This window comes from Sorghum bicolor, chromosome 3, assembly GCF_000003195.3.
Source record: "Sorghum bicolor cultivar BTx623 chromosome 3, Sorghum_bicolor_NCBIv3, whole genome shotgun sequence".
NCBI lineage: Eukaryota > Viridiplantae > Streptophyta > Magnoliopsida > Poales > Poaceae > Sorghum > Sorghum bicolor.
In genome coordinates, this window is record NC_012872.2 from 71,033,645 (window position 1) to 71,157,465 (window position 123,821).

At 45.5% G+C, this 123,821-nt stretch overlaps 14 protein-coding genes across 19 annotated transcripts; 7 read left to right on the forward strand and 7 right to left on the reverse strand.

Annotated features, from left to right (window-relative positions):
* LOC8059357 (leucine-rich repeat receptor protein kinase MSP1) lies at positions 7,787–15,222 on the forward strand. Its single transcript, XM_002456792.2, has 3 exons — positions 7,787–8,086; positions 9,191–9,275; positions 11,118–15,222. The coding sequence occupies exon 3, from the start codon at positions 11,140–11,142 to the stop codon at positions 15,019–15,021; it is 3,882 nt and encodes a 1,293-aa protein (XP_002456837.1). The 5' UTR covers positions 7,787–8,086; positions 9,191–9,275; positions 11,118–11,139; the 3' UTR covers positions 15,022–15,222.
* LOC8078730 (protein SENSITIVITY TO RED LIGHT REDUCED 1) lies at positions 19,552–24,166 on the forward strand. 5 transcript variants are annotated; one of them, XM_021457827.1, is made up of 5 exons: positions 19,552–21,156; positions 21,334–21,376; positions 21,910–22,007; positions 22,100–22,233; positions 23,627–24,166. In XM_021457827.1, exon 1 carries the CDS (start codon positions 20,058–20,060, stop codon positions 21,036–21,038), a length of 981 nt encoding a protein of 326 aa, XP_021313502.1. In that variant the 5' UTR covers positions 19,552–20,057; the 3' UTR covers positions 21,039–21,156; positions 21,334–21,376; positions 21,910–22,007; positions 22,100–22,233; positions 23,627–24,166. The 5 variants fall into 5 exon arrangements, with proteins under 5 accessions (XP_021313502.1, XP_021313504.1, XP_021313503.1 ...); XM_021457829.1 differs by having other exon boundaries at positions 23,753–24,166; XM_021457828.1 differs by lacking the exon at positions 21,334–21,376.
* Positions 26,841–28,473, reverse strand: LOC8079786 (CRIB domain-containing protein RIC4). Its single transcript, XM_002458941.2, has 2 exons — positions 27,881–28,473; positions 26,841–27,780 (listed from the first exon to the last, which is right to left on the reverse strand). The coding sequence occupies exons 1-2, from the start codon at positions 28,011–28,013 to the stop codon at positions 27,299–27,301; spliced, it is 615 nt and encodes a 204-aa protein (XP_002458986.1). The 5' UTR covers positions 28,014–28,473; the 3' UTR covers positions 26,841–27,298.
* Positions 29,456–31,024, reverse strand: LOC8059358 (transcription elongation factor SPT5). The gene has a single exon (XM_002458942.2). The coding sequence runs from the start codon at positions 30,887–30,889 to the stop codon at positions 30,005–30,007; it is 885 nt and encodes a 294-aa protein (XP_002458987.1). The 5' UTR covers positions 30,890–31,024; the 3' UTR covers positions 29,456–30,004.
* LOC8059359 (protein XRI1) lies at positions 35,140–38,726 on the reverse strand. Of its 2 annotated transcripts, none has more exons than XM_021455353.1 (9): positions 38,428–38,726; positions 37,412–37,467; positions 37,202–37,324; positions 36,651–36,739; positions 36,445–36,505; positions 36,262–36,361; positions 36,109–36,152; positions 35,940–36,020; positions 35,140–35,807 (listed from the first exon to the last, which is right to left on the reverse strand). In XM_021455353.1, exons 1-9 carry the CDS (start codon positions 38,517–38,519, stop codon positions 35,533–35,535), a joined length of 921 nt encoding a protein of 306 aa, XP_021311028.1. In that variant the 5' UTR covers positions 38,520–38,726; the 3' UTR covers positions 35,140–35,532. The 2 variants fall into 2 exon arrangements, with proteins under 2 accessions (XP_021311028.1, XP_002458988.1); XM_002458943.2 differs by having other exon boundaries at positions 36,109–36,155; positions 38,428–38,722.
* LOC8059360 (small ubiquitin-related modifier 1) lies at positions 43,749–46,471 on the reverse strand. Its single transcript, XM_002458944.2, has 3 exons — positions 46,248–46,471; positions 44,171–44,320; positions 43,749–44,087 (listed from the first exon to the last, which is right to left on the reverse strand). Exons 1-3 carry the CDS (start codon positions 46,323–46,325, stop codon positions 44,016–44,018), a joined length of 300 nt encoding a protein of 99 aa, XP_002458989.1. The 5' UTR covers positions 46,326–46,471; the 3' UTR covers positions 43,749–44,015.
* On the forward strand, positions 55,337–57,182 carry LOC8059361. The gene is made up of 3 exons (XM_002456794.2): positions 55,337–55,646; positions 56,469–56,678; positions 56,841–57,182. Exons 1-3 carry the CDS (start codon positions 55,337–55,339, stop codon positions 56,945–56,947), a joined length of 627 nt encoding a protein of 208 aa, XP_002456839.2. The 3' UTR covers positions 56,948–57,182.
* LOC8079787 (protein root UVB sensitive 1, chloroplastic) lies at positions 57,438–62,349 on the forward strand. The gene is made up of 7 exons (XM_002456795.2): positions 57,438–58,244; positions 58,336–58,611; positions 59,379–59,435; positions 60,076–60,274; positions 60,903–61,009; positions 61,286–61,459; positions 61,548–62,349. The coding sequence occupies exons 1-7, from the start codon at positions 57,540–57,542 to the stop codon at positions 61,818–61,820; spliced, it is 1,791 nt and encodes a 596-aa protein (XP_002456840.2). The 5' UTR covers positions 57,438–57,539; the 3' UTR covers positions 61,821–62,349.
* LOC8079788 (protein CPR-5) lies at positions 63,754–67,049 on the reverse strand. The gene is made up of 5 exons (XM_002458945.2): positions 66,677–67,049; positions 65,997–66,053; positions 65,875–65,910; positions 65,128–65,796; positions 63,754–65,020 (listed from the first exon to the last, which is right to left on the reverse strand). Exons 1-5 carry the CDS (start codon positions 66,965–66,967, stop codon positions 64,484–64,486), a joined length of 1,590 nt encoding a protein of 529 aa, XP_002458990.2. The 5' UTR covers positions 66,968–67,049; the 3' UTR covers positions 63,754–64,483.
* On the forward strand, positions 71,764–74,625 carry LOC8059362 (protein DETOXIFICATION 42). Its single transcript, XM_021455890.1, has 5 exons — positions 71,764–72,701; positions 72,818–72,953; positions 73,261–73,357; positions 73,451–73,551; positions 73,640–74,625. Exons 1-5 carry the CDS (start codon positions 71,847–71,849, stop codon positions 74,251–74,253), a joined length of 1,803 nt encoding a protein of 600 aa, XP_021311565.1. The 5' UTR covers positions 71,764–71,846; the 3' UTR covers positions 74,254–74,625.
* On the reverse strand, positions 74,515–75,221 carry LOC110433538. Its single transcript, XM_021455891.1, has one exon. The coding sequence runs from the start codon at positions 75,137–75,139 to the stop codon at positions 74,858–74,860; it is 282 nt and encodes a 93-aa protein (XP_021311566.1). The 5' UTR covers positions 75,140–75,221; the 3' UTR covers positions 74,515–74,857.
* LOC8079789 (sucrose-phosphate synthase) lies at positions 81,249–87,248 on the reverse strand. The gene is made up of 12 exons (XM_002458946.2): positions 86,472–87,248; positions 85,416–85,648; positions 85,173–85,236; positions 84,397–85,086; positions 84,132–84,260; positions 83,714–83,845; positions 83,422–83,598; positions 83,295–83,348; positions 83,121–83,183; positions 82,076–83,023; positions 81,860–81,987; positions 81,249–81,744 (listed from the first exon to the last, which is right to left on the reverse strand). The coding sequence occupies exons 1-12, from the start codon at positions 86,808–86,810 to the stop codon at positions 81,456–81,458; spliced, it is 3,246 nt and encodes a 1,081-aa protein (XP_002458991.1). The 5' UTR covers positions 86,811–87,248; the 3' UTR covers positions 81,249–81,455.
* Positions 91,452–94,521, forward strand: LOC8059363 (E3 ubiquitin-protein ligase RNF4). The gene is made up of 5 exons (XM_002456797.2): positions 91,452–91,604; positions 92,308–92,628; positions 92,753–92,825; positions 93,769–93,899; positions 93,994–94,521. The coding sequence occupies exons 2-5, from the start codon at positions 92,323–92,325 to the stop codon at positions 94,210–94,212; spliced, it is 729 nt and encodes a 242-aa protein (XP_002456842.1). The 5' UTR covers positions 91,452–91,604; positions 92,308–92,322; the 3' UTR covers positions 94,213–94,521.
* On the forward strand, positions 101,847–105,373 carry LOC8079790. Its single transcript, XM_002456798.2, has 5 exons — positions 101,847–102,046; positions 103,467–103,589; positions 103,710–103,847; positions 103,942–104,133; positions 104,297–105,373. Exons 1-5 carry the CDS (start codon positions 102,044–102,046, stop codon positions 105,059–105,061), a joined length of 1,221 nt encoding a protein of 406 aa, XP_002456843.1. The 5' UTR covers positions 101,847–102,043; the 3' UTR covers positions 105,062–105,373.

Sequence of the window (123,821 nt, forward strand, 5' to 3'; positions counted from 1 at the left end):
CAGAGGCAGCAGCACAAGACGTGGCAGGATGCCAGATTCGATTCCATGGCATGGCACTGCGGCTCGCCGTGTCCTGCGTCCCTTTCCCGTGATCACGGTTGCGGACGGGCCCCCACCTTGCGGGCAACATGCCACCACAGGACGTGGGACGTGGCAGAGAAGAGAATCTCTCCCGCTCCCGGGCGGCCTGCCGTCCTCCCCAGTCGGCAGTCGCCCCTCCTTTGGCCTCCTGGGCTCCTGGCTCTGCGGCGCTGCGCGAGGAGGAGAGCTTTCGCTTCCGTGCCGGCGTCCCAGGTCCCACTCCTGCAACTGCAAGGCTGCTGCAAACAACTGGAGGCCCTGCCCAGCTGCACTCCACGCAGCAGAACTCCCGTGGCCCCGTACCTGGAGTCTCGCAGTGGTGGCAGCAGCTTTTCGCCATAAAGACACGAGACTCTGCCGTCCCGTCGGCGTCTCCATGTTTAGGCCCTGTTTAGTTGTGAATTTTTTTATTCGGTAACGTAGTATTTTTATTTTTATTTGATAAATATTATTTAATTATAGAGTAATTCGGTTTAAAAGTTTTGTCTCACAGTTATAGTTAAACTGTATAATTAGTTTTTGTTTTATTTATATTTAATGCTCTATGCATGTACCATAAGATTTGATGTGTCTGGAAATCTTGAAAAGTTTTTGATTTTTATTGGAAAGTAACGCCTTGTTTAGTTAGCAAAAATTTTCGTTTTTGGCTAATGTAGCACTTTCGTTTTTATTTGACAAACATTATCCAATTACGGAGTAACTAGGCTCAAAAGATTCATCTCACAAATTACAGATAAACTGTGCAATTAGTTTTTATTTTTATCTATATTTAATACTCCATGCATGTAAATAAAGATTCGATGTGACAGAGAATCTTGAAATTTTTTGCGAACTAAACAAGGCCTAACAAGGCCTTAGGCCTTGTTTTTTTACAAGTTGCCCGAAAATTTAAAATAATAACCAATTACATATTTTATCTATAATTTACGATATGAATCTTCTGAGCCTAATTAAATCATGACTAAACTATATTTATTTAATATGAACAAAAGTAATACAATATTCATTTTGTATTTTTTTTAACTAAACAAAGCCATATTTAATGCTCCATATATATACCTCAAAAGATTTGATGCGATCGAAAATTTTTATTTTTCAAAACTAAGACCTTGTTTACTTCCTCAAATATTTTGCAAAATGTTTTAGATTCCACGTCACATCGAATTTTGCGGCATATGCATAGAGCATTAAATATAGGTAAAAAAGATAACTAATTACACAGCTTGCATGTAATTTGCGAGACGAATCTTTTGAGCCTAGTTAGACTATTATTGGATAATATTTGTCAAATACAAACGAAAGTGCTACTATTCACATTTTGCAAAGGGGTGTTTGGTTAGAGTTGTTAAAGTTTAACAAGTATAGTAGCATTTTCGTTTTATTTGATAATTAGTATCTAATCATGAACTAATTGAGCTTAAAAGAGTCGTCTCTCAAACTACTCTCTAGCTATGTTTTTAGTTTCGCAAATAATCTATGACCTTGTTTAGTTCACTCTGAAAACAAAAAAGTTTTCAAGATTCCCCGTCACATCGAATCTTGTGGCACATGCATGAAACATTAAATATAGACGAAAACAAAAACTAATTACACAGTTTAGCTGTAAATCACGAGACGAATTTTTTGATCCTAGTTAGTCCATGATTAGATAATATTTGTTACAAACAAACGAAAGTGCTACATTAAGGTCTATATTTAATACTTTTATAAATATATTTAAATATTCGATGTGACGGACTGTCGGTAACCAAACATGGCCTACCATGACAAGAGCTATGCTCCCTCGTCGTTGCGGTCAGTGCTCCGCCTCCTGGTTCCTGCTGCAGGCCACCCGCTGCCGTCCACAGCAGGAGTCCCCGGAGGATTCATCGGTTCAGCTCGGTCCCTCTCAAATTATCCCTCCCCTCCGTTCCGTCCATATCTCTCGGTCCGCCCCGGTACAGGCAGCCGTGCACCACATGACTCGGGCGCAAGGAGCACTAGCGCACCACACGGATGGGAGGAACGCAACAATGCAACGGCCAACCCGTGCTCGGTGTCCGGCCGGCCATTCTTACGCGGTAGCTTTGTGCAATTGTGCACTCGAGCAAGGGCGAGTGGTTGACCACGCACGCACAGGAGCTGAGCGCATGAGCCCAGCAGCGGGCACAGCCAGGCACTGCCTGCTGCGTGGCTGGCGTGGTGTATGGGCCAAAACCCTTCAAGTGGAGCGGAGCACGCAAAGCTGCGGCGGAGAACAAGGCACGGCACACGGCAGAGCGCGCGCGCGCGAGAGGGACGCTCGTGACAAAACGAGGCTAATAATTTGAATCCCAAAAGTTGCGGCTGGTTCCCTATATATGACTTCAGTTCGGAGCAATTTGTAGAATTCTTGCCTCACAAAGGGGATCCAGAGGAGGAACGAACAAGAACAATCATGTGTTCAGGAGCAAAGGCAAAGCTTTTTCTATCATCATGCATGCATGCACTGCACTGCACACAAGAAAAAGGAGGAAGGAGATACGGCAGTTTCTCGCATCGACCTGAGAGGATCACCAGATCAAGCAGCAAAGCAGGTCCAGTCCAGTCGCAGTCAAAACTCAAAAAGAGAACAAGGGCCGTAGTATGATGAATATGATTGTGTGAGACCCGTCCGATCCGTGCCATCATGAGATCGATCGCCGCCGTGCTACCCTCTGGACCTACCGTGTGTCCGATGGAGATGGACCACACAGCTCCTTCTTGTAGTTGTAGACTACCAGTACACCCGTCTGAACGAAACGGTACACGTAAGCCAGTACACGGTACACGCACGATCCCATCCATCCATCTGTCCCCGGGACGGATCATGAACCGTTGGGTTCCTTGGCGTGCTCTCCTCCGCCACCGCCATCGCCTTGGCTTCAGGTCAATGCGAGATCACGGGCTCGCCGCCCCGCCCGGTCCTCGGCGGATCGGCGCTAGCTAGGGGCAGAGCAACTAGCGCGTCGATCGGTTTCACCCGGCAAAATGAGGCAATCGGGGTAATAAAGCTACCCGCCACCACTGGCAGCACGCAGCACCTCGAGTTAGTAAGCAATGAACATGGGTGATGAAGACTTGCAGAGCTAGCTTTCAGACTTTGGACTTGGTTGGGAGTACCACACCACACCACACCACATGGGAGACGATGCACCATGTGTTATTTTTGTGATTTTCTTAAGCAGTTTTGTGGGTTTTTTTTGGGGTGTCCTTTTAGAAGCAATTTCGAAAGGGAAGTAACTAGATGTGTATATATATATATATACTAAAGTATAAGTGTATAATACAAGCCTGCAAGTTACATTTACAGTTACAGTCAGATTGTAGGCGGGGCGGGTTGTTAACATAATCCACCCGCTCGCCCCGCAAAATTTAGCTTCGCGGCTATTGCGGACGGACTGTAATTTTTTCGTGGCCTAGTGACTCCAACCCGCCAAGCCCGTTGGACGAACGAGCAATCTCACAAGAACCCGCAAGAGCCCGCAAGAGTGAAGAGTAAATACATACGTTATGTCTTTATTTAGTAATAATAACTTTTGTTACAGGATATTTGTCCTTGTTTCTATACATGTACTTCTTGATGTTGTTATATTTGAGAATGTACAATATATAGATAGCCGGGATATGAAAATTAAAATGATCAGTGCAAAGTTGTATCATCTGTGCTCGTTAATTAACTGGATATGCAAAGTTGTATCATCTGTGCTCGTTAATTAACTGGATATAAATGTTTAGCTTATAGATTCTAGATCCTTAAAGTATATACGTGGAGAGAGATAGTATCCACATAGTCTCCATGTAGTATAGCGGGTCTCGCGAGTTTAGCAGCCTAGTCTGTTATGTCCGCGGAAAATTTATCCGTAAAGTTTATAGCTTAGCGGCTGACCGCAAACCCGCAAATAAACTTTGCGGCAAGCGATGCGGGTTAGCGGACAGCCGCGAATGAGCCCGCCTGCAACCTTGAGTTACATAGTATTGCCCGTGGACGTGCATGCATGATGGCCACTTTCGCTCTAAAACAGGAGCCACTGTAAAGTAACTGTTTTGTCCACTTTGTGTTGCAGATTCAATGTTTGGTAGTTTAAACAACTATAATTTATTTGACCAGGATTTCAGAAGAAATGTGTGTTTGCACTTGTGACATTTATATATGTTACTGTCTCCAACAAAACATACGTTGAAACTAGAAAAAGACAGCTACCATTGTTTGTTGGCTGCAAGGAGGATGGTTTGATAATCTGTTCATCCTTTGCTTTTACTGTTAGAATGTATCTATAGAAACACAACTTTGAAATGTGAGTATTGACAATATACCATGTACTCCAATCATATTGAAACGATAACTTTATTGTCATTTAATCACTCGTTATACCTGTTGTGGGTTTCTGGAAAAATCGAAAAACCCACCTTAGGTGCGCAAAGAAAACTAACTACTAGTATATAAATAATGTACACTTGTGTAATACAAATCTATAGAATCACAATTGACATCATACTGTTTTGTCCTACGTTACCAAATAGTTGACCGAGGAACATATAATCAAAATTGACAACATATAATGTTTTGTCCCATGCTAGAAACAGCTTTGACCGAAGTCTATATAATCACAAAAGACGAGAAAACAACAACAAGAAAGTACTATAAGTAACTGTTTTTCCATTTTCAATTCAGTGTTTAGTTGTCAGTCAACTATAGTCTATTTGACTGGAATTCAGTGTGTTAGCGTTTTTTTATTTTATTTACCACATAATACGGTGTTATGCGGTGTGAAACACAGAAACAGTGACAAGTTCTCAATGATATGTGTCTATGTAAAATTAGCCTTATAAAAATAACATATACTGTATATATATCATTGTGATCACGGGCTCGGCCGCCCGAGCCGTGTCAGTTGGAGGCTGTAGCTAGCGCATCTACGCGGTTCGCCGCTCTAGCGCCAGGGCACTCAAGTCGCGCGTGTCGTCTTCACTTGGCGAAACGAGGCAAGAGGCCAAGAGGGTAATAAAAGCTACTAGCAGCCAATGACAGTTCCTCCAGTTGTGAATTATGGGTGATGCAGTTGTGGCTTTGAGACTTGCAAGTGCTTGTTGAGCTTTGAATCTGGAAGTAGCACATGGGTCATGGCGTCATGCATGCACCGTGTGTTGGTTTTGCGTTTTGGTTTTATATATATATCTTTTTATTAAAAACAACTTTTTGGAACGAAAAATAACTCCTAATATACAAACATGTTTCACTCTAAAAGCGACAATGAAATAAATAAATAAAATACAAGAAGGCACACGATAGGTAGCTGCTTTTCTTTGTGTTTTTTCAATGTCTATCTAGTTGTTGAAATAAATATAGTTTTTTTGTTAAAAATTGAAGAAGAAATGTGTGAGCTTGTGATATTAAAACAAGGTTCAACTAGAAAGACAACACTCCTTGTTTGTTGGTTGCGCATATGGTGGTTGGATGACTGATTTGTGGATATATTATAATATATCCACAAACATGGAACCCTAAAATCCAAGTACTAATTAACAATATATACCATCCATGTTATCAAATTACAATGACAGTTATGTTGCCATTAGACCACTCGTTTTTTTATATTGTGCTATACATTGTGGACAACCGCATAAAAACACACATTGACACGTACGTTTTTAGTTCTCAAAGGAAAGTTACTATACTATCGTATGTACACATTGTGTAGTAAGAGTATATATGATTACACTTGACATCATAGTGTTGGCCCCAACGCCAATAACAATTTTGACCACAGAATTTAGATGCATAGTGTGCACAATGTGCATGTGCATGACAACTACTTCCATGCTAAGGCCGTGTTTAGTTCGCGAACGAAAAAATTTCACGACACTGTAGCATTTTCGTTTGTTTGTGGTAATTATTGACTAACTATGGACTAACTAGGCTTAAAAAATTCGTCTCTTAGATTTGGACCAAAGTGTGCAATTAGTTTTTATTTTCGTCTATATTTAATACTCCATGCATGCGTCTAAAGATTTGATGTGACGAGAAATCTTAAATTTTTTTGGGTTTTTAGATGGAAGTAAACAAGACCTAAAAAGAAGACGATGAAAATACGTTGATAAGAAGCCACCATAAGTAGCTTCTTTTGCACATTTTGCATTCAATGTTTAGCTGTTCAAATAACCATAGCGGGGATCCAAGAAAAAACATGTGTTTTCCCCTTTGTGATATGATATATATTTTAAAAAACCAACTCCCATTATGGGCTGGTCAAATAATTGATTCATCCTTTTTGTTTACTCTTAGAACGTGTGCATAGATATGAAACCTCTAAGTGCAAGTATACTAACCATGCATTGTGTATATCACTTAATCACTCCCTAAAAACCATATTATGGGTCGTGAAATAGTCACAGACATTGCACTTTGTCATATTCTAAAAGACTTGAAAGTGTAAAAAGTAAAACATGCATTACCAAATGATGGAAATAGAAGGCGTGAAGACGATATAAGCAGAAAAAAGGAACACCACCAACTAATCGACAACATCTGAGGCACACACAAAAAAGGCAGTAGACAAGACCTACCGCCCTTTTTCTTGCTAGCTTCATTTCCCATCAAACACTATCTCGCTTCCCTATTATTGCCGCCACTCGTGCACATCCAATGGCACCCGTTCATAGAAACGAGGGGTGGTTGAATAATTTGTTTATACTTTGCTTGTTATTAGAATGTATGAATATATATAGAACCTCATGCGAGTACTAACAATATATCATGTACTTTGATGTCATGCTATAGTGGTAACTTTATCATCTACTATGTGTATGCACTATGAAATATCAGTAAAACCTTCCTCTATCATGTTTTCGATTTTCATAAGAAAGGTAATTAACTACTAATATAGTAGTATATATAAATGTGCGCTGTGATAAGGGTGGATCCAAGTTGAGAGGTCATTAACGTCACCTCTACTAGAATCACGGTTGATCTTTGCCTATCAATACTACTTTTCAAAGAAAAAAACCATTGTTGTTATGTGACAGCATGAAAATAAGCTGGCTCCCTCATGGTTGTGTGATACAGTTGTCTATACATGATAATAGACATCACACTGCTTGTCCTTTCCTATAACAGTTTTGACTAAAATTTCGTAATGTGCGCATCATGTATGCGCATGACAATTCTCTCGTCTTAGAAGAGACGAGAAAAAAAAATAAATCGACAAGAAGTCCCAACAAGTAACTGTATTCGTCCGTTTTGTATTTAAGATCTAGTTGTTCAAATAAATAATTACAGTTTGACTGGAATCCAATAAGAACTATGTGTTTCCACTTGTGTTATTACCATCTCTATTAAGAAAAACAGGCTCCAATTAGCTGGAGAAGCCAACTGGTCCTTATACACGTTGGCTAGATGATTGGCCCATCCTTTGTTCACGCGTGCACAAATATAAAGCTGGAAACCTCTAAATCTGAGTTTATCATACGTCGTGAAATAACCCAAAAGTACAATGCCTTGACATGTTTTCAAAGAAATTTTCCACGTAAACATGACTAGGAAGCATCAAGCATGTATCCAGTATCCTCCATCCAATCCAACAGTGGAAACGGACGACTGGCAGCTGACCGAGATGACGCAATGCATGACCCCGTGGGCCGTGGCTTTTACCGGCCGGAAAGGCAGGCGATAAGCACAAACAGACGAGCACGAACTCATCCCCAACTCCGAAGGCAGGCGCCCCCACGAAAAGGCAACCGAGAACCCCGCCGCCCTTTTCCTTGCCTTCCTGCCCAACACCGCCTCCCTCCCTTCCTTGCATTCCATCGTCGCCCCTCGCGCACGCACCCAACAGCGCAGCGGCACCACCAGTTCGTGCGTGAACTCTCCGTCCCCTCGGCTCTCGCCGCTCACGCGTCCCTCGTGCCCGGCGCCGCGCGCACTCCGCGGGGGCACGGCACGGCACCGCCGCCGGCGCGCCGCCTCTGCGACCGGCATTGTGGAGCGCCCGCGACCCCGGCTGGTGAGGTAAGAGCATGATCCTCCTTCCCTCCTGCCCCGCCCGCTTGGTACGTGCGTTGTTCTGGGCAGGGTTTGAGCGGGGTAGCTGCACCTCGGCGCGGTGCCCGCAGTAGATGCCGCGGTGGCGGTGCGGTGTTGCCTTGCGTTGCTCGTGTTCGTAGTCGTGGCGCTTCTGCTGCCACTGAGCTCTCTCGCCTCCTCGCTGCGTCTCCCCTTGTTGGTGCGTTCCGTGCACTGGTTCTGTGGGTGGTTCATGGCCCCGGCAGCCACCGGGTGCCGGTGGTAGCATGGCGGGGCGTGAAATTCTGCTCTCCTAGTCGTCCGTGGTGTGGTGACGGCGCCGCCATCGGGCTTCATCCGGGTAATAAATAATCGTGGGAAAGCACAAGGGTTCAGTTCGGACGAGTTTTGGGCGCTGTTTGGAACCTTTGGTTTCTGATGATTCTGTTCTTCGCGAGTCTCAATTTTTTTTTCGTTTAATTGTTTTCCATTTTTTTCTGGGAGAAAAGACGTTCCATTTCGCTCCTCCAAATCCCGCCCCTCCCCATTTCGCTCCCCGTGCCGTGGCTTCAATTCCTTCGTGCTGTCTCGGGCTACGTGCTAGTAGTTGTACTGGTTGTTTTTTTTAAGGAATGCTTCTATTGAATGCGACTGGAGTATTTAATTGGACTTGGTTGGTCAGCATGCACAGCCACACTGCCATACGGCCCGATAAACAAATCACAACCCAAATGATGGCCCAAGTCCCAGGTGGAGAAGAAACATCCCAGCAGCCAGCAGCTTCTGCTGCAGTGCGTGGTACTGATCCCAGGAAATTCTGATCTGCTGTAGTGCTTCTGTGCTTGTATTACTAAGTACAGGAGACAACGGGTTCCGAGGGTAACTAAACTGTGAAGTTCCTTGTCCTGTATGCTTGTAGAACTGTTGATGTGGCTGCTATTTGGGAAAATTTAACGCATCTGCAGTGATTGGCATGACAATATTTGCTATCATTACCTCTCTGTTTGCTTGAGTTTATTAGCTGAATCTGCCAGTCATTCAACAATATTTTTTCTTTCACAACAAGGCTAACCATCGAATTGAAATGGTGTTGACTTTTTTTTTCTCCAGGATATGTATTGATATACGCTACCGCTTTGATGGTTGGTCTTCTTCTTCTGCCACTACTTGAATGGAGAAGGCTATCAAATTAAAGGTATTGACAATAGTTTCAGTTCCAGTTGTTGTTCTGTCTTTCGAATCTGTACATGTATAGTTACGGTACTACATTTCGGAACTACAAAAGTTTGGACACTTTGTATATGTAGTGGTTTCCTTTTAAGGCACTCCCCCACTATCTACTTGAGAAACAAAATTTAGCCCTAAATTTATGTAGGAGCTAATGTAATTAAAATGATTAATAATATATTAACTGTCTAATTAACCTGCTAATGCTGGTGCCACGGGATTTTATTTTAAGGTCATCATCAACAAATGGAAACTCTTCCAGCTTTGATAGATTTTGTCCTTCAATTCCTCTGGCTTCATTCCTTACCCCAACTCACGAGATAGCAATGCAATATAATCTCCCTTCCTTGCTTGCAAATGATGTTGCAATGTTGCATGCATAAGCAGCAGGTCATCAGGACTAGAGTACTTCTTTTTCATAAGGATACTCTGAAACTAGACAGATACTTCCAGCAGCGCACTTTGATTAATTTGCCTTCTTGAAACAGTAGATAAGTTCTTTGCTATCTCTCAGGATACACATTATTATTATCTCCTCTCTGAGATTTACGTAAATAAAAACAGCAAGCAGTTAGTTCACATTCCGGAGCATTTCAGTTATTAGAATGGCAGCAAACATGTGCTGGTACGAAACGATCCACAAATACATAAGCTTTGTTTGGCAAGGTTACAGCTCTAAGCTCCACAAAGTAGTTTTAAGCCTGTTTTAGTCTAAAACACACACAAGATGGTTCATCCAAACACCATCATGTGCCTCAGCTCTATGCTCTGCCAAACATGCTGTACTCAGCTCTTTGCTCTGCCAAACATGCTGTACTAAACTACTAATTACAGCTCTAAGCTCCACAAAGTAGTTTTAAGCCTGTTTTAGTCTAAAACACACACAAGATGGTTCATCAAAACACCATCATGTGCCTCAGCTCTATGCTCTGCCAAACATGCTGTACTCAGCTCTTTGCTCTGCCAAACATGCTGTACTAAACTACTAAAGTACAGGAATCAAAACCAGTAACTGATGTCTGAATAACTTGTGGACTTCCATTTTTTTATGACCTACCTCTGATCACATTTTTTACATCAGCTGTCACAATGTCACTCTTCTGTGAGACTGTATTCTTTAATTAGTTTCTGAAATGCCATCCAATTAGCACTTTTAGCTCTATGTCATTGCCATCCTGTGTGTTAGATCAGTAAACAATATGTGTTTCTAAAATAATTTGTCACGTCCAGATGTTGTGTGGTGCATGTCACATTCACACCAATTGAATTAGTAGTATCTCATCTCTTTGCTATAAATGTTTGTAATGTTGGATACAAACGAAAAGATTAGAAAGAACGTTGCATAAATGCTAGCACACGAATGCTTTATATCAGGTACTATGCACAATATTAGTTTATGCGCGCACCTGCTTGGCACATGGTATAATAAGGTAACAGATCATGGTTATATTAGGCAACAAATAAATATTTTATTTTCATGCATGCTATCTTTCCATGTGTAGTTCAAGGTTTAGGCATTAAACAAAAGTATGACTGATGATCTCCTAGCCATTTTAATTATGTCTTTGTGCTCTTTCTTTTTTTAAATAACCAACCAAAAAATGTTAATGTCCTGTTGGAGGCAGAGCCAAGTTTTTAAAGATCTGTTCCAGGACAACCTATCTATTTGGTTTCAGGATATGGCTTGGTCCAAAACATTTGAAACCAGATTGCCACTTTAATTGACTTCTTTTGTAAAGCCGAGGAAAAACTATGGAATATCTTTTCTCCTGCAGCTCATGTTGCTAACTTACTATTTTCTTTGGTGCAGATTACAATTTGAACTGATAGCAATGGGACCCCATTGTTTCTTCATCTTGATCCTACTGATATGCTTCACCCCCAGCTCTGCTTTGGCTGGACATAATGATATAAATACCTTGTTCAAACTGAGGGACGCGGTCACTGAAGGGAAAGGGTTTCTCCGTGATTGGTTTGATTCAGAAAAAGCCCCATGCAGTTGGTCAGGTATAACTTGTGCGGAACATACTGTGGTGGAAATAGACTTGTCTTCTGTGCCAATTTATGCCCCATTCCCGCCATGTGTCGGGTCATTCCAATCACTTGCTCGTCTCAACTTTAGCGGTTGTGGGTTTTCTGGTGAGCTTCCAGATGTCTTGGGGAACCTGCACAATCTTGAACACCTTGATTTGAGCCATAACCAGCTTACAGGGGCCCTTCCTGTTTCATTGTATGGGCTGAAGACATTGAAAGAAATGGTGCTTGACAATAATTTCTTTTCCGGGCAGTTGAGCCCCGCTATTGCACAGCTTAAGTATCTCAAGAAGCTTTCTGTATCCTCAAATTCTATCTCTGGCGCCATTCCTCCGGAGTTGGGCAGTCTGCAGAATCTGGAGTTCCTGGACCTTCACATGAACACATTTAATGGGTCGATACCAGCAGCTTTGGGTAATCTGTCTCAGCTCTTGCACCTTGATGCTAGCCAGAATAATATCTGTGGCTCAATATTTCCAGGAATCACTGCAATGACAAACCTAGTTACAGTTGATCTCTCTTCAAATGCTTTGGTGGGGCCACTACCTAGGGAGATCGGTCAGCTACAGAATGCTCAACTGTTAATATTGGGACATAATGGTTTCAATGGAAGCATTCCAGAAGAGATCGGTGAACTAAAGCTGCTGGAAGCGCTTGAGCTCCCTGGATGCAAGCTCACAGGCATCCCTTGGACAGTTGGTGATCTCAGAAGTTTGAGAAAGCTTGATATTTCAGGGAATGATTTCGATACTGAAATCCCGGCATCTATCGGCAAGCTGGGAAATCTGACTCGTCTATCTGCAAGGAGTGCTGGGCTAGCTGGGAATATTCCGAGAGAACTTGGTAACTGCAAGAAGCTTGTCTTTGTTGATTTCAATGGCAACTCCTTTTCTGGCCCTATACCTGAAGAACTTGCAGGTTTAGAGGCCATTGTCTCATTTGATGTGCAAGGGAACAATCTATCTGGTCACATTCCAGAGTGGATCCAGAATTGGGCGAATCTTCGTTCAATATATCTGGGGCAGAACATGTTCAATGGACCCCTGCCAGTACTGCCATTGCAGCATCTAGTTATGTTTTCTGCAGAAACCAACATGCTATCAGGTTCTATTCCTGGTGAGATTTGTCAGGCCAAATCACTGCAGTCACTCAGGTTGCACAACAACAATCTGACTGGGAATATCATGGTGGCATTTAAAGGGTGCAAGAACCTTACGGAACTTAACCTGCAAGGAAACCATCTTCATGGTGAGATACCACATTACTTGTCTGAGCTCCCACTAGTAACACTTGAGTTGTCCCAGAACAACTTCACAGGAAAGCTGCCAGAGAAATTGTGGGAATCATCAACTCTTCTGGAGATCACACTCAGCTACAATCAGCTTACTGGCCCTATACCTGAAAGCATCGGTAGGCTCTCCAGCTTGCAGAGGCTACAGATCGACAGTAACTACTTAGAAGGGCCTATCCCGCGGTCAATCGGCGCTCTAAGGAATCTGACAAATCTCTCTCTATGGGGCAATAGGCTGTCTGGGAACATTCCACTTGAGCTCTTCAACTGCAGAAACCTTGTCACCCTGGATCTAAGTTCTAACAATTTGTCTGGCCACATCCCGAGTGCCATATCTCACTTGACATTTCTCAACAGCTTGAATTTGTCTAGTAACCAGCTGTCCAGTGCTATACCTGCTGAGATCTGTGTTGGATTTGGGAGTGCAGCTCACCCTGACTCAGAGTTTGTTCAGCATCATGGCTTGCTTGATCTGTCATACAACCAATTGACTGGTCATATCCCAACAGCGATCAAGAATTGTGTTATGGTTACAGTCCTCAACCTCCAAGGAAATATGCTAAGTGGTACCATTCCACCAGAGCTTGGAGAACTGCCAAATGTTACAGCCATCTACCTTTCTCATAACACATTAGTTGGCCCCATGCTTCCTTGGTCTGCGCCATTGGTACAACTGCAAGGCCTTTTTCTCTCTAATAACCACTTAGGTGGCTCCATTCCTGCTGAGATAGGCCAAATACTTCCCAAAATCGAAAAGCTAGACTTATCCAGTAATGCACTTACTGGAACACTACCTGAGTCTTTACTCTGCATCAATTACTTAACCTATCTGGATATCAGTAATAACAGCCTCTCTGGACAAATCCCATTCTCTTGTCCTCAAGAAAAAGAGGCATCGAGCTCCCTGATATTGTTCAATGGGAGCAGTAACCATTTCTCAGGGAACCTAGATGAGTCTATTTCAAACATCACACAACTGTCTTTTCTTGATATCCACAACAACAGCCTCACTGGAAGTTTGCCCTTTTCACTTTCTGATCTCAGTTATTTAAACTACCTTGACCTCTCAAGCAATGACTTTCATGGTCCCTCCCCTTGTGGTATCTGCAACATAGTTGGCCTCACATTTGCCAACTTCTCTGGTAATCACATTGGCATGAGTGGCTTAGCGGATTGTGTTGCAGAAGGCATCTGTACTGGAAAGGGTTTTGATCGGAAGGCACTTATTTCATCTGGTAGAGTTCGAAGAGCAGCAATCATTTGTGTTAGTATACTCACTGTCATCATTGCCTTAGTTCTTCTGGTGGTTTATCTGAAACGGAAGCTATTGAGAAGCAGACCCTTGGCTCTTGTACCTGTCAGCAAGGCCAAGGCTACCATCGAACCAACCTCAAGTGATGAGCTCCTAGGGAAGAAGTTTCGAGAACCCTTGAGTATCAATCTTGCAACATTTGAACACGCACTTCTGAGGGTCACCGCAGATGATATTCAGAAAGCCACGGAGAATTTCAGTAAGGTGCACATTATTGGGGATGGTGGGTTTGGCACTGTCTACAGAGCAGCACTTCCTGAAGGTCGGAGAGTAGCGATCAAGAGGCTTCATGGTGGCCATCAGTTCCAAGGTGATCGTGAATTCCTGGCCGAAATGGAGACAATTGGAAAGGTGAAACATCCTAACCTTGTTCCTCTACTTGGCTACTGTGTATGTGGTGATGAAAGGTTCCTGATATACGAGTACATGGAGAATGGGAGTCTTGAGATGTGGCTCAGGAACCGGGCTGATGCCATTGAAGCACTTGGATGGCCAGACCGCCTGAAGATATGTATTGGTTCTGCCCGCGGGCTTTCATTCCTGCATCATGGCTTTGTGCCCCATATCATCCACCGTGACATGAAGTCAAGCAACATTCTATTGGATGAGAACTTTGAGCCAAGGGTCTCTGATTTTGGCCTTGCAAGGATAATCAGTGCGTGCGAGACCCATGTCAGCACTGACATTGCTGGTACATTTGGCTACATACCTCCAGAGTATGGCCAGACAATGAAGTCCTCTACAAAAGGTGATGTCTACAGCTTTGGTGTTGTCATGCTTGAGCTGCTCACGGGGCGGCCTCCTACAGGGCAAGAGGAAGGGGAAGGGGGTGGAAACCTTGTTGGCTGGGTGCGATGGATGATGGCACATGGTAAGGAGGATGAGCTGTTTGATCCTTGTTTGCCTGTCTCAAGTGTGTGGCGGGAACAGATGGCCTGTGTGCTCGCAATTGCCCGAGACTGCACTGTGGACGAGCCATGGAGGAGGCCAACTATGCTGGAGGTGGTGAAGGGCCTCAAGATGGCCGAAACAATAGAATGTGGACCTCTGGTTGTGACAGTCACTAAGGACATGTAATGCCGGTGTATGGAACTGGGTGTTCAGCGAATGTTGTTCGTGTTGATATAATAATGTAGGCTCCATGTAGCTGTAGCTGTACTGGTGACTGTAATGAGAGAAATTAATGCTGCTCATGTTCAGGCTGTAGTTATTGATGTAACCTCTTCATCTGGACCCAAGCAAGCACTTATGATATGGCAGCGATTGTTTAGCACGTAAGATTAGCTCTTGTGATTTTGCATTCTACTACATTTCTTTTTTTTTAAGGTCAAGGGGGGGGGGGGGGGGGTGATTTTTATTTATAATGACCAAAATGGCCCTTTGGATGGGTATCAAATACAAGGGTTTACATCATCACTTAGATAATGATTTCGAACAAACTTATGAAAACACTAGTTCTGGTTTTGCCTAGCCGTTTGAAAAACTTGGCACCATTGATCTATAATATGCTTCTTCTTCTTCTTCTTCTTCATGGGGAACCTGTAGCGCCATTGTTCAGCTGCAGTTTTACAGGCTCCAAATACCTGCGTGATGGTTTGCCTTTCACTTCTGAAAACTGCTGCATTCCTTGCCTTCCATAGTTCCTAGCATGACAGTGCGATGAAAGCCGGGAGTTCCTCATTCGGTACACCTCCTGGGGCAGTCACCATGTGCAAGTTTGTGGTGTCTATTCCCATTATCGACTGCTTGTTCAAAGTTTCCCAGAATTTTTTCCCAAACGTGGAGCCGCTGATGATATGTTCTGGAGTCTCATTCTCTTCGTTGCAGATCTCGCATACAGCATCGTTGAGCACATGCCTTCTATGTAGTACCGTTCGGCATTGGATGCGTCGGTGAACAAGAAGCCACATGAACAATTTCACCCTCGGAGGTGCCGAGTTTCGCCATATGAAATCTGCTCTAGCGTCATTCTGCTGCCCTCGTGCTTTTAGCAGTTGGTAGGTAGCTCCAGTGTCCAGACTCCAGAGCAGCATTATTATTTCCTTTGATGAAGACTGAGGTTCGGCAGCACTGGCGGAGCCACCGCCCGGCCACCCCGGGCGGCCGGCCGGGCTCCTCGCCAAAATGCAAAAGAAATCTTCTTTATATGTATATAAAATTCTGTGATTTTATAATTAAATATTTTTGCTTAATTAGAATTGTCCGGACTCCTCAAATCTTCTGGCTTCGCCACTGTTCGGCAGTCCGGTTCCTGTGACAGATGTGTGCTTGCTATCGCCTCCTCCACAGCTTGCAGCTGCTGCATTGCTCTTGTTGATAATCTTGGAACTAGAGTTTGTTGGATCCCGGTCTGCAGCATTTCGCACACCGAGGCTTCTTTCTTAGTGCAATGACTGTATAGTGCTGGGTATAAGTCTGCCATGGATTCATCGCCATACCACACATCAAGCCAGAAAGAGCAGGATCTTCCGTCACCTAGCCGCACAGAGGTGATCGCTTGGTAAAGCGGTAGCATGGACCGAAGCACCTCCCAGTGATCACCGTAGACATCTCCTTTCAGAGTACAGATCGAATTCTACTAGTACATTTCTGCTTTGTTGTTCTGCTGCATTGACTGAAAAAGTATATGAGCAGTCCTAGAATTGCTAGAATTCAACTCATGCCAGTTTGGCCTGATTACTCATGTATTCTCGCTGCCTCAACGGTGCTATACTGCTGCTGTGTAGGAATTTGTGTGCAAAACGTGTTGACTACTGGTGAGTGGTGACTAATGAGAGAGTAATGTCACTCATGTTCAGGCTTTAGATGTAACTGTTTTATCTGATCCAAGTACAGGCGTAGATTCATTTTTGTTTCTGTTAGATCAGACTATTTTTTTGTCTCACTGCTTCTTGCTTTATGCTTGAGTAATTCAGAGAATTGCTTGCGATAATATCATGGCCCTTTGCCCAGATTCAGCTTGTGATTTTTCATTCCTTGGTAGTTATTTCTGATGATGATGCCACACCCTGTGTGCTCACTAGAAGTTTTGCCCCCTGTGCTGAAGCATTTCTAAGGTCATGTTATTTTTGCTAGACTCATGTATTGTTACTGGTGCAATTGCAGCATAGCAACTTTCCTGCACAAAGACAGTTAGGAGATGAGAATGAAGTCGCAGTGACATCATGTATGCTTGCATTATATTGCATAATATGATAGTGGAAGATGAACGAGATACATATCTTCATGCAGGAAGATATGACTTGAGTTATGATCAGGGGAGAGATCATCCTATTCCAGAAGCACAATTCGGGCAGGGGCCTCTAGGTGGCTTTGACGATCTGTTGGAAAGAAATGCAGACATCCAAGATAAATCAAAGCATATCCGGCTGTAAGGACTTAATTCAACATATTTGGAATAGATTTGGCGGCGGTCCTCAGGGCAACAATTAGTGATTGAAGCTGATGCTAGGCACGAAGGGGGTCAAATTCTTGGCTTTGAGAAAGAGATCTGTCATGCTGATTTGAGACAGTCAGTAGTACTCAAGACAATTTTGTATTTTAATTATAACATTCACCTGTATTATGATTTATGACATGTCTATTTATTTATTCATTGATTTCCTACCATCAGTGAGCATATAATATATTGAAGCCCAAGCTCTATGCATCTAACCTGTGAGCTCACCGCTGGACCTGACTTGGTGAGCTAGATTGGAAATTTGGGAAGAAGACGCGAGCAAAGAACAAGAAACACACAGGTACTGAGGTACTCGACGGCTCAGACGTCGTTGCCATTGTAAGAAAAAATTGCTTAAGAGGGGCTCTTAAAGTTAACCGGACAAATTAAGCGTCCTTGCAAGCGCTTTTGCATTGTAGGTTCACGCTTGCTGACATTTTTTATTCTCTCTCCTTTCAAGTGTTTTTACAGACAGGAGCCTCTGCATTGTATATGGCCTGAAGGAGTTAGTGGAGGAAAGCGAGGCGGCCTGATTTGTTGGGAGACGACGATAAACTGAGCCTAGACTCCAAGCAGACTCAAATTTTGGATGGGGATTGAGCACGCGCACGAAGGATTTGTTTTTTTTTATGGTCAACCGGGGGGGGGGGGCGATCCCCACCTGAATGCTTTATTAGCCCATCTTGGCTCAAGAATAAGAGTAGGTATAGAGAGATTACAAGAAAAATCCTACAATGTACCCCTGAGTTACAAACAAATGAAACCGAAGTTTCAAACTAGGACTAGCCCTGGCCTTGTCTAGCCATATCAAAGATGGTGCACCAGATATCTGCAATGTGACGCTTCCTCCTGGCTAGCCTAGAACGTCGTTTTTGGGCATCCAGTTTGCAGGCTAATAGGACTTGTTCTACAGACCGCACCTCTGATCTGAAGACGGCGCTGTTTCTCGTCTTCCAGATGTGCCAGCATACTAAGGCTATGAATGTTGAGAATTCTTGGAGCGGCATATTGGCAGCAAGCGTCACAGTATGCAAAGAGTTCAATTCCGTTGAAATCACCGAAGAGAGCCCCAGTGTCCTCCACACTGTGTTGCCAAGATTGCAACCCCAAATGATGTGCTCGGCCGTCTCTTCGTGTTGATGGCAGACCTCACAAGTAGTGCCGCTGACCACACACTTCTTCACGAGCACTGAACGAGATTGCACCCGCCCCTGCACAGTTCTGTTCTCACACTGCACCTTAAAGACTGCTTCAGTCTGTCAGATGCTGGAGTTGGGGCTTCAGCAATCACTTGTGCCCAGGCTCTCAAATCAAGCAGTTTTTGAACTCAACTCCCTGCGATCTGCTTTGAACTCTGTCACTCTGACTGAAGCAATGGACAGACGTATCTCCAATTTTTGTAAAGGAGACACAAACTGGACAGCGGCGCTATCTACCGAATGCTCAAGGCTAGGGGAAATGCAGTGGATGCTAAAGCCTCTTTCATCTGGCACGAAGGATTTGTCGAAAGGCCTTTCTTCTATTTTTTCTCAAAGTCTGATATGTATTTTCTTCTAGTTTTCCCATCGTAGTATTTTTTTTAAACGGGTGGAGATTTTATGCTAGAGGTGGACGATCCCTTTAGGAACTTATGTCAGGTGTAGAATAGAGATAGAGATATGTCATGCAAAGTGAATAAAAAAACGATTAGTTGTTTTTCGGCGTTTCCATCTTCAATGGCATGAGGCCTATCCCACAAGCTTAGGAGATTTCGTCATTAATACGATTTCTTTTTTCCTATATGCCCGAAAACATACATGTGCTAAGATTCATCTTTATTTTTGTTATATATCTAATACATATGATGTTGTTACTTGTGTTGTCTTGCTTGGCTGAAACTGAAACTTTAAAACTATTTGTCGTGTATTTTAGTACTTCAATAATTGTTAGCACTAAGCTCATGATATTTTATTTAGCATCATGTTGTTCTCACGAGACTTTCATTCACGCTAGAAATTGGTATGCAATTTTCCATATGAAAGCAAACAAAAGTCTAGATTTTCAGAGAGGAATAGAGATAACAAGCGACGGGTCGCACGTTCTCCACCACAACATGCCCTCCCTATCTTCTTCTCCCTCCTTGTGCCTCTCCTCCGCCACCCCTCCCCCACTCTCCACCACTGGTGTCTGACGGTTCCTATCGCCTCACCGCATTGCCACCTCCAACCCCTCCCCTGATCACAGGGTGACGTCTCCTCGTCCTCGTCCTCGTCCCCGCCACCTCGCCGCGCCGCTCACCTCTCACCCTAGCCCCTCGACCCCGCCCTCCCCTAACATCAGGGTGACGGTGAAGCTCCGCAGCGACACGACAACGTCTCCGCCGCTAGCCCCACCCAGCCGCTATCTCCCACTGCCCTGGTGGCACTGTTGTCTCGTTCATCAACATCGCCGTGTCACGCCTGCCGTCTCGAAAAACCCTTCTAAGGCCGCCAGGGAAGAGATCTCATTATCTCAAAACCCTAATGTTGATGAGCTTCTCATATAAGACGTCGGCGAGCTACTCGTCGAAACCCTAGCGTCATCGGCGGTGCAGCGCGAGGGCCCGCCCGGCTCCGCGCGACCTGTCTTCTGTCAGATTTTGCGTTCAGAGAGTGGCTGAGTGATCGATCAGTGAGTGCTACTCCGTATTTCACAGATGTGCCGAGGGCCGACCATTGGCAAGCGCCAGGTGGTCAACGGCCCCGGGCACTTTTCCTACCAGACGCAGAGGCAGAGCAGGGATCCAGTTCCGAACCAACCCATGGCCGCCGCCGCCGCCGTCGCCGTCGCGACCGGTGCCAGCGACTGGACCATAGTCCGCCGACGCGGCCGCCGACGCGGCGACGACCCACGCCCCGCCTCCCAGCTCGACGCCCCGCGGCCGCTCCCCGTGATACCTGTCCCCTGGTCCCCCTCCGATTCCTCCCTCGATCCCGCCCGCGTCTCCCGCCTCGTGGCGCGCGCCCACGCCGCCATCTCCCGCGTCTCCGCCTCCCGCCTCTACCGCAGCCTCCTGCTCCAGGGCTCGTCGCTCCGCAGCCGCCTCGGCGTCCTCGCCCCCGCCCGCCTCTCCCTCCTCGGCGTCGGCAGCTTCGAGTCCTCCCCCGCCGCGCGCCTCCAGCTCGCGCTCGCCGCCCTCCTCCGCCGCGACCTCCTCCCGGAGGCCGCCTCCGCGGACCTCTTCGACCCCGTCCTCTCCGCCGTCGAGTGCGCGGCCGCCGCGGCGCTCGGCTTCTCCGTCCCGAGCCTCGACGACGGGTGCCGCCGCCGCGCCGAGGAGCCCACGCTCTTCTACATGCCCCACTGCGAGGCGTCGCTCTATGACGCGCTCCTCGCTGCCAACTGGGATTCCCCCGCGCAGCTGCGCCGCGTCTGCGTACTCGGCAACAGCTTCCGGCGGTATGCGCTCCAGGCCGAGGAGAACCGCTCGGGCCCCGCCGCCAAGGCTCCGCACGTCCTCGCGGCGGAGCGGTTTGCGTGCGAGGAGCGGATCGGCGAGACGGGGGATCTGGATGACGACGATTGGTTTGCCCACGCGTTCAACGAGACGAGCTGGCATTTCTTCCAGCTGCACGACGACGTCGACTTGGCCGGCACCATGCTGGAGGAAGGAGATAAGTTCATTGAGCAGATTTGATCTTTTAGTTGGATATATTGCGTTGCTTGATTGAATGCAATGTTGATCAAGATTCTAAATTTGTAGACATACTGGCTCCAATTCGAAGGAGCACTGTAGATGCCAAGTTGCCAACTAGGTACCTGGCTGTTGTTCTGATATTTGCTAAAGAGCTTGAAATGTGTTGTTGTTATATTATTTCCACCAGAGATTGAGTTGGTACCATCAATTCATACAGTACAAGTCTGTAGATCCAACATATGTTCATCATAACAGTATCCACTTCTTGATTATGCAAAGTCTTCGTTCTGCTCAGGTGCTCAAGGAACACATGATTATCACTACCTACACACTGTGATGTGAGTGCAGTCCCCCCCCCCCCCCCCCCCCCCCCAAGCCAAAAAAAGTGTCCTATGCAATAGATCATTTCATTTTGTAAGGCTTTACTTTGCTGCACTATTACAAGCCCAGCAGACCACCAACAAGAGTGTCTGTATTTTATAAGGTCATAAGACGTCCACATGGTTAGAATCTCAAATGACAACCCTACCACTCTGTGTCTCATCACTGATATCAAAATTTCTATTTGTCAGCATCCAAACCATTACAAATTGCTGGCAGTTAAGTGTCTTGATCTGCTAAAGTGCTAATGTTTGAGTTTATCCTCCAAGGAAATGAAAAATTAGTATGAACGTATATGTAATATGAAAAATTAGTATGAAAGGATACGTAAGTCAATTCAGAAACATATTATCTTGGTTGGCCAGGCAGAGAGCAGTGTTAACCATCTGAGAACAGGCCCATGCAAATAAGTTACAGCCAGTAGAGGATACCATTTCTAAAGGATGAGTGCTGACTGAGACCTTCATGCCATGCATTTGCAACGCACCAGCTTCTAAGAGTGGAAATCGCCTCCTAATGACTGATGAGGACACCATGTTCTCCCCACGCCGTCTCATCCCATCACCATGCGACTGCCATTTCCATGAGGTAAGGAAGGGGATTGGGATTGGTACCATCATAAAGAACCTTTGTCTTCCATTCCAGCCTGCGCATAGCTGGTGCTCAGGTTTCAGTTTTAGGCCACATCTACGTGGAAGAGACAATGACCAGTAGATGAATGGATGTCAGAGTCACTAGGCAACAATTTGGAACCAATAAGCAAGCACTCCCAAATTGAATCATCCGAGAAAGTTCAATCATGGACTGCATCAAGGTAAGCACATCCCTCGTATGTTCATGCACAGTACCCGCAACATGTTTGAGTGTTTGATTGAATTGTTTAAGGCTTAGTTTTCCCTTATGCATAAAACAAATCTGTGAAAAAAAATCTTGATTACTGATTAGGTTCCAATGTTGTAAGTTACAAAAAACCATTACTTTTTTTAGTGTTTTTTAAGGAATGACCATAGTTCTTGCTATGAATTAGCATGACAGAAAATAGCCCCTGAAGTACATAGGTGACCTAAAGTTCGATTCATTTTTGGACCTAATGAGATGGCTTTGTTCAAAAACTTTGTTGCCGAAACAAGAGAATTTAGCAATAAGCCAGAGTTTGTCCATATAAAAGTTTATTTCATTTTAGATAGTACAAAGTCCCTTTACACAGTAGGTCTGCTCACCAACAGATGTAAAAAGGAGGGAGTAGCATTTTAAAAAGAACCACACGAATTTAGATTATTTACTGGGGTCAGCTGATGTTATGGTAGGGCGCACCTATCAGAGGAGGCGCCATAGCAGTGGCTAGAATTTATCTTAATTACTTATTTGTTTGTGGGGATAATTAGTTAATTGTTTAAGGGTTTTTTTTATCAATTTGTAAACAATGCCTATAAGGCTAATGGTTTGAGTAACAAGAAAGGGCAAGCCTGGGATTGGAGATTATCTCCCCTTGGGCCCCCAGCTCTGTTTCCCGTCATCCTGTTGTCACCCAGCCCTAGCCGTCGCCCTACCTTCTCCCCACGCGAATCTCTCTGATCACGGCGCCTCCTCACCGTCGCCGTGACCTTCCCAGCCGGCCTCCCTACTCTCCTCCGTACTTCCTCAGGAGCAAGGGTGGCCGACATACCAGCTGACCTGATGAAAAATATAATTGTGCATACATTTGGGGGGCGTTTGGTTGCCTGCATGCCCTTCAGCCAGGCTCGCTGCATGCCGCTCCATCGTGTTTGGTTGCCTGTGTGCACCGTGCACCGCCGAGCCAGGCCTATTGCATGCAAAGGAGCCCTCCGAGCAAGGTCCAAGGAGAACGCCAGAACTGGTCGCATCCAGCGAGCCAGGCTCGTGCCATACAGGATTAGTGTAGCTAATGATGTCATTAGCATATAAGTAATGAATATTAAGTGATTTTTTAAGATAAATTAAGATTGTGTAAAGTAAATTAAATCTTATTATGACATAATATCATAAATAATTAATATTTTAGTAATTCAAGGTTCCTCATCCCTGAAATTATAAGCCTACGGAGTATGTGCTTTTTACTCTAGTTGTCTTTAGTTTGTTAGAGCTGATCTCAGCTTCTTATCTTCTAAGCACTTTAGTGGTTGCATTTACACTTTACTTGTTATGCTTTTCTTTAACCCAATACTGCTCTATGGAACAACAAGCAGCTGTCTAAGTGCTGCCATCTGAAACCTACTCTCCAATTCTCCAAATTGTGGTTTCCTGGGAGTCAAACAATCCCTTGCTTGGAGGAGGTTCTGATCACTTTGTGCTCACCTACCAATGCTGAACAGAAGCTGAGCACTGGAGTCGAAATGTGAAGTACATTTGTGAAGCTGCAGACCATGGTCATCAGATTCTCACAAATGAAGGATTGCCATGAAGCTGCTGCTGATTTCTTTGAGGAGATATGTAAGTTCAAGTACAAGAACTACGGGGTAATTATAAATTGAAGGCCATAATTCTCATACGGAGTTTAAATTAAAGGTTTCGCACCTGCATTTTCGATTATTTCAGCGATGGCTACACAATGGTCGGGGTCATACGTGATTCCAGTTGTGTCCCGTATAGCGCTGTCAATTTTGATCATGAACAATTTTCTTTGTAACATTATTTTCCCTCCTCGAGGACCATTTACCCGCTTGCGATTGCGAGACGTGAGCTTGACGGTCACGACTTGGTTTTGTTACCTTTGCTTGATTGCTTGAGCTGTTGGCCTGTTGCCTGTTGGTGTCTGAAACTTGATGAAACATAAAGCCCGGACTAGAGATCTGTGTGTAGCAACGGATGACCTTAGTTTAAATTGTTCAGTAGTTTGTTACCTGAGTTTTTTTTTCTCCTATAATCTTGTTTGTTTGGCTGATAAGCCATGACAGAAATTACTATTGACTGAGAGAAAAACACTACTAAAAAGCAGATAAACCTGAACGAACAAGAAAACGCGGGAGCCTAGTAGAAGTGGCGACCAACCAAGAAACGTGACACACTACAGGCATACTAGTACTACTAAACAAGAGATGATCAGATGAGCAATAGTACTAAACAAGAGATGAGCAGCAGGTTTGAATAGGATCCATGTGCACATCGCGAAGCAGGTGGCGTGGCGGAAACACCAAGCGGTAGCCAACAAACGCCCGTGCCCAAGACACAAATTTTCTCGGAACAGGAACCGATGACGCGGCTGGTGCATGAGACAAGAGCACAGCTGCAAGTAGCCAACTGGGTACTAGCATCTAGCTTAGCTAGCAGAGCACCCTACGGGCAGCTGGGTGCAGTGTCACCCACTGATTGAGCGCCGCAGGAGGAGGCAGGCACGCAGGTCACCAAACCCTGAGACCCAGAGGCTGCTAATCTGCCGAATGCTGCTGAACCCAACACGCACGGACACGGTTCATCTGGACCCAACCCAACGGTATCGTCTCATCGTTATCATATCACACGGCTCGCCTCGGCAGAACCACTGATTAGCGGTACCGAATCATGCGACCCCCAACGATTCGTGAACTCGGCTCGGCCCGGTCCGAGCCATCGGAGACGCAGGTCCCGCTCCGTACGGACGGGCACAACTGACAAGCGCCACAGCACACAGGTTACGGGTACGTATTGTATGCAGTGCAGTGCAGTGCAGGGATGATCCTCCAGCTCCACGTGACCGGTCGTAGACTAGACGAACGGAAAGCGCTGCTGGAGCCGGTCGGCGCGGGTCACATGACGCTGGACGGACGCGGGTGCCCGTCGCGCCCTGCCCCCGGATCACGCAGCACCTCGTCGGCGTCGGCGTAAAACGCAGAGGTGGCCAACACGAACCCGTCCGAATCTATCAGCCTAATTAATCGCACGGAACTCCTCGTGGCGCCGGCCTGATGCTGATGATTCGGATCGTATCGGCAGGACAGGGGCCAGGGGGGAGAGGGACGCGACACGGGAGGCGCATTGAGTGACCGTCCGTCCCAGAGTCAGTCACGCAGCAGCGCGGACGGCAGCGGCTCGTCCGATCCGGCGATGGTTATTGCCGTCACGGGCGTGCCATTGCCATGGCGGGCGCGCGGCTACCGTCGCGACGGGAGCCCGGCAACGACAGCGAGTACAGCAACGGCGACGCGTATGACGGGGCACGTACGTTACGTACGGTACGAGGGCCATGAAAGCGTGCGTGCGCTCGGGTTGGAAACGCTTAACCTCTGTCACTGGAAAAATGCGTGGATCGATTGACCTGGTTATTCTTCGTCTTTGCACCAGATTAACCCTGCAGCATGTGTCCGCCGTAACTGGCTTGCACAGTTGCACTAGCAAACGTACTACATTGTGGCCTTGCGACCCGACACGGCGACGATGACTCAACGAGGAGGAAGGTTGTGACCCTGTACTCTCTGTGACTGAGGCCTAACAGGCATACGGAGTATGATTAGTTGAGGCGTCCAAATCGGCAATTGCGTCACGTGAAGCGCAAGAGTCCAAGGCAACCCACCCAGACAGAGCGGAGGCGGGTGGCAGGGGCAGGGGCAGGGGCACGGCACGGCACGGCGCGCATTTGGGACACGCACGATGCGACCCACGCTGGTCCGTCCGAATGACCAGCACTACCGGCAGTGCCAGGGGCAGGCAGACTGTTCTATCCAGTTCCGCCTTCCGCGGCAGATGCTAGCCAGGCCGCCCTAGACTGACTAATCACTGGCACTCTGGCAGGGCACAGTTTGTTGGCTTCCTCAGATCCTGCACGCACGCTGGTCGATCCCATCCACCACGAGTCAGGCGTACAATCCGAGTGGCCAAAAGACTACTGTACGTACTAACGTACACTACACACTGGACCTGTGTACCGACCGCCATGAACATTTCCGTGGAGCAGGAGCGTAGACAGGCAGGGAAACGGAGCGAGGAAGAATGATTCCTACTCTGGGAAAAGAATCAACCTCCGACGCCATTCTTGGCTCGCACCGCCACCACCACTCCACCAGCAGCCACCACGAGCCTGGAGACGTCACCCAGAAACGGCATATGCCTGCCTGGATCCATGCGCCGCAAAGGATAAAACAAGCGATAGCTGCGACTGCGAGCACACCACCACCTCGACACGATCACACGACACCGCACTACATCCCCCTGCGCTGCGCATTTCACACCCGTCACATGGACAGGCGCGGGCGAGCGAAACGGACACGAGCGCGCGAGCGAGGCCGGCGCCACGGGAGCCGGAGGGAGGGCGCCATGCAACCGGCCGTCGAGACGCGCGCCGCCGCGGCCGCAACAGGTTGGCACGGCAGCCTATAGCTAGCGCAACCTAACCACCACCGTCCACCGAGGCGACGCGCGCGAGCCGCGAGGGGGCGGCGCCAGAAAAGTACACATGCAGGGACTCATCAGGGAGAGCGAGACGAGAGACGAAACAAAAAGGTGGTGACGAGCAGAGGCGCCACGCAGCAATTAAGATTTCGTAATGGCGGTAAGGAACAAGTAAGCAGCAGCAATCCAAACAAGGAGAGGGATCCCCGGGGAAAAATGGCTACGTACAGCGCACCGCAGCGATGGCGCCAAAGCACAAGCAAACGAAGCACGCACCAACTCCGACGACACAGCGACGACCAGCACAGACTGACGGACGGCAAGGAGAAGGAGGTAGAGCTAGCCGCCGAGGAGGAGGACAGGCGGACAGCCGCCAGGCAGGCGCTCGCGCCACTCGTCCGTCCCCACCTCCCTGGCAGTGGCACCCTTCTCTTCTCTCCACATGGGAGCGAGCATGGGGCGGCAGAAACGGACGACGGCCTGTGACGCCTGCCTGGTGTCTGACGACGACGAGCCCACCACCAAGGGCGTACCACCACCTCTCGCTCTGTCTGACGCTAGCTGTGACGCCGGTGGGCAGCTCCGCCTCCGCTCGTGGTCGTGGCGCCACCTCCGGCGGCCTGGGCGGCCATGGCGAGCTCGAACTGCCGCATGGACAGCGCCGGCATGGGCAGGGGCAGCGGGTACTGCTCCTGCGCCTGCGCCTGCGGGGGCGCCGCGGCGGCGGAGGACGATGAGGAGGAGGAGGAGGAGGAGGAGGCCGGTGGAGGCGGCGCGGCGCGGTTCCAGGAGCGGAGGCTGGTGGTGGTGCTGGTGCTGCCGTCCCAGCCGATGTGGGCCACGTGCTTCACGTCCGTGGGGAGCCCGATCACCATCTCCCGCTCCTCTTCCTCGTCCTCGTCCTCGTCGTACACCGCGAAGATCTGCGACAGGTTCTTGAACCCGCGCAGGAGCCGCGCCACCAGCGATTCCCCCTTGCTCCCCGCCGGGGGCGGCGGTCTCACTGACGCGCCGCCTGGCACTGCCCCTATTTCAGCCCCTGCCATAGCAAACTGAACTCTTCAACAACTTGCGGAAAGAACAGAGCAGAACAGAACCGAATCCACGAACTGCTGGTCGCCCAATTGGCGCGCACGCACCTTGCGGGTGGGGCTTCTTGCCGTGGCGCGCGGTGTCGACGACGTCGACGCTGGAGTGGGAGCGGCAGCCGGAGGAGAAGGGGATGGCGATGAACCGCCGCGGCGGCGGCGGCGTCTGCTGTTCCCTGCTCATGGCGATACTGCTCACGGCCTCGCCAGCTGAGCCGAGACCGCGCCGAAACGATGAGTCCGGCCGGGGCCGGGGGGCGGCGCTGCCTCTTGTTGACTTGCTGGTGGAGCAAGCAGAGCAGATAGCCGGGCAGGTGGCGAGGCTTTACTCCAGCGGAAAGGCCGCGTTAGGTCCGCACGCGAGCGCGCGCGCAGCAGGCAGTACGCACTACTGTCCCCGCCGTCCGACCACTGGTCGCCGCTCCGGTTGGCTGCAGTGCAGTGCAGTGCATGGGGGAAGAGAGGCCAGCCGAATACGGGGGATGGAATACCTATAGGCAGGCGTAGAAGTGGTGGTGCCACTACCAGTCTACCATGGCATACACTACTACTGCTATCGCTCCCACTACTATATTGACATGGCCGAGGTGTGCCAGTGCGGCCGGCCTCTGCTCGGCTGCTCTGCTGTGTTGGGGTAGGAAAGGAAAGAGACGGGGCGGGCGGAGTGGTTTCGCGGACGGGTTGGGTTGGGTTGGTTGGTGTTGGGTTTGGTATCCACCCGAACCCCAACGCCTTTCGGCCGCGGCCAGCGGGGCTCGCGGCACGGCACGGCAGACATGCGGACGGATGCACGGACGGGGTTGGGTTGGCCGAAGCAGGAGCCGAGCCGGCCGCCCCGCCGGTGGTTTCGTCCGTCCCTGCGCGTGGACCAGCGCCGCTGTCCGGGCACCCTAATTGCAGCACCCTCTCATCCTCTGTCTCTGGCAGTGCCTGCCGTCGCCGTGGATTACTGGATAGGCATCAGCCGGCCGGCCGGGGCGCCGGGCTTCCGAAGCCTGCACATGTCCTCACAAATGGACTAACGCGTCGGCGTGTACGTTTGTGCCGACGTGGTCCCTGTGTATGTTGTGACGTGTGTTCTTGCCACGCCACGCTCCGCGATCTTGCCAGCGCCAGTCGGCATCAGCACGGGGAGGGATTTCGCGCGTCAGGAAAAATCTAAAACTGAATGCGATCATTTTATCCTTTTTTCAGATAAGTTCAGATGGACGCGGCTGCGCGCAGCTAGATCGATTTTAAACGAGTTCCTTCCATAGTTGTTTTGTTTTTTTGACAAAACCTTTCATACTTGTTCCTGGGATAATAACGTGTTAGCGTATCACAGTAGTTCCGCTACACTCTCGCAAGGAAAAGAAAAAGGTAGTTTCATTCTATGGTGGAAAACACACTGCGTATAATCCTGCTTACAGAAACAAATGTAGGGTGAGAACTGAGAAGCATCAATCGGCTGCAATATCATGGGCTTCAGCGCCGCTACGGGTTGGACCGGAAACAAGACGGGCCAGCCCGCCAAAGGTGAGAAACAAATGCAGGGTGAGAACTGAGAAGCATCCAGTGAATGCTAAATGGGCCAGAAACAAAAGGCCCAGAAAATTATGCTTGCAAATTGGACCATGCGAAGTTTCGTTGTCGTCAAATCAGATGGTGACAGGAACAATTTTGATAGTTCAGTTCCAACTTCCAACTGGGATACAATTATACAGGTTCCTATGAGCGACAGCCCTCAGCTAAACAAAAGATGCTCTGGTTAGTTGGATGTAGATGCAGAAATTCCTGTGAATCATACGCTCTTATCTTGCTATCTTTGGTGCTGGTTAGTCAACCTAACAACCACTCTGAAATACTATACGTAAATACCCACACATTGTGTAATACTATACCATTTTATTGCAACTTACTGTAACAACATACTTGAACAATCAATGACATCACAAAAAAAAAATGTATGCAGTATAGCAAACACCAAGTAAGAGTTTGGTGTTGGCCAGCTCGAAATCGAATTCATCTACGAGTTTCAGTTTCACAGATTCCGGAGTGGCGCATCGGCCACTCACATCCTCGTCTAGGATAGGAAGCAGAGCAAGACGATGGTGATCGACGGCGATGATTCCATGGACGTACGTACAAGGGCCTAGTAGAAGATAAATAAACAATGAAGGCGGCGAGCTCGATCCGTCAGAAGATGTCGAGGATCTCCTGGATGAAGCCGTTGCAGAGCGGGCAGTTGCCGCGGCTGACCCAGAGCTCGCGGGAGCAGAGGCGGCAGAAGGTGTGGCCGCAGGGGATGAAGGCGGCGCCCTTGTGCCGCACCATGCACACGCAGCACACGTGCACCATCTCCTCCTCCCGCCCCTCGCCGTCGTCCTCGTCGTCGTCGCCCTCACCTTTCTTGCGCGCGCCGCCGCCGCCATCCTCCTCGTCTTCGTCGTCGTCCCACTGGCTGTCGTCCGTCTGCCCCAGCAGCGCCATCAGCGACATCTGCGCCGCGGGCGCCTCCTCCTTCTCTTCCTCCTCCTCGTCGTCGTCCTCCTCCTCCTCCTCGTCGTCGTCCTCTTCGTCTTCCCCGTCGACGTCGCGGAAGTCCTGCGTCGCAGGGCGCCTGGAGCTGGAGCGGGAGCCGGAGGCGGGGCCGACCCGGGTGGACGCGACGCGAGAGAACGTGGGCGTCGACTTAAGCGAGGGCGCCCGGAGCGAGGGTGCGCGGGAGAAGGTGCGGGAGAACGCCGCCGCCGCCTCGCCGGGGCTGTAGTTGTACTTGTTGCTGCGGTTATTGGCGCTGCTGATGTTGCCGACGTCGCCGCTGTTCGTCCGGGCGTGGGCCGCGGCCGCGCCGGGCTTAGGCTTCTGCCAGGCGCCCACCGCGCGCCGGAGCCGGAGCCGGTCCCGCAGCGGCTTCCAGCCGGTCGTCCTGTCGCTGCCGCCGCCGACCGAGGTGCTATTGCCTTCGCCGACGTCGGCGTCGTGGGGGATCTTGAGGAAGTCGCGGATGGCCGGGTCGGGCGTGGACAGCTGCTCGGACAGCGTCATCGTCCGCCGCATCTCCGGCCGCCGGCCGTCCATCTCTCTGGGCCGCCGCAGCAGGTAGGTGCCTGGCTCTCGTCGGGGTTGGAGGCGAGATGATAAGGTGGCGATAGATGCGGGGAGGTGGCGTCTTATGGCCGGGTTGGATCGCGCGCGGGGACGGGGGAGGAGAGGCGTTGGACACGGGGGAAGCTTGGAGCGGGTCTCGCGGGCTTTTTAAACTGGCGTATATCAATTACCGCAACGTGCGGACAATTGGCCCAAATTACCGAGGTGCCATGCATATGCGTAATCACCGGCCTTCCTATTTATGGGTATTCTTTGTATGAGTTTCATGCCCCTGATTTCAGTTTAGGGCCATGCTATTTGTAGCACGCAATTTTAGGTGCCAAAAAGATGAGAAATTTTATTTCCATGACGATACAAACATAAAGAAACGATTAAAAATGTTAACATGCTATCTGTAGTACTTGACTGTCTACTTTTTTTTTCTCGAATTGAATTGTTTATTAGCTAGGGGTTTTCCATGGTATAATTAGGCCCTCTTTTGGTATTGCGTGGACTTCTAAAAAATGGTATAATTAGGCCCTCCTTGTATGTACACGTTTGGGTAGGGTTGATTAATCCAATCGAGAAGCCTAAATAAAAAATCGTAGCAAATAGGACCTTAGCATACATCAACAGCTTGTCTTGTACTTCTAATTTTCCTTCCTCATCTTAACAAATGTCTTATACTACATTGGTGTCGCCGTTAACTTTTTGCACTTGATGCCTATCAAAGTTTGGTCCATTTTGAAAAATTTCAGTGAAAACTGTACGGATTTGAGGTTCTTCCTTCCGCCCCTACTTGTCAATACTACTGTTGTAGATTTTTTGTTAGAGAAGAACACTTCCTTCACTAAAAAAAATTTGTTGAAGTAGTGCTGAGAAACAATACGACTGTCTCCAGCAACAACAAACTAGCATGATGCACATCCAGTTGAACTCTAGTTTCCACCGCTGCACCTCGTTCCTTGACTATTGCAGCCTTCTCCGCGCACTTTGCCTCCTTGTCTCTAGCCATCCCTAGCGTTCTATGGCATAGTTTTCGGCTGTCCTCCAGATGCACTGCTGCTCTCTTGCCACCATTGCACTACTGTCGAGGCACCTTCTAGTGCAACCTTTCCTATAAATTCCTTAGACTTGTAAATGTTTATCCGGAACCACAATAATCTAGCTACACCGAGCTGTGCATTCATGATAAAAAGATTCAATTGCGGGATACCTCCAAAACATTGTTTCAGTTATTGTTTTAGTGGATGGCTAGTTTTGATTTTTTACGTGACCAGAAAATTGAGATAGGACATTTCCTGATTTTTACCCGGTGATTTGCATCTGATGTGTGCCTAACTGCCGAGATTCTGAAACTTAGAACCACCATCGTTAGCTTTAGAGTGCAACGCCAAGTTATATACAGGACGTACAGAAGAGTAAACATGCATTCCTAGAAGTGGGTACTTGGATAGCTTCGCATGCATGGTGCGTGCAAGCAACGGCAGGTCGACAGTGGGTGCAAGTTCCGTTCTTTACTGTTAACCAGGCATCAGAGCGCGCTGAACGTCGAAACACTTCACGATTGTCTTTACTGCTCACTCCATCCCAAATCATTCCAAGAATTTTGGAGAGTTAAACTTTTCAAAGTTTGACTAAATTTATATGATAAAATAATTATTATTATAATACCAAATAAATATCATTAGATTTTTCTTTAATTATATTTTCATAGTATACTCACTTTACGTTACAAATCTTAGTATTTCACTCTATAATTTTGGTTAAACGTGAAAATGCTTTAACTCTCCAAGATTTTTGGAATGACTTACAATTTGGGATGTAGGGAGTAGTATATATTAACCGTTTCGACAGTTCACATAGAACAAAAACAGACAGTACCACATTAGCTAGTTCTTCTACGTTTTCCTCAACTCAAAACTTTGTAAACAAAGATAAACATCGGTGCCTGCGTGATAATTCTAGCTCTCATCTCTACGTTACTAGAAATCTTAGCAGAATAGTACGAAGTACAATCCTAGTTTATGAGTGTTTGGTGCGACTGGCTCTCATCTACCGTTGAAGCTTCCCATTCGCCCTCCATCACACCATTATGGTACCGGTCCAGCTTGGTGTTTGGTTTGAGGACGACGACGACGTCTCTACTGCCAGAAAAGGCACCTGCAGGCTGCAGCATTATGTAATGTACTAGTATTGTATATGTATGCAGATCACCGCACAAGTACGCACATTTGGTGGTATGCTGAATCCTTCCATCCATTAGAAAAACGGGCAGGGGCTCACGCTGCATTCTGCCATGCCATGGATGCTATAAAATTAGTACAGTGCCTTGTCGCATGCTATTTCAGCCACTTCAGTTGACCTCTCTACAATGGCATCCAGCGCTGATGGCGCGATCCAAGCTAGCTGATTGGCAGGCACCTCACTGTTCAGTGTTCCTGCGTAATTGGAGAGCGTGTAGCGTTAGGTGAGGCCGCGTAATCTAATCCCTGAGGGGATTTCACTTGCCATCTCATCACCTGCTGCTCTGCAGTCTGATCTGGAGTCCTACATGATTTGCCATTAAGTTCATTAATTACAGCACAGGGCCGGGAATAATCTGTACTGCTCCATGAGAGGAGTGTCAGTGTGCAAGCCTCCATTCCAAGGCAAGCAAAATTCAGACAAGGATAGTTAGGTGAGGCAGCGTAGTACGTAGTGTTGATAGATAAATTTGGCTTGCCGTTCTCCTGCAGATCTAGAGTGAGTCTGAACTGAACAGGGCGTTCTGATTAGCAAAACAGGGAATCAGAACCGTTGCTTCACGAGACCTGTTACTTACCGGACTGTCAGTGCTCATCATACGATGGCTGCGACAGCAATCGGGGAGAGGACGCCAATAATGTAACGCGATGCGCTACGGAACAAGAGGAGGCCGGCCGGCCGGAGAAGTGCCAAAACTGGCATTCGGATTGGATCTGCAGGCCGGATCGGAGGAGCAGCGAAGCATCATCAGCTGGGACACTTACTTCTTTGTCTTGGCAGCAACAAGACGAGCCGTGATATTAGGAGGACGAAGGCGCCGCGCCAACAGCCTCCCCCGCGCCAGGCTGTGGCCGCCCGTACCCGTACGCGTGTGGGAGCTCGCTGCCTCCGGGCCCCGGCCTCCGCGCAACGACGACGGCACGTGCGCTCGCTCGATCTCGTGGCCGGGGCCGCCGGGCGGGCAGGGACGCCTGATCCCCGGCTTGTGCTCCCTCCTAGTCGTCGTAGCGTACCTAGAGCACTGGCGTCTCACAGCAAATGCAAGTTGGCGCCAACAACTTGCGATTGCCACTTATACACTACTGTAGGATTAGAAGGCGATCCATCAAGGGAGTGGCGTTTCTGCGCCCAAACGGCAGCAGGTGCCAGGCGGCTCTACCTCTACTTGGACTGACGCGACGCCACTGTGTCCTGTAACCAACGGGAATGTTTTCTCCGTAGATTTTCCTGTGATTGTATCCCTAATCTCTTGCTCATCTCCTGGTTGCGGTGGAACGGAGCGGCAGCAGCCAGCAGGCACGCACCTGTGACCTGCTGCAGTGGAACGCAGGGGCAGAAGCAGAACAGAAGGCACGCACCGCCGGGCGCCACCCGTGTCGCCGTGCTGCGGCGACATCCACCCCAGTGTGTGTCTACGGGCGCACGGCGCGACGCGTCATCACTCATCCGTGCTGCTGTCGAGCGGCCGGTCCCGGCTCCGTGCACCGCGCACGGACAACAGCAATGGGCCGACCACGGGCGCGCCAAGCGGTGTTCAGCCTCGGCCATGCCTGGCCGGACCGTCCGGGACCTGGCGTCTCTGCTGCGCTTCAACTCCGGCTTCGCGTCATGTTATCCAATCCAACAGCGTCGGTCGTCTCGACCGGACCGGAAGGACAACGGCTGTGGCGGGCGCAGATCAGTCGTCGTTTCAGCAGGGATCCGGCATGCGATCTGGGCGCATTTGCGGGATCCTGACGGTATCACCGACAGCAAGCACAGGGCGCGGGCAGCAGGACAGGAATAGGCTGGGGTTCGGGACCATGACGACGATGACGGATGCGAGGCCGGGCAACAACTTCTAACCTGCTGTGCCTCGCTGGTCCATCATCAGTTAGGGTTGTTGCCGATGAGCAGCGACACAACTCCACAGGACTGGGCAGCATCCGTGGACCCAATCTTTGTTGCTCTTCTGCTAGAGTCAGTCCTTGAGTTGGAGATTGGACCATACTGTTTCTGCAGTTGGGCTTCAGGTCTATTATAGTTTCAGAACAGTTCAGGCAAAAACCAACCAGATAGCAAACCAAGTTTCTGGTCGTCAAGCCCACATCTCGCAGATTTACATAACCTCACCAAATCAATATGTCCGTATTAATCAAACTAAATCAACTACTTCACCTTTCCAACAACGGAAAAACAAGCACAGCCGCGACACCCCTACAAGCGTGAACGAACACCCAACTACCTAACATCTATCCCATAAACAGCAAGCACAGAAATGCTACAAGCACTCTACTAAGGTCATGCATCTCTCCGGCCACAAAACCAATTGGGGACGAACCCAGAGCGCCAGAAATGCAAAGGCGAATGTTAGCATAGCCACTGTGCTCGCATCACAAATGGTTAGCTTAACCTCTGGTTCTGGTTATCGTTATGCTCCCCCTTCCCCCCTCGGTGTGGATCTTGGTCTTGTGGACCACAGGTTTCCCCGTCATAGCCGAGGCTTGGAGTGAGTTGGGCTCCTCATTGCTCTTGTGCCTGATCTTGTACGGCGGCGGAGCATGGAGCTTCTTGTTTATGTCGTTCAAGGTGATGTCTCCACTGAAGCTGCAAGGCTTGATAAGCTCGAACGGGAAGGCCACAGCTGCTCTCACCTTCTTTGATCCGATAATGTTTTTGCCAGCTGTGGAACAGATGAAAGCATGTTTTTGAGTTCAAATGACAGGATACATTACATAACCAATATATACTGTTCTTGAGAAGGAGAATAAAAATCATGATTCTTTAAGCAAACATGGACAAGAGTTGGGCACACCTTTCAGTGGTGTAGATCTAGCTTGTGCAAGATTGTTCTGGACTACGATGGACTGTTGGCGAGGCGAAGAATTCGAATGCACTGAAAAATAAGCATAGCATTCATCTATCAGCAACTTAGAATTCTGCTATAAGGCAAGGATGAAATCTCATGAGAGGTTTGTACCAACCAGAGATATCGACAGCTTTTTCCGTGGCAGCAGCAGGGCTATTCCTACTAAGAAGGTTTAGATACCATAAGTAGTAATACTTCATCTTCAATGACAGTGAACTCAACAACTAAAAAATCCAAGCGCTTATGAATATTGGAATGAAACACATACATTTCTTCTGCAGGTAAACAAGGTATATCTTGTGAGCAATCAACTAGCCATTCTTCTGGCAGTTCATCAATCCCATCCGAGTTCAGCAAACAGTCGGTACCTGAATTACCACTATAATTAGGAATGGAAAAGAACACACCCATCCTAACACCAAAAGTCTAGCAGTAATGATGGAAGGTATACCTGAAAAATCCATCTCTTGAAGACTTTCGGAAAGGCCATCTTCAGTCATAGAACATGTCATCTAGTACAGACATAGAAAGGCATTATACCAATGAAGGCAGGACAACATACCACTATAAACTGACACAGTTTCCAACACAACAACACTAGGCATAGTTCACTTCATCTGTAAAGATACTTTGATATATCCATTAAAGAGCAAGTACCTCAGCATTTTCTGGACAGAACTGCAGCATGCGTCTGCGTTTTGCCTGTGAAGTTTCTTTCCCTTCTTCAAAGTCCTTGACAATGATTTCTGCATTGCATTTTTACTAGTCAGAAATGCAACCGGTACTGAAGCACCTTCTTAAGTGTTTACCGAAAAGGTCAGATAGGATAGAATTAGGAAACACAAAGTGGAATCCATTGTACTATTAATTAGGTCAACTCCTATAATAGTTGCATATTATGGCTCAGATTAGACATATGCAAGGGGGAAATGGTAACCAGGAAAGGTACTTGCTACAATATTAGTCATTCTGCTTTCTATATGTTTGTTTGTGGATTTACAGGGTACTATAGCCATACGAAGTACAATCTCATTAACACAATTTCAGTAAGCAGAGAGAATTAGATAACATATGTTAGCATCTAAAAGGAGGTGCTACTGGTCATATGGGATCTTTGCAGGATATTGGCAGTGAAAAACCATTTGCGCAGATAAGTTGGTGTGAACTGAAATAGTTCAGAATTCATAACCGTGAGAGCAAGACTTTACCCCCTATATCACAGAACTGAAATTCGAAGTCTGTACAATGTTTAATTGGTGTTTGCTCATCGAACATGCTCCATTCGTCACCCACATTGTTGCTTGTTTCAGCCCACAAGCTGCTACATGGATCTGCCAAATCAGAAATACAAGATGCTCAGGTCTTTGAGTGGATATATGTTTAGGGAAGAATAAGGGATGAAAAGGCGTGGTGCAAACCAGCTAACAGATCATTCTGCAGATCATACTCCTGACTTTGCCATTCCCACAACTCACTGTAAGAAGTTTCACAACGACAAGCTCAATCAGAAGTTATTACTCTTGCAAGAAACTTGAGAAGTTTAGATCAAGGAGCGAAAATGTGTGGTATAAAAGTCTGTCCAGCTAATGTAGCAGAAAGAGTAAAAACCTTAGCAGTGAATTATACTGAACTGAAAGGTAAACTTGGAGGAATGTAGATCATAAAGAGCATCGGTGCAAAATAACAACTGGCATGAAAGGCAATCAAACAGCCACAAAGAGACATCGTAAAATTTGCATCTTGCTTACAACACATATGTAAAGTTTTTTTCTTTGTGGGTGTTGTGGAATGCCGAATGTTCAGAGTTCAGTAAATATCAGACAGCAGACTAGCGGAGGTCAAAAGCTCGTGATAGCAATCTAACAATGCAAAGGAAAATAACAAGGTAAACGAAAATCCCCTTCGATTAGAAGCAAATGCATCAAAATTGGTATCCGGAACAAAGACACTACAGCACCAAATTTGTCACGAACTTCACGAGAGCAGCTAACAGGCAGCTAGGGTTTATATAACCAGAAAAGCCCAAGACAACTCAATCGCTACAAACTGATTATGGACGCAGCAAGCCGAAAAGGCGCAAAAGCCACGGCAAAGCTTCGTACAAAAGAAGGGAGAACACGATCCTTTGCCCCCAGAATTAGTAGTCCTTGGCATCCTGCTCCCTTAACATCATCATATGCCGCATAAAGAGCACACACCCACCAAAAAGGGGCGCAGCTGGTAGTAGCAACTTCCGCGTTCTAGTACTATTACCACACCCACCACCCCACCCGTACCAAGAGGAGCAACAAAATTGGGGATCGACGGGGACGACAGGGACGGAGCCGAAGCGAGAGAACAGAAACCCGTCCCCGGCCGCGGCCACCAAGGCGCCGCCTTTCTCCGCGGCGCGCGACCCAGAACCAGGCGCGGGTGTTCAGTGTGCGCAACTCACCCCTGATCACCAATGGCGAGGTCGTAATCCATCCCCGCGCCCGCGGCGAGGGCCGTGGATTGGATCCGGGGGCTCCGGCGGCTACCGTCCATCGGGCGGGCGACAGCGACGACGGATTGGCTGGTTGGTCTGTCGGTTGGTTCTCCTCGCCGGACTTGGGAGGGGGGGCAGGTGGAGCGGAGGACGACTGGACTGGAGGTGGCGCTGCTGGAAGTAGTAGTGGGGGGCGCGGGGCGTTGGGCACCAGGCAGACGGTTTCAGCCCTCGCCCTCTGCGGCTGCCCGTCCCTTTCTCTGTCTGCAGAAACCGGTAAAAAACGGCACTGTAGCACTTTCGTTTTTATTTGACAAACATTGTCCAATTATAGAGTAACTAGGCTCAAAAGATTTATCTCGCGGTTTACAGATGAACTGTGCAAATAGTTTTTGTTTTCATGTATATTTAATGCTCCATGCATGTGCCGTAAGATTCGATGTAACGGGGAATCTTGAAAAATTTTGCGAACTAAACAAGGCCAGAGTCCACAAAACCACCCCGATGCTTTTATCCTCTCTCTCTCTCTCTCCTCTCATCACTCTCCAATGTGACAGCACAGTCTGCATAGCGGCACGGAACCCCGCGAAAACAAAAAAAATCGAAAGGCGTGGCCACGGATTATCTTATGACTAATTCTCATCCTCGGTCTCCATAGTCCATACTAGCCGCTAGTACTACGCGATTAAACCTGCCACGGATTTAGTTAATAACTAATCCAAAGCGGTTACCAGGGCATTTTGCAGGAACGCCCCTAGTTAGGCCGTGAAAATTGCTGGGGAAGCCATTGACTGGGCCTGGAAAGCGTGCACCGGAAGGAAGCCCAGCGCCCCGGCCCGAGAAAGAGAAATCCAAGCGGATTTTCCAAACCCAGAGGAAATAATAAAGATAATATTATGATATGTGTATTGAATAAACAGAATTTATTTGTCCCGGCGGAAATGACATGAGCAAGCTACAGTAATAAATGCGCGCGGGGCAACGGGGAGGTAGATCGTGACCATTAACTACAGACCCTGAGCGTTCATGTGATCCGGAGCATTCAAGACGAAGACGGCCCAGCGCGAGCGAGTCTCTCACTCCTCCGTCCGTTGCTACGGTACGGTACGGATGCAGACTGCAGGACCAGCGAACCCGACACTGGGAGGTGGGACCTGAGGATCCATCTATTCCATGGCCCCCACATGTCGGGAGCTTCATATCCCGTTCTGTTGGACTGCTACGGTTACAGGTAGAAGCTGAATCGCAGGCCTTTCAGTTCCAAAATTTTTTAGGTACTTTAGTATTTTTGTTTTTATTTGATAATAATTATTTAATATTAACTAGACTTAAAATATTTATTATCTCTCGATTTATAGATAAATTATGTAGTTTTATTTTTGTCTATATTTAATACTTCATACATATACGGTAAAATTTGATGTGACAGAAATCTTAAATTTTTTTTAGGTAAACAAGGTCCAGACAAAACCAAAGGCCTATTCTGGCACATGGGGCCGTTACAGCGTGGATGGAACAGTAAAATTCCAAGAATGTCAGGCTCCTCTGATTCGTCGGCTCGGACTAATTAATTAATTAACAAATCGATGATCCGAAATGTACTCCTCCGAGCTTTAAGATTTCGACGAGATGGAGAGCACTAGTTGCGCGAGGCCGGATTTGGATCTTGACTTGATCTCGGTTGTTACTGATGGAGTGAGTGAACGGATCACATCAGATCTATTTACCGGCGAGTTTACCGACGGGACCATGCCCTCGTGAACTGTGTGGCTAACTTTAATTTCGCGCTACTGCACATGTCGGATCAGATCGCCGGAAGTACTGTATTCTACGACGCGTTTGCAAAAGATCGACGTACGTATATTTATGTACAGGTAGATGGACTCGTACAGTTCTACAAGGCGCGTTTGTGACTTTAGGCCTTGTTTAGTTCCAAAAATTTTGCAAAATTTTACAGATTCCCCGTTATATCGAATCTTTAGACGTATGCATGAAGTATTAAATATAGATGAAAATAAAAACTAATTGCATAGTTTGGTCGAAATTGACGAGACGAATCTTTTAAGCCTAGTTAGTCCATAATTGGATAATATTTGTCAAATACAAACGAAAATGGTACTATTTCTATTTTGCAAAAAAATTTGGAAGTAAACAAGGCCTTAGGCTGCCTAGTGCTCCCTCCGCCAAAAAAAATTATAATTATCCTTTTTTCAGGACTTTGACTAAATTTATATAAAATTTTACTATCATTTATAATATAAAATAAGTACTGTTAAATTAGTTAATATTATTTACTTCATTTCATAATAAACTTTGTTTGAAGATATAAATGTTAATATTATTTACTATAAATTTAATTAAACTTTAGTTACTTTGACTAGTATGGATCTCATAATTATATTATTTTCTATAACGAGGAAGTATGTATGTATGTACAGATAGATAATAGAGAGATGCTGATAAGCTCTCTTCGTAGCAGTTGATGATTGCACAAAATGCTTCTCAAGTTGTAGTGAACAAGGGAAAAGTTGGCAGTTATAGAATACAGGAATGACAAAACACAGGAAATAAAAAATATAGAAATACAATAGGAATACAAGTGCAAAATAGAGGTATCGAAAACATAAGTATTTCCATGTCAAGGTATTTGGATAGGCATAGGAGAAACACGCAAATCTTAAAAGTATAACTTGCTGTCGTCCTATTCGTTTGGCTGATAAGTCATGATAAAAATTACTATTCATTGATTTATACTGTTGAATAGCCGGTAGATTCGGCTAATAAGCTCAAGCGAGTAGGCTACTAATTATTGTATTTCACTCCTTTGATTAGACACAAGCTGCTTTCATAAATCCATTGCTTGCCTAGCTTCTTGTGCATAGCAATTTTTCCATGAGGTTCAGGTGGATTGTTTTTTTGCTATACTTTTCCTATGAAATTGGAGCGAAAGGAAAGTTTCCTTTAAAATTCCTATAAGCAACTTCTACAAACCAAAGGCTGCAACAGGAATCCAATCCATATAAGCAACTTCTACAAACCAAAGGCTGCAACAGGAATCCAATCCATAAAAATGTAGTTCTTTATTTTCCTTTGTTTTCTAGTAAACTCCTACAAACCAAAGACTGCTGCTACATGAATCCAATCCGTTGGAATTTCGATCAATTTAATGGCTCGCAGACACATATGACCCGACTCAAGCTATAAGGCGAAAAAGTATATCATCGTCATATTCTTTAGCGCTACTTTTTTTTTTTACACACGAGTACAATTTGAAATGCTATCCACAATCGGATCAGCACCCAAACTCAAACTCGCCTTAGGACAGCAACGCTATCCACAACCGAATTACATATGGGTGTATGAGCTACAACATAAAAAGCAAATCGAAGCAAATCTTTGAGCTCCAGAAGACCCAGCAGAACAACGATCAAAATCTCCAGATTGCACCGTTTGCACAAGCATAATCGCATCTGTTTCCAATATCTCTTTGCATCCCCAAATCAGCTGCTCTCTGCAAAGCTTGAAGACAGACCACAATTTCAGCACGAAAAGCTTCGCTGACATTTTCAATCTTGCCATAACCCAAGCTAATGACACCACCGTCCCATTTCCGTATCAAGAATCCCCATTCTCCTGGTCACGCGCTATCCGAAAAGGCTCCATCCACAATTGATCTTCCTTGTTTAGATCAAAAAGGTTTTGAATTTTGACACTGTAGCACTTTCGTTTTTATTTGATAAATATTGTTCAATCATGGAATAACTAGTCTTAAAAGATTCGTCTCATGATCTACAGTTAAACTGTACAATTAGTTTTTGTTTTTATCTATATTTAATATTTTTTATATATGTCGTAAGATTTAATGTAACGAGAAATCTTAAAATTTTTTTTTGGTTTTTAGGCATCTTCTGGCGCGGTGGCAACCAGCTCTTTTTTGTTTTCACCTGGTCATTCACCTCCATGGTATCCTTGAGAGATTACCATTCTGTTGCATAGAAGCTGATCAGATCAGCCAGCCTGCAACTGTCTCTGTGCCGTTTCCCTTCCCTCACACCACACTGCTCACCACCACAGGCACAACATTTTCTTTAGCACTACTTCAACAGTACTCCACAGTACCTTTTAGCGATGATACACAAACCAAATTTCAGCGAGCCTTGTTTAGTTATGAAAAAAAATTGTATTTTGATATTGTAACCCTTTTGTTTGTATTTAACAATTATTGTCTAACTATAGACTAACTAGGTTCAAAAGATTCATCTCGTAAATTACATTACAGACGAACTGTGTAATTAGTTTTTATTTTCGTCTATATTTAATGCTTCATGCATGTGCCACAAGACTTGATACGATGAAGAATCTTGAAAAGTTTTTGAATTTCAGGGTAAACTAAAAAAGGCCAAAGCCAAATGTCAACATCCGAAAGTTGATTATGTGCCGTCTTTAGTATCACATTTTTGCCCCTAATTTCTCATAACAATTAATGGAATGGAAATTTGAACATTAAAATTCTAAAATTACAAATGTAAAGTGTTCACTTTTATATTGTATATATAAATTTAGCATATGACTGTTTATATTTTGATATGGAGGGTGTTTCACTTCGTATTGCATAAAGGTCTGCAACTACAAATAACATGTGTAGCATCAGTCCAAATAACAGGTGTAGCATTAATCGAAGTGACAAATCTACCTGAATTACCCAAGATGTAGACATCCACATACAACTTAATTACAAATGTAAAGTGTTCACTTTTATATTGTATATATAAATTTAGCATATGACTGTTTATATTTTGATATGGAGGGTGTTTCACTTCGTATTGCATAAAGGTCTGCAACTACAAATAACATGTGTAGCATCAGTCCAAATAACAGGTGTAGCATTAATCGAAGTGACAAATCTACCTGAATTACCCAAGATGTAGACATCCACATACAACTTAATTAATCCAGTCCACTCCACACTACAGCCATTTTTATTTATTTTAATAAAAAATCCTCCGTATTATCATTCCTCACTTGCAGGAGCAGCATTGCAGCATAATGAGACTATACAGCCGAAAGCAAAGAGGCAGAGCTAATAATAATCAGGGCTAACAAGCCACGACAGACATTGGCTGATCTCTATAACACGGCTATCATGGTATCATTAGCATCGAAATCATTTAGGCCACGTGCAGCGCACGGCTTCCTACACCACGGTAAACACAAAACAAAACATCAGCTCAGTCACCGTGCACAAAACGTACACAAGACCAGGAGACATGGTCGCAAGGGATGGTCAGTAAAGCAAAGCACACTTCGAGCAGGCAAAACAAAACAAATCATCGGAGCATCATTGGGAGTACAAACATGGCGGGATATATTAGGGGATAGATAAACGAGTCATATGACAGACAAAGGTACCAAACCATACTAAACAAGGCTAATGATGTCCCTCAGCAATGGCACAGGGTGCCAGAGCATCACAAGTTCCTTAAAAAGACTTCTTTAGTTTACTGCTAGGGAAGGCGGAGCATGGCGCAGCAAAAGAGGCTCTGCAACGGCTGCATCTAGGCGCCAGGAACGCTGCCTCCAGTCTGGTGAAGCATGGCGTCAATCTCATCGCCGTCTTCCATCTCCAGCTGCACGAAATATCAGTCAATGATTCCTCCCAAAGCTAGGGGCTACCTACTGGAAGAGATGAGGATTTGCAAGCACCACGTACCTCATCCGGGGTCTGCTCGCCGCGAAGCCTGCGGCCATCAAACAGGAATGCAATGGCATTCATATCCACAGACTGGCGGTCACAGTAGGCGTTCATCAGCTTCTTCAGCTGGGTGGACCTCTTAATGCGGAAGAAAACCTCATTGCCATCCTATATATTATTTTATATCATAAAGAAAAGAGTGAGTGACAGATAATACTACGGACAGCAGTATCAGAAGATTGTAACCTAAACAATCTAACATGTATAAGGCCACAACGTTCAACCAATACATAGAGCAGCTCAATCAGAAAATTGATGATGCCATATTGATCCCTGAAGAGGATCAATCACTGAAATACAGAAAAATTTAAGTTTCAACTTTTCAAATCAAATCAAAAACAGAGTTAGATTTTTGATGGATGCTTAAAGGATGTCTCACGTTACATTAGGCAATGGTAGTTGAACAGATTTTTTTTGCAAATAACGGAGCTACAAAACCTAAGTATTAACCATTTACGGTCACTTGTGTACAGTCAAAATGTCAATAAATTAAACTACCTAGAACTGAAGTTAAGTAATACTTTCACACAAACCCTAGATCTCAAATAGGTCAATGTCGGACAAGGATTGTCAAGCATCATATTTCAAATACACCAACCCATTAGTATTAGCAAGAATTCTTTTTATACGCAAACTATAGTGCCTCTAAAATAACTCTGATTATACATCTTACTCCCTCTGTCCCTTTTTAATTGTCGTCGTTGGTGTGTGTGCCATAAGTTTGACTCGATTTATAGAAAATACGTGCAACATTTGTATCTCCAATTAAAATTTGTTAAAAACTAGATTCAAAGATCTTTCTAATGATACTAATTATGTATTATAAATATAAATATTAATACTTCTTAATATATAATTGTCGGCAGTTGTTTTTCGGAAAGCGAAAGCGACAATTAAAAAGGGACGGAGGGAGTATATCTTAAAGATCACAAAGATATCATTAGACAAGATTCAATGTCCTGAGAGTATAAACAATTTGCAAGCTAATGTGTAATGCCTTTAAAATTACTGATAGTACAACTGACAGATCAAAACAATTTCATCGACATTCATTCAATGTCATGATATATAAAAGATAAAAAATTATTTGGCAAACTAAGAATAAAGTAATATGTCAAGCAACTTTAACAATTCTTTCACAATTAAATAATAAGACAAAGAAAGTTACCGAAAATTAAGAGAAATCTGAGCTCTTGGCACAAAAGAATAAAATCAAACAACAAATAATGGTAACTGGCCCATATCAACCTTATATACAAGCCATATCCTCCACCAAAAAAAAACCAGTATAAACAAGTATGATCCTGTAAATCTACAGGATAAATATCTATTGATTAGACCTACCTTAGAACAGAAATATGAATAATCATATATTCAGAATCATGTGAGATAAAAAAAATGAATCCCAGATAACAAAGCAACCAAACATAAACTTCCGGATTCCGGCTATCATATAAAAAATTATGACAATCTCCCACGATCATACCAAACTACACAGTGCTTAAACTGTTACAAACAAAAGACTAATCTTAAATATGAGAATTCTGCCAGTGTCATAGTACCCCAGTACAGATTGAATAGCAATAGGTGACATGCATATCAAGGTAAACTGCCTAGACATAATGAAATAGTACAGGTTGTATGATCAACAATCGATGCCCTCTTCAGACAATCAGTACTGCAAGTACGAACAATCAAAGTCTGTTCTCTCTTCTTTTCAGTCTGCACGGCCAGAAGAATCAGCCAACAGTTAATTTCAGCTATGACTTTTCGGGCCAACACAAAAGTCAATCGCCAGGAATCGAGGGCCCCAACCCGATAGACCTAGGGCACATAGGCGAACGCAATCGGCAAACATTCGCTCGCAAAAAACCGAGACATCGCTACCTACCAATCCCACATAGCTGGCACCCTGGGATTCCGATAAACCACCGCACAACGACGATCGATCGCTACGAGAGGGCGGGTTTAACAGCGCTAATCTACATCGCCGCAGGGAAGAAGATGAGGAAGGGGGAACCGCCGGCGAGCTGACCTGTCCCTTGACCTTGAGATTGATGTGGGCGCCGCCCGCCTCCGCGGGCTTCTTGTCCTCCTCACCGGCTCCAGACATCGTCGACGAAGGCTCCGAACTCAGCAGCGGCAGAGGTCAGTTTCCCGGCGATCGATCAATCGGTGGAGGCGGCGGCCGGCGCGGGTTTGTGGTGGGGTTGCGATGCGCCGGCGGACTCGAGGCCTCTTATAGGACGGCTGCCCATAAGCGGATTTGATACGAGGTTCGCGTCCGGATCCTCCCTGCGCGGGCCTCCTGTGGCCCCGCGTGAACCGGCGCCTCGGGTTGGTTGGTGGGCAGTGGGCACCTGCCGCCCGGCGCGTGCGCGGCTGTTCGGGGCGATCGGGGTCCGGGTCCGGATCCGGTGCGGCCGCCGCTTCGTGTGGGCCGGTGCGCTGCGTGGGTTGCACGCAAACCGGGTCAAGTCCGTGTGGGCCCTGCCTCGCTCCGCTCCCCTCCTCGCTCCATTTTTTCTCTCGTTTCTCCGTGTCGCACAGCGGAACAGGTGTACGGCGCGGGCGCGGGCGCGGGGCTATCCGGTTCGGGCCTTGTTTAGGCCTTGTTTAGTTCCTAAAAATTTTACAAATTTTTTTCGATTCTCCGTCACATCGAATCTTTAAATACATACATGAAGTACTAAATATAGACAAAAATAAAAACTAATTACACAGTTTGGTCCGAATTGCCGAGACAAATCTTTTAAGCCTAGTTAGTCCATGATTGGACAATATTTGTCAAATACAAACGAAAGAGCCTAGTTAGTCCATGATTGGACAATATTTGTCAAATACAAACGAAAGAGCTACAGTGTCCATTTTGCAAAATATTTTAGAACTAAACAAGGCCTAGATGAAAAAGATTTTAGATTTTGACACTGTAACATTTTTGTTTTTATTTAATAAATATTATCTAATTATGGAGTAATTAGTCTTAAAAGATTTGTCTCGTGATTTACAGGTAAACTGTGCAATTAGTTATTCTTTTTATCTATATTTCATACTTCATGCATGTGCCGCAAGATTCGATGTGACGAAAAATCTTGTAAAGTTTTGGGTTTTTGGGTGTATCTAAACAAGGCCTTAGTTCACCTTGAAAACTAAAAAGTTTTCAAAATTCCCCATCGCATCGAATCTTTCGGCACATGCATCAACCATTAAATATAGACGAAAATAAAAACTAATTCACAGTTTACCTGTAAATCGCGAGACGAATCTTTTGATCTTAGTTAGTCCATAATTAGACAATATTTGCTACAAACAAACGAAAGTGCTACAGTAGCGAAATCCAAAATCTTTTCGCATCTAAACAAGACCTCGGCTGTGTTTATCTCTCATGCAAACCAGTTAGGCCCTGTTTAGTTCCTCACCTAAAAAATTTTCATACATCCCATCAAATCTTTGACACATGCATAGAACATTAAATATAGATAAAAAAATAAACTAATTACACAGTTTGGATGAAAATCGTGAGACGAAATTTTTAAGCCTAGTTTATAATTAGCCTTAAGTGCTATAGTAACCAACATGTGCTAATGACAGATTAATTATTTATTAGTTTTTAAAAACCCCTCCCGACATCCTTCCTACACATCTAATATAACACTCAAAAAATTTTCATCCAAAATATAAACAGGGCCTTAGACTTGGGTATATTGGTTCCCATTGCTAAATTTTACCTAACTAAAATTATTTTAGATACTTTTGGGTGACTAATGGAACTAAACTATTTAGCTTATTTTAGTCAAGGTGTTTAAAACTTTAGCTACTAAAGTGACTAAAGTTTAGCTAACTAAAATTTAACAGAGGGAGCTAAATTGGGCCTTGTTTAGTTTGCCCGTGAAAATTTTTTGGAATACTATACTAGCATTTTGGTCCAATTATATATTAATTAGGTTTAAAAATTATCTCGTAAATTACAGACAACTGTATAATTATTTATTTTTTATTTATATTTAATGTTCCATGCATGTGCCGTAAAATTCATGTGACGAAAAATCTTAAAAAGTTTTTGACTTCCGAAAGAAATTAAACAACGTCTTACTTTCCAAAAATTTTACAAAATTTTTTAAGATTTTCTATCACATCAAATCTTACGCATATGCATAAAACATTAAATATAGATAAAAAATAATTATACAGTTTGTCTGTAATTTGCGAGACGAATCTTTTGAGTCTAGTTAATTTAAGATTGGATAATATTTATCAAATACAAATAAAAGTATTATAATGTCAATTTTGCAAAACAAGGTTTAATAGTATTTTTAGTCGTAGGCCTTGTTTAGTTCCCACTAAAATCCAAAAGGTTTTAAAGATTCTCTGTCATATCGAATTTTGTGCCACATGCATGCAGTATTAAATAAATAAATATAGATAAAAATAAAAACTAATTATACAGTTTGACTATAAATTACGAGACGAATCTTTTAACTCTAGTTAATCTATAATTATACAATATTTACCACAAACAAACAAAAGTGCTAGACATTTAAACAATGCCGTAGCTTATTAGCAAGGGAACAGGCGTTTCTTCGCGTGTGTGCGAACGGGTGGGTTGGTGTGCGAAAAGGCCGCGAGGGGCCGATCCGTGCGGCGCGGGATCAGTTATTACGTTCCTTCCGTGCAATCAAACGGACGCGTGAGCAGTGTAAAGCATGATGCAGTTGCTGATTCAAAAGATGGGTGATGAGTGATGACAGCATAGTTATCGCGTTCGTGGAGAACTAAATCGGTTTTCTCGCGTAAACTAGAGGCACCGCCAGCAGTATTCAATTTATAGAGTATACAAGTTTTATCATGTGTCGGTCCTCATAGGAGTAGGTTCTATATAATTCTATTCTACGGACATCTATATTTAATCTACACTTAACTATAAAGACACAAAAAAAATGTTAAGGTTTTTCTTCCACATATTTAAGAGGAAAAATTCTTCATAAACCAAGATTACATGTAACACATACTTTTTCTAAACCAAAATTCAATCTCAAATACATCTATTTAGTAACATGAGTCAAGTGTGACCTAAAAAAAAGAAATCAGCTGAACACAGGTCCGACACAAAAAAAGAACGGACAAAATAAAAATGAAAAAAAAGCTCACCCGTGGTAAGATATATAATATTTAAATTAAAAATTAATATAAGATTTATATTTTCTTTGAACCTGTTTTTATTTAAAAATACCCCAGTATCCTTTGGCATGGACAGACTTCGTATGCGTACCGCGAATATAGAAGTTTACAATCAACTAAAATAAGAAGGTAGAAAATAGTCAAAGCCACTAACAAAATAAAAAAAAACTCCAAATCAAAACCAAAACAAGAGACACATTTATCGTACCTCCTCACCTCGTTCTTTATTCGCATTGGCTTATGTTCCCAGAATTAAACTTACATATGCTTACAACTCCATAAAATTATTTGCTACAACAACCATTGTCACAGTGCCGAGCACACACCATTATGTTGTTCAATTAGAAGAAGAAGATTTCACAGCGATTCATTACATGGTCAGGTCCCATTAATAGAGATGTTTCATGGGGCCCGCTGTTGTCGCAAGTGCTGAGTCCAAATACCATATAGCAACTTCACCGACACGAGCGAGCTCTAGCTCCACCTATGTTGTTCGCACCATCGTTATCACACATCGGTCGGACATTTGGGCTCTGAGGCGGAGCGTTTGCCACGTCGCAACCCCTGTTCATCGGTACATGTCGGCTATCACCTTTCTTTACCTAGATGGCCGGTGTTCACTGCCACACCACCATGTCGTCGTTGCTGGATATTCCAAGCTACAACCTGTGGGGGTATAAACCCCTATACCCTCATGGGCTATATGGGCCGCACCATCAGAGGTGGCTCGGCCCACAAGATGAAGACGTGCGGCGCACGACTGGTCGGCGTGCACCGCAAGGCTACAAGATTTTGTACCAAATAGGATACTTTGCTTGTAACTCTGTCCCTTCAGGATATATAAGGAGGGGCAGGGGTCTCCTAGAGGACAAGTCATACATCATATTCTCTCAACACAAATCAATACAACCAGACGCAGGACGTAGGTATTACGCCAACTCGGCGGCCGAACCTGGATAAAAAGCTTGTCCGTGTCTTGCGTCACCATCGAGTTCGTAGTTTGCGCACCGTCTACCGATAAACTACTACCGTGGGTATACCCCAAGGTAGACTGCCGACTAGCTTTCGTCGACAGTGGCGCGCCAGGTAGGGGGTGTGCGTACAGCTCTCCCGACGAACAAGATGGCCATCATCCCCGACTTCGTGGCCATGGCGGGCGACTTCACGTTCACCGTCAGCTTCAACAACTTCACCGCCATGACAACGGAGGAGGTGTAGATCCGATCTGCGCCAACCACTTCTTCATCGACGTCGGCGGCGGCTTCAACCACGCTGGCTACGACTCCGACTACTCCAGCAACGTCTCCGACCACGCCGACAACGCGTCACCCGCTTCCCTGCTACAAAGGGAGGCAGATCGACAACACCGACCTGCTCGGGCCATCGACCAAATTGTTTGGCCTACTTGCTCTGACCACGAGTCGCAATAATAATCGCCGCGAAGAACGACGCTACGACAACAGCGACCACCATCATGACAAGTCGAAAAGCTCGAAGGCTGGACAATTTTGTCGTCACTAACTAGACTTTCATCCAAAGATAAGTACACTTCTAATATCTTATTTATTTTTGGCATAATATTTTTTATTATTCTTCAAAACAACTTTTTTAGCCGACTAGTTTTTTCTCCTACACGAGCTTTCCAGAGCTGGTATTGTCTCCGACTCCTCCCTACACGTGCACGAGATCCGCCCTCTGCGTTCCGGGTGGTCGGCAGTACTCTCTGACGTGGCTGACAATCCTACGCATGCCTAGGTTCCGCACCTCATGCTGATTGTTGGCTAGACCAGAGCTGGTACAAGCTCTAGGATGAATTAACTACTTGTGCTAATTTTATAACAAAAAATCTAAAACTTATCTCAGTACTGATTTTTATCTAAAGTTTATTTATACATCATGTACTACCTATTCTTTATATTTATTTTTCAGGGGTTTGGCCCAGTCGACAAGCTACGCTCGGGGACTCGTCGACTATTCCCTACGCTGTGCCCGGGGACTGCTCCGACCACCGAGCACGTTTACGTTCCCAACCACGCTCGGGGACTTGTCGACTACTCTCTATGCTGTGCTCGAAGACTGTGCCGACCACCGAGCACGTTTACGTTTCCAACCACGCTCGGGGACTTGTCCACCGGTCCCTACGCCGTGCTCGAGGACTGTGCCGACCACCGAGCACTATACGCTCGGGGACTGGTCGACCAGCTCACCAATTTAAGAACTTGGGGACTGCACCGACCACCGAGCACTATACGCTCGGGGACTGGTCGACCAGCCCACCAATTTGAGAATTCGGGGACTGTACCGACCACCGAGCGTTCTATGCTCGGGGACTGGTCGATTAGTCTATTCAATTGCATACGAGCATGATATGCTCGGGGACTGGTAAATTCAATTTTTTAGACCTTGCTACAAGGCTCATACTTCGCCTTCCAGCAAGCTCGGGGACTATATCGGTACGATGCATCTGGCGATGCATCTCAGTTTCAGAATTTCTTTGAGGACTTTTCTTTTGACCCTGGCACCACGTGCCTACGTCACCTACTACCAGGCTCGGGGACTAAGTGGGCACACTTCACCTTGCGGTGAATATGCTTGCTTTTTGAAAGACTATACTTTTCAGAAAAATAAAGTGGGCATACTTCACCAGGAAAGAAATCTTTTTTATTAAGAGCACCATGCATTCTTCGAACAACCTGCTTCTTCGATGTCAATGTTGATCAACTGTCTTTTGAGTTGGTCAAAATACCGTTGCAACTGTTTGGGCGACTTTCCTACTTATTTAAGACGTCAAGCCTCACTGATCGAAGAAGCTCAAGACGGCGTGTTACATCATAATACATGGTGCTCGGGGACTAGCTGTGGGGGTATAAACCCCTATACCCTCATGGGCCTATATGGGCCGCACCATCAGAGGTGGCTCGGCCCACAAGATGAAGACGTGCGGCGCACGACTGGTCGGCGTGCACCGCAAGGCTACAAGATTTTGTACCAAATAGGATACTTTGCTTGTAACTCTGTCCCTTCAGGATATATAAGGAGGGGCAGGGGTCCCCTAGAGGACAAGTCATACATCATATTCTCTCAACACAAATCAATACAACCAGACGCAGGACGTAGGTATTACGCCAACTCGGCGGCCGAACCTGGATAAAAAGCTTGTCCGTGTCTTGCGTCACCATCGAGTTCGTAGTTTGCGCACCGTCTACCGATAAACTACTACCGTGGGTATACCCCAAGGTAGACTGCCGACTAGCTTTCGTCGACACAACCCAATTAAAGTGCATGGCATGGATTGCTTGTCGTTCGAGGTGGTGGAATGGTCCACACGCAGACACATGTAGTGAGAGTCTAAGGCGCTATCATGCATGGACGGACGATGCTACGACCATCTAGCTTGAATCGTTGAACTCTTAGGTCATTGCATGTCTTTGTCACTAGCGCTAGAGATAAGGACCATGCCGCCCAGCCCTAGTCCCTGAATGTCCCACGGCTATAGGCCCAGTCATATTGTGCGCTTTTCCGATGTCTTGGTAGAGCACAATGGGACTCATCTAGGATTGGAGCAAGATGGATAGCAACAAGTGCAACAATTGCCAAGATGACATTGCGATGGAGGAAGTAAATGGGGAAACAAGAAAGTGTGGTGTCTGAAATTTGATTGAGATATTAAATTTTATTAAAAGAGCAAAATATAATTTCTCTCTGTTGCAATGCATGGGGCACTTATGCTAGTACTAATAAACCAAAATTTCATTATATTTTTTCTTCCATCTCTCCGTGAAAAGTTTCTTCGATGTTGTTTCTTTTCTTCTCAAACTATATTCATATCCTTTTGTACTCAGGACACGTGAGTCAGGGTAGGCATCGGTTCTTGGTTCGGTTTCCTCGATTGTTTATAAAATTCGGTCGGATCGGTTTCACAAAATTTTAGGAACCGAGCATTTTGGTTCTCGGTTATTTTGTTTCGGTTTCGATTTTTACTGAACTAACCATTTTTTCAACAAAGGTTAATACAACAAAAATAATATGTAGGTTTTAAAATTTATGAAATTTGGTTCTTTCGGTTAATAGTTAACCAAGGATAGAAACCGAATTGTTCTTGGTTATTTTGGTTCCTCGAAATCTGTCAATCGAATAAGAAACCGTTTTTTTTGGTTTTAGTTCTAGTTGGTCGGTTTCAGTTAATTGTGCCCACCCTAACCCGTGAGCATACAAGAATAACTTACGTCTAGTAATAATCCATACGAAGTCTGGTTCCACAACGTATTGGTTACATCCTCCGCATCTTATATTCTTATATATACCTAGACTCATGACGTATTGGATCACCCTCTGTATTGTATCATCGTATGTGACCCCGTGATCATGAGTTAGAACAACTCGCGCCTAGTCTTCATGAGAACAACACACGTCTAGTCATAATAATATAGAGTCCAATTATACTACGTATTGGGTTCCAACGTAACACATTACAATGGGCATGTGACATCTTTGATATCCTAAATAAATAAATTTTTAGAATGTATTGATATTATTATTCTTAAATAATTATTATAATTTACTTTTTAATGATTGAGCTATGATTAAATGTTTTTTTTGAAAAAATAAAGAAAAATGCAGTAATACCGAATTTTGTAAAACGTCAGATAGACAAATTAAAATTAATATTTTGGGAGTATTTTTTAGTAACTTGTATTAGAAAACTTATATAAAATTTAAACATGATTTATAGAATCTAATAGTATCTTCACCATTCAATATTATCAAACAGAAAATTATCGTGAGTAAAAGTACCCAAGGGGTTCACGGCGCAATAGCAAAAAAATTGGTTGGGGGGGCTCCCACCTAGGGTTCAAATCCTGGGTGCGGCACTTTATTCTGGATTTATTCTAGTTTTTTCCGGCGCTATGCATTAAATGGTAGGTGACGTACTCGTCGACAGCGGGGCGCCTGTGTTGACTTCGTGAACTTCAAGATTTGCCGGTTCAGTCCTTCGAAGGTGCTCATAGGAGTAGGGTTTACGTACGTGTGTTCATAGGGGTGAGTGTGTGTATGTTGAGTGTCTGCGTTGCACTGTGTAATCTTAAAAAAAAATTACCTTAGATACCACTTGGCAGTGGAGTGCTACTGGTACAAGATAGTCAAAGTGTAGAACCTATCTTTGGATACACGAGCGAGTTCATTTTTTTTCATGAAACTACCACCGGCTGCCATGCTATGTTCGTTAAAAAATTGGCCGACACTGATGCTAATTTATTTAAAAAAATTAGTTTTTCGCTAAAAATTACTGATAAAGTAGTTCAACGGGGTCAAAGTTTTTGGCAAGGTTATTTATTTTTTCAATGAAACTATGGCTGCTTTTATCAGCGATTTCATTTTTTTTCACTGTACTACCAGTGCCTGGTATCATCGAAATTATTGGCAGGTTCATTATTCTTTCGTGAAACTACCGGTAGTTCTTTTTTTTTTGTTTCAATTTTTCAAGAAAGCTCGCTGGTCGCTGCACGTAGGGTCATTTGTACTTACCGCAAAAGCTCCAAAACGCCCCTATCCAGGCCGTCAAAGCCCAGTCCTCTGGCCTTAATGGTCGACGGTTGATAGCGATTAGGATTCTCTAAAGCCCACAGTTTAACTGGAGGACAGCCCAGCCCATAAAAAGTAAGTGTTCAACAGTAAGTACTACGTATGTTTGCGGCGGGCTGGACGATCCTAATCCTAATCCCACTGGTTGCTCGCCACCACCGTGGACGAAACGCCGGCCCCACGATTCAGTGACCGTCTCACCTCAAGGACCCGGACCTGGACCCGAGTCCGACCGCACGGCGACCCTTCTAGACTTCCCTTACCCGAAGAGGCAAAGAGGCAGCAGCAGCAGAGTCCAGACCGTTCTCCGTCCGTCTCCACTCTCCACGCGCCACACTCTCCCGAACAGCATCGCCGCCCGCCATGGGCTCGCCGCTCCGCACCGTCACAGTGCACCTCCGTCGCTCTTCGTCAGCGGATACCGTGGCAATCGCCGTGGACGGCGGCACCGGGGTGGACCTGGCCCGGGTGGGGCTCGCGCTGGGGCTGGACCCCGCCTCCGTCCGCCCCAACGGCTACTTCCTCAGCCGCGGCCCCGGCCACGTCTGCTCCGCCGTCACGTGGCGCGCGCTCCTCGCCTTCTTCGCGAAGCGCGGGCTGCCCACCGGAGCCGACGCCGCCGCGCCCGTCGTCGTCGACGGCAAGCCCGCCGCGCCTACTGCGCAGAGCTCAGGTGCGTTGAAGACGGTTTGGACCTCGCTCCGTAAGGAACTCTGAATACTTGATTGCTCCCGTTGCTAACTGGTAGAGAAATTACGAGCGGTATCTCTGAATGTTACAATGTGCAGTCGTGGTTCAGGGATCAAGTGGGGTGATCGACGCATCTGTTCTTCCAGCGTTCAGGATCATACACATCATATGCCTGATTGGTTGTTATGCCCTTTTATTAGCTTCAATGATCAGTAGTACCAACCGGTTTATGAAATTTGCAGCTGCTTATATTTGCTATCTGGGATGAATGGGGATCAAGTACCACCAGAGGCAAAGAGTGTGGCACTACTGAACCACTCTTACAGCTATGGACCATAAACCTCATAAGTAGCGCGTATGTTTGAGATTGACAACTATAAACTGTACATTTATTCCTGAGGTTACCAATGCTGCCAATTTTCCGAGTGTCTTGTGTTATGTAATCGTTTCACACGATAATGTTTGATACTCTATTATTCTTCAGTATTCAGTAATGTTGACAATTTGTTATTTCAGTTTTCATTATCTTGGGCCTCATGTAATTGCCATGCGGCAATTCTTTGTCGGTTCATTATCAAGTGCTACTTGTTGATGTGCACATTGAATTCGTTATGCATATATTGCATGGGTGTTTTCATTTTTTGGGAATATGCATGGGTGTTACCTGATCTGCTTAATACTAGATGGTTTACTTAATATTAATACTACAAGGATGCCACTATGGCATGTACTATATGCTTGGGGAAGATGATTTCAGATGTTTACACAATCATTTGGTCTGAATCCGTGAATTTCTATTCTTCAGATCGAACAACTCCTACATGCCCAAAGCGAAAATCTGGAGTGGAAGTAGAAAGATGTCCCAAGAAGAGCAAGCCTCAACAGAACAAATCAGCTCTCCCGAAACGAAGGCACGATGTACTCAGCGATGAAATCGTCCTTGGTCTAAAGAGAAGACTCAGGCTGGACGACCCAACCCCAGCTAAGAAGATTAAGCAAGTAGAATGCGGCTCAGGTGAGTTACTTACTGACCAATTCTCCAAAAATACTAACTACATAGTGCTTCATAATTATCCATATATAAGCAAGTAGAATGCGGCTCAGGTGAGTGACAACTGACAAATTTGTCTGTCTTGCTTGTTCTGCAATGGGCGATCGATGATGGACTATGGAGCAGAGACACAGCAACCAGTTAGATTTTATTGTGGCTTTGTGAATGCAAATGGAAAGCGGCTACGGGATGAGGAGATGATCACCTCGCTTTCATGTAAAAGAGTTCGGTGATCGGAGCTGAGGTAAATGCCCCTATCATGTGTTCCATCCAGCAATCATGTAATCTTCAACAGAAGGGCATATACGTACTTTGCTTGGAGGCAGTTCCAGATGCAGCTGCTGTATGCTAGCATAACTTAAGTAGTCCCCGTGTACATCCATGTGCCTTGTGAATATCACATCGATTGTAACTAAACGACATTTTACTTGAGAATCCTAGCGACAAGTCTCTGCATTTGTTGCTTTACAGCAGTTACAGTTCTGCTGCTTGTCAACTAGCCACGCGCCCACGCAACGGCATGCTTAAAGCCATATCAATATGTACCGTGCCGTAAAAACCTGAATTATGCAACTAACGACAGAAACTCTACCGTAAGTTGCATACACTTCTACCGTTCCACGCTCAATCACGCATCAAATCAAAATCTTCAGCAATTTTTGGCCCATACAAAGCGTTTTGCGTATGCTACCCTTGCCCATAATACAGGGACAAGCCAACACCTGGCCCATTTTGGCCCAACCGTCTCTCCGACACTTTCGCCTCCAACCTTGAAAATTCCGAAGCCGCCGTCGCCCGGTGGCCGCCCCTCCCTCCACCGAGGAGATGTCCATGCCGCAATCCGTCCTCCTCCTCCCCTCCTTTTTACCCCCAGCTCCCCTCGTTCGCGTCGCCTCGCGGCCGCCGTCGTCGCCATCCCTCACCGCCCTCAGATTCCACCGCGTCGACGCCAAGCTTTCCCCACCACTCCTCGCGGCATGCCACGGTCCTCCCGGCGGCTTCCGTGGTTATGGTGACTCCGGCGGCAGCGATGGAGGTGATGGAGGAAGCGGAGGTGGTGGCGGGAGAGGAATGGATTCTCCTGAACCCGGAGACGGGTGGTGGCGGCGGTGGTTCCAGGCCCTTCACCCGGAGTTCCTTCTCCTGTTCCTGCTCCTCCAGTCCGGCGCCGCGTCCGCACTCGCTGAGGCACTCGGCAACTCCGGAGATGACGCGGGGGGCGTGTGGGAGGTGAGGGGCGGCACGCGCACTCGCCTTGTGCCGGACTCAACCTGGACCTCCTATCTCATCGCTGGGGACGACGGATCGAAGCGGGAGGACGAGGATGGAAAGGTGGGAGACGGCCCTGAGGGCCTAGCCGCCCTGCGGAGGCAGCTGGGGCGGTCGTGGCGGCGGTGCGCCGATGTTGCTGTCCAGCTGCTGCTCCCCGACGGATACCCTCATAGCGTCAGCAGCGACTACATGAACTACTCGCTCTGGCGCGGCGTTCAGGGCGTGGCGAGCCAAATCAGCGGGGTACTTTCCACGCAGGTAGTGGAGCTCATCTGAGCGTTCATCGCAATTCATTCAAGCATATAGGTAAAGGGTAACGTATTTATTATCCCTGAAACATTTTCTTCAGGCTCTGCTCTATGCGGTTGGGTTAGGGAGAGGAGCGATACCCACTGCTGCTGCGGTGAATTGGGTCCTGAAAGATGGCCTCGGGTACCTTAGCAAGATCATGTTGTCCAAATTTGGACGCCATTTTGATGTTAACCCCAAAGGGTGGCGGCTATTTGCTGATTTTCTGGAGAATATGGCTTATGGGCTGGAGATTCTGACTCCAGTGTTCCCTCACCTGTTTGTTCCAATTGGGGCGGCTGCTGGTGCTAGTCGCTCAGCAGCTTCTTTGATACAGGTTAAGACCTACTTTCGTATTGATCATCAGTATTCTATAGTTTGCATTTATGGAAATCTAGGCTCATTATATTGTAATGAAGATGTTCTGCTTTGTGTATCTCATTATCCTCACACTTGGTAGCCATATGAACATGATCCTACAGAGTTGAGCCTAAAATATGGTCTCTAGAAGATGTATGACTATATTTGAAGATTTTCATAGCATGCTTATACTCACCACAGCAATAAACATAGAACTAATATATGATTCGATTTTGGTGTTATTTCTGCTAATCGCAGATATAACATGTCGACTAGGGTTCCGTGAGTTTTGAACTGTAGTGGGCTGGGTCTTGTTTCTAACCATGTAATTTCCCTGACTCATGCCTTGTTGTTCGCTTCCATACTGAAGCTTTCTCATAATGAAGAATAACAACCAAATCTGAGAACGTCCATTCCGCACAATATTAGAATCCAGTTTTGTCTGTTTTTCATATATGGATGAAAATGGCATATGGCAACATGTCAAGGTCGTTTCCTCTATGTGCTGTGTGCTATGAAAGGGTTATTTTGTCACATATTTATTCTTACTAATTTTTCCAGCAATAGCATATTTGCAATTTTGTTAAATGCATTGATCATGTATCTATCTTTCTTATTGGAGTAAACCACTGTTTTAGTTCATCATCCTTCAACAACTACGACAGATTATCATGCTTCAGTTATCTATCTTATGTTAGTACAATAATGCAACAGCTATAGTACTGTAAGTTTCCATGACTGCAGGCTGCCACGAGAAGTTGCTTTTATGCTGGATTTGCAGTACAAAGAAACTTTGCTGAGGTGTGCTTATCCTCATATTTGAAGATTTTTCACTTGTTATCATTTGTGGGCTAATTGTTTTTTCCTTTTACTGTGTATCAGTCCATCAAATCAAATTGTAGTATGCTTATATGCCTTACTGGCTGAGACTTTCCTGTTTTCAGTTATCTACTTAATCCATCTGGAATTGTACAACTAAGATGATATATCCACCTTTTACATGCGAAATTTATCTCTGATAGATCTTTACTGTTTTAAATAATAAATATATAACACAGTAGAGGAAACACTTACTGTTTCCATTTCAAAATTTGTTATCTGCCATAGATCTTGCTCATATTTCATATCCTGCCAGCTTAGATGTTTAGGAACTGGAAACATTTTATGGTCTCCTACAAGTATTTTGGAATTTGATATAAGAGTTCTGAAGTGTCAGTTGTCAACACTACCTTGTGGTGGTGCAGAACAGCTGCAGCAACCAGTGCGTTGATAGATTCCATAGCATTTCTCTCAACCCATTCCATTTGTATTTGTACAAGGAACTGATGCATCACATTATGAAATGAGCACTTAAGAACCTAAAATCCAGTAAATGCATTGTTTCCTCTTTTCATTGTATTTCCATCTCTGTGACTGGAAAGAATTGAAAATGGCATTTCAGGTTATTGCAAAGGGTGAAGCGCAAGGAATGGTTAGCAAATTTGTTGGCATAGGGCTTGGCATTGCGTTGGCTAATCAGATTGGCTCATCTGTACCATTAGCTCTTATTTCGTTTGCTGGAATTACTGCAGTTCACATGTATTGCAATCTCAAGTCGTATCAATCAATTCAGCTCAGAACACTGAATCCTTACCGTGCAAGTAATTTGATTTCTTCACTGATGTTTTATCTCCATTCCATGCTGATTTTCATCATATCACAACTTTCGTATGAATGAAATTTTGTAATCAGTGAGGCTACTTTGTCATTTTATTGCCTTAACAAAACTAGCCATTGAATAGAAACTGTTTAGAGAGTAAAAACTGGCAGTTTATTTCTGATAGATGGTTGAATGAAAGCTGGAACCATATATTTAGTTTGTTAGTTATATACTTATATTTTGCTTCGATAATACTCTCTTACTCCAACATTTCACATTTTGCTGTATAGGATTTTATGGGGTAGAAACGTGCACTGTATGTACCTGATCCCCTGTATCAATGCTCTATTCCCTGTCATTTACTCCTTCCGTTCAAAATTACAAGTCATTTTGGCTTTTCTACAGTAGACATTATATATATCTAGGTGCATAGCAGGATCTATGTACCTACAAAAGCCAAAACGACTTATAATTTGAAATGGAGGGAGCAGCATTTGTTCTTTAGAGTGTGTAAACCGTTGTTTGCTTTCGATATAAGCAGAGATGTTTTCATGTGAAAAATTATTCTTTAGAGTGATAATGTTACAGGGAAGTGATTAAACATTTTAGTTCCCGTCCTTCTTATGTAGGCTTGGTGTTTAGTGAATATCTGTTAAGTGGACAAGTTCCATCAGTCAAAGAAGTTAATGATGAGGAACCTCTTTTCTTCAATCTGTCGCTTGGCGCTTCATGTCAAGTAAGTCAAGGTTACTTTTATTCTTGCACTGATCACATTTCTCTTCTATCCAACTGTTTATGTTGCTCAATTTTAGCCTTTAGAGGCCCCTGTTCTAATACTCATGTGGTACAACTAATGTCTTTGGTAATGTCCAAGTTATGATTATGCCATTTGTGTCTGATACAATCAGCTTCTCATTATGAATCCTTGAGTAACTTAATGGTACATGTTCAATCAAGAACCTTTCATTATTTTATATTTCTCATTTTGTGCACCTCTAAATTTTTGCAACAGCAAAGCAAGATTTTGTCAGCGGAAGCAAAAGATGCTGCGGATAGAATATGCCGGCGGTTACAAATGGGTTCTAAGCTTAGTGAAATAATTGAGAGTAAAGAAGATGCTTGTGCATTGTTTGATCTTTACAAAAATGAGCAATATCTGCTTATGGATTACAAGGGAAAATTTTGTGTAAGTTCATCTTGAAGCAAGTATATTCCAATTATCAGTTTTGTGTTGTTACCCATTAATAAGTTAACAACATTTTATCTTTTTACAGATTGTACTTAAAGAGGGATCTTCTCCAGAAGACATGCTCAAATCTTTGTTCCATGTTAACTATCTGTATTGGCTGGAAAGGTATATGGGTTTCAAACCAAGTAATGTTGCCTCAGAGTGTAGACCTGGTGGAAGGCTTGAAGTATCCCTGGATTATGCTCAGAGAGAATTCAGCCATGTCAAACATGATGGTTCTGATGGTGGCTGGGTTATGGATGGTCTGATTGCAAGGCCCTTGCCCGTTAGAATACGAATAGGAGATGGTGCTCCTTAGGACTTTGCTCTATTAACTGTCCTCAGAGCTACATCCCTTGGAAATGTACAGTTTACTTATTATCTGATCAAGTTTAGGGAGAGTAATATTTTACCAACAGTCCTCAAATAACCTGGTGCTCGCCTGCAGTTTTTACCCTCATAGTGGGATGGAACTGGCTACATCTCTGGTATAGATTTTCTTGGGGATGGGATTCTTTGTAGTTGGTTTTGACTTTTGAAGCCTGTACTAGTGCAGTAGTGCTCACAAGATCTCAGGCTGTCATAGAGATTCAAGACAGTAGATTAAGGATTTCTAGATTTGTCAATGCTCAGTATGCCCACCTTGTGTGCTTGAGATCGATTTTACTGGCAATACTTGTCTGGTTAGCAATATTTCTATAAAATTAACATTCCATAATGTTTATTTTTTAAGGCATCATTCCATAATGTTAGTGCAACATGTGTGAGAATGTAAAACTTGTAATGTGCTGAGTTATGTTCTACTGTCTTGAATCATGGCCCGGCAGCTATTCATAGCTTTTCCATAACCTGCCTTGTACAACATGAAGACAGCTAAGTTTGCTTTCTTCAAGCCATGTGTCTATGATGGTTCCGCAAAACTCATGCCGTGCAGTGAAGTTTTTCTGTTCCAATTTGCTTTCTCAGTTGTTTCTGTTGTATCCACTGTCTTTCAGTTGTACTCCAGGGCTTTACAAATTGGAGTTAGTTGTCCTCCACTTGCATAATCTTATGGTAAAAAACAACTGGTTTGCTTGGGACCATATGTGAGGATTGGTTTTGAAATATATTTGATTTGATTCTCTCTCTTTTTTTTTGAGGGAAGAGTATATTTGATTCTTTAATCAGTTGTATTTCCGATGAAACGAGTGCTACAAAATCTGCATGCCTATTGTCCATCAACTTTGCAATTGTACCCAGATAACAATAAAACAATACTTTTATTTTTAGGATAGGAAGGCACTGTATATGATACAAGCCCAAACCAGTTTTATAGGTACACATGATCACTTTGCTGAAGTATTACTTGTACAAGAAGCATTGTCAAGGTTAAGTGTTGGTCAAGAACATATGATACAAACTGGTTTGGGTTTGTATCATATACAGTGCCAACAGGTATTCCACGGCCAGATTCAGAGCCATGTTGAGAAGGCAAGTCATGGTCAGGCAGTACTGTGTGCCAGAAGCGTTCTGGCTCCTCTGCACTGCACTTTCCATCTCGTGCTGTGCCTATTGTTTTTTCACTTAAAACAGAACAAGTTTTTAACATATTTGTTCTTGAGATGAGAATCGGGTGTTGCAAGGATGGTGCCTAGAAGGGAAGACTGAAACAGAGCTAAAAAGATCTGTTAAAAACAATTCTAACAGTTGTAAATGGATATTATTTTGAAGTGAGTGATTATTATTAGCTTTTGGATTGGAATAAGGAATTTTCCTTGTCCAATTGAGAAATATATGAATACGCTACTCGGTAGTATTTGTTTCCAATGTCAAAGGAAGTTCATTTTAAGAAGAGGCTGAACGCTTAAAGGTGACAATTTTGTATCTTTTTCTTCCCGTAAGAATAAACCCATGGTTGGCATCTTTTGGAATTTGGACACAGGATTTTACTATTCGTAAGCGCATGCATGTAACTTTAAGTAGTTCCCGTGTACATCCAGGCGCCTTGTGAATATCACATCGATTGTAATTAAACGACATTTTACCTTGAGAATCCTAGTGACAAGACGTGCAAGTCTGTGCATTTGTTGCATGACAGCAGCTACAGTTCTGTTTCTTGTCAACTAGCCACGCAATGGCATGCTTAACTACCGAAACTCAACCGTCAGTTGCATACACTTCTACCGTTCTATGCTCAACCACTGCAGTCCTGGAGAAGTAGGTACAGCCTTACAGGACTGGGTATATGATCCCATACAATACAAAGAAATATATACATCAAAACCATGAACAATTTTTGGGCTTAAATACAAGTGCATGTACAAACTGGTAAGTAGCAATACATGAACACACTGAACAAGTACAATATCAGGCTGCGTTTTCTCAAGCCCTAAGATAACATACACATAAACCAACCACAACAAGTAGTAAGCAGCCAGTACCGGATAATCCGCTCTCTTGATATTTTCAATGAACACGAGCTACAATAATGACAACAAAAAGGAATTCGAAAGACGCAGCAGAGTTTCCAACTGGTGGTGAACCTGTCTATTGTGAACTTGCATTATGAAATTAAAATGCCTAGGGCAAAACAAGGCATTTGAAGCCATTTGAAGTCGAAGACACAAAGATCACAAAAGTCAAAAGCCTAGATCATCTGAAGCTTTGATTTTGGTGGTAGGATGGTACAAGGCACTGATGAAAGCACGTTGAGTTGGATCAATATGTGCTAGTGGCTGCTGCAGAAGTACAATCAACTTGTTTATTGAACGGTGCCTTCAATTTCCATCCAATGTATCTCTTGGGGCAACACCAAGCTGAACTTCTGAACAGCTTCTTAAACAGAACTATTTTGTTTCTAAAAAATCTTTGCCCGCACAGCTGACACATAAGGACATCACTGTGCAGTCATTGCACCCAGGATTATTCAGGCTTCAATTTTTTTTCTCTGCATAGCTGACACAAAACGGACATCATTGCACCAATTGTTGCATCCACGATCATTCAAGCTTCAATTTTCTCACCAATAAAGATGGATTTTAGCTCCTTAGTGAAATGGTTATTCCAGTCAGAAAGAGAAGCAAATGGCAGTAAGCCATTCAAGGCTGGGATAAAAAACCCCAGCGCAGCATAAAAGATCCAGCGGCGAATCCAATACGGGAACCAGACAGACTCCTTGCTGTCAGATACAGATATAGGACCATGAAGAACACGGTACAAGACCGATGGATAACAATTTCCAAGTAAATGGATGGAACAAAGAACCTCCCAGCATATAAGCCACATGTTCCCATCGCCACCAAGTGTGTTGGTACAGAACCTTCCAGCAAAGCCACAAATAATTCCCAACAGTATGATGTTGAAAGTTACTGGCATACTTGATCCAGACACTGCAGAACGCTGGAATGCTAACCAAACAATTGCCAGAATCATTACTATGCCAAAGAACATCCGTGTTGCAGCTACTACATGACATCTCATGAAGAGCAACCCGGAATTGAAGTTTGACACTGAATTTGGCACCCACCATGATTTAGATCCCTGCATGAGAGACAAGAGAGAATCTTTCTGGTTACCACACAGTTTTGTTAAGATTGTATTCTTCATTGATTATTGATAGAGAAAGAAGAGATAGATGATGAGTGTACCCTTGAAGTGGCTGCACATGCTGCTGTAATATCAGTTATCCTTTGGTATGAATAAATATAAGTTCCGTACCCAAAACATACTGACATAATAATAACTGCACTAACAAGGAAATCTATGAGTGTCCTCATTATTTGTGCATGCCTCGTGTCCTGCATCTGAGTCTTGAATTTCTCCGTTTGGAAGGAAGCTTTCTGAAATCCCAAGGATAACTTAATCTTGTCTAACATGTGCGAGTAGGAGTTAAGTTCTAGTTGAGACTGTTTAAGTTGCAACTTTCTCATGCTAAGGCTTATCTCAAATTCCTTGAGCTCATTTGACCGAGTTTGTTCTTTCAAAGATCTTTCAAATGCATTAAGGATCCGCCGATTAGCTTCAGGAGAAGATATGCTATGAGTACGACGAGTCAGCTGCTGATTGCCACCAGCATACAGAACAAGCTGACTTTCCACTGAATTTGAAAGGTCCTGCTTGATTTCTTGCGTTGGATTTTGTGGACCATCAGTGCTCAACTTGCTTGCAGCATCAGAGTCTTCATGCTTAGAAGAACATTGAGGAACTGGACCTTGTCCATAGACAGGCATCTCATTAACAAGATGAAGCGTTGTTAATGTGCTGCTGAATGATTTCTCAAAGTTTCTCATAAAACTGTCTAACTTGTTACCATATATCTACAATGATGAGTGAAAGATATATTAGGAATAATATTAACAACTGAGCTGTGGGATGATAAAGGGAACTAGGCTTACATTTCTCAATGATTCCTTCACTGCCGATGTACAGATCTGCATCCAAAGTCCAGACTCAGTTTCAAACTACAAACAGTTTCGTGGTTTTGTAGAGTTTATTAGTCAAATTGTGGTACAATAACCTTGGAAAGAAGTGCAGGCTGTATTCTTTCGCCTGAAGGATTCTTCGTATTCACAACCTGCAATCAGCAAATGCAACTCATTGCCCTGAACAGAAACTTAGGTGCACAAAAAACATGGCATGTGATGATGCTAACATGAAGTTGCATGTTGGTGAAATATAGGATTGTCTCTGGTGTTCTCATGTGAATGATGATGCCTCTGGATACACACTGAGGTGTGGGCAGACAATCATATGAAATGTAATCTCATGCTTAATTTCGGAATGGATAGCAATGTGCAATACAAGATGAACAAAACTCTTGTACGCCCCCACAGAAATGGAATAAAGTGACAATTTCCCTCCCCCAAAGGGTACTCCTCACTTGTATGGCTCTATCACCACTTCTCTGACCCCAAGCTGCCACATTTGACATGTGATGCACGATTGCTCGGAATAATTGCAATTTGCAACGACAAACGAAACGAAAATGATCCAGGGCGGCGGTATTTAGCATTGCGCGCCCGCCTCCTATCCTATCTGTGGACTAGCAACCAAGGCTACAGACTTACGTACAATTCGGTAGAACGGTGAAGGGTGAAATGCGGACATCAACACCGGTCGGCCCGTCGTTACCAACCCGCGCCAGAAATGGGGGAAGCTACAGAGAAAGGCCGAGGGAGTGGCAGTGGGTACACGCACCTGCGCGAGGACGGCCGCGAACGACATCCCGAGAGGCAGCGCGAGGTCGTCCTGCACCTGCGCGCCGGCGCCACCCTGACCCTCGCTCCCGCCCGCGGGCGTAGCGGCGGGGCCCGGCTCCTGCCGCCTTCGCCGCAGCCGCAGCCGGAGCCGGACACCCCTGCTGCGCCGAGCGGAGGAGGACCGGGAGGCAGAGGCGGATGCTGAGCCGCAGGCCGAGGAGGCGTCTCCCGACGCCTCCGACGAGGAGGGGTCGGCGGGTGCGGGTGGGTGGAGGCAGCCCGTGTCCATCTCGGCGGGGCCGGCGGGGCAGGGGACAGGGCGACCGTTCTGGGGTGTTCCTTTCTTCAGGCCAGGGCCAGGGACCCAGGGCTGCGCTGTCTGTGTGTGATTTGGTTCCGTTTTGACTTCGCTTTGGAAGGAGAGGGACGGACGGGGACGCCGTCGGAACGGGTGGGCGGAGTGTCCCAGTCGAAGCGCCCGTGGGAACGCGAGAAATGAAGTTATTATTACAGGAGGCGGGATTAGCCGTTTGAAGTGAAAATCCTGGGAAAGTTATTAATTCCATAATTTGTTTCGGAAAATTCGATTTTTTATTAAAAAATGAGTTTAGGGAGCCGACAGCCGAGGTCGGAGACTCTGGTCCGGAGCGGCGCAACGGCACGTCTGATTGCCGACGTGGGGCCCAGCGGCCCAGCAAAGGCCGGTCCGGGCCGTACTATTTTGAAGTCCAAATATAAGAAGGCTTGGGCTGTCAGCCCAGGACAGAACGTACTTTTCCGAAGCCCAAGATATAAGAAGGATTGAGCTGTCATGTAAAGAACGACTTACAAAAAAAATTACAATATCATTTTCTAAAAAAAATTACAATATCATAGGGTAGGAAATATGGATAGGACATAGGAGGTGTGGGTATCGCGTTCCCATGTACCTCTCGCAAGCTAAGCGAAAATGTGCTTGTGCTAACAGCTACATATATATAGCTGAATTTCCCACAAAAAAAAAGCTATATATAGCTGAAACAGCAGTTTGTTATGACATATTTTGGAGCACACAGTCGTGGAGCAATTTATTTTTTCAACCTTTTATAGCTATATACTATTTTAAAATAACATGTAAGAATAGAACTAGCCTTTTGGTTGTGTCAGACTGCCATGCATAGAAAAAATTATAATGTCATATGCATTGGGCACAACTGCACAAAGGCATGGTATGCTAAAGCTCTACCCCTCAATCAAAAAATAATAAAATTCTAGCACAGTACCTAGTATCTGGATTTTGAATAGCTATATATATAAAAACACTAATATTTATTATATCAAATACTTCCTCCATCCCAAAAGCATTCAAAGTTTATCATAAAATTGTTATCATTCTTACTTTCCAATGCATATTTATTTTTTCATAATACACCCTTTTTTTCAATACATCTCTATCTTTTATTTCTCTCTATCTCTCTTCTTTTTTGTGCATTATAACTTTTCATTGTTTCTTAATTTCCATATTTATATGCTTTTGTAATGGAGGGAGCAAGTGTTATCATTAGATTTATTTATGAATTATATTTGTACGGTATATCTATTTGGTGTTAGACGTTGTTATCGTATCTATGTATTTAGTCAAATTTTAGATATTTCAACTATAGATGCACCTATAATCTTGTTTTTCAGAACACACCTAGAATTATAATTTTTTTTAGGACAGACATACTCCCTTTGTCCCAAAATAAACGTATGCCTCACGTTTCGAGAAGTTATTTTTTTTAAAGTCTTACTAGTTATATAAAAGATCATATTAATATTTGTATTTTGAAATAAGCTTGCTATGAAAATATATTATATGACCAATGTAGTGATGCTTATTATTACACACTATAGATATCAGTACTTTTGTATATATATTTGGTTAAACATAAAAAAAAGCTTAACTCTTTGATAAACGATAAAAGTTGTGTGTATTTTGGGGCCGACGATGAAGTAATATATTTTTATTTCATGCTGCCGGCGCGTATTTTGCTACACCGCCTTTTCAGTTTTTACGCATTTTCTCTGTAGTAGTATATGACAACAATTCCTAGGATTCAGGAGCACGACTCCACGAGCACCTTCACCGGTAGCTCACTGGATCCAACATCCATCACACCTCAAGCGCGCAGGTCCATACATGCACCTGGCCGGGTATGATGCATGAGTGGATCCGAGTGTGGAGTGCATCGCTGGACGCTTGAGCTTGGATCTAGCAGCTCAAGCGTCCAGCGATGCACTCCACACTCGGATCCACTCATGCATCATACCCGGCCAGGTGCATGTATGGACCTGCGCGCTTGAGGTGCGATGGATGTTGGATCCAGTGAGCTACCGGTGAAGGTGCTCGTTATGCGTTTAAACATTGTTCCGTCCGGCGGCATCTAGCTAGGAGTACTCCTACAGACTATTAAAGTTGGGCCTTGTTTAGTTCCAAATAATTTTGCAAAATAGGAATAGTAGCATTTTCGTTTGTATTTGACAAATATTGTCCAATCATGAACTAATTAGACTCAAAAGATTCGTCTCGTTAATTTCGACCAAACTGTGAAATTAGTTTTTATTTTCGTCTATATTTAATACTTCATGCATGCGTCTAAAGATTTGATGTGACGGAGAATCTAAAAAATTTTGCAAAACTTTTTGGGAACTAAACAAGGCCTTGGTTGGTGCGATGATGTTGGATCCAGTGAGCTACCGGTGAAGGTGCTCGTTATGCGTTTAAACATTGTTCCGTCCGGCGGCATCTAGCTAGGAGTACTCCTACAGACTATTAAAGTTGGGCCTTGTTTAGTTCCAAATAATTTTACAAAATAGGAATAGTAGCATTTTCGTTTGTATTTGACAAATATTGTCCAATCATGAACTAATTAGACTCAAAAGATTCGTCTCGTTAATTTCGACCAAACTGTGAAATTAGTTTTTATTTTCGTCTATATTTAATACTTCATGCATGCGTCTAAAGATTTGATGTGACGGAGAATCTAAAAAATTTTGCAAAACTTTTTGGGAACTAAACAAGGCCTTGGTTGGTGCGATGATGTTGGATCCAGTGAGCTACCGGTGAAGGTGCTCGTTATGCGTTTAAACATTGTTCCGTCCGGCGGCATCTATACTCCTACAGACTATTAAAGTTGGTTGGCGTTTGCTGCTTTATTAATGCATGCATCAAGCATGGGGCCATCAACGGTAGTGTCACTTGACTCAATGACCAAACACCAAAGCATGCCTGGTTAATTTCAGTTAATAAGAGGGCCTTCAAAGGCAGTCTCACTCAGGACAGTGTTTTTATGTCACTGTTTTCGGATTAGCTAAAAAGTTATGACTAAAAGTATTATTCGCTGATTTGTACTGAGATAAAAATATTGTAGAATGACTGATAAATTTGGCTGGATGCATATGCATAAACACGTGTCACGAATCCATATTGGATGCACATGGTTACTCCATAGAGTGGCCTTTGTTAACGCGCGGCTGTTGTGTCACAGATTTATAAGCTAGCTATAGTATTTTAATTCTTCTATGGTATTATTGTAAGCAAATATGTCGTATGAAGTTGTTAACTAGGAAACTGAGGCCCGCCTTAAGTTCCAGTGTTCATTCACGAATAATGAATTAATATCTTGAGCAAAAAGATAATAACAATGTTAGGCCAAAGTGTTGGGTGAAACTAAAATCGAACTAGCATAATACTGTACAGTAATTCAGTTGTTTCCTTTTAAATATAAATAAAATCAAGCCTGAGTGCCACAACTCTATGGAGCACTCCATCTGTTCTTTTATATTTGTCGTCACGTCGACCAAACTTTCTCATTTTTAACTAAGTTTATATAAAAGATTAACAATATTTGTATCTCTAAATAAATTTACATAAAAATAGATTCAGTGATCTCTAATTATATATACTAATTACGTGTCACAAATATTAATATTTTTTATATATTTAATCAAAGTTAATTACGTCAAATGAAATGATCAGTGCCCGGCAGTTCCATACCACACTTTCACGGCACCACTTCCTCCGAACAAAACGTATCCTAAAAAAAGAAAAAATCCTTTGGATTCTGTCTCTCTTAGCTTAAATATCCTCGACTTGACAGTGTTTGCATTTTCTTGTTTTTTCTCTAAGATTTGATGATGTTGTTATTTTAGTAGTATAAGCGACATGCCCTTTGACAATGAGGCGTCCATGGTAGATTTCTATCAATTTCAAAATTTGTTGGACTCTAGCTCAATGTTTTCGAAATGCTCGTAGAGGTAAAGTGTTTATATGTATGTTCACGTGAGCCTGCATCTTTAACGTGATTTGAAAGAAGAAAAAACCTTCGTCATGTGGCTCATCATCAGGGTTCAAGTACTACCTTGCTTTAGTTTTGATTGTTGTGGAGGTTAATGACTAATTTAGAGGTGTTAACATGTCTTTCTAAAAACTTGCAAAGTTAGAAATGTTAATTTAGTAGCAAGCACACACCCCAAACTCTTCCCTCTCCATGTGGCTAGCTGGGCTGGAGGCTGCCTGCCTGCCTATATAAGGATGGGTTGCTCGGCCACTTGTCACACCCACTCCATCACCAGTTCACCACTCGTCCGCTTCACCAACCTATAGAGTTTATGCCCCGTCTTGCTCTTCAGCTCTGGTTAGTCATTAAGAGTCTGTTTAGATCTCAAATTTTTACATCTCAAAACTTTTGGCTCTAAAGTTTACATTTCAAATAGGTGTTTTGATGCTTTCCAAATTTTTCTGGTCTGCAACACACAAGACACGGCCCCCTAAGCAAGTTTACACAGTTTGAGGGCTCCAAGGTCCAAAATTCCAAATCTTTACAACCTAAGTGTTACAGGCCCTCTTTAGATCCATTCTTCTAAAAAGTGCCCATTTTTCCAAAAGTTTTGGCTGTTTAGCTGCATCTGGCGTAATTATCCTGTTATTTTATTCCTCTATGATGATGTAGGAGCATATATTACTGCACAAGTCCTTGTTAATTAATTTGAGACAGTCAGGTATTAGAGGGTAGTAGTAGAACAACAAGTGGCCAAGTGGGTGATCATAAGTCAGTTGTTTTTTTCTTGAAAATGCTGTTGTTATCACTGATCGAATGGTTAATGTGCCGTATTGTAGTGCTTGCAAGGTTTGTAGCTAGGCCGACATGGAGGAACACCGGTCACCAGCTCACGCCAAGCCCGAGGCCGAGCAGCCACCGCAGCAGCAGGTGCCGGCGGCGATGGCGGTGGCAGTGGCAGTGGACGTCGCTGCTCCAGCAGCGCTACAGAATAGTACTGCGGCTCCTGCTGAGAACGGGGACGTCGCTGCTGCGGGCGCGGCAGAGAATGGTACTGCGGCTTCCGCTGCGAACGGGGACGGCGGCGGCTCGGAGCTGCTCGGCGGTCCACGCTGGACGGGGCTGCACCTTTTCGTGATGAACATCCGGAGCGTGTTCAAGCTGGACGAGCTCGGCGCGGAGGTGCTGGGCATCGCGGTGCCGGCGTCGCTGGCGCTGACGGCCGACCCGCTCGCCTCGCTGATCGACACGGCCTTCATCGGCCGGCTGGGGTCCGTGGAGATCGCGGCCGTGGGCGTCGCCATCGCGGTGTTCAACCAGGTCATGAAGGTGTGCATCTACCCGCTCGTCAGCGTCACCACGTCGTTCGTCGCGGAGGAGGACGCCGTGCTCAGCAAAGGCGGCGCCAAGGTCATCGACAACGGAGAAGAAGAAGAAGAATTAGAAGCGGGACAAGTTGGCCCGGAGAAGCACACTGCCGCTGCCGGCGCGGACCCGGAGAAGCAGCAGCAGCCAGCTGATGAAGAAGCCGCCAAGAACGGCGGCGAGGGATGCGCCCCTGCCGTCGTCGCCGGCCGGAGTAGCGGCAAGAAATCAGGGAACAGGAGGTTCGTGCCGTCCGTGACGTCGGCACTGATCGTGGGCGCGCTCCTGGGGCTGTTCCAGACCGTCTTCCTCGTCGCCGCCGGGAAGCCGCTGCTGCGCCTCATGGGCGTCAAGCCGGTAAGTTACTGTGCCTGTGCGTGCCCGCACCGCATGCAACGGTGAACTAGATTCGTCGGTGCAACGACGAACAATTGCTTATACAATTTACTGGTGATATTCGAATGATTTCCCAGGGTTCGCCCATGGTGATGCCCGCGCTGCGCTACCTGACGCTGCGCGCGCTTGGCGCCCCGGCCGTGCTGCTGTCTCTCGCCATGCAAGGAGTCTTCCGTGGGTTCAAGGACGCCAAGACGCCCTTATACGCCATCGGTAACCAATAATGCTCCATACATGATACATACAATGCGGCCATATATGTCAACCAGGCAAACCAGCATGGTTTTTTCGGTAAAGTTTATTTTGCCCTTGAGGGCATGTGTCCTTACTCTCTCATCCATTGGATTCGCTTTGAGAAATGTGCAAACACACATCTCAAAGCGAAACTACTTTGATATGTATGTTTGCACACTTCTCAAAACGAATCTAATGGGTGGGAGAGTGAGAGTATCTGCCCTTAAGGGAAAAAAAACACCCACGCACGTTTGATCTGAGCTGTGTTACGAATGAATGCATGCAGTGGCCGGCGACGCGGCGAACATTGTGCTGGATCCGATCCTGATATTTGGCTGCCGCCTGGGCGTGATCGGCGCAGCCATTGCCCATGTTCTTTCCCAGTATAAGACCATGACCACCCATCTCCTTCTTGTCAGCAATTCAGCATTGGCCGCAACAACTGACAATGGCGAAATTAAACCGCACGTACGCAGGTACCTGATAACGCTGATAATGCTGAGCAAGCTGGTGAGGAAGGTCGATGTCGTCCCGCCCAGCCTGAAATGCCTCAAATTCCGGCGCTTCCTCGGATGCGGTCAGTAGTCGATCAGTAGGATTTGGATCCATTAACAAGACGAGATGATGACGAGGTTATAATATTGACCCTGTATATGTGTGTATAGGATTCCTTCTGCTGGCACGGGTGGTGGCCGTGACGTTCTGCGTGACGCTGGCGGCGTCGCTGGCTGCTCGCCACGGGCCGACCGCCATGGCCGCCTTCCAGATCTGCACCCAGGTCTGGCTGGCCACGTCCCTCCTCGCCGACGGGCTCGCCGTCGCCGGCCAGGCCATGATCGCGAGCGCCTTCGCCAAGGAGGACCGCTACAAGGTGGCCGCCACCGCCGCGCGCGTCCTGCAGCTCGGCGTCGTCCTGGGCGCCGCCCTCACGGCGCTCCTCGGACTCGGGCTGCAGTTCGGAGCCGGCGTCTTCACCAGCGACGCCGCCGTCATCAAGACCATCCGGAAGGGCGTTCCGTTCGTCGCCGGCACGCAGACGCTCAACACGCTAGCCTTCGTCTTCGACGGCATCAACTTCGGCGCGTCGGACTACGCCTTCTCTGCCTACTCCATGATCGGCGTGGCGGCTGTCAGCATCCCGTCGCTCATCTTCCTCTCGTCGCACGGCGGCTTCGTCGGCATCTGGGTAGCCCTCACCATCTACATGGGCGTCAGGGCCCTTGCCAGCACCTGGAGGATGGCAGCAGCCCAGGGGCCATGGAAGTTTCTTCGGCAGTGAGCATATACGTACAGTCTCGTGTCGATCGTACTTTACCTTGATTTTAGTTTTATTTCTTATTTGTAACCGAAGGATACTGGCTACTTGCAAAGCCTAAATGTTCTAATGTAACTAGAAACAAATAGTCATGATGAAAACAATATGGTTAGCATTTCTAGCAACGCTATTTACACGAGTCATCTTGTTTGATTTTTTTTAATAAATAATTTTAAGAAAGAAGTGAGTATATGAGTTACACAATAACACGCACAACCCAAACGACCCTAGTACGTAGAGATTGGAATGAATCCAAGAATAGACTTACACACAAGACCAGCTGGTGCCGTCACATGCGTCTGATCGAAAACAAGATTAATCAAAAGAAAGAAAAAACACCGAAGCCAGCAATGCAACACAAGCACAGATCAAGAAAGAAACAGGGGACTTTGACAGCCACGCGGCAGCAACTAATACGCCGATCGAGCTCCGGCCGACGTTGTCCCACGGTCGTCGTCGTCGTCGATCGCATGTAGATATAGTAGTACGGTAACGCTGCGTGGTGAGAGGCGAGGCATGTGGCCGGCAGGCAGGCATGGGTTGTGGATCATCGCGGTGCGCGCGGCGATCAGACGCCCTTGCCGCTGGGCTTCTTCTCGCCGCCGCTGCCGCTGTTCATGCTGAAGCTGCTCATGCTGAAGCTGCTGAGAGTGCGGCCGCCGGCGTTGTTGTTGTTGTTGTTGCCGTTGAAGCTGAAGCTAGTCTTTTTCACGCCGGCGGCGGCGGCGCCCTCGGTGGCGTCGACGCTCTCGGCGGCGTCGACGGGCGCCGCGTGCTGGCTCAGCAGCAGCAACCCCAGCAGGGCCACGCCCAGAAGCGTCACGCGCAGCTCGCCGGACTTGGACGCCATGGACCTCTGCGAACGCGAGCTCGGATTTGGCAAGGGATGGCACTCTGCGGTTTATTCGGATGGATCGTGGCTTTGTTATTGTGGAGGGAGATTGGTGGATGTTCTTGGAGGCATTTATAGCGGGGGAGTGGGCGCCAGAGACACAGTGGTGGAGCGGAGAGGTTTCAGGGGCAGCGTCCGTTCTGCAGCGGTGTCGCTCAAGAGCAGCCCAATGTTGTGCGTTGCCTGCTAAATTTGCTCCGGGCCGTGGAGGTTATTCTTGGAACTCTGAAACGAACGAACGGTTTGGAGAATCTCACATTCAGAACTACTAGTATTTGCATTGCATTCGTGTACTACCGGTTGACCACGCAAATACTACTAGCATGGTAGCTAGTTTAAACCGCCCATGCAAATTGTATGGATAGTTAGTTTTTCTTTTTCATTGTGATACTTGTGTTTCTTTTTTGAGTTAAATGCGCATAGGTTCATAAACTTGAAAATGCATTTGGGTCTCTAAATTTGTTAAGCGGTGCACTGCAGGCCCAGACAGCCATGTGGACTTTTTTTTTTGCTGACGTGACAATGTGACATGCTAGCATGGCATTAATTTTTTTAATTAACCCTTCACATTTATTTTTCTCATTAAAAAAGATCATTGTTCCTTCTGCTCTCACATGCCTCACGTCCTCCCGCTGCGCTTCCAAGAAGAACGCTCCGGGTTAGAGGACATCACCTCGCGTGCCACCGCCTAGGCTTCTCTGCCATCATCGGCTCACCGGAGTCCGGCGACCAGGCCGCGCCCACCTTGGTGTGTACGTTCCATGTGTGGCGCCCACTAGCATGCATGCCACATCAACAAAAAGATGTCCATGTGGCTCGCATGGGCCTGAGCTGCACCGCTTAATAAGTTTAAGGATCTAAAAATGAATTTCCAAGTACATGGACCTATCACAACAGGATTCGGGCAATTTGCCTGGTGCCTAAAACACCAGGCAAAGGCCAAAAAACACCCGACAAAAAATTTGCCTGGTGCAACACCCGGCAAACAACACCCGGCAAAAAAAGACCAGGCAAAGAAATATTTGCCGGATGTTTTTTATCGGGCACCAGGCAAATCTTTTGCCTGGTGTTTTTTCCGGCACCAGGCAAAAAAAGTTATCGTCACGGCGTCTCCGTTAGCTGGTTTTTTTGCCGGGTGCCAGGGTGGAGGCACCCGGCGAATATATATATTCATTTTTTCGACAGCATCCTTTGCCAGGTGTCTTCTGAGGTTGGCACAGGCAAATAAATTTGAAAAGAAAAAATTTAAAAAGATTTGCCTGGTGTTTTACAGGAAACACCCGGCAAATCTAGGAACCGAACTGGAAAATGTTCCCAGATTTGCCTGGTGTTTTCCTATAAAACACCAGGCAAAGGCTATATATATAATTTTTTTATTTTATTTCTGTGTTCACAAACAAATCACATACAATATACATGACACATATTTGACATCACAAACACAATATGGCACATATATATCACATCAACCTAATATGTTCATCGAACATCGACATGTCCAAACATAACATGTCCATCAAACGAAACATATCTCACACAAGCAGAATATGTCCAATATACATGTCCATCAAGCGGCGAAAAGAGAAAGCAAACTAGAGGTTGACGGGAAACTAGTCGTCTGGTGAAGCAATTTGCCTGGCATGGCCTGACGAAGGCATAGATCGGTCGCCTGCTTGCAGTTGAGGTGGGTTATTCGAACCCACGGTTGACTGAGACTGCATAAAGGAGAAGAGGTTGCATGTGTTAGAGTAGTCATATACTGAAAGCACTTGTCGAAGCCAACTTGGTTCATATGTACTCACAGGACTCGCATGAGGACTGAACAAAGCCCCCCCCCCCCATTTTGACTCTGGAGGAACGCCTTAATTTCGGCCAGCTGCTTGGCATGGTTTGCTACCTCCTCATTTAGCCTCTTGTTCTCGGCCTGCAACATTTGAATCGAATGTATCAGTAATGCAAAGGCAACTAAGCTATGTCAAGATCAATGTACGACGAGTGCCACGGGACTAACCTCGAGTGCCACAATCTTCTGCTGTGAAGGGGACGGCCGTTGGCGTATGGCCGGGCCTCCGCTCGGGGTTTCAGCTCGGATCTGGGAGAGGGAGGGAACCTGGGTGGAATCGAGAACGCCATCGTCAAGCCAGTACCGCCCATGCTTCTTGCCTTGTCCAACTACTACTGGTGCTGCAGACAACAAACACACAAAACTACAACAAGCCGGATGGGTTGGGGCTTCTGAAATTTATCTCGGCCAACAAATGCACACACCCGACAGCGCCAAAGCAACGGCAAGGCAGGAAGCCGAGCTGCGCGGTCAGTGCTTAAAATCTATTATTCATCTTCACATATCAACAAACTTGGTAGAAAACCATAATCCTATTTTATTTCTTCATGCCTCAACTTTCTAAAAACATATCAACAAATTTATTCAATTATTGGCTCACAGTCTCATAGAGTCACAGATCTGGGACAAAATCAAATCCCTAAACCATAAAGCCATAGCCATCTGGGAGAGATCTGGGACAAAATCAAATCCCTAAACCATAAAGCCATAGCCATCTGGGAGAAAAAAAATTTGAACTCACTAATTCCAATCGGAGATGCTGGACGTGGAACTGGGCGACTGCGCCATGGGCCGTGGCCGCTGTCCGCTGGCGCCTGGCGCCTGGCGGACTGCCGAGGCCCGCCCGACTGCTTGAGTCGAGTGCCGGCCGTCCGCCGTCGGGGGTCGAGCGAGCGGACACGCCTGGAGCACACGCCGTCGAAATCTCCACGCCGTCGGGGGTCTGCTCGAGAAGCTGTGTGCCTGTGCCCTATGCGCGTGCGGGAGTGGAAGGCAGGGCGAGACCACAGCGAGATCTGGGCGAGTCCAGACCGCGGCGGCCGGCGGCTCCTCCTCGCGCAGTCGCCCTCGCAAGTCGCGACCTCGCGCGGTCCTCTCCTAGTCGCGTCGCGAGTGACGGGATGACGGAGCCGGAGGAAGCGAACGGAAGCGTTGCGAGTCACGGGATAACGGATCCGGAGCCAAGTTTGTGTGGGCCAAGTACTAAAAGTTTTTTGCGGTAATAGAAGGCACGAAAAAAAAATTATTTGCCTGGTGCCTTGTTCCCTGGCACCAGGCAAACATTTATTTGCCTGGTGTAATTGAAGGCACCGGGCAAATTAGTTTTATATTTTTGTTTGTTTTTGCCCTAGTTTTTTTGTGACCTTTCTACAGTAATTCAAACCCACTATCAAAATTTGAGACAATTTTGACTTTTTTAAGCATATTTGGTTAATTTTTTTTCTTTCATTGCATTTTTCGGACGACTCCAAATTTGAACTGCAGGTACATGAAATAATGTACTAGGGTCATTCGAAAAATGATATCCATGGTGTTTGGGGTATGTTGAGGCCGTATCCAGGAGCTCGCATGAAATTACCACCATCATGCCGTCGTGACATGAGGAGGTAATCGCGTAGAAAGAGTATTTAAATTATAAAAAATCCGAAAGACGTCCGAAAATCACGAAACTTGTCGATGTGTCTTGGTATCCCATGTGGAGACTATGATAAAAATTTGAGGAAGTTTCGAGTAACTAGGGACGTCGGATGCTTAAAAGCTATCCTCCTCCACATGTGATCACAAAACTTTGACAAGCGGAGATGTCTGGGTTTTAAGCATCGGACGTCGCTACTTGCTCGAAACTTCCTAAAATTTTTATCATAGTCCCCACATGGGATATCAAGAAATATCGACAAGTTTCGTGATTTTCGGACGTCGTTTAGATTTTTTATAATTTAAATACTTTTTCTACGCGATTACCTCCTCATGTCACGACGACATGATGGTGATAATTTCATGCGAGCTTCTGGGTACGGCCTAGACATACCCCCAAACACCATGGATATCATTTTTGGAATGACCCTAATGCATTATTTCATGTACCTGCAGTTCAACTTTAGAGTCGTCCGAAAAATGCAACGAAAGAAAAAAAAATTAACCAAATATGCTTAGAAAAGTCAAAGTTGTCTCAAAATTTGATAGTGAGTTTGAATTACTGTAGAAAGGTCACAAAAAAAAAACTAGGACAAAAACAAACAAAAATATAAAATTAAATTGCCTGGTGCCTTCAAAGACACCAGGCAAATAAATGTTTGCCTGGTGCCATGGAACAAGGCACCAGGTAAAGAATAACGGCAAATCGCGCCGTCCACGGGCCCGTCACGGGCAGATTCTTTGCCAGGTGTTTTATTTTACCAGGTGTCGACACCGGGCAAATTTTATATATTTGGCGGGTGTCTTTTTTTGCCGGGTGTCGGTGTCTAGAAAACACCAGGCAAATCATATTTTGCCGGGTGTTTTTGTTTGCCGGGTTCTTCTGGGTAGGGCACTAGGCAAATAAATTATTTACCGGGTGTCCGATAAAAAGCACCAGGCAAATCATTTTGCACCAGGCAAATCTCGCGTTTCCTGTAGTGTATGTGGCACACCATTACAAGTTTGAGGACCGTTGATGCATTTAACTCTTCTGTTACTTGGATACATTTTAAATAGGTCTGTCATATGTTGGATTATAACTTTGCTCTCCATGTGCCAGCACTATATTCATACCATAAAAAAAATCTTTGAATTGAAACCATTGTTTTCCTTTTCTCCTCTTTCTTTTTTCCCCACTCATATCCCTAGTTGTATTTTTTTTTGCCAAGACCAAATTGAGGTAGCTTCCTTGTCAAAAAAATTGAGGTAGCTTTCGATTCCATCTTGATGAGCTTCATTTCTTAATAAAAGCAGTACCAAGTTTCTCACAAACTATTTAGTTTCTTCCACCATTTGTAAATTGTAAATTTAAATTTGGATCATCTCCCTCTAATTAAAGCAACGTCATATTCGTTGTAATATTACTCATGTTCCTTGTAGTCACTGGCTAGCCGCGACATCATGCCTGCTACTGATTTTAGATCTGCTGCATATGCCATTTTATAGTTTTATTGTGATGCTGACAGCAATCTTGCGATTTTTTTTCCACTTGTGATCAGCTTCTTTATTTTGGAAAGGACGGCAAAAACTTTAGTGCAAATTTTGTTAGACGATGTGGTGATCAGCTTCTCATCACAAAGAAAAAAAAGATAAAAATGTCCGTTACGTATACGTACGAATTGAACTTGCTAGGCACGCATGTCCATCATGGAATCAATGGACCAATTGCATGTGACATATCAAAAGCCGATATGGTATTCAAGATATCCACATAATCTCAGCGACCTTTGGTCATCCTAATCCCATGGTTCCTTTGAAAGGAATGGAACAATCGTGTTTTTCGGCGGTGCTCTCTCCAATCAGTCACTTTGGCACAACTGATTATTACCCTTTCTTTGATAAAGAAAATCAACTCACATGACTTGCTAAGAGTTTAGCAAAGGTTTGTCCCGTGCATTCTAGTTCTAGGACGGAAATCAAAAGGGGAAAGGGGTGCCAAAGGGACTACAAAACATAGTTCTACTCTCAATGGCGACTTGAGAGTTCAAATTTTGGTAATTTTGAGTGTGGTTAAAAGATAAATCCAAAGTTTCGTATTACACTAATGCACATGCTTTATTGTAAATATATTGCTTTAATAATATTTTATATTGTTTTTATGTCACATATTCTTCTACTCAACATACTTGTTGTTTAGATATAAAAATTTAGAAATCATACCTTTTGCTGATGTCCTAAACAAAAGTGACGAAATTTCATGAATCTGGCACAACCAAAATTTTCAACTTCTCCTAGTGATATGGGCTTCTACTAGTGTTTTAACATTCAAAATTTAGTACAGACTTTTCTTAGTAAATGTCTCCTAGTGAGGATTCCCTAGTACTATGACTAGTGGTAGTGTTTTACTACTAATTAAAAATACTAAGAGAACTCCACCAATTTGGTAGTGTGGGGGATAAATTCAAACACCAAAATTGAAACCCTGACTTTCACTGCTACCAAGTAAACTAAAGGTTTTTTTTTAAAAAAAAGTATATCTATCTGAAACTACTTGAGAAATACAACATACAATCTTGTATGCTCGGGCTATATCTCACAAGACAGTCGTATATTATTAATCACTGTTCACAGTCGTGAGCCACCAGTAGAATTAGCAGTGTCCTAGTTATTTGTCACTGCAATATATACACCCGCGGTACTGTTCACAAATTATTTATGTGTAGTAGTGAAGAAAAGGAAACAAAAAAGAGTCTGCCTTTTGAGTTATGAACAACAAGGATATATATTAGAGATCAGCCTTACCCAGCAGCAAATTCACATGCCGCTGGAAGTCTTAGAGACCTGCTTCAGAGCCCGCATGATCTCATCGGCCTTCAGCTCACCAGTCGTGTACGCAGCCAAGGGGGTCTCAGTCGGGACGACGTCGTCCCTCTTGTAACTTCCCGAGCTCCTCAGCAGCGCTTCCGAACCCTTCTCGGTGACACCCCGGACGATGACAGTCTTGTGTAACCCAGATAGCATCTCCTCTAGATCGGTATCGCCATGTTCCCCAGTGATCAGATACATGTTCCCCACAGATAGGCCCCAGCGCACGAAAAGGTACCTGAAATTGGTTTTTGTTTGTTTGTTACAGATTGGCAGCAAGGTTAATTATAACATATTTTTTTTGTCGTCAGAAATTCCACGAGAGCTTCAAGCTAGATTCTGTATGACATTACCTGAGTGCCTGTGACCTTGATGCTAGCAGGGGGACAACCTGAAGTCTTGTCGCGTTCCTGCAGTACATGATGTGGCACCGGAGACCACGCATCCTCAGCCTCTCTCTCATCTCATCGACCGTTTTCACCTAATCAGACAAACAGAATTCAGACTCATACTTCATACATTATAAGTAGGCATTAAAGATACGCATTAAGTATAAATAATTTCCTAACCTTTTTGGGATCTTTGATGAGGAACGCGAAGCAGTGTGCATTGCTGGACGCCACGTCCAGCTCGACAGCATCGTCTGAACCGTCCTGACTGGCCATGAGCTTTGCTATGGTCTGCCTCGCGCCGTCATGGGACCAGCGGTGGCTGATGTGCATCAGATAGTCCTGGTCTGGGCGCAGCTTTCCTTCAGCGTCGATGCAGTTCACCGTGCCAGGATAGTACACCTCGCTGCCACTGCCACAGATGAGGGCGTCGAAGTCGGTCGCTGGGATCTTGCCGAGCTTCAGAAGCTGGAGTGTCTCGGACAACGGCATCGCAGTTGACAGCGCGAACCCTGAGATCTTGGACATCTGGGAGTCCGACCGGACTGCTCTGAAAACTTCTTGGATCACCTGCAGCATCTTCTTGCTAGCACGGCCATCGTCTTCGTAGCAGTCCACAGCTATGACGAACAGGCGCCGGCGCCGGCGCAGGAGTGGGTACTTGTTCATGGTGCCGCCTGTGGCCTCGGCTGCATTCTTGGCACCGTCACCGCCCGAGGACATCGACGGCGGAAGCGCTGATGACTGCTTGATCTTGTTCATGATCTTCTGCACCTGATCCTGCGGGTCCGACGACAGTGGGTCGTTAGTGTTCAGGGAGCTCTTCTCACCATCGATGGACAGACGGAGTGACAGGTCCTGAGCGTCCATGGAATCCTCCAGGAACTCCTCATCATCAGCTCCAGCATCTGCCGGTGTGTCCTTCAGCCACCTCGGGTTCCTTAACCGGCACCCAGCCACCCTGGTGAGGTAAGTGCGGCAGTGCTCCGGCCATGAGTAGAGGTGGATGTTGCGCAGCCCGTTTCTCCGGCACTCCTGCCACAGGTTCTTATCCGCCACAAGCTTCAGCAGTGCATCAGCGATGGCGTTCTGGTCGTGTGGGTCAACGAGCAGTCCATTGTTCAGTGCCTGCCAGAATGATGCACGCACACAATTATCCACTGTTTTCACAAGTGAATTGCAGTGGGTTTCTCACACATTGAATGTTCAAAATATGGTTTCTCACAGTTGTAATGTCGACTGGACCACCATTCTTGGTAGCGACTATTGGAAGTCCGTGTGCCGCAGCCTGAAAGCCACACATTTTTCATAGTGAAATTTAGTGTAATTTTTGAAAATGATATATAGCTGGTAATGTAATTTTAAAAAGGCTTAGGTAGAGAACCAAGAAGAAGCTGACCTCGATCAGGGTGAGACCGAACGGCTCAACGAGAGCAGGGTTGATGAAGACGCCCTGCAGGGAGCAATCAGTTATGGTTGAGTGTGAGCTGTCAAAGCTCGATGAAGGGTCGTGGTAAGCAGCAGACCTTCATTTTGGCCGCGAGGCGGTAGATCTCTGGGACATCAGCCTGATTGTGATGCTTAGGGAAGGCCACACTTCCATACAGATCATACTTGTCAATCAGCTTCAGAACTGTGGTGAGGACACTGGCATTCCCAGCAGACATTTCGTCGATGTCATCTCTGTTCCCCATGATCAGAGTCTGAAAAAGGGGGAAATTCCATTACATCATGATAGCACTAGTTATTTGACAATACAAATTATAAAACATTTAATGATGAAATTTGTGAGTATACTTCAGATTAACTGTTTCTTACAAGGTTTGCAAGTTCCCTGAGTGGGCGGCACTCTCCAAACGCTTTGACGAGGGTAGTGATGTTCTTCTTCGGGTCTGGCCTTGACAAAGCGAGGATCATCGGCTTGTGAGGGTTGGTTAGGAACCGCATCACCTGCGACAAAGTTGCCATGCAGCGACCTTAAGACTTGTGATACCCTGTGACTGAGGGTCTGTTTGGCAGGGCTCCTCCAGAGGAGCCGGAGCCGTTTTGGTGAAGCCACAAATTATGGCTTCAACAAAACAGCTCCGGCTTCTCTGCTTTTTAGTAAAAAATGGCTTCTCTAGAAAAATGTTTGGGAAGACTTCTCTAGAGGAGCCAGGGCCAGAGCCGGAGTCGAAGAGGAGACCTGCCAAACAGGCCGTGAAGGCTACAAAGGAATTTGGGATCAAGCACCAACCTCAGCCCAAATTGGAGGCATTGACTTGGGTGAGGCAACCTCCAAACCAACGATATCATCTTTGCTGTCACCATCCCCATCAATGTCTTCAGGAATAACATTGCTGAAGTCCATTCCTGGAGGAATCACCTGCCAACAAAGTTCTCTAATCAACACAGACATAGATCAAATGGATGACAATTTTTTTTTTAACTTCATGATTCAGATTCAGATGTTGAACAGTCCTTACTACTTGGTATCGACAACAAGAGATCTGAATACTTACCACCATCCTAGGCATGAAACGACCATGGCAGCTAACCCCACGCCTCGCCCGGGCTCTCAACACTTTCTCAAGCTTGACGTCAAATCCATCGTATAATCCCCACTGTTCATCAATCTCCTGCCTTGTGCTCGTGATGACAAGCTCTGACGCATCCAGGGACAGCTCCTCACCCTCGATACGCCTCATGATCTTGTAGGTTGAATCTATCTCCGCTTTAGACATGCGCCCTTGCTTCAGCAGTTGCTCCAGCTTGTTCCTCCCAAGTGAGTGACCAGTGAGCACCATGGGCACATTCAGCGCACCGGAGAGGAGAGCAGCAACATCTCCAGCATCGGCATAGTGTCCATGTATCACGTAAGGCAGTACTGGCTTCCCATTTCCAACCTGCTCTCCCAGAGCCTTGGACATGTTCAGGATATGCGCAAGAGCTCCATCGACAAATTCTTGGAGGTAAGGCCACAGCGCTTCCTTCTTGAGGTATTTATCGCGTGGCCCACACGGTATGCGCACAATGTAGGCTCCGGCACTCTCGCCCCCCTCTCCATCATTGGAACCGGAGCATAACATCTCCGTTGGCTCACCATAGCTCCAGTCCACGTCAGGAGATGACACTTGACGAGTGAAGAGGTCCACCCTGTACACTCCAGGCATCATTGACATTGCCCTTGCAAGTTCGACAACATATTTCACCTGTGAGATTCAAAGATCAGTCGCACTCGACCATGAAAACTTTGATTCGTCACAAGGAACTTCTCCCAAATAATTAGTATGTTTACCTGGCCACCGGTGTCAGAATCACGACCTAGTTCCATGTTTTCGCCACGAACAAGACCATGCACACTGCACTCAACAAAGGAACAACTTGTGAAACTCCAGAGATTTAACTATATATTTTTTGATTTTTCTTAAAACTATACAATTTTGAAGAAAGAAGAAATAGCGATATATATATATTCTTTATTAGCACTATAGCAATATATTTATAGGAATAGAACGAGACAATGTGGAAATGGATAGACCTGATGAGCACAATGTAAAGCTTCTTCTCCTTATTGTCGTCAGACCAGACGGTCAGGTCAGAGAAGTTCCTCTGGAACTTCTTCTTGGCTGTCTCAACCGGCGCAAGCTCGCCGAGGGTGTCCGCTTTCTCGCCTTCATCCAGATCCTCAGCCAGGTCCTCCGTCGCCTCACGGCGCACCTGCTCCTGTTCCTTCCTGCGTGCCGAGATTCTCTGCATGCCCTCCAGCTCCAGCTGCTCAAACAAAATTCAGAAACATCAGCGAAGGGAGAATCTCAGCACGAACATGCAACTTTCTGTTGTCACGGACAAAACCGTGAATCCTACCAGGTCCAGTTCAGAGTGTTCTATTTATTTTTAAAAAAGATGTTCTGTTTTTTTTTTTAAAAAAAAAAGGTGAAGGAAAGGAAACTAAAACCGTGAGTATACCGTGTCTGCCTTGATGCTAGAATGACTGAACGCTGTTCTTTCAAAAAAAATGACTGAAACACAGGTGAAACACTGCAGATCAACTAAAGTTCCCTTTTAGATCATTAGATGTGACATCTCAGTTAAGTGTGCGGTTCTGAATTCCGAAAGCACCACAACCAACCATGCATGCCTGATCTATCATCAGTTCATCGCTTCATCATCAGGCTTAAACGTCAATCAAAACCAAGTTCATAAAGCAAACGATTAGATTATTTATCACATATTCTATTCGCTCATGCAGTGTACGTCTCATTAATCATGCATCTCCATGGAGCAAACGGAAAACACTAAAACTCAAGGATCGCTCACGCGCAGTTGTGCGCTTCATTAATCATGCATCTCCCTCCAGCAGACAGAAAACACTTAAAAACAAAAATCAACGAGCCGGCGGTTCCGTACGGACGCCAACTAACGGGAAGCAAATCACAGAAGGCGTAGGTACGAGAAAGGGAAAAAACAAACAGAGATTAGAGATTAAATAAACAAAACGCAAATTCAGAGACGAGCGAGATGACGATCAAAATTCAAAACAAAACAAACAAGCAGCGAGAGATTAACCGAGAAAGAGGCGAGGCAAAATCCAGACCTGTTTCTTCTTACGCGCGAGATGCCAGATCCGCCAGCACATGTTCTCGAGCCTGGTGCTGCGCTCGCGGGCGTTGCGTGTGGCGACGACCTTGATCCATGTCCGGTGGAGGTCGCTCTCGTCGACGCCCTTGACCACCTCCTCGACGAAGTAGTGCGAGGGGTTGAAGTTCATGTGCGGGCCGCGGGGGCTCGCCGCCTTCGTCGGCGACGCCCCCGCCACCGGCGACCTGGGGTCCCCGCCGCCGCCGCCGCCGCCTCCTCCTCCCCCTCCCCCAGCCGTGGTGCGGCTGTCGAGGATCGCCTCCAGGTACCCATTGATCCACTCGTTCCCCGCCATCGGATCCCTCGACCTCTCCTCTTCCTCCCCGGCCTCTCAGATCGCTCGCTCGCTACGCGACTACGGGAGCATTAACCCAGGCACCCACGCTTCTCCTACTCCCCCGCCCGCTTTTCGCCTCGCGCGTGACTCCTTCCTGGCCGTTGCTTGGTTTCCTGCTTTGGCGCGGCAGCGAGAAAGCGCGCCCGTCCCGGCGTGGCCACTCCCGGGCAGCGAGTGTTAACTGGAACCGATCAAGAGAGAGAGAGAGAAGGAGAGGAGGACGGGGCCAGGCAGGGGAAAAGGCGCGCGCGCACGCACCACGCGTCACCGCCGCATCGGGAGGAGAATTTGAGAAAGAATAAGAAGGGAAAGAAAGGTTCGTGCCGTGCATGCGGTTGCAGCGGCGGCCGCAGTTGGAGGGGCCTTCCGTTGCCACGGACGGAGCAGGGAGGAGGCGCGGCGCGCGGCAGGGATGAGAAAGCCGCGGCCCTGGCGAAACGTGGCTAGGCCGTGTGGCCCCTCGGCTCGGCTGGGCCCGCCGGGTCAGCGAGCCGCAGTGCTCCGGGCCCCGCCACGCGCGAAGCTGGGCCCCTCGCGCTTTTTGAGTTGCGCGTCCGTTGGAGTAGTACGGATTTCCAATCGCTTCTATACGTCCGCGGTTACGGATCGGGCGGCGCACGCACGCTCGTGCGTGCGGCGCGCGGGTGGTGATCATGATGCTTACGTATGTGGACGCGCTTCGTCACCCGCACGAATCCTTCCCGCAGCCACCCATGTCCCATTGCATGTGTAGCCTGCGGCCCCGGCTGGCCGCCGAAGGCCGAACGCATGTCCTGGGCTGGGCGGCAGTGACGCGACGCGATCCATACCCTATGTGCACGACTGCACGGCATAGTATGTATATCCACGGACGGACCATGGGCGTCGCGTGTCGTGGCGTCGCGTGTGGCACGTACTCCGTAGCCGTAAGAGTAGCTAGTATACAGAGGATATATGTATATATATATATATAGATGGGTGGGATTGGTGTGGACGACACGGCGGCGCCTTTATTTGGCCCGTTGCGGGCGGGGACAAACCGCTCGCCGTCGCGGCGCGCCCTCTTGCGCCAGCGCGTCGCGCTCCGCCCTCGTCTCCGGTCGAGCGCGTACCAATCGGGCACTCTCAATGCACTGGCCACTGCGCGCTGCCGCCGGAATATTCTCCGCATATATATATTCCGGTCGTTACATTTTTTCTGCGACAGGATCTCTCATCCTCACCCAGCAAATACTGGCCTGTACTTGTGATAAAAAAATATACTGGCCTGTACTTATCGGTACATTGTATTGTACATGTTCCTGCGTATATCCGTACAGGGAGAGAAGTGTATACTGTGAGATGGTATAGCACGAAAGCAATACGCCAATACGGCATGTTGCTGGTATGTGGCCCAGCTTGTTGCGCCATGGGCTAGGAGCCCAGGACGCGCAAACCTTTGGTTGCCACAGGCAGTTACGGATCGCACACACGCAAGCCTCCGATTTCGACCCAATAGTCAGCTGGGCCAAGAAGCGGTAGAGACACCTTTTACTGGGCCTGCATTTTTTTTTGGCCTGCATAATCTATCTTCGTGCGGGTCCCAAAATCATGGCCCGTCGAGTCAAACAAGGGCCATCGCAGTCAATATGAAAAGGCTACACGATTGTGTGAAAACACGTGCCGTTTTAAAAAAAAATACTAGTACTTCGGTAATACGAGTCCTAATCGCACAACGTCTATGCAAATCACAAATGACGTGGCCGTCCATGTGCACAAAATCAAATAAGCAGCACAGTGCAGCCTTCCGCATTGGTTGTCAGTTGTCACTATGGATGGCTCTGATCCAAGAGAGCATATACGAGACAACTCTTATGTCTAAGACTATTCTGAGTGAAAGTTTTATAACCTAATTTTTAATATAATAATGTTTTAGAAATAGTGCAAAAGAGTTTTATTTTTATGACACTCTCTCTACTCTTATAAACTCTTATCATCTCTATTCATTAATATAATATCACATAAGTATATTTAATGTCTATAAAACTCTAAGAAACTCTATTGATATTGGCCTAAGAGCTCATGCTTCCGCAATCCGCGAGACGAATTTTATTAAGCCTAATTAATTTACTATTAGCACATATTTACTATAGCAACCATGGATTAATTTGCCCTTAGTTATGGATTAATTAGGCTTAAAATATTCATCTCGCAAATTAGTCTCAACCTATGTTTTTAGTTTTGTAAATAGTTTATATTTAATACTTAATGCATGTGTGGAAACATTTAGTCACGTTTAGTCACTTTTCTCAAACGCTATGACTAGATGGGACTAGATGATCTTTAGTCCTCTCTAGTCACTTTGAAGTGACAAATAGGACTAAACTATTTAGCTAACTAAACTTTAGCAGGCCCAAACCAAAATAAGCATACTTGAGTTACCATGGTAGTTTTTAAGAGTTGAGCTGGGCTAAGTGTGTGGGTTTGTAACCACGGTGATTAGTGGATCAACGTTATGAATTCTAGTGGGTTGCACTCAAGTCACAAGGGATTCATCTTGGTTTGAGCTTCGAAGCACTATGTTCATCAATGAGTTTTTTGTGTTAAAATGCTCAAGCGGTTTCTTACAACAAGAGGAGAGGGTAGGAGAGCGTTGAGCTAATTTTGATCTAGGGTATTTGGGATTTGCCCTCTCCCGGCCTCTCGTGCTCAATAAGAGCCCCTGCCTTGCCTTATGTCTACGGAGGGCGAGGGTGTCTGAGAGTTGGGTAGGGTAGCTTCCTTGGCTACTAATGAAGTTCTAATGTTTCATGTTCCTGGTCTTGGAGTCATTAGGGGCATCTGATGCTCCTTTCATGGTCGTGGCCGATAACTAGGAAACGTCTCTCGCATCACCTAGTAGGATAAGAAGCGAACGACCAACGACATATGGTAGCATTGTTTCTGTCCCCAGTACGTCTTCACATCAGCGTTCATCAGATGCCAACAGAGAAGAACCTTCCTAAGAGAGACTAGTATAGGGTCAAACGCCTCTTTCTTCTCCTTGGTGCCACCAGGCCACATGCTCCAGCTCTCATGTGTATGTCGTGCCCTTGTCGTGGTCCCTCACCCGGAGTGGTCGACAATGCCTTGTGGGGCAAGGAAACAACGCCTAGCTAGGATTGTGAGCTCTACGGTTCTATCCACTTGTCGGGCTCCTAATGCCTATTGGGCACAACAGAAGATTCCCAACGTGGTCGCAGGCAAAGGGTTGGTCTAAACGATGGGGTATGAGCCTATTGCTACCAAGCCACCTTTGGTCACTCCCAAGTGTTGGTATCGGGACCCTTGCAAAACATGGTCGAGCTCCTCGAGAGCCCCGAGCGAGGGATGTCTCCGCCAATCCAACCAAAGACGTCCTTCATGAGTGATGAGGTTGCCTGTTGCTTAGGTTGTCCTCGACACATCGGGTCTTTCTCGGTATCTAGCGAGGGTGTGCGAGTGCACTCGTTGGGTCTAGCTCCCGAACCCTAAGTCGATTAGTGTAATTGGTTAGAGGGTTGATTATGTTATCAAGGTGTTAGTATGGGGTTTTTACATAACCTCTGTGTAAGATATTCATCAGTGAGGGTTTCATCATTTTGGCTCATTGAGCTAGCAAAACTGTTCTATGGAGAAGAGTACATATAACAATCTAGGTAACTATGAACAAGATACGTTTCGTGTACGCTGGTTGAGATGAAAATGCACCACCTCTCAGAAATGATATAGATGTAATGAGAAGAAAACCTTCACCCTTGCATAACTTATGTACGCTCGTTGAGAGATACATTTTCTTCTCATAATTTTTAGTAAACCTTCACCCTTGCATAAAAAATGATATAGATGTAATCTACCATGTCAAAAGTATATTAATAAGGTACCATTTTTTTTTACATTGGTGATAAATAGTACAATATGAAGGTCATTAAAAAAGGTGGACGGTGGGTACCATTGTGCTTGATCATCGTAAAAAAAAAGTATACATACAAGTTGGGCTTTCTTTCAATACAAGACTAAGAGCAACGTAAAAGTATACGGTATCTGGTTGTTAACCGTTTTTATACTAAAATCTGGAAACAATGAAACGACCTAGAAATATGGAGAAGCCATCAAACATTTACACCATATTTTCAGGACACACGCATCAAAAGAAAAACTTTTTTCCATGGACATTTACATTATATTTTTAGGACACAAGTTAGTCTGTTTGTTTTATTAAAATTTAGCTTATGCTGCTGGTTATGCTAAAATATTATGAGAAGAAAATACTAAAAGTATTGCTAAAGTAGTGCCGAGAAGGGGGCGTACATAATTTGTGGCTTCTTACACGAGAGGGCGGAGCATAGATAAACCTTGAACCGGTTATGAGCCGAGCATCAACAACGCAAAATCATTGGTTGTGAGCCGAGCCTATTCAGGCATCCAACGCCCAAACTGAATGGATTCTGGACCCACATGTCACTCACACGGAAAGGCCCGTTCGTCTGGCGCGTACGCGCTGACGTCACCGTGTCGCCATTGACCATCGCGTCGTTCCCACTGTGACGCTCACGCGAAGTGGGCCCCATTCCGGCTGCGCCGAGTGCACGGACCATGGTGGACACGGTGCAGGCCCCGCGTGACAGCCATCGCTGACGCTACTGCCCGCGTCCGGTTTCCTATTTATAAATGGCGAAATGCTCGGCGGTCAGACGAAAAAAAGGAAGAGACTCAGCTCGCAACCACAGACCCTAGACGGTCCTCCGACCCAGACGACAAGCCCGATTCTTCCAGGTACTCTTCGATTCCCAGCCTGCTGTTCCTGTATCCTCTTGTATGCGTTGGGATTTTTCGCAATTTTGCTCTTTTTTTTTGGGGGGGGGGGGGGGGGGGGTCGGATGGAGGTGGGCGGCGAATAAATACTGGAATCATGCCCGATTTGGGGGGGGGGGGGGGGGGGTTTGGACGATTTCTGGGCGGAATACAAGGTTCTGGGGTGGAATTCCGGGGATCTCTGCCGACACAGATGGTTAGGGGTTGGGGAATTGGGGAAAGCGGTAGAAAGGTGCGATTTTTTTAGCCCCTTTTGGTTGAAGCGGAGCCTGAGGCTTTAGGAAGGCATTTGGACGTACTAATTCCTTTTCAAAAAGACTAGATTTCTAGATTTTGGTTAGTTGATTGGATTCGGTCTTGTGGGGATGGTACGCAGATGATTTTCCTAGAGTTCTTGCATCTCGTCAGGTGTAGTTTATCTCGGTTGTGTATCCATAAGTGCTTTGTATAGCATTCCTGTAGAGAAGTTGGGTAAAGCATGTTTCCATTGTTTAAGAATGTTGTTCTATGTTATTAAATCATATAAGATCGATTTTACTATGGAGTCACGAGAACAATATTGTTTATTTCCTCATTCTGTTTCGAAGCTGTTGTGATTGTGCTTGTAATCATTGCTGAAGTTTCTACTAACATACATTTTTTTAATTGACTTTGCGCAAGCCAGTATCTTTTACCCACCATGAACTCCCATGGTGCTGGAAGGCGGACTCCGAAGAGGCGGAGGACTACGACTAAGTCGCATTCTCAGCTTTTGGACCTCAACTGCCCCCCTGCTGAAGGGGCTGGTGAGGGGGCTCTACCTTTCAACAGCATGCCTGTCTTGCACATCCAGGCTTCAAGCAGTATGCCTGTGCAGCACATCCAGGCTTCGAGCAGTACGCCACCGGCTACTGATGAACCTCGCATTGGCATGCTTAGTTGCCCCATCGATGTGGAAGCCATCGATGATGATGTTGTTATCTATTCTTCAAGTTCACTCCCTCAAGTATGTACCTGTGCATTGTTCTAGTGCCTATCTGTAGATTTGCATATTATTTTGGTCTGCTTTAGTTTCTTATATGACTTAAGATGGAAAAATGATTATCTGATTGTTTGCCTTCGTGTCTCAGGCAAGACAACAGTCGACCAGGACAGCAGTTGTGATAATAGATGATGATTCTGAAACAAACCCAGAACCAGCAGGTTTGATGTTATCTCCGGCATGAATTTTAGAAACCACATTCCGCCATTCATTTTTATGCAGCAATCTAGTTGTTTTGTGTTGAAACTCATGGTTCTTATTCCATCTCGCACATAGTAATTTATATTATAGTTTTGCTCTGTTGGACTGCCTTGCTCTTCATTCTCTAGTAGTTGTGATGTTTTCCCTGCACTTTAAAGGAGGTAGCATCATAATGTAGGTCATGTTTCTTACAGTTTAGCTTGCTAAGCATAAAAATTTAGGTGATGTGTGTTAGTGCTTCACAATGTAGCGCTATTTTTTTTTAGCGTGGCTAGTTGTTAGCTGCCCATGTAACAACATAATCTTATTGTTGTGGCTGGTATCGTTCACATGGTTTGTTTAGCAAGCTAGCAGTAATATCAGAGATCACTAATGTCTTCCAATGTACTGAATTGAAATCATGGTTTCAAAGGTGACTGGGCATCCAGGTGAGTGCTATGTCTGCTTGGACGCCTAGGCAACACGTTGCTAGTGTTCCCCAAGGTGAGCTGGGTATGCCTGGGCGCCTAGGCCACACCTTTGAAACAGGGATTGAAATTGAAACACTGGTTGGCATACTGACTTGAGAGTTGTTCCACTGGAAGGTTAATAGCATGGGCATGTGCACACATGTCTATGTCGTGTTAGCAGTTTTGGATACCAATGTTATGTTTTTTCCCTGGTTTCAGTTGGTTTAGGCTGCCTTGTATGTTTTAATTATTGTTTACCTGATCATTTGCACACACGACAAGCGTTTATGTTATATAATCGTAGCCTTAGTGATGCATTTCCTTTTAAATAAGTGTTAAATATCACCTTGTAAATTTTTGTTCTTAATTTTGCTAAGTATGCCTAGCATGTAGGAATGGAATCTTAAGAGACTCACATACTTGTCTTTCTGGGTGGATGTTTCATTCTTTCTAGGGGATGCTCTTCATGAGCATGTGAACACACTGCTATCTCTGGGCATAAACCGTAGGCACGAGCCTCCGAGAGCAACCAACGCCCGCCCTGTAATAAGTATAGTGGACACACCAGAAGTCAACACCTTCAAGGTAAAAACTCTCTGGTGTCCTTTATCAATATAAGATCAGTAAAACTATTCTGTATTGCTCACTTAAATGTTTCTTTGTGCCAATGTTGATCCAGGCACCCCCTGAACCTGTGAAGGAGGTCCCGAAGGAACCAAAGTTCAGCTGCCCAATCTGCATGAATGAGCTAACTGAAGCAGCGTCCACCGTCTGCGGCCACATTTTCTGCCAGAAGTGCATCAAGGCTGCCATTCAGGCCCAGAAGAAGTGCCCCACCTGCCGGAGGAGGCTTACTCCAAGCCAGCAGCACCGGGTGTACCTCCCATTGACTGAGTAGCCCAGTGCAGTCGTTTTGCTACAAGTTCTGCAGCGCCTCACCTTTTTCATCCCATCGTGGGCTTGTGGCGGGTGTATTTTGGAGGTATTTAGGGGCTTATCATTAGCATAGAGTATTACAGGGAATTAACAAGTGGTTTTGCCCTCGGCATTCAAGGCTGGATCATCAGTAAAGTATATCCTAGCATCAACATCATCAGAATGTTGGTGTTTGTTTGTTAACTATGGTCGGTGCGGTGTCTTAACCTTCTGTGTGGGATGTGAGTTGTGATGCAATGCAATGTGAACCATGAAGTGGTACTTTTTATGCTGTTTGCAGTCTCTGTAATGCCGGCTGTCTGCGCAGCGTGCAGGCCGTGGAGTCTCGACTTTCTGAAGTTTCAGCGGTATATTTGAGGCCCATGAAGTTTCGCAGTGGCCTGACGACCTGATCTGGAAGTTTTTGGGCTTAGGTCAAGGGCAGATCAATTTCAATGGGCTGAGAGAGGGGCATGCTTCCTTTTCTGCCAGCATGACAAATCGAAATTAGCCAACAGTTTTATCAAAGAAGATCGCATGAGTTTAGCAGCTAAATCTGTTAGCAAACAATATTTTCTACCATGGTTTATCAGCTAAACGAACAGATCTTGTTTGGAACAGGCCAACCTTTCCTGAGTCATATCTCATATGTGATGATGGTGATGACGATATGTTTAGATCCATAGAGCTAATAATTAGCTCATTAAATCTAATAAATAAATGAGTCTTACTTATAGTCTAGCTAATTGTTAGTAGAATACTAGCTAAGAGTTATCTCACTAAATAATAAAACCAAACCAGCTAATAGCAGTTAATATTAGCTGAGTTATTAGCTAGCTAACTATTATATGCTAATAGGTCTAAATCGGATCTAATTATTCCCTCCGTCCCTGAAAGCTGCAATTTCTAGATTTGTTCTAAGTCAAAATTTTAAAACTTTAACCAAATTTATAGAAAAAACACTAAGATTTATAGTACCAAATTAATACCATTAGATTTATTATTGTATATATTTTCATAAGATACTCATTTTATATTATACATATTGATGTACTTTTCTATAAAGTTGGTCAAAGTTAAACAAGTTTGACTGACACGGATTCTAGGAATTGAAGTTTTCAGGGACAGAAGTAGTACTACCACTATTTTAATAAAGAATAACTATGATATTCCGCGGGTGCTCCGGTTCTCCTTCAGCCCCTTTGGAACACCAAAAAAAAACGATTTTCTAATGAGGGGATTTCAGTGAAATTCCTATATACGATTCTTAATTTCTGTAAAGTTGTTGTATTCTAAAGGAGGAGGCCTATTTGCTAGCACCACACGGGTATTAAACGAGCACGGCGAAAGCGAAAGGATTCTTTGGCACCATTTGGTAGCATCAACCACGGGCCCAAGCCGGGGGCAGCAATCCATCCTACAGGCACAGCAACTGGGACGTAACGTTCGTGGATCAATCATCCGAGCACGTCGCTCGTACCCCGTGACGCCGCCCACTGGATCGGACCAAACACCGATCCTGGCGTGCCTGAGCAAGAGCAACACAACAGCGGGACGTCTTGGTCGGCGGGTGCCCGTCAGCTGCCGTCCCGTCCAGTTCATCCCAAAGCCGTCTCTGTGGGGCGTGGGGGACTGGGGGTGGGGGTGGGGGTGGGATAAGGGAAGCAAGCGCTGGCCCAAATGAAATGATGCGGACGTTGACGCCACCCACGCGGCCACCGAGCGAGCACGCACGTACCCATCCCTCTCCGTCGCCGTCGCCTTTTTTTTTTTTTCCTCCTCCGCCTCCGCCGGCCCATTTGCGTCAGCGCCGGGTAACGCCTGTCTCGGCTTCCTTCAGAATCAGCAAGACCTGTCCAATCCTTGCACATCAATCAAGTGGTATCGGGTGCGCCATTTTCTAGCGACCAGAAGCACTCTTCTGTGGCCTTGTTTAGTTCCCAAAAAATTTTGCAAAATTTTTCAGATTCCCCGTCACATCGAATTTTTAGACACATGCATGAAGTATTAAATATAGATAAAAATAAAAACTAATTGCATAGTTTGATCGAAATTGACGAGACGGATCTTTTGAACCTAGTTAGTCTATGATTGGATAATATTTGTCAAATACAAACGAAAAAGCTACAGTGTCGATTTTGCAAAATATTTTGGAACTAAACAAGGCCTGTGTAGTATTTGTTTTCCCCCTCTCACATAAAGGAAGCGCGCACTTTGTGTTTTCTTGATTGGTTTGGGCAGTGTTACTAGATTGCTCTGTTTTTTCTAAGATAAAGAAAACAGGATGTTACTTTTGGGATTCAGAAAGTTTTTTAGTTCAAAAAGGGTGAATTTTTTTTTTTTCGAAAGGTGTTAGTGAATTTTTTTTCCCGATATATTCATATATTATAAATTACGCTGACGGACATCGATCATTACGTCCTTGTCATGTTATTGACTCCAATATTAGCAATTTATGTAGGATGACTGGACCTTTTTATTCTACCTTAAAAAAAGCACGACGGGACTTGTTCTCCCCGTGTTGGCTCTGAACTCCGAACGTTTTCAGTTCTGGCTGCGGAATCGGGTCGACGATTCATAAGAATCGCGGCATGCCACCGTAGCAGTGGACTACCGGTGCGCGAGTCCCCTTTGGCTGCGTAGCAAAAGCAAGTCAAAGCGCACGGTATGTGGCTATGTGCCGGAGCTAGCACGTCGTCTTGGAATGGTCCGGACCGTCCGTCTCAAAACTAGTGGCATTACTATATCTCTAAATATTTGTCGTCGTTGATATATATGCTATATGTTTAATTCGATTCGTAATATATATATATAATATATATTTTTAAATAAATTTATTAAAAAACTAGATTCAAAGATCGTTTCAATAATACTAATTTTATCATAAATATTAATATTTTAATATATATATTTAGTTAAAATTGTTTAGATCGCAAATAACAAATATTTATAGAGATAAAGGGGGTATGGATTTATTTATTAGGGCCCCTTCACGGATGGGATTATTACGTTCTGGACCTTTGTTTTTCTGAGCCAAAGTGCCTAGCCGAGAAATACAGGTCCAAAACAAAACATAAACCAAAATATCTTCATCATAATAATAAAAAAGCGGCAGGTTTTTCTTTTCTTTTCTTGTTTTTCCAATGCAGCTGAAAAAAAATAACCAAAGGAAGTTGAGTTAGCTTAGTTGGTCCAGACCAGCCATATCTTCTTAATTATTATCATCAAATAGTTAATTCTTAATTAATAATTGATATATAATGATACCTAGTTTTGTTTTTGGGATTGGTCCAAGTCTCTTTTTGTTTTTTAAAAAAACTGCAGGTTCCTTCATCACTTGTTGGTTGACCCATCGTGCACCTCAACCCCAGCTAGCTACAGTATGTGCTTCTCCTGAACGGCTTCCTAACCAAAAGTTGCAGAATCGTCTCATTCTGGAACCAACGCGTCTCTGGCTTTCTGCTCTACCCTTTCTGCATGCATGCTACTACTGCCCTGTCAGATTACCTCGTTCATTTGTCTAAAAAGTTATAATTAAAAATATTATTCGTTGTTTATTGTGATAAATAGGCGGCCAGTTTCGACAGATACCGCAACGTGAATCTGAATTTTTACCAAATGGAGCCGCCTCAGTATCTATTCAGACTGGAAATCCTGGCACTGTCCCTGCCAGAACTAATTAGCTGGAGTGTTCATTGCTGTCTAATGATTTTATCTGTGAGTTTTTTTAATGGTTTCAGAGACTCGATTTCCATGATTTCCATAGTTACTCTGATTTGACTTTTGTGCTGTCTATCTGTGACGCCAGCGGGAATGTTTCTATCTCAGAAAATTTTCCCCTCTTCTAGTTTTTTTGGTCTTCACTCATAAATAGCTTGATCATGGCCAATTATTCATTTTGCTGATGTAGACGTGTGCCTTATAACTTCTCTAGAAGCAGCAACTGACGAGGACATAACAGAATATACATAGGACTGCAGTCACATAAAACAAAATTCCAACATACGGAAAATAAAGTTGATGGCTAAGAGCCCGGGGCAATTTTCTAGTCTTCGACGGTGACGGGAATGTTTTTCTTTTTGGTATTTTTCCATTCTACATATCCTGAAGTTCATAGTGACCCCATCTCAGATTCTCAATGGTGGAGATAGCTTTCTGATCCGACTGGCTATGCATCTAGATAATGTAAAAAGATACTTGTTCTAGGTACAACTCAAAAAGATCACAACTTTGTGCTTGAGTCATTTTTTTTTCAAAAATAAAAAATAAAACATGTGCTTGCACTACTTAAAAAAAGATTTTTCGAGACCTTTTGAAAACACCCTTTGAGGCGGGTAGAAATTTTAACCGTCTCGGTTAATGTCTGACATTAATTGAGGCGGTTATTTTTTATTAACTAAGGCGGTTACAGAAACCGCCTCATAAAATTGATTAACCGAGGCGGACACCCTTAAAATACCTGCCACAGTTAATACACATTAACTGAGATGGACATCCTAACGTAACCGCCTCAGTAAATAATTAACCGAGGCGGACATTTTAACTCCAACCACCTCAGTAAATCAAGTCTAGCCCACTAGCCCAAGAGGCCCAATTCTGAGGTCACGTATATAATAAGAGGCTAGGGTTTTCAGCCCTCAATCGAACACTTCTCCACCTCACGCAGCCGCACTCCTCTCTCACCTCGCGCAGGCAGCAGCGCCCCATGGCAATCTCCCAGTGGCGCCCCACCTCCCCCTCCTCCCTCTTCTTTGCAGCAGCGGCGCCCCACCCTCTCCCGGATGCGCCCCACCTCCCCCTTCTCTGCAGCAGGCAGCGGCGCGCGGGGTGGCCTCTCCTCGCTCCCACAATAGCGGTGCCCCTCCTCCTTCTGGCCATGGCGGCATGGCTCCAAATCAGTGGCGAGCATTGCCCCCTCCTCCTCGGCGATGTATTTGGCCCCAACATCTTCCCCAGCAGCAAATCCATCCCCAACCTCTTCCTCAGCGGCTCCAAATAGGCGGCAAGCGCGGGTCCCCTTGTCACCGACGGTGGATCCGGCCCCCATCTCTTCCCCCATGGTGGATCCAGCCTCAACCTCAACTCTGGCAGCATATTTGGGCCCTACCTCGTCCCTGGCAGCAGATCCGGCCACCACCTCATTCTCGGAGGCGAATCCGGCCGCCACCTTGTCCCTGGTCGCAGATCCGGCGCCCACCTCATCGCTGGCTACGAGGACAGCGAGGACGGCAGTGGCGGCGGCGCACCGGGCTTGGGGCGGCAGCAGTGGTGGATTGGGCTTGGCAGGGCCGTCGATGGGCTCAGTGGGCTTGTCAACGGGCTTTTACACTTTTTTTATTTTTCTGAATTATTTACCGAGGCGGGCAAACAAACGCATCTGTTAATGCTTGATTAACTGTGACCTTCTGTTAGAGACATTTATCTTGCCCACCTCGAAAATTTGTTTTTACCCGCCTCAGAAAAGAAATTCTATAGTAGTGTTGAGTCCCTGAGCCTAATGATGTTTGATTTGATCAATCGTCTATATTACGGGAGAGAAGGAAGTGGCGTGGGCTTCAACTTAGTACTCCTCCACTACCAATCAAATCACACACATCCTTCTCACGATTCATCGATGACAAGTTTTTCTTATAATGTATATAAAAAATTAATTGGTGTGATCACATATCATCTGGAACTACCCTAAATATGCTCTTTTGTCCACTTAGTCCCCATAGAATATATGTAGTCCTTTTATAGTTAACACAAAAAGATATGTTAAAAAATTATGTGATTATTTTCATAGATACGAACATCCAGTACAGATTTTAAAACTCGAGATAAAAAATATTCAAATATTTGAAAACATTTAAATACTCTGTAGCATATTGTATTATGTTTTTTTGCTCCCCTAGAACATTTTTAACATAAGATCTCATCTTTTATTAGAAAAGGTGATCTTCCTCGATATACAGTACTATAACATAGGAGACGTGTAGTACCTCGTAAGCATGTGTATATTTATTAAGCATTTTTTATTACTGTTATATAAGAAAAAGATATTAATGGGATTTTTCTGCTTAGCTGGTGGGAGAAAACTGATGAGGCACGGGTCCTCGGCTTCGGCTCCTGGCTGTAGCCTGTAGTCCGTAGAGTAGGATATGGCCTGGTGCCATCTTTTTGACTTCGATGAGTGGTATTCCACTATTCCGTCATATTTTGCAATCGTTCCCCTGACTTTTCACAGAATTCATGGATACGGTGATCACGCCATTCTGCAACTTACATGACTCGAGTTTGTGAACAAAAGAGACAGGTGTAGCCAGCCTCGATCAAACAAGGACAACTTTCAGCCCAGAAACAAAGGCTTTGTTTAGATCCACTGTTGTTCGTATTTGGCAATTATTGTCCAGTCATGTGCTAACCAGGCTAAAAAGATTTGTCTCGCAAATTACAAACAAACTATACAATTAGTTATTTTTTATCTATATTTAATGGCCCATACATGTGCTACAAGATTTAATGTGATAGAAAATCTTAAAAGTTTTTGAATTTTGGTGTGAACTAAACAAGGCCGAAGTAAAACCTGTACAGATGAAGGACTAGAATAGTTGATGAAGCTAGGGCCCCTGCAAATTTCTCTAGGGACTTTTTGATCAATTTCTCTCTGGACTTTGACCCCCCTCTCTTGACTAAATAATTTTATTAGGTATTTCATGTTAGCGACACATAAAGGCCCTGGATTAGGCAAAATCCAGCTAAGTAACTTTTTGTAAGGTTGGATAATGGCTATAAACTGAACTATAACCTAGGGTCATGAGCTGTTTAGATTAGCTAGCATTTTTAGTAGCTAGCAACTTATTTAGTTAATCCAAACAGAGCCAAGTTAGAAAATCCGCAAATACAACAATGTTAAAACTAGCTTCTTCGACACTTCCACTGGATGAAGTACAAAGACATAAAGGAAGAAAGGAAAAAAATTGAACACAAATCGATTTGTAGAGCATATTTCTTTGCTGAAAAGTGATTAAAAGAGAACAAATAGTTGACTACGAACTATTTGATTTAATATTATAATAATGAAGGTTCTGTTAAAAAGATACGATAAAGGAAAATGCTCGTGCAAGCACCAATAGAAACGGAATGTCACCTCTTAGGTTGCACTGTTACGTTGGTATCAATTGTTTTTTTATTTGTGTAATATTGAAACTTCATTTTGCTTGCTAGGATGGTCCATGTGTGACTGTTTTAGGTCGACCTGCTACGACGCTCGTCAAAAATGCGTTGTTGTATGTTCAAACTCACCCTCTTAGTACAATGATACGTAAATCTTTTTGTTACTTGAGGAAAAAATAGTATAATAAAAAGACAAAAAAAGATGACAAAGGCATGTTTCCACTCTCATTAGGATCGCATCAGTAAACGTACTCTCATCTCTACTAATTAAATTGTCACAATCTCATGCTATCACTAATATATCTATTTCATTTTGGCAGCTCAATCCATATCTTTAGTCTCTTCTATATCTCTATTGTAAAAAGACTTAGCCAAGAAATGAACATTCTACGAAATAGACCAAGTATCAGGGGTCTAATGGGAAAAGGCACTAGTATGAAATGAAACCGAAAGCCGACGAGGGGCTAGAAGCATTAAAAATATCCCTCCGTTAACTCTCCAGACTCCAACCCCTCTTCTCGGCCTCTTCATTTCCAATTCCGGCTTCTTCTTCGCATCACAAAATTCCGATTGCGGCGCAGTCTTGGATTGCTAGCTCCAGCCCCAAATGATCATCATCAGCGGCAGCAACTTCCCAACGGATTCGTGATCCTCCCGCGATGGTACGGCGATTCCTTGTTCTCCTCTGTTCTTTTCTTCGCGAAATCTTCCATACCATTTCTCCAGCGTTCTAGCTTTCTCTGATAGACTAATCGATAGGATTTTGATTGGGGGATGGTTTTTTTTTTCTGAGGACGAAGAAGGCTTAACGGCCTCCTCTCAGTTTTATCGGCTCTGCTGTTTCCGCTGCTGGTTTCTCGCTTCTTTCAGTTTGTCCAGTTCAGGAGCTCGACAATCGGAATTCTGCAAGGTTTCTGAGCACGTGTTGAGTTTTCTAGTAAGAATTTCTTGCCAGAATCCATTGTCCGATTGCGGTTTAAAAGCGATTAGTCGGCTGAAACTTAGTCGATTCGCTTCTTCAGCATGTTTGTTCCGCCACTGTTGTATCACTGATTTGATAAAGGAATTCACTGAATTCAGTTCAAAGAATGATTTTTACGATCCCCAGGAGAAAAACAAATTGTGCTTCTATCATCTTTTGATGTATATCAGTCGCCATCCTTGAATTGAAATTCTCCATTTATTTTCCTCCGTTGACAAATTTGGTAGGTAAAACGAGATGTTTTATTACTTCAAAAAAAAAAAAACGAGAAGTTTTCAACAGCACCCCCATAAAAATGTTCTGGTACTTGCTGCCTTTTGGAGGTGGAACCGTGGAAGTTCCATGAAACAGAAACCAGTTTCCTTCTTTAATTCGACTAGTAACTGGGAATTCAGTTAGCCCTGGTATTTCTGCATATGGGGTGCCTCATGTTCAGGTTTGAATTCTGTGGTTGCTTCCTCGAATTTGCAATCGCCCATTTCATAATTCTACTCTTTTCCCCCCCACAAAACCATCGTTGACAGTTACACGTGCTTTATCAGTTAGTTCGAGTGCAGTTGGAGAACTAATTGCCTTCCTTTACAAGTGACTCCCCTGTTTGTTGCAAAGGTCTGAAAAAAGTTTTCCTGTCACAACCTGACAAAGTTTGTTTCTACACATTGAAAAGAAATTGTTTTTGGCATATGAGGCCATGTAAAACCGATTTGAACATCCCTTCTCTTTGAAAATTGCAGTGTTTATTTGGATGCTTTGCCCCTCTGGTCTCTGAATACAGCTCGTGCAGCATGCTGGGGTTGCTGATCTTTTAACCATAGCGAGTTTCTTTGCGTAGAGGTCACACTTGCAGTTGCAATAGATTTCAGGGCGAGTTTTAGTATAGCTTACCTTCCGGGACTGGGTTTTCTTCCCTGGAATAGACTTTGGCTTCTCCTTGTCCTCCCTTAACAGATTTCCTCCACCAGAGTCCAGAAGTACTTGCTTTCTGGTCAAGTCTAGTTTCAGTAGTTGTTGAATTCAGACATGTTGAATCTTGACGCCATGCCATTGCAACTATACGTATGATGTCCTCGCTCATTATTCCTTCCGACGACGCGCCGCAGGGTCTCATCTCCAACGATGCGTGGCACAAACGGTTCTTCAGCGTTGCGCCGCCCGCGGCGCTGGTCTTCTTCTTCGTGCTGATATTCGTCGCCGGTGCAATTGTCACGCTCGATCATAAGGAGGTGCGTTATTGTGACTTTTGACAGATTGGCATGTTTTCTTGGATTGGATGTCTTCAGCTGGTGTGGTTTCTTTTCTGAATTCTGAAAGTTCATTCATTCCTGCACAACTTGTTTCTGCAGAGTCTGTCCATATTGCAGTTGCAACCGAAAGGAGTGATTGCAGCAGTGGAGATGAGGCCTCCAGCCACTAGCGAGCTGAGGTCTTCAGCGACGACCGAGCCGCGTGCTGAGCCAGCAGAGGAACCCGACATCTGTGAGGTGAAAAATGGTGTCTTTGTGAGAAATTGACAGCTGATGAGAGTTTTACGACAGCAGTTACTGAAAATTGCTTGTGCTGAAAACTCTTGTTCAGAATAAATGTAGACCTCCAGGCAGCGAGCCCTTGCCGAGGGGCATCGTGCAGGACAAGTCCAACTTCGAGATGGAGTCGCTGGGTGGCAATCCTGAACGGAAGGAGAACGGCAACGGCAGGCAGCCAAAAAGCCTCCTCGCCATCCCCGTCGGCATCAAGCAGAAGGCGATCGTCGACAAGCTCGTCTCCAAGGTAGGAACCAGGGCCAAGGCCCTCCATTCTTCAGTTTTATGCGTGCTCGTCAGATATAATACAGTAGCAGCTAGCGTGCCTGCATGCCAATGCCATCGTGACACACAGACCAGCTGACTGATCAGTGGTCACCGTGCTGTATGTTGCTGCTCGTGTCATGCAGTTTCCGGAGGCCAAGTTCACCGTGATGCTGTTCCACTACGACGGCGAGGTGGACGGGTGGCGAGACCTCGAGTGGTCGCGCCGCGCGATCCACGTCGCCGTGCGCGACCAGACCAAGTGGTGGTTCGCCAAGAGGTTCCTGCACCCGGACCTGGTGGCGGAGTACGACTACGTCTTCCTCTGGGACGAGGACATCGAGGTGGACAGCTTCGACCCGCTCAGGTACCTGCGGATCGTGAGGAAAGAAGGGCTGGAGATCTCGCAGCCGGCGCTGGACCGGCGGTCGCAGATCCACCACCGGCTCACGGCGCGCGCCCGGAGCGGCGACGTCCACCGGCGGTACTACAAGACGAACGGGCACGACAGGTGCTACGGCAACAGCACGGGACCGCCGTGCACGGGGTGGGTGGAGATGATGGTGCCCGTGTTCTCGCGCGCGGCGTGGCGGTGCGCGTGGCACATGATCCAGAACGACCTCGTCTACGCCTGGGGCATGGACTACAAGCTCGGCTACTGCGCGCAGGGCGACCGGAGCCGCAACGTCGGCGTCGTCGACAGCGAGTACGTGTTCCACCGGGGCATCCCCACGCTCGGCGACGACGGCAAGGCGACGGTGTCGGCGTCGTCGTTGGGGAGAGACCGGTTAGCGGTGAGACAGCGGTCCTACACCGAGCTGCAGGTGTTCAACAGGAGGTGGAAGAAGGCCGTGGCGGAGGACGGGTGCTGGACCGACCCTTACCCGAAATCGGCGGCGACCACCGCCTGATCGTTGGACGGGACGAGGCACCGCAGTGCAGGGAAGTACAGTAGTTGGTAGCTGTCAGATTGACCTTGCCTAGAAGATGGTAGCAGATCATACATCATACACCGCATTAGTTTACAGGTTCAGAGAGTTCTATATATGATGTACAGATATTTTTTTTTCATGTTTCATGCCCGTGGTCTATACAAGGGAATAAGCATGCATGGATAAAGAAATTTGTTGTAATTTTTTCTTAAAAAAAATAAATTGTGAGATGATGAATACAGTTTCAGCATACACAATTGACAATACATGCACAACTAGAACTACAATGAACTTCAATGGAACAAGCATTCCTCCTCCAATTTCAACTAAAAAGAGAAGTTCCTCGCTATTTCTTCATCCATGAGCTTCTTCCGGTTCACCTCTTCATGCACAGGTGCACTCTCAACCTATTCGGGCAACCTTTTCAGTTTTCAGCATATCAGCATATTCTTCCTCCTAGTATTAGAATGGGCATCCACTATTAATTTTTCTCGAATACGCAAAAGGTTTGTGCATCTTTGTATTAAGTAGAAGGTTTTTTACAAAAGCGCCGAGGCGCTGGCGACGGAGGTTTTACAGTTGGTACAAGAACATTGCCCTCCTCGCAACACGACATGCTAACTACTCCCGAAAACTTGTAGAAGATGCATCTATAGTTAGAACTGTCTTCCTTCTTAACCTTGAACTTTGATGCTGCCTACACTCATTGAGCACAATCTAAGAGGGAGCTCCGGACTCATTGCTTACCATGTCAGTTGACGTTTTGGCCGGGTTAGAAAACCGATTATCCTCTACTGGATGCAATTCCACCACTGATGGCACTACACCACAACCTTTAAATAGTGACTAACTTTGAAGTTGTTGAAAGGGTGTATAGCAATGGATAATCCGTTGCTAAAGGCTATAGCAATAGACCTCTACAGGCGGTGGCGGCGGGAGTCCAGCTCCTGCTTGCTGCTCGTGATTTAGTCGCGAGAAATTTGGGGGAAGACAGTAGATCAAAAGTGTGCGAGATTTGGGAGAAAATTGTGGCACTGGATTTTGGGGAGAGCCATGCACGAAGGCTGTTGGACAGAGGCAAGCTTGTGAGCTTTTGGCAAATATATGGCAGCCTAGGTGGGAGGATGGAGGAGGCCTTAGGGTTTTCGAGGAATAATTGGGCCAAAACAACGCGGGAGATGATTTGTGGGAGCGCACCAATGTTAGGCTTTCTTTAGCGACCGAAGGTCGGACCTAGCTATATACGAGAATATAGTGACTGATCATTCAACGGTAAATGAAAATAGATATAGCGACGAGCAATCCATCGGAACATAATGAATTAGCAAGAGACCAATATTTAGCAACCGACGGTTCAACATTGTTTGTCACTTTTAGCAACTCACGTCCTTTGGTATTTTAGTGTTATGGTGTAGTGTGGGAGGTTCCGAACCGATAGTGATGGAGGGTTCCGATCTAGCAGTGATTATCTGAGCGCAATGAATCCACATTATAGTAGTGTGTATATTAAAAAAATGGCCACTCAAAAAATTTGAAATTAGTGCTCCACATATGTACTCACACAAAAGTTGAGATACGAACTTGCTTTTGAAAAAAAAAATCATATAGAGATGGCAAATTTGAGGTGCTCCAAATTCAGGGAGTTATTCCTAACTTTTAGTTTGTATGTACTCTGTTTCTACTGCTTATATATATAGATTATAAGTTTTTAATTCAAAAATAAAATCTTAGTACCGACCTTGGTAGATGGATCATGTCTCGAGTCCGGACTCCGGACGACACGTGAGAACCGGCAACAGCACCGCCATCGCCCATCGGACTTGCTAGTGCTAGTTCATCATATATGCCGTCGCAAGTACAACTCCATGCGTCGAGTCCGGGCGGCGTCAATAATCTTGTCAAGTCGTTCACCATGCCTAGGCCAGATTCCTTCTCCATCACCCTTTTCCCCGCCCCCGAGAAAGGTGAGACCAAGCAACCAAGACGACCACCGCCTACTAGTCGCCGCCGGAGTGCTTCGCGCGTGCTGCAGCTGCTCGCCGGCCACTGCCCCTCGGAGATTCTGGACAGGACGGCTCTCAACATCATCGACTACGCATACACGGCGCTGCTCGAGATCGCGCCGCCCGAGGGCGGCCAGAGCGTCTTCGAGGTCAGCGCGCCCGTCGACCCCGCCGACCCATACTCGCCTCTGCTCCACGTCGACGCCAGCTCCACGCACTGCCGCATCCGCCTGCCCTACAGCCGCCCCGCCCCCCTCGCAGGAGGACCAGACGACGACGGGCGCACGTGCGTCGAGCAGATCAAGAAGCACCCCGGTCCCTCTCCCTCTCGCGCGAGTCTCAGCGTCTCGCCGGCGGCGGTCCACCTGCAGGCCCGCGTCGTCGTCGGCGCCGGGGACCGGAAAGTCCGATGGAGGTTCGTGGACGCTCGACCGGACGCGTCGTCCGAGGGACTGCTCACGGTGCTGCGGACGATCGGGTCGATCCTGGAGGAGGCGATCTCGCGGGAGACCACGCTGCTTGAGATGGCGAGAACGAGCGGCTTTGGCAGGAGCCCCAAGGCCCACGGGATCGTCACGGTGCGCACGGCTTTGGAGGAGATGAGAGGGGTGCTGGACGTCGACGCGATGATCACGCACCGGAGGCGCCAGAAGCGCTGCCGCAGTGTCCGAGAGATCAGCTGCCCGCCGGCGGATGCAGAGATGCTGACCAATAAGATGAGAACACTACACGTTGATGAGGTGCAAGATGATGCAGAGGTGCTGGCTAAGAGGCTGAGGACATTGCGCGTATGACATGGGAGGTGAAATTGCCACATGCAGTACAAAGGGCGATCTATCCCAGAAGGTCGATCGCTGCAGTCTGCGAAGTCGTCGTTGGAGATGCAAGCCACGGACAAGAACAGGGCCAGGCCGCCAGGCACAAGATGCAAGTGCAAAACCCTAGCCAATCTGCGCATCTGCAAAAGCCTAGCATTGCTTTGTTGTAGATTAGAAGACAGTAGAGGTGCTAATAGCTCAACTGCTAATTCTGACAGAACGATGCTGCACTTGAAAATCTTCCTCCCCTGTGTATATATCTCCTTTAAACTGCATCGTTCATGTTTGATGTTGGGTATCTTTCCACTCTTGAGATGTTTTCTCCTATTAAAAATTTATATGTAGTCATCCAAATCATCCTAGCTATCTACCTTCAGTGTGTGTGTTCAGTACAGTGGAGATTTGATGCTATGGTTTTGGCAACAGATAGCCGAGTTTAATTTGGCTCTTTTCAAATTAATCACGGGAACTTTCTGATAGTACATGCTGGAGTTTAATTGTTTATCATGAAATTCCTGTCATATTACGTTGTTCAAAACTCAATATACGCTTACATATGGCCGCTTCAGAGAATTGGAGACTGGCCGGGTTGTTTCCAAGGTCTCCGGATGAGGAACACCATAGAAACTGCTTTGTTTTCTACACTATTAATTAGCTATTACTAGAGATGCAGGATTCAAACAAAGTCACGACTAATAGAACCCTGGTAGGATAGTGTGCTTTCAGTTTAGGAGAATTTCAGTGGTAATTAATTAGTCGCTAGAGTGGTGCAAGAAGTTTCAGATATTGGGGATAAATGGTGATACCTGTACAAAAAAAAAAAATTCTAGTGTACTTTTGGTTCCTTATGCTGATTTGTCGCATTTACAAACTGAGTATCAATGGAGGAACAGAATCTATGCTCAGTGCCTCAGTTGTTGCCTTCATAAACTGAACCTGTAAACAATAGTTATTGGGAATCTGTAGCATTTCAGAATTTCATCTTTTATTAAATGATAATCATCAACTTAGCATGCCTAATTGTAGACTTGTAGTCAGTCTGTACAGAAAAAATGAATCATGTAATTAGTGCTATTATTTAGCATTCCACCTTTTTTTTCTCATACTAAAAACATTCAGAAACTTGTGGAATACTTCAGCCGATGGAATTCATACAACGAAAGTTTGCTACTAGTGCTATTATTTAGCATTGCATAATAAAACTACAGAAAGTTTATTTTTCATACAAAGAAAGTGCCTTTTCCCCTTGCAAAATTTTCAATTACAACATTAATCTCTACCTATGTTATTTTGGAACTGAAAAATTGTGGATCTGAAAGTATGTGTTGACACCATTTTTTGGGCACGTGTCCAGGATGGCAGGATAGGGTGGCAGTACGATGCGGGTTGCTGGTGAGGATGGTTGCCGATGAGGGAGAGGTTGAATGTGACTAAGTCCACAGGCAGTAATATGGTGCCGATGACCAGGTAAAAGGGTCTGCCGATGACCATGGCAAGGGGATTGCCGATGACGCGAAGGAGGAGTCCGGAAGCTGCCAGTTGTCATGTGGAGGAGTTTCAGTTTGTCACAAGGATAGTTTTATTGTTTCCTTAGTTATTTGCATCGTTTTGTACATGGATTCCGTGTAATTTGGAATTCGAATTCTAATCGTGTCTGGTCGTAGCTCTTTGAGCAGGGTATAAATATAAACCCTAGTACCTTGTAATAAGATATCAAGAAATCAATCAAACACACGTTTTATTCATATTCCAGCATCTACTTTTCGACGACTTCGTCATACTTTTTCCCTTTTATTACGAGTTCTTAGGAATTCGTCGACTTAAGTTCGGCGTGTTCTCGAGTTCCGCGTGAGTACCTCTTAGCCGTGACATCCGGGCGCATCGCTGTTGTCAGGACTAAAGTATTCGAGTTATCACCTTTGCCGATAGCAAGGTCAAATCGGCTGGCACGCCTTAACGTTTGAATCGGGTATTAGCCCTTTGTGTTTGCACACCAGTTTTGCATCAGCACATCTTTTGGCACGCCCAGTGGGACAGATTCAAGATCAAGATCAACATGTCGATCTCTGACCTCGATCAAGACAACGTCATCCCCGTGACGGAGGCCAACCTCAAGGATGAGCAGAAGCAAGCTATTGCCCAAGCCATGGAAGAGTTCAAGCAGCAATGCCTGAAGTCTTTCAGTATAAACAGGAGCGGCGAAGTGGTCCAGAAAGATGCACTGCCGGCACCACGGCAGGTCACCTTTGACGCCAATCCTGGCAAGCTTCAAGATATGGTTGACAATGCCATCAATCGAGCGTTGATTAACCAAGCTGGTGTACTGTCTAATACGGTTTTCAACGCCGTGGCAAGAACTTTCAAGGAAGGACAAATCCCGCCAGATTATGTGGGGCCCTCCCATCATCAGCCAACGGCACCAGAGGTCACGGCTCCATCGGCTGCCTTGACGAATGCAAGTGCACAGCCTGCCGTCCCTCCAAGTACATTGGGGACTACTGGTGCGCTATCTATGCCGATGGCAACCAACCCCCAAATTTCAGTTGGGCAGTATAAACTGACGACAGATATGTTGGCATCGGCAATGTCAGGGTTAAATCTTTCCCCCAACTGGTGGGGTTATGGTATGCCTCCAGAGTTGACGCCGGGAACATCACAGACAACTGACATGAGGGGCAAAACTCCTATGACGTCGGCACCTTCCAATGTGCCGGTGAACCAGAGTCCTCGGTATACCACAACTACTACTGCAAGGCCTCACACTGGAAATCCTCAAGATTCAATGTTCCAGATCCCTAACGCATCGGCAGAGTCAATGCTGATGCAACAGAGGTCTATGGCCCAGTCGGGATATGTCAATTCAACAACGGTACCCAATTACCAATCATCGGTAGCGCCTATGCCGATGAACGCTAATAATGGATGGCTTGGGCAACAAGCCTTTCCACAATCGCCCCAGCAGGGTTATCAGACTACAGGGTTCCAGCAGGGGCAGGTCTATCCCGGGTTCCAAGGTCAGGGGATTCCCAACCAGCCAATAAATTTTGGACAGCAACTCGGAGGACAGCCAATCGGTGGACAGCAGTTTGGTAGTCCGCAGATTGGAGGACAGGTGACCAATACGATGTTCCACACAGGTCACGTCCCGAACAGACACGTGGAGGTTCGCCACCAAATGCCAGATCCGCAGCCGCCTCATCGGCAAGATGCCGATGCGTATTGGGCCGATAAGATTGCCGAAGTAATGAGGGAACAATTTGGGATAAAACCCAAAGTCAACACTTATTCTTATCGGACACCGTATCCTCCAGCGTATGATTTGATCCCGCTCCCACATCGGTACAAAGTACCGGATTTTACAAAGTTTTCCGGACAGGACGACACGTCAACCATGGAGCATGTCAACAGGTTCATTATTCAATGTGGAGAGGCTGGTAACAGGGACGAATTAAGGGTTCGTCTATTTTCATCATCATTGTCTGGATCGGCCTTTACTTGGTTCATATCATTACCTCCCAATTCAGTAATTACTTGGGCCGATCTAGAGAAGCAATTCCACAGATACTTCTTCTCGGGGGTTCATGAGAAGAAGATCACCGACTTGGTCAAGTTGAGGCAACGTAATGATGAGTCGGTTGAGGGATTCGTGCAGAGGATACGAGAGGTCAAGAATAAATGTTATAGCCTGGTTCTAGATGATCGGCAGCTAGCTGATTTGGCTTTCCAGGGTTTGTTGCCACATATCAGGGATAAGTATGCCTCTCAGGAGTTCGAAAGTTTAAGTCACTTGGTGCAGAGGATATCTGATCAAGACATCAAGCCTTTCGAGCCTAAGAGGGCATGGAATAAGAAAGTGTCATTTGTTGATGAAGCAACAAGCTCAGATTCCGATGAAGAACCAGTAATCGGTTTGGCAGAGTGGGTAAAAAACAAGAAGCCGATGTCTTGTCCTTTTGGGCAGAAGGAACCAGAGAAGTTTGCCTTTGACACCGCCAAGGCCGATAGGATATTTGACTTTCTACTTCAGGAAGGTCAAATCAAATTGTCACCTAACCACGTGATCCCGTCGGCAGAAGAGTTGAAGAGGATGAGATATTGCAAGTGGCATAATGCGACTTCACACGACACCAACGAGTGTAAAGTATTCAGACAGCAGCTGCAATCGGCTATAGAGTCAGGGAGGATCAAGTTTGACAGTTCCAAAGCCCAGAAGCCGATGAAGATAGACCAACATCCTTTCCCGACAAACATGTTGGATGCTAAGGGGAAGGCTAAGGTCTTAACGTCGGAGACAGCTGAGAAGAGTGCATCGGTAGATCCTCGGCATCAAGTTACTACCGCCGATGCAAGAAGTAAGGGCTTGGTCCAGGAAGGAGCTAGCTCAGGAAGACTTCCTCGATCTGGTATCGTTATAACTCATAGAAGGCCTCGAGAGAGATGGCAACAACGGGAAGATCGGTATCGGCGCCAGCAGGAAGATTATCAATGGGAAGAAGAAAGACGCCGACAGGAGTGGAATCGGCACAGGGATCATTGGAATTGCCCATTCTTCATCCATTGTTGGGAGGAAAATATCAAGCTCCCTACTGTCAGAGACTGCCCTGAATGCAACGGTTATGATCGGTACGATAGGAACGATCTGCGTTATCATGATGATGAACGGCGATTTAATGGGCCAATCAGAGGAAGGGCGTCAGTTCATGATCGGCTGGGGGGCAGGCTTAGCGTTCGCGATCGGCTCGGTGACCGTGTCCAGTATTTTCCCAGGAACCAGGAAGAGCTCGAGGAGATGGCTAATGCGCGGGTTCCCGATGAGTTCATATTTTGCAGAGATGCTAACACACATCGTATGGAGTCAAGGGAGAACCGACGCCCGATGGCAAGACAAAGGCCACTTCCTCCATGGTGCCCTCAAGGATTAACCAAGACACAGAAAAGGAGATTGCAACGAGAAAGGCAAGAGGAGCTAAACAAGGGAGAGAATTCTGGAAGTCGGCAGCCGTCAGACACTAAGAGGGAAGGTCCATCGGCAGGCGTCAACATGGTCTTTATGTTGCCGATGGAGTTTCTTGCACCAGCCAGTGACGATGACCTGGAATTTTCTGATCAGATAGCTCAGTTGGCTCTGGATCCGATGACGGCTATCTTTGAGAAACCTGCCGATGACGAGAGGCAGCATCTTAAAGCTTTGTTCCTCAAAGGAAGGGTTGATGGGCAGCCAATGACTAAGATCCTAGTTGATGGTGGAGCTGCTATTAACATTATGCCGTATGCAGTATATCGGAAGCTTGGGAAAGGGGATCAAGATTTGACCAAGACCGATATGATGCTCAAAGACTTTGAAGGAAATGTGTCTCCAGTCAAGGGGGCGATATGCGCAGAGTTGACCATCGGCAGCAAAACCTTGCCGACTACCTTTTTCGTGATCAGCGGAAAAGGTGCCTACAATTTATTATTGGGGAGAGATTGGATTCATGCCAATTGTTGTGTCCCATCTACAATGCACCAGTGCTTGGTTCAGTGGGTAGGTGATAAGATTGAGATCGTCCCAGGGGATTCTTCTTATGTTATCGCATCGGCAGAAGCGGATACTTATGAAAAGACTAGGTGCATTTCAGGAGAAATTTGGGAGAAAGATTTTCTCAAAGTTGCCGATTATGAGATTCCACCGATCCAAGCAGTCGGTTCTGACGACGGTTTTTAATGGATAGATTCGCCGATGATGGAAAATTAGGCCAGGGATTCACATCGGCTGATGATTTGGTAGAAATAGATATAGGTAGTGGTGATAAGCCCAGGCCTACTTTTATTAGTGCTAAATTAGATCCTGAGTGTAAACGGCAGTTAACTAGTTTGTTAAAGGAATATAAAGATTGCTTTGCTTGGGATTATACAGAGATGCCTGGTTTAGACCGATCAATTGTTGAACATCGGTTACCCATCAAGTCTAGATTTCGGCCACATCAGCAACCAGCCCGCCGATGTAATCCTAACATTCTACCTGATATTAAGGCCGAAATCACTAAACTTATTGAAGCTAAGTTTATTCGGCAGTGTCGATATGCCGAATAGATTTCCAATGTTGTTCCGGTTTACAAGAAGAACGGGAAGCTTCGGGTGTGCATTGATTTCAGGAATCTCAATAAAGCTACGCCGATGGATGGATACCCAATGCCTGTCGCCGATCTACTGGTTGATGCTGCGGCTGGCCATCGGGTCATCAGCTTCATGGATGGTAATGCGGGTTACAATCAAATATTCATGGCAGAGGAGGATATTCCAAAAACCGCATTCAGGTGTCCTGGTCATGTTGGACTATTTGAATGGATAGTCATGACTTTTGGGTTAAAGAATGCTGGTGCTACTTATCAAAGGGCTATGAATTTTATATTTCATGAGTTCATCGGCAAGATCGTAGAAATTTATATTGATGATGTGGTGGTTAAGTCTGGAGATTTCTCAAAGCATCTTGCCGATTTACGAAAAGTGTTGGAGTGCACCAGGAAGCATGGATTGAAGATGAATCCCAACAAGTGTGCGTTTGGCGTATCGGCAGGGCAGTTTCTTGGTTTTATGGTACATCAGAGGGGTATTGAAATTAGTCGAAGGTCTATTGATGCCATCAATAAAATATTGGCCCCTACCAATAAAACCGAGCTCCAATCCTTGATCGGCAAGGTGAATTTTATCAGAAGATTTATATCGAATTTATCTGGGAGAATTCGTGCTTTCAGTCCTCTTCTTAAATTGAAAGCCGACCAGGGGTTTGTTTGGGGAGAAGAACAGCAGTTGGCTCTGGATGAAATCAAAAAGTATCTAGTAAATCCTCCAGTTTTAGTTCCACCTCAACAAGGGAAACCCTTCAAATTATATTTATCTACCGATGGATCGGTTATCGGTTCAGCTTTAGTTCAAGAATTTGAAGGGAAAGATTGAGTAATTTATTATTTGAGTAGGAGGTTGATTGATGCTGAAACCAGATACTCAGCCATTGAGAAACTGTGCTTATGCTTATATTTTTCATGTATCAAGCTGAGACATTACCTGTTGTCGGCTGAATGTGCTGTCGTTTGCAGAGATGATGTGGTCCGATACATGCTATCTATGCCGATTATGAGTGGTAGGATCGGTAAATAGATTTTAGCGCTGTCGGAGTTCGATTTGCGTTACGAATCGGCTAAGGCGGTCAAAGGGCAGATCATGGCCGATTTTGTGGCTCAGCATTGCGGTCTAGTGGAAACCTTGGAAATTGCACCCTGGACGCTCTTCTTTGATGGATCTACCTGTGACCGGGGGGCAGGAATCGGCATTGTATTGGTTTCTCCCAAGGGGAGGAAGTATGAGTTTTCCTTGCCGATTGATGCTACATCAACAAATAATCAGGCCGAGTATCAAGCTTTGATCAAGGGATTGGAGTTGTTAAGAGAAGTTCGTGCTGATGCTGTTGAAGTATTCGGGGATTCCATGTTGGTTATAAATCAATTGGCCGGAAGCTATGAATGCCGAAGTGAAGTTCTCATAACCTATTTCGAGAGAAGTATGCAACTGTTAAAGGAATTCAAGAACTTCCGATTGGAGCATGTTCCCCGATTGCATAATGAAGACGCTAATCGGTTAGCCCAGCATGCCTCAGGATATCAGCCAATGATTAATGCGACATCGGCAGTCAGTGCCGGTGATTGGAGGAAAGAAATTATCGACTATCTAGAAGATCCATCCAAAAAAGTTGAAAGACGGGTTCGGTTTCAAGCGACCAAGTATGTGTTCCTTGAAAATGAGTTGTATTATCGAACTATCGATGGAATTCTTCTCCGATGCTTGGGTGATGATGAAGCCAGAAGTTTGATGGGGGAAATCCATGAAGGAGTGTGTGGAGCGCATCAGTCAGCTTTTAAGATGAAGTGGATGATTCGAAGGAATGGATATTTTTGGCCAACCATACTTGAAGATTGTTTTAAATATTTCAAGGGATGTCAAGGTTGTCAAAAGTTCGGTAATATCCAGAGAGCACCCGCATCGGCTATGAATCCTATAATAAAACCTTGGCCGTTCCGGGGGTGGGCCATCGATCTGATCGGCCAGATTTATCCACCATCTAGCAAAGGGCATAAGTTCATTCTAGTTGCCACTGACTACTTCACTAAGTGGGTCGAAGCTATTCCTTTGAAGAAAGTCACATGGGCCAATATGATTGATTTTGTGAAGGAGCATATTATTTACCGATTTGGGATTCCCCAAACGATTACTACCGATCAGGGCACCATGTTCACGTCGGGGGAGTTCGATGAATTCGCAATCGGTATGGGAATTAAAGTGTTGAATTCTTCTCCTTACTATGCTCAAGCCAACGGGCAGGCCGAAGCGTCTAACAAAGGAATTATCAAGCTTATTAAACGAAAGATTGAAGAAAATCCTAGGCGGTGGCATACATTGTTAAATGAAGCACTGTGGTCTTATCGGATGGCTTGTCATGGATCAACCAAGGTGTCACCCTATCAATTGGTGTATGGACATGATGCAGTGTTGCCTTGGGAGATTAAGGCTGGATCTAGGCGATTATCTTTTCAAAATCAATTGGCTGCCGATGATTATGCCACTTTGATGACCGATGAGTTAGATGATTTAGCAGGGCATCGGTTAAAGGCTTTAATGAGTATAGAAGAAAATAAGAAGAGAGTTGCTAGATGGTATGATAAAAAAGTAAAGGCTAAGGAATTTGCCGATGGGGATTTGGTATGGAAGTTGATCTTGCCAGTTGGGACTAAGAGTTCGAAGTTTGGGAAGTGGTCTCCTAATTGGGAAGGTCCTTATCGGATAAGACACTCAGCTCCTGGTAATGCCTATATTCTAGAAACTCTCGAAGGAGTTGAATTTCCCAGAGCATTAAATGGCAAATATTTAAAGAAGTACTACCCCAGCATATGGGTTGACGCATAAAAGTTTAAGTGCCGATAACACTCCTATCGGCTGGATTTAAATGTTCAGGGGCAGACTTAATGTTTCAAAAGATGCCGATAACAGTCTTATCGGCTAGACTAAAAGCTAAAAGCGGAAAAACAAAGGTGTGTCGCCGATGAAAGCTTCAGATGTTCAGCAACGCTTGGATTGCTGATATGGCGCGCAGCCGAATCTGGTTGGCTGTCTCTATCTCTTTGATATCATCATCGGCAGAACCTTCGATCGGCTTCAGCTTCCTCTTCAGTTGCAGCGCTTTGCGACCATGGGCGTTTCGTTCTTGTTCAAGGTGCTTGATGGTCTCCGGCAGTTGATTCTCTTCTTGCTGGGCTTGGGACAGAGCATCCTCTACTTGCTTGAGTTCGGCCAGTAGAGCTTCTCTTTTTGCCGATAGATCAGACACTTTCTGCTTCAGTGCATCACCTGAGGACTTTAAGGTGCCGATGTTCTTATGTTTCTCATCGGCTAAGAGTTTTTCTTTCATCATCTCCTCAGAAAGCTGGATTTGAGCAGCTCTATCGGCAAGGCGTCGAGTAGCTCTCTGGTACTGTAGCTGGCGGCTTTCTAGGTGTGCAGCGTGGAAGAGTGTTTCCTCAGCATCGGCAGGAATTTGGCCTCTAAGGGTCTTGAACAGGGCTTTGGCTGGGTCAGAATCATTGACCAGTTGAGTTGTGTCTTGATGAAGTATGGCCGATAGCTCTTCCAGTTTGGCTCTGGTTTCTGCCGATACAGTTCCAACTGCCCGAGAGGAGCTTGCTTCCTCGCCTTCTTCTTCGAAGATATCAATGGCGAAGGAGAATAAGCTGTTGGGAGAATCTTGTTCCTGAAAATGAAGATGATATAAGTCAGTTTTATGGTCAAAACCTTGGCAGACGATACTGGTGGAAAATTGGATGACTTACTTGCTTCAAGGCGATTTCTTGCCTTTGACTCAAAGATGCCGATGGAGCTGCGGGTTGATCGGCAAATGTTGCCGATGGAATGATATCGCCTGAAAGAAGACAGGAAGGATTATGAGACTAAATGAGAATAAGTTTATCGGCGGAAGTAATGTTGAGATATGTTACCTGGAGGAGAGAGAACAGTTGCCTGAGTCGGGGAAACCGCCGATGATATAACTAAACCTGCCGGGCCAGTTGTTTGTTCACCTACGTCAGCTGACGTACCTGCCGTTTGAGGTTCTTCTTGCTGGGGTTCTTCCATCTGTGGTGCTTCCTGTATTGGTTGAGGAGATGGTGCTTGCTGTGCCTGGACTTCTGGAGGAGAAGGGGAAGATTCCACCGGGATTGGAGACACCGGAGGAGGAGGGGGAGTTGCCACTTTCTGGCGCTTTGTTCCAGTCTTAGCACCTTGGATGCCTTTCCTCTTTGGCTGGCTAGACTGGGGGGCATCGGCACTTTGGCGTTTGACTTTTGCCGATGCACCAGTTTGCTGCAACAACAAAAAGGAGTTTATGAGCACAGATAGCCGATACAAAGATAATCAGCATAAATGAAAAAGGTTTTAACAGATTGCCTTGAAAGCTTGCGCCAGAGTGGAAGCAGTTACCGTCGGTGATGTCTGAGTTTTCCTGGTAGTAACTTTCTTGAGACGCGCACCCCGGTGCACGATGGAAGCTAGAGTGGGAGCATTATGGCCGATTGAGGAGATCGGGCCTGATGGGAATAAGTCGATCGGCTTGCCACTCCTGCTAACCGATGGGGGGGTGTTGTCAATCTGCAAAAGGAATACAGGGGTGAGTTACCGATAGGAATGGTATTGGAAAATGAGACATCGGTTTAAAATACTTACGGTGCCGTCAGGGACTTCGTAGTCGGGGTCGATCATGCCGCGGTATGAGAGGGCCGATCTGCAGAATAGACTCTCCTTCCATTCTGCCCACCATAGCTTGTATGCCTGAGTAATAAAGGCGGCTGGAACCCATTCTGACAGATCTGCATCTGTATCGGCATTTGGTGGTAGCTGGGCTACTCGAGTCCACTCGAGGAGGTTGGCGACGGGTTCTCTGGGCTTTATTACATCGGCATAAGGAAGTGCAATCGGCAATTGGCCGAAAGCTAGCTGGCGAGCTAATGCCGATGGATTATAAAATTCATAGGTTTGGGGAGAAGTTTTCGTGCTACCAAAGAAATTCACTGGTATGGCTCTGGGAGTCACGATTGCCATCATCACCTCATTTTCCCTGTCGAGAGCTTCATCAAATGGATTGAAGGTCAGAGGGAGCATGCTGTCTGGGTCGTCATAAGCCAGCCATGGTCGTTCATCTCTGGCCAGACCCTCATACAGAGTCTCGAAGAATCGGCCAATCTGATCCGAATTGTTCCCTGAACCGGGTAAGACTATAACTGCCTCACCAAAGTTCAAGGGGGCACGTGTTGCCGATTCCTCTTCACCCAACACATGATTCTCGGCTATATCTCTTGGGAAGTGCTGTGAGAATAAGTTGAAATCAAGGCGCTTATGCAGGTGCAGATTGAGCCACATATTAATAAACCACCATGGGCCTCCCAAGTTGCCGATGGATTGGCCAAGCAGGAGTTTCTGGGCTACCTGATGAAGAAGGTGGTAAACAGCGCCGAGCAAATATCGGCCGAGAGGAAATTGGCCGCCGCTAGCCAGTCTTTCTGCTGCCGATAGATAGACAGAAGTCGGTCCTGCCGATCGACCACAGAATACAAACTTGTCCAGCCACATGTTCAGAAAGGTGGTTTGCTCCTTTATGGTGACAGGCCCTCTCCCGCGGTATTTCTGGATGTACCCTGACCAACTGCCGATAGCGCGAGTCTCCACTTTGGCACTGGGGGCGGTATCAAAAAAGTGGGTGCTATCGGCAGAAGATATATCTAGCCCAGTAAGCATGGCTACATCGGCAAGGGTAGGAGAAGCAGGGCCGTGGCCAAAAACAAAAGCGTTGAGAGTGTCTGACCAAAAGTAAGATGCAGCTATCAGCAATGACTCGTTCCTGTGCATATCGGCAATGGATAGCCTAATGCATTGAGCTAACTTCCTCTCACCCCATTGAACTTCATAAGAATTGCTGACCCTCAAGAACCAATCTTTCCACCCTACGGTAGGGCTGGGCCAAGAGCGAAAGGTGTCTTTCCATAGATCTAAAGCAAAGTTTTCAGCTCTAAAGGGAATCCTGTTGGTTTCTGTATTGATAAGGTCGGTTGGATCTGGATCCCCTAGAGGGCCGAGGCACTGAAGGTGTGGTTGATCGGTAGGGATGACAATTTTGTTGGACAACTCCTAGTGTTTTGGGGAATAAAAATACAAAGAAAAAGGAAAAGGAAAATATTCGGTAAGATGAATTGCAGATGAACAGGAATGCAAGAAAAAGGTACAGCAGATGAGATGGAAGTCTGACCTCAGGGACGACGAAGCCAACGGCCATCTTGTCGTGAAGAGGACGCTGGAGGGCACCGGAGTTGATGAACAGGAGTGCTTGCCGGAGATCTTGAGGGTTGTAAATGGCGCCGCCGCTGGAAAAGCAAAGTTGGATAGTAGAATGGTGTAATGGGGGAGGAGTACCCAAGAAGGAACTATTTATAGGACAAGATGGGCAAGGGCAAATCCGACTTATCTCTTTGCCGCATCCGAGAAGCCCGAGGGTACTCAGGTGGATATGGTAACTGTTCGCACGGTAATCCAGGAATTGTGCAGGTGATTTGACAGGAAGCGGTCATTATCTAAAGATATTTTACTGTGCGCGATCTCTTGGTCGGTCCATCGGCGATATTCTATAACGGTCATCTTGCCGATGGGCGGATAGAGGGGAGGTAACCGTTTTTGCGAATATCCCGGTCAGAGCATCGGCAGATCTTTGTAACGGTATTGTTGCCGATGTACGACCAAGAAAGATGCCCGTTTAGGAAGTTGGGGATTTCGAGGAATCTGCGGAGGATTAGGATCAGAGTTGTCCAGATTGAGGTTGTCGGTTACCAGATTAGGAGCATTAATTGCGGAGGAGACATCATTACTGCAGAGAATTTCGGAGCATTAATAGTTTTATACTCCGAAACTGGGGGGCATGTGTTGACACCATTTTTTGGGCACGTGTCCAGGATGGCAGGATAGGGTGGCAGTACGATGCGGGTTGCTGGTGAGGATGGTTGCCGATGAGGGAGAGGTTGAATGTGACTAAGTCCACAGGCAGTAATATGGTGCCGATGACCAGGTAAAAGGGTCTGCCGATGACCATGGCAAGGGGATTGCCGATGACACGAAGGAGGAGTCCGGAAGCTGCCAGTTGTCATGTGGAGGAGTTTCAGTTTGTCACGAAGGATAGTTTTATTGTTTCCTTAGTTATTTGCATCGTTTTGTACATGGATTCCGTGTAATTTGGAATTCGAATTCTAATCGTGTCTGGTCGTAGCTCTTTGAGCAGGGTATAAATATAAACCCTAGGACCTTGTAATAAGATATCAAGAAATCAATCAAACACACGTTTTATTCATATTTCAGCATCTACTTTTCGACGACTTCGTCATACTTTTTCCCTTTTATTACGAGTTCTTAGGAATTCGTCGACTTAAGTTCGGCGTGTTCTCGAGTTCCGCGTGAGTACCTCTTAGCCGTGACATCCCGGCGCATCGCTGTTGTCAGGACTAAAGTATTCGAGTTATCACCTTTGCCGATAGCAAGGTCAAATCGGCTGGCACGCCTTAACGTTTGAATCGGGTATTAGCCCTTTGTGTTTGCAGACCAGTTTTGCATCAACAGTATGTTAGGCACTACAGACTACAACGACTGCTGCTAGAGCAAATTGGACTCACCAGATGAAGCTTTTATTTAGGTCTTGTTTAGTTTATCTCAAAATCCAAAAACTTTTTAAGATTCCTCGTCACACAGAATCTTGCGGCACATGTATGGAGCATTTAATGTAGATAAAAAAATAACTAATTATGCAGTTTATCTGTAATTTGCGTGACGAATCTTTTAAGCCTAGTTAACCTATGGTTGGATAATTATTGTTAAATACAAATAAAAGTGCTACAGTATCAAAAATCTAAAAAAAAGATCTAAACAAGGCCCTAATTGGACTTTTAGACAGAACAACATGATTTACCAAGATTTCGGGCACACAATGCAAAGAGCAAGGAGACATGGACTAGTATGGTTGGTCAGTTCAATTCAAGGTTTGCTTTAGCCTTCACCATTGCTCAAGTAAAACAAAAGGATTAGGATTTGAAGAAACAGTATCAGATTGTAAAGGATTTGAGAGAAGAAAGTGGTTTTGGCTGGGACTCCAGTAGAATGACTTTTTCTCTTGGACGAAATGATAAAAGAGAAACCGAAGACACATGTACAAAAACTTTCTATAGGAATACACAAGGAAAATAACATAATTGGCCAAAATAGATAATGAGGATCATCTCCATATCATTTTGCATTTCTCAACAAATATAATCTGTTTGGCTATTCCAAGTGGTTCTTTTTTTTCTGGGTAAAGAAGAACTTGTCATTTTGAATTCTCGGGTTCAGGAATTTTTCTATAACTTAAATGATTCCATAAAAGCTTTCTTTTATTCTTTTAGTTACTGATTTTTTTGTTGGATTTCACTGCACCTAACAGTGTTTGGAAGGGACTAGGGAAACGTGGAATGGCGAGATAAATTGTTTCTATACTTTGATGACTTAGGCCTTGTTTAGTTCACGAAAAGTTTTGGTTTTGACTACTGTAGCATTTTCGTTTGTATTTGACAAATACTATTTAATTATGGACTAATTAGGTTCAAAAGATTCGTTTCGCAAATTACAGGCAAACTGCGTAATTAGTTTTTATTTTCGTCTGTATTTAATGCTCCATGCATGTGTTAAAGATTCTATGTAATGAGGAATCTTAAAAACTTTTTGTTCTTGGGAGAAACTAAACAAGGCCTTACGTTTTCTAGGATGGTGAGTTTCGGTTCATGGATCTTGCTGTCTATATTTATCTATACACGTTGTTGTACTTATAATTGAAAAAATATTGTGTAAGTTCTTGCATCGCATTCACTGCCACTGCAATGCACCAGATGGTGCCACAGCCTTGCATTCTGATGTCGAGCGGACCATGGATGATACTAATTGGTTTGGTAATGATGAATTCAGTCCTTCGTCATCAAGTAAACGACTCTACTTTCAGTGCATCACCAGAAGAAGCACATATATACCAGATTCCTCAATTTTAAAGACCTTTGTTCCAGAGCAGTTCCTAGAAACTCAGTTACACTTTCTAGCCATCTCAGAAAAAAAAAAGTGATCCACTAGAGGAGACTCCCTTAGGGTCCATTCGTTTAGCTCTGGTTCCGGATGAATTCATTTCAGATGATCAAAAATAACATAAATTTACACAACATTCTTGACTGGAATCATTCCAGGCATCCATTCCATAAGAAACGAACAGAGCCTTAGGATATGGCAACACTAAGTAGATGTCGCGCTTCAAACCGGGGCCGACCAGGGGCTTCAACGATCCCTGGAATTCAACGTTCTAACCGGTTGCATCGTGATAAACTTAGCTTCTGGCCATCTCCAGAGACAGTGAGTTGATGCTTGATGCTAGACGAGGGGAAAAAAAGCAGAAAATCAGCCATACTAAATCAACTAATGATTTCAAAGAGAGGTACCTAATGCTCAAAAAGGAAGAGATTGGGCGATTTGCGACTAAAGAAGAGAATAAAATAGATTTTTTATAGCGTTAAGAAGTGTGTCACAGCTCTTACAGGAATGCTTGATCTACAAATGGAATAGATGATAATGGCAGCGGATATGGACGGATCGGGGTTGTTTAGTTCCTAATTTTTTAAAAAGTTTTTCGTCACATCGAATCTTATAACACATGTGTGAGTATTAAATATAGATAAAAAATAACTAATTACATAATTTATTTGTAGTTTGCTAGATAAAATTTTTGAGCCTAGGGTTAGTTTATGATTGAATAATAATTATCACGAAAGTACTACAGTAGTTAAATTTAAA

What these genes read in the sequence shown, in the direction of transcription:
- LOC8059361 (XM_002456794.2), top strand. Translation starts at nt 55,337, where the DNA reads ATGGGCTCGCCGCTCCGCACCGTCACAGTGCACCTCCGTCGCTCTTCG. An exon ending in GCCTACTGCGCAGAGCTCAG is followed by an intron (nt 55,647 to 56,468) that starts GTGCGTTGAAGA and finishes TCTATTCTTCAG; the next exon opens with ATCGAACAACTCCTACATGC. An exon ending in GCAAGTAGAATGCGGCTCAG is followed by an intron (nt 56,679 to 56,840) that starts GTGAGTTACTTA and finishes ACTATGGAGCAG; the next exon opens with AGACACAGCAACCAGTTAGA.
- LOC8059359 (XM_002458943.2), bottom strand. Translation starts at nt 38,519, where the DNA reads ATGGACGGTAGCCGCCGGAGCCCCCGGATCCAATCCACGGCCCTCGCC. An exon ending in CTCGCCATTGGTGATCAGGG is followed by an intron (nt 37,468 to 38,427) that starts GTGAGTTGCGCA and finishes AACTTCTTACAG; the next exon opens with TGAGTTGTGGGAATGGCAAA. An exon ending in TCAAGAGATGGATTTTTCAG is followed by an intron (nt 36,362 to 36,444) that starts GTATACCTTCCA and finishes GTGGTAATTCAG; the next exon opens with GTACCGACTGTTTGCTGAAC.
- LOC8079790 (XM_002456798.2), top strand. An exon ending in AGGAACCCGACATCTGTGAG is followed by an intron (nt 103,848 to 103,941) that starts GTGAAAAATGGT and finishes ACTCTTGTTCAG; the next exon opens with AATAAATGTAGACCTCCAGG. An exon ending in TCGACAAGCTCGTCTCCAAG is followed by an intron (nt 104,134 to 104,296) that starts GTAGGAACCAGG and finishes CGTGTCATGCAG; the next exon opens with TTTCCGGAGGCCAAGTTCAC.
- LOC8079789 (XM_002458946.2), bottom strand. Translation starts at nt 86,810, where the DNA reads ATGGCGGGGAACGAGTGGATCAATGGGTACCTGGAGGCGATCCTCGAC. An exon ending in CTTTACATTGTGCTCATCAG is followed by an intron (nt 85,237 to 85,415) that starts GTCTATCCATTT and finishes TGTTGAGTGCAG; the next exon opens with TGTGCATGGTCTTGTTCGTG. An exon ending in TCATCAAAGATCCCAAAAAG is followed by an intron (nt 81,988 to 82,075) that starts GTTAGGAAATTA and finishes TTGTCTGATTAG; the next exon opens with GTGAAAACGGTCGATGAGAT.
- LOC8059357 (XM_002456792.2), top strand. Translation starts at nt 11,140, where the DNA reads ATGGGACCCCATTGTTTCTTCATCTTGATCCTACTGATATGCTTCACC.
- LOC8059362 (XM_021455890.1), top strand. Translation starts at nt 71,847, where the DNA reads ATGGAGGAACACCGGTCACCAGCTCACGCCAAGCCCGAGGCCGAGCAG. An exon ending in GCCTCATGGGCGTCAAGCCG is followed by an intron (nt 72,702 to 72,817) that starts GTAAGTTACTGT and finishes ATGATTTCCCAG; the next exon opens with GGTTCGCCCATGGTGATGCC. An exon ending in ATTGCCCATGTTCTTTCCCA is followed by an intron (nt 73,358 to 73,450) that starts GTATAAGACCAT and finishes GCACGTACGCAG; the next exon opens with GTACCTGATAACGCTGATAA.
- LOC8059360 (XM_002458944.2), bottom strand. Translation starts at nt 46,325, where the DNA reads ATGTCTGGAGCCGGTGAGGAGGACAAGAAGCCCGCGGAGGCGGGCGGC. An exon ending in ATCTCAAGGTCAAGGGACAG is followed by an intron (nt 44,321 to 46,247) that starts GTCAGCTCGCCG and finishes AATAATATATAG; the next exon opens with GATGGCAATGAGGTTTTCTT. An exon ending in GCGAGCAGACCCCGGATGAG is followed by an intron (nt 44,088 to 44,170) that starts GTACGTGGTGCT and finishes TATTTCGTGCAG; the next exon opens with CTGGAGATGGAAGACGGCGA.
- LOC8059358 (XM_002458942.2), bottom strand. Translation starts at nt 30,889, where the DNA reads ATGGACGGCCGGCGGCCGGAGATGCGGCGGACGATGACGCTGTCCGAG.
- LOC8078730 (XM_021457827.1), top strand. Translation starts at nt 20,058, where the DNA reads ATGTGCCGAGGGCCGACCATTGGCAAGCGCCAGGTGGTCAACGGCCCC.
- LOC8079788 (XM_002458945.2), bottom strand. Translation starts at nt 66,967, where the DNA reads ATGGACACGGGCTGCCTCCACCCACCCGCACCCGCCGACCCCTCCTCG. An exon ending in TCGCGGCCGTCCTCGCGCAG is followed by an intron (nt 66,054 to 66,676) that starts GTGCGTGTACCC and finishes TGCTGATTGCAG; the next exon opens with GTTGTGAATACGAAGAATCC. An exon ending in CATGTGCAGCCACTTCAAGG is followed by an intron (nt 65,021 to 65,127) that starts GTACACTCATCA and finishes TCTCTCATGCAG; the next exon opens with GGATCTAAATCATGGTGGGT.
- LOC110433538 (XM_021455891.1), bottom strand. Translation starts at nt 75,139, where the DNA reads ATGGCGTCCAAGTCCGGCGAGCTGCGCGTGACGCTTCTGGGCGTGGCC.
- LOC8079786 (XM_002458941.2), bottom strand. Translation starts at nt 28,013, where the DNA reads ATGAGCAGGGAACAGCAGACGCCGCCGCCGCCGCGGCGGTTCATCGCC. An exon ending in CAAGAAGCCCCACCCGCAAG is followed by an intron (nt 27,781 to 27,880) that starts GTGCGTGCGCGC and finishes TTGCTATGGCAG; the next exon opens with GGGCTGAAATAGGGGCAGTG.
- LOC8059363 (XM_002456797.2), top strand. Translation starts at nt 92,323, where the DNA reads ATGAACTCCCATGGTGCTGGAAGGCGGACTCCGAAGAGGCGGAGGACT. An exon ending in AACAAACCCAGAACCAGCAG is followed by an intron (nt 92,826 to 93,768) that starts GTTTGATGTTAT and finishes CATTCTTTCTAG; the next exon opens with GGGATGCTCTTCATGAGCAT. An exon ending in CAGAAGTCAACACCTTCAAG is followed by an intron (nt 93,900 to 93,993) that starts GTAAAAACTCTC and finishes ATGTTGATCCAG; the next exon opens with GCACCCCCTGAACCTGTGAA.
- LOC8079787 (XM_002456795.2), top strand. Translation starts at nt 57,540, where the DNA reads ATGTCCATGCCGCAATCCGTCCTCCTCCTCCCCTCCTTTTTACCCCCA. An exon ending in TACAAAGAAACTTTGCTGAG is followed by an intron (nt 59,436 to 60,075) that starts GTGTGCTTATCC and finishes ATGGCATTTCAG; the next exon opens with GTTATTGCAAAGGGTGAAGC. An exon ending in CGCTTGGCGCTTCATGTCAA is followed by an intron (nt 61,010 to 61,285) that starts GTAAGTCAAGGT and finishes TTTTTGCAACAG; the next exon opens with CAAAGCAAGATTTTGTCAGC.